The sequence below is a fragment of the Tauraco erythrolophus genome, chromosome 20, assembly GCF_009769465.1.
Source record: "Tauraco erythrolophus isolate bTauEry1 chromosome 20, bTauEry1.pri, whole genome shotgun sequence".
Lineage (NCBI taxonomy): Eukaryota > Metazoa > Chordata > Aves > Musophagiformes > Musophagidae > Tauraco > Tauraco erythrolophus.
The window spans coordinates 7,587,730-7,727,550 of record NC_141484.1 but is presented as its reverse complement, the minus strand read 5'-3'; the positions used below and the strand labels follow the sequence as shown (position 1 = coordinate 7,727,550).

The following is a 139,821-nucleotide window of genomic DNA, read 5'->3' as shown; positions in this document are numbered from 1 at the left end:
CACAGTTTCCTGCTCTCGGGAAACTTTACTCTGGGTGGCTGAGTTTTATGGCTGTGCCTTTTTCAGATCAGAATCTGATCTGACAGTTGTTGGCACAGATGAATGACAGGGGCTCAGGACACCACCACTGATCTGATCAGCTTATGCTGTCCCTGACTGACCTCAGTGACTCTCCAACCATTTGACTGGTGTAGCACAGTGGTTCTTAACATGTGACAAGAGGATCACCAGTGAAGTGTTTTCTAATGGTCCGCAGGTCAGCTAGATGACATGGAATAGGTAGACTAGTGGTCCATGAGATGAGAAAGCTGGAGAACCAGTGGCTTCAAGAACGAAGCAGTGTGTATTCCAGTTCAGAAATGCCCAGCTAAGTCATGAACACTTGTTTGTTGTAGATTTTGCTATTCTGCCTGAGCCATCTAGTTAGGTGAAGTCTGTAACAGGCAATAAAGTGGTCAACTACCCAAGGTTCCAGTTATCACAGGCTCTATTTTCTGTAATATTTCATTAATCAAGAAACCAAATCCTGAGTAAAGCTCTTCCCTTCATCCCATACCATTTCTGCAAGCAACGGCAACTTCAGTCATTAACATCAACTGGCAGCTTGAATTCCTTTAGCGAATAAAAGGCGATTTCTCCGTGATCCACCAGTGCGAAGACCACTGGGACATCCCCACTCTGATATGTAACTTGCTTCAAAGCCCGAAGGGATGGAACCTCCTCGTCAAAGCTGCAGAGAGAAAAATATTCCGTTGTTCTCAAAGCAAGAAGAATACACAGACAAAGCTGTCCTGGCCAACGATCACAACAGCTCACTTTGGTCTTAGGACTTGGTAGTGACCCTCCCCATGTCTTCCAGTCAAAGCAGGAGGCTGCCAGCCCTGAGATAGTACATTGCACGCCGGGAACTTGGAGCTGTCCAATCCTTTGCCAAAAGCAAGGGCAACTGCGCACTGCTCCACACTGTGCCCACTGGATGCGGCTCACAGGGCTCCCTGCAAATTGCCAATCCAGTGCAATCTTAATACCTTTGTGCTACGAAGATCTTTAGGTTGCTGGGATCAACATCAGACCTGCTTTTCCCTCCTTTTACTTCTTCAGAGTACGTTCACTTGTAAATGAAAAGATTTGTAAAGCAAGGATCATCCTACTGTAAAACTGCAGTACCACCTTCCTTGCTCTGGCTACTACAGCTGCAGAGAGTAGAGGAGGGATAGTTTTAGTATATATCAAAATCAGAAAAGCCAGAAACTGAACTTTGTACCTGCCTATAAAGTATCAGATCCTGGATCCAGCAAGAAAGGGGACACTTATCCTACGTTCATACTGATCTTAAAGGTACGTTTGACAAAGATCAAAATACTAAACCCATGGCCCTGACCTTGTAGGGAGGTCCCACAGGAATCTGCACTGGCTGATGATTTGGGTACCATACAGCTACCTGCAAAACTTTGCTCTACATGAGTTTCACAAGCATTGCATAAATAGAGCCGTGGCTTCTTACTCCTGACTCCAGTAATACTCAGACATGAGCAGCAACCAGATGACCAAACAGTGTGAGCTGAATGCAAGGGCTGGGGAAATTGTAAGCCACAGCCTCCAACAGAGGAACTGAAAGAAAAAAAAAATATTCTGGGTAGGATCACCCTCAAGGGAGGCACTCTGATGATCTGTAAAGCTCACAAGATGCTGGGTCATTTACAGATCATTAGGACTTTATTTCTGCAACAGCAACTGCTACATTTCATAATACAGCATAAGGCTCATGGATACCTCCGAACGCACATCCTGACATACGGCTTCCCAGGGTTTGTCTTCTTAAACTTGGCCACAGCATCTGCTTGATACACATTGAAGTCTATCTTCATGCCCTCTGGATCCTCCTGCAGCCTACAGGAGAGAGAACACATCCACACGTGTATGGGATTGAAACATTGTAGGCTATAGATACAGCATGGAAAAGGGAACAAAAGCTCTTCAAGCCTGACTAATTTGGGCCCTTTGAAAGGCTTCACTCCTCAAAGGACTGACCCTGCAACTGTACTAATTACTTTTCAGATCTTTCCTGTAGCCAGAACAGAGCAAGCTCCCACCCCATCTACCACACTCCCGCCTCTGCAGACTCCCTTGCAAGAAGCACCACTAACAGATACAGAAGCAAAGCACTGCTCTGCCTGACAGGGACCACACACAAACGCCACACAGACTCTTTGAGGCAGGAGCAGAACCAAAAATCCCAAAGCCAAGGTTTTATAATCATTGCAGCAGGGATGGCAGCACATTCCAGGGATGAGGCACAGGTGAAACCCAACCAAACCTCTGGGGGAGATTATCTGGCTGGAGTGCAGAGAGCAAATGGCAGGAAAAGAGAGCAACCCAATGTTTTAATTGGCCTGGAATGCCCTAGCTCTGTTGCTGCAGGACCTGGTACTTCATGGAAATGTCAGCCTCTCATTACAGATGCAGTAGGGTCATGGAGCAGAGCACTGGATTCTCTTGGTATCCTGGATGCCAGGCAGCTCCCAAACTGCTGCTGTGAGCATCTCAGACCTCACAAGCAGGGACAGTCACAAGACACCCTCACTCCCTAATAGCTACGAGCTGGCTGGCTGGATACTAACCGGGAGGCTCCATCCAGGATGTGGGAAGGCTGCAGCACGCTGATCTGCTGGAGGAGCGCAGCTGGAGGGAGAAGGAACAGGAAAGGATCAGACCAGCTATTTCGCTCCCAGGGCACTACAAGCACTCCACAACCACCCACAAGCCTTCCTCCTCCAACAATGGCTGGCAGCACCACAGTCACCACTGGCTACTTCAAAGACCTCAACTTCCTCATCTCCTCCCAGCACACAGCCCAGAGCACCGTGCAACTGCTTTGCATCTCGCTGGCCCCGATTTCACATGCCTAACAGTCTAGCAGGAAAGACTGCAATACAGTAGGACATGGGGAATGGATTAGAAGACCTCCCAAGGCCCTGTTTATCCTGGCACTTGAGTGGGCTATAGAAAGAGATGGAGAGGCAGAGGACAAGCTTTCTTCTCTCTCTCCACATCCATAGCTGGGCTCCTCTGCGCCTGCTTTGCCTAGGCCTTCTAATGACATTCTCCTTCTCAAGGTACTGTCCCCCTAAACTGATGTTCAGCTTCTCCATGTCATCCCTTTTGCTACTGCATACCAGGCAATGTTTCACAGAGTGGAGGAGAAGGGGGCTCCTGTTAAGTTCCCAGAGCCACTACCTGATGAGGTAGCTTCATCTGGCCGCAAAAGCGGTGTGACAGCTTGGTCCCAAAGATGCGGTGGTCGTCTCCAAACCCTCCGCTGGCTCCTCTGGTCCAAAAGCGCTTTGTACTCCTGCCAGTTGGAGCAGCGTCTCACCTCCCGGTCAGCATTGACACTGCTCTTGTACCTGCTCTCCTGCTCTCGCTGCTCCCTTTCCTTCCGTGACAGCTTCTCCTGTTTCTGATTGATGCGCACGCACCAGCAATCTGCATCAACCTCCCTCCCTGGCACGTTCTCCGGCAGGAGACAGCTGTCAGGTGAGGGCAGATGTGTGCATGGCTGGTCCGGGGCCACGTTTGGCAAGATGATGGTGGTAAAATCCCAGCGGGGTGCCTGGGTGCCAGTGCTGCTCCCCTTCTGGTCTCCAGCCTGGCTCCTGGAGGGGCTCATGGAGTCCTTTTGTCCTGTATCAAGAGGAACTGGCTTTGACTCCTGCTCTCCACTGCCAGCATCTGATTCCTTTGGCTGCTCTGACAAGGGCTCTTCATCCATGGAAAGGCTGTTGGAATCTCCACAGTCTCCTCCAGCTTTTTCAGAGGTCCCTTCGGCTTCTGGAAGGTCCTCAGACACCTTATGTTTCTTCTCATGAGACCTAAAGGTAAAAGCAGCAGCGTAAAAGACAGAGAGAGTGTGTGGTGGAACGTTATTCCCTTTGAATCCTACCTCCTCCCTGCTAACTGGAAGAATGCAGTCTGCCAAACCTGAAGGAAGGATGGCAAAGGTGGCAGGAACCCCAGACAGGTCTGCAAACCCTTGATAACAACCTCTTGGCTGGAAGGAGGGCGTTTGCTTGTGTGACAAAACGAGTTGGTAAAAAAGGCGGCCAAGAACAAGCAGTGAATGCCAAAGGCAGAATAAACTCAGCAGTCCCGCATGAGGCTCAACTTCAACGCCCAGGAGAATCTCAGCCTTGAATGTGTAGACACACGCTCCTGACCTGCCAGGGGGCCTCCACACACCCCATATACACCCAAACACCTCCATGCAAACACTATGAACTTCAGCCAAACCAGCACAGGACAGGCAAAAATCCTCCTACCAGCATCTGTTACTGGTATGAGATTCAGTCCCGGGTCCCAGAGAAAATGGGGCAATTCTTAAAACAAGAGTTTTATCTCCCAGTTCCTAAAATTTTGTTAACTCCTCAGGCACCGATTTACTCGTTAGCAGGAAAGGACTTGCAGACCAGTCTCGTCCTCCCTGTTTCTTAAAGGATGATGCCACCTACTGGAAGCTGTCACAATTACTAGCAAAATCACTAATTATGTCAGGTTCTGTTTGCATTTTGGACATGTCTAGAGGCCACGTGCAAGGACCAGCACCCAACTATGCTCTCTGCTCCACAGTTCTACCATGTAAGCTGCACTGAGGGGGTAGATGAGTGCAAGATGTGCACTGTGATGTCTGTGCTCCCTCTAAAAAAGAGCAAGAGGAGACATCTGCCACGTGTTTCTTCAGCACTAACCTCTCTACCCTTCTATTTTGGCATCTCAGCACTGCAGCTGGGAGGCTCAGGGGCAGTTTACCCCTGTTAACCCTGCATGAAGTACAGATGTAACAAAAAGGCACGCTGCAAAGAGTTCAGGAAAAGCACTGCACTACCTGGGGACAGCCAAGAGCAGCTGTGCCAGACAGGTCACCCAGAGCACCAAGGGCTGAGGATGATGTTCCCAAGCTGCAGAACCTGTGAGAATATGGAAGAAGGCTTTGGGCCTTACCGAGGGCTGGAACTCCTCCTCCTTTTGCGATGGTGTTTCCCAGAGCTCTGGCAGTGACTTTCCAGGTTCAGTCGCCTCTCGTAGGGAGACAGGACAGTGCTGTAAGGAGACACCAACACAGAGGCTGACAGCAGGGCGGGACAGTGAGACTACCCTTCTGCTCAGCCCCCAGAAAACAGCAACAAAACCCTTTTCTTCCAGGCACAGAAAATCCACAAGCAGGACCAGGATGGTCCTCAGTTCATGCCCCATTTCATGTTCCAAATCACTTCCTCAAGAGAGAGGAGCAAGGAAGGGTAGAGTGCCACTTTCAGCCTTTAATCCTCCCAAGACATGGAATGCAAGGTCAAAGTCCTCTTCTCTGCCGTTCCACCGGGGCCATGCAGTGGGCACAGAGCTGCCCAGGGTCTTCAGAAAGGAGAAAGCAGCGTGGAAAAAAGAAGCTGGTTACCTGGGGTCGAATCTCAGTACAACATAACCCAGTTGCTTCAAGTGGCTGAACACCTTAGAGCAAAGGAAAGTGAGAGGGTTAAACGACTACTCTAAAAGCAAACAATTTACTTCAGTTCTGCGACAACTGAGTAAACACTCTGACACTGGCAGAGGAGAAAACACCAGGGCTCAGACCCAAAGCAAAGGTGGGGAAACAGGGACTGATCATCTGGAAGACAACCTGAGAAAAACTTCCCTTCCCGCCCTAACTGTCCTACTCTGAGCCACAAGAAGAGGTTGTGTGGCAGAGGCTGGGATCTCTGCCTTCATCCTCCCTACAATAGCTGGAGGTCCCAACACACCTGGTAACGTGGCAGGCTCATCGTCTCCTGGGACAGCAGGATCTCGTAGGCCTCCTGGATTGACAAGGGCAGATCTCTGTAGAAGAGCTGAACAGAGCCCTGCAGGGCAAAAGCTCAGTGTAGAGAGAATCACAGGGAACAAACCTATGCAAGCTCACACCAGCCTCTTCCCACTGGTCTCAGCACCCTCCTTCACATTATATCCATGCCCCTCCATGTGCCACCTGGATTACTCAACAGTCCCTCTCCCATGCCCAGTTCTCCCATGCCCCAGTTTGCGCAGCCAGGTAAGAAGTTCCCAGCCACAGCTGTCAGCTCTTGCCCCAGTGCCACATCTGTTTGGAGGATGCACCTGGGAGCATGACACTCAGTCATTAAAATAATCATTACTTTGGAGGATAATTTTCTTTAACTTCGATGATCTCAGTGACTCTGGACACAGCTCAACTACAAAAACATTTAGGACCAGCACAACTGAGAGAGCTAGGGCAGAGAAATTGATGCCATCAATTGGTGGCTCCTCAGAAGCATTTACTGCAGCCCCAGTGATTCCACAGGTAGCTTCCCCAGGCAACAGCAACTAACCTCCAGGAGGCAGTTTTAGGCAACACCTCTTTTTATTTATTTTAAAAACCGTGTTTACTCATAAACAAAGAGAAAAAAAAAACACACTAGGAACCACACCTCTCCCATGGGATGGGCTGAAGGCATCTAACAGGTCTGCTGCTTCTGGGGAGAGATTTTGTACTCAGCAATCAACTATATAAATTTATTTTCATCAATTTATTCGCAATCTATTGTTTGTTGAATTGCCAAAGGTAAAAAAACCCTACTTTTGCAGCTAGGATTTAAGGGATGGCATCAGACGACCATAATCTGATTTAAGTTTTACTACGGGAAAAAACCTCACCTTTAGATCAGTGCACAGGCTGCAGTGGAGAGACAAAAATATCCTTCTCTATAGCAAAGAAATCCAACTGAGCCCTACCCAGCATTTCTGCAAGCACTGGAAGCAACCTGGTCTCAACTCCCCTGTCTGCCACATTTCAATTTCTTTCTGCCATGTATACTGGGAAGAGATGCCAAATGGCTGCTAAGTAAGGACCTCCCATGCCAACCACCTTCACATGGAAAGATCTGATTTAGTGCCTAAATGAGGCCCTACCAAGCTGGACAGACTTGCACTAATTCCTATCAGCTGCTTAGAGAAGCACAGAAACACTGTGCTAATGAACTCATGAACCACTGGATAAGGAAGTCAACTTATGATAGAGAAGGCACTGACCAGTCTCAGATGTCCTCATTAACTGTACACCAGTTCTGAGGAAAAGGATTTCTCAGTATCAAACCTTTTATTCCAATTAACTCCTGCAAGGAACAGAAGATAATACTTTGATCTCAATTCCAGAAATTCCCAGGACAGTGCATTTTCCTGGACTGTGGAAGTTCAAGTCCCTATACCTACAGAATTTGGTAAAGAAGTAATCGCTATATAAATGTGTGTTTCATCGCCCCCAGAGCAAGAAAGCAGACAGAGATCTCGATAGAAAAATTCCTAACGTGCTCCTCAGCTTTTCTCATTCTGATAAGAGAGCTGAGTTACTAGCTGTACCAACAGAAATTCAGATCAACTAAAGCCCTCCTAGCCTCTACTGTCGCATTTGACATAGGAGTGGGTTAAACACGATACCAGCTGGACAAACTGGCCACCGATCCAACTAACCCGCTGTCAATGACACAGAGGCTGCTTTGGAGTACAACATCTGAACCCCTGGCTTCATCAGCAAACAGGCCACTAGAGACAATTCCTTGAGAACCAAGTGTTTATCAGCTGCTCAAACTGGAGCAGTGTCCAACACAAGGCAAGTGATTTCAGACCAGTCTAAAGCTGCTACAGTTCCTCCACGCACTCAGGAAGGACCCAACGTCCCTATCCATGCACAGGTATCCTACTTACGCACTCCAGCAGGAACAGAGCTTCCTCAGGCAGCAGGCACTGTTTGCCACGCTCTGTGAATCCCATGGTGTGCCAAAACTTCCCCTGGAACAGAAGAACAAATTCAGAATGGGCTCTGGCTGTTCCCTGCTGACAAGCAGGCTCTCTCCCATTTCAAGCAGCAAATTAAGGAACCTGCAACGGCCAGCAGGAGATGATGGCACGGAGCACACTCTGCAGCAGACTCACCGCAGGGGACTGCAGCTCTACGATGCCCTGTCCTGGCTTCCACTCAGCTTTCACCAGATTCCCCCTGAGAAGGTTAAAGATTAGTTTGTTATTACTAGCCTGTCCTACAAGCAACTCCTATTGTAGCAACACATCAGGTTGGTGTCAAAAGCCAGCAAACTTCCAGGTGGCATTTTTACAGGTCAAGGCCTTAGAAAGACATCATCTTCTGGATCTACCAGAAGTAGATCAGTACCAGCTGAACATTTTATCACCATCAACTAGTTAAGAGTGTCTTCAGTCAGCACTACAGATGTCTCTCCATAGACTACAGCAGCCTGCTGGAGATGCGTGGCCATTATAGATCATACGATTGCTCAGACTTGCTACATCTTTAGTCAGCACCACAATTTTCCCATCTGAAAGGATACTCAATCCTGCCCAGTCAGCCTCCCATCCTGATAGTCTTCACTGCTGCCCTAGACGTGCATTTACAGATGTACGTGAACAAACCCAACCATGACAACAGCAGAAGGTAACGGCCCGCCCTGTCTGACCTGCCTATCTGCTGGAGGTCACCATTCTCTCCCTGAAGTCACCAGTGGTGTGATTTTATGTGACCGGTTTCTGCTGCTACTCATCAGTGCAGACAGAGAAACTATTACCAGAAAACAGCAGGCCAAAAGGAGAAAGTGTGTGCTGAGAGGTGGCGTGTGAAAAATCTCCCAAGAAACAATAAGCTCCAGAGATTGTTAGCGCTGTGGAAACCACCAAAACTGCTAAAGCGGGGACACTGAGCCCAGCCCACCCACCAGCATCAACAAGGAGCTGCGTAACTCAGACCATGCCCGAGACGACAGTGGCTGCTCTTTGCGAAGGCTGCAGGATTATGCACGCACCTGAGAAAACTGAAGCTCTTTGAGGGACTTCTCTGAACACCCACACTGAAGCCACTGGTGCGCCAGTACGAGCCCCTGCTCCTGGGGGAACAGCCGGGGCTGCCCCGCTGTTGCTCCGAGCAGGCGAACGTCGGGGAGAGGCAGGGGAACCTCCTGCGCTAACATCCACCTGCCACCGCCGGCTCGGCTCTTCTCACAGCAACACCGAGCGGCGCGCAGCTGGCTCCGACCCCCCGACACGATCGCTCCCAGGGAAAAAAGGGATTTGCCACCCCGGGCTCGGCGCAGCCCCGCGACCCCCGGCCGCTCCAGCCGGGCCCCCCCGCCCCGGGGACTCACAGCCGCTCCCCGCGCTCCTCGGAGAGCAGCCGCCACTGCTCCTCCCGGCACCGGCGCAGCTTCTCCGCCTGCTCGGCCGAGCCGTCGGGGACGAAGTCCTTCTGGCCGCCGGGGCGCCGCGGGGCCCTGCGGCCGCGGGCCGGCGGCACCTCCGCCGCGCTGCCGGGCGAGAGGGGAGGCGCGGTGAGGGGAGGGCGCCCCGGCACCCAGCCCGGGCGCCAGCCCCCCGTGCCGCGGGCACCCCCGAGGCCTCCCCGCCCGCGCGGGCCCTACCTCGGGCGGCCCGACCCGCCGGGCTCCATGGGCGCGTCGCGGAAAGCCGCTTCCTTCCGCCGCCGGGCCCTGGCGCCGGCAGAGCCGGGCGGGCGCTAGCGCGCCCCCGGGGGGTCGGAGGGCTGCGAGCGGCACGGACCGGGCACCAGGCTGGCACTGGGGCGTGCTCCGGGACACCCCTCCGGCGTGCAGCGGGCCGTGCACCGACCTCTGCGCCGTACGGCACATCGGGCTGCGCCACGCACAGGAACCGGGCGCTGGTGCCACGCATGGAGCTGTGCCCCCCGCGCCGGGCACGGCGGCTGTGCCCCGGGGGCATGGGCCAGGGCTGGGCACCGAGCTGTGCCCCAGGGCTGCGTCTCGGGGCCGTTAGGGTGAGCTCACCTCGGCTGCTGCCCGCAGCCCACCCGGCTGCTCTCAGTCCCCATCATTAACAGGGCTGTGGGAGAATGCGAGGTGAAACAGTTCATGGATGGAGATAAAGACAGGGACATCACCTGCCAATTGCTATCATGGGTAAAACAGACTCAACTTGGGGAAAATTGATTTATTGCCAATTAATATTAGTCCCAGGTGTGGATATCTGCTCTGGCAGGGACTCCTGTGGGGGCTTCTGGAGAGTGCCTGCACCTGGACCACTTCTTCTTCCTCTCCTCCTTCCTCCCTGACTGTGCTGCTCATAGGGCCATTCCTGACACTTTCCCCCTCACTGCCACACAGTGTTTCACCCTTTCTTAAATACATTTCCCTAAAGGTACCACCGGTATCACTGATGTTCTCAGCTGTGCCCTGCAGTGGAGCTATTGGAGCCATCTGGAACCAGCCAGAACCATCTGGAAGTGGCTGCATGTGGCACGGGGCAGGCCCATCCTTTCCTCGCAGAGCCCCACGCAGCCCCCCACGGCTGGTTCTGTGCACACTCAGACATGTGCCGCAGCCCCCAGAGCAGAAGCAGAGGCGCTGGGGAAGGAGGTTTCTCCCTTCGGCGCGTGTCATTATTTCTCCTGGCTCAGGCTCCACCAGCAACAGGCGCGGTGCTAGTGCCGGAGCCCCTGGGCTGTGCAGGGTGTTCAGTGGTCCAGCTGGGCTGGAAAACAAGAAACCTCCCTGTGCCATGGCCTCGCATCTCTGCTGACGCTGCTGGATTTGCTGCCTGGGGAGGTGTGAATGGACCTGATGGGGAAACACACCAGAAGTTCAAGTTTCACCTCACGCCTGTCTCCTGTTGCTGTGGGATAGCTCACAGGAGTCACTGAACCTCAAGTAGGAAAAATACAGCTTTCCCCCCACCAGCGTCCCTGGTTCCCATCGCGGTTTCCCAATAATAGTCCTTTGACAAGATGCCAGCATAGGCGGATGAATGCAGAAACCGTTCCTCTCCATTTTCCACTGAATGGTTTAATTTTCACTTCCTGCCTGATTATTTCCTCCTTCTAAATTGAGCTTTCATCCTGCAAGGGGGTCAAGCGATTTTGGTCAGCAGTGCCTCCGCAGCATGCAGGGGATGAAGGCTTGTGGACAGCACAAGGGGCAGTGGGCTGTGCGGTTATAGCACTTTTTTTCCCAGGTTTCAAAAAAATATGTGTTTTGGAGGCTACTTGGACTGCCTGATTTTAACACAATCCCAGGACACCACGTCCTGCGGCTTTCAACTTACGGCCTGTCACCCCTTTGTTTAACTCAGTCTCTCTTTAAAATAGATGTATTTAATTTGCTCCAGGAAAGGCTCTGATCCAGAATTTGCTTTTGTCACCCACTGTGATTACAAGACCCAGAAACGTCAAGACTAATCTCAGTTCACATTTCTATTCAATACTGGGATTTTAGCTGTCAGTGGGCTGGGAGGGGGTCCTGTTCCTCACAGGGGCACCAGCAAAGCCTTGTCCTTGGTGGGACTCACAGTTCTCCCCAGCTGAAACCTCTTAATCAGCCCTAATGGACTGAGTCTCATCAGCTGGGTGTGGGTGGTCCTGGGGGGGGCGGGCTGCACTTTCTTTTCCCCACTTACAAATGGAGGGTGAGGTGGATTTGTTTCTTTTCTCTTTAGGTATTTTTCTGGGTTTAAGTTTGGGTTTTTAATATTGTGTTTGTGTGTAGTTGTCTTGAAACTATGATTGTGGTACTTGTGGTGGTGCAAGCAGCCGTCAGGCATTTATGGAGGAAGTTGATGGTGGAGGCTACGGCTGCTCCTCGCTCTCCTGTGGGATACTGCCCTTGCCCCAAGGAGAAATGGGCTCGATTTGACTGGAGAGACAACACTGAACGTACCAGCACTGTGCACCAGGACTGTGGGCTCTCAGAGCAGGTAAATGTGGTGGGTTTCCCCACTTTTTTTCCCCCTCTCCCTCTTGAAGATCGAAACAATGTTGATAGAGTGTAAAATGACTCTGAGGAGTGAAAACGTGTGGTGGCTGCCTCTTCTGAATGGGGCAGCCTGCTCCTGTCTCCCTCCTGCTGCTGATCCCTCCACTCCAGGGGAAGTGGAGCAGAGCTGTGGTGGGAGGATATGGGTTTGAGCGGTTTCAGTCCTTTTCTGTTGTGCTCATCGTGTTTGTGCAGTCCCTGTAATCACAAGTTCCTTGTGGTTAACTCCTGGATGAACTTGGTGTAAATAGACTCATAGTGTTTTTTGAAAAATAGGAGAAAGTATGGCCTTGGGATTGTTTTTCTAGTTTCATGCAGTGTGCAAGGCACCGCCAGGTGGGAATTGCGTGCTCTGTGGTTGAGCTAAGCAGCTCTGCCAGGTACAGCTACCTGCTTTAATCCCTGTTATGCTGTTCCTGGCACAGTATTTGGAAATATTTTAGTAACTCTGCAGAAACCAGCTGTGCCTCAGCTGGTGGTGGCCCAGACTTTATCTATTTGCCAACAAATGGTACCTCTTGGAAAACAAGTCTGAGATGGGTAATGTGGCCCATTCATTTCAACTTTGTTGCAACCCACAATGTGTGTCATGAATCAGAGGCTTTTCATGTAGGTGCTCTGTATGATTTGGGACAGAAAAGGATGTAACAAACTCCTTAAAACTGGCAAGTGCTTAAATTCTTGTGTGTGTTGCAATCCATGTGATGTTATCACAGTTGCTTAGCTCTGGGCTATGCTTGTATCATTGCTGTTCAACAACCCTGTTATCACGGGTTAGCAGTAGTTCAGTATACAGTTGTCTAATTTTTATACTTAATTATATTCTAGTGGAAAATACCTCAACATTAAGCTTCTAGAGCATTGTATAGGCAACTTCTTCCGGTAGAACATACAAAGGGAGTGTTTGGCAATCAGTTTCAACGGGATTTGGCAGACCTTAAATATGCACTGAAGTGCTTGGTTTTGGATGAAAAGCAGATAATGGTGTCAAATGTTACAGCTTGTCTGAGAGTTGTGGGACCAGTCTGTTTTCTAGCCTCACCTGGGAGTTTTTGGCAAATTCCTTGCTGCTGTAGGATGCTTGTGATTCCTGCAAGTGTTCCTGCAGTGTGTTACAGCTGGGAGTTTGAGCAGGGCATTGGAAAGAGACTTGCCAAAAAGGAGATTACTGAGGGAGGTTTCTGGGCTAAACCTATGTTGTCGCTTGTCAGGGCTGAAACTGAGAGGTGTAAGGATGACATTTTTGAGAAAAAAAAATAATTTATCTTTGAGAACAGGATTTTGAGGATTAAGTAGTTAATACTTCTACGTAACCTGTGTGTATGCTGTGGTTCACTGGCATCTTCTGCTGCCTTCTGATGACTGAGAAATGGAGGAGCTTAGGTTTTGCCTTCTCTCTTCTAAGTTTGTTGTAGGAATCACCTTGGTGTGACCATTTACAGACTAGAGCACAATTCTGAAGGCTCTGTTCTGCAGCAGGAAAACAGATGTAGTATCGCTATGCAGGCTTGTGGTACACAATGAGCTAGCTAAGGCCTCAAGTAATGATCTGAATCTGGGCTTTCGGTCACCACTGTGTGAATTTCTAGAGCTGCTGTCTGTTACTCATCTAAGGATTTATTTGAAATCATTTACTGGAACCTGCACATTGTTAATTACATGTGAAAAGCCAAGGAACCACAGACCAAATCCAGCAAGAATGATTAAAGGAGTCAGGAGTCTTTCTTACCTCAATGCTGCATTGCACTAGGCTGGGAGAAATGCTGAATTATTTCCGTCTGGAGAGAATGGCTGAAGCTTTTCTCATTTCCCCAATTTGCCTTGGCATCCTGCTCACGGCTCACTTGAACAGATTGAAGGTTTACACTGGGATGCCTGGCTTGGGGTAAAGGAGCCTCACAGTTTGGAGTTCAAGGCTATAGATTATGCTCCTTGCTCAAGTTTCGTAACTACTCCTGCAATGTGTTTGCACTCACCAGGTGCTTTGAAATGTCTTCCCTGGGCTTTGGTCTGGAGAAGCACTCAAAAACCTGCTGCTTGTTGCTGGGCTTTCTATGAAAGGAGATGCCTGGTAGGCATGTGCCTTTGGGTCAGAGACAAGTGACTGAATCAGGACTCCCAGGATGTCTTTGGCTTGTGCTGGGGACTGGAAAGCAGGAAATATTGTTTAAGGCAAGGAACTGGGAGATCAAGGGTCTGCTCTGCTGTGTCTCATTAGCTTGTGAATCTCCAGGCTGTTCCTTACCTGTTCTGGGCACCCCAGCATTTAAACCAAATGGGTTGAACTCTGGGCACCCCAGCATTTAAACCAAATGGGTTGAACGGTTTGTGCTGTGCTGCTTGTAAGGCTGAATCCATAACCGTGCTGAGGCTGGGAGCACTTGGTGATTAAGGTGCTAAGGAAAGGTAAAGAGCTGCTCAGTATCTGCACCAGCAACACCCCCCCACCCGCCCCCCTAAGACTACTAAACTCTTTTCTGTGTCGCTGCTCCTGTTTTGAAGGTCTTTACGTTGATGAGCTGCAGCACTAACAATGTGAGCTTCTCAGGGCTCTTTAATTCAAGTGAATACAGCAAGAGATTAGAAAAATGAAGATATTTAACAGCTCCACAAACAAATCAGCCCTGTGAACACTAAGTCCTATCTACAGCACCTTGATGGTGACAGGTTGAGACAGCTTCAACTACAGCACTGCAGTATGTTGATTTGTTCTCTGTACGCAAGGCTAAAAAGGATATTGTTTTCTTCTTTGCATGCGAGGAAGCAAATTGCTGATACGGTTACTGGATGGGGAGGGAAGGGATGAGTCTCCAGCCAGCAGCTGGCACAAAGCAGGCACTGAGGAGAGGAGCAGGAGGTAAAGTTGGTTGTGATTATGCTTTGGGCTATTTGAAAACTGGGCTGCTGCCTGAAAGCTGGCCCATGGCAGCTGGCAAAGTGCTTGCAGGGTGAGTTGGAGAGGTTGGCATGCTCTGTTCTCAGGAAGAAGTTGCTAGAAGGCTTCAAGTGATAGGCTTCAAACGAATAGTGTCCTCTTTGCTTTGTTGACTATTTTCTGATGCCTCTCTTCTTGCCAGCTCTTGTGTTTCTGCACTGCTGTCTGCTACTGGGTACCCAGCACTCACTCCTGAGCATCTCTTGAATGCTGGGAGCAGGTTTGCAGCAGTATGACACTTAATATCTATCCCCTTTGGGCTCTCTCCCTCTTGAATGTGTGGCTTCAGGAGCCAAGCTGGGAGCCTGGTGGGGTTGATGGGATGCCCAGAGTCTTTGATCTCAAATGTCTCGCTATTTGTGAGACCTTGCAGGGTAAACCCTGTCCCTTGGGGGCCTTCAATAGATGTTAAAGACTGTAGCTGACTTCTTGTCACCCTTGCACAGGACTGACCTTGACTTAAGACCATTTCCCAACTGAGTAGTTGTTCTTGCATTCGGAATTGAACACAATTTTCAGAGCCCATATCAAGGCTGTAACTCCCTTTTGTTTCAAACTTGTAACCTGAGAACTTTCCCTCAAATACATACATGGTATTTTATGTGATTAAATTCCATTTGGACTAAAAAGGCAGACTTTTAGAAGTGATAAGTTTCTGCACTTAAAGGGCTGTGTAAGTGGAAAAGGACTCAATGCCTGAGGGCTGTTATCTTTCTGCCAGCTGTATATGGATCTGGGGCCACCCTGTGAAGCCAGTTACCTGCTTTTCACTTTCAACAAGGCTTTATGCTGAAGAATAGAGTAATTTTCACCTTACACAGCAAAAGTGGTTTTTAGTCATCCAAAAACACATTGGCAGCAGACATATTAGATGGAACACTTGGGAGTGGTGTGGAGTCCACCTATGTGTGTGCAGTAGCCCTGGGGCATCCAGATGAGTATGGTGTGCTACAGCTCCTGCCACACAGGCAGGGACTGTCCCACAAATCTTTTCCAAATAACTGAGCTGCTTTTGCCCTCTCCTCCCATAAAGTTGTTGCTAAAAAAATGAAGTAAGTTGATAGCCTGTTCCCGTACTGGGCCAAACTGCCTGTGCTTGCTTGGGAGCAGGGGGGCAGATGGGGGAGTGCCTGGCTATTTTGGGGAGTAGTTTATGTCCTGATAGCTACTACTGTCAGTCATCCTGGGGGCACTGAGCTTCACAATAGCAGTCGGCTGGTGCCTCTGATTTGGAGCTGCACGAGCAGCACATGCTCCCCAGTGGTTAAGCAGTCCACCAAACCTCTTGTAAGAGGTGTGTCGGCTTCCTTCAAACACCAGAACTGAGACTTCAGCATGAAAGGTGTAGCTGTCTCACAGGAGGAAAAGGTGCCTGTATATCTGTCTTGAATCCAAGTGAAGTTGTGCGTATCTGCAATGGGGAATAGAGGGCATAATGGAAATGGACCCTCTGCAGCCTCATTTGATCCTGGAGTGGCCTTTTGGCCCCTGCGCCAGCTGCTTCCTTGCTTGTGCTGCATCCGGAAGCACAATTCAGTGCAAAGGCTGTGCCCCTCACTGTGAACCTCTAGGCACCTGGGTTGTGTGCTGCCTCAGATGTGGCTTCAGGGTAGTTCACATTAGTATGAAGCTAAATGGACACTTTATCTCATTTATTTTAGTCAGGAGCACTGAGGGCTAGTATTGTGAATCTTTCCCTATCCATCTGTGATGCTTTGAAAGCTAAAATGTGTGCTCAGCCTGAACTTGGGGACAGGCTGGGATGTGATCTTTGTATATAGTGCTTTGAACAAATACTTGGAAAGTGAGAGCAATGCCACTGAAGTGAACAGAAATGTTTCTTTCTCCTTAAAGCTTCATTTTCCTCCTTTCAGGAGGCCCAGCTGTTGCTGAGAGCTGCTGGTAGCTGCAGGGGTGGGCAGATTTAAGCAAGAAGCTGTTCCAGCAGAAATGACTGCACAGCATCAACTTGAGCCAGGTGTAACTTCATCCTAATGCATCTAAGAGAAGCTACTTGGTTTTCCTTTGTGGGCTCCTAAAATGAGATCGAATTTATGCTTCTTCCTGAGCCAACTCTGAAATACCTGCTAGCAAGCTGCCCTGTATGCAGGGAATGAGTTTTGTTGGAAACCATCTGCAGTGTGGGTTAGCAATAATCCCGCCAGCCTAGCGGGATCTGGGGTGGGAACAGGCAAGGTTAAGCCCTTTGATTACACCTACATATCCAAAGGTAACTCTGATATAGAAACCCTTCTGTTACCAGCGTGCAATGCTGTAACAGGATGCCTGCAGCCAGCTGATACTACTGGTGCGCAGGACTGCTATCAAATGGGTGAAATACGGGAGCCTCCAATGGGGTGTAGGATGGGAAAGGTTGTCTCCCTGCTTCTTGCTGCTGGGTGGGAAGGAGGAATGGTTGCGGGGTGGGGGGCAAGGGCAAGGAGGTGATCTCTTGCCCCTTTGGGCAGGCCAGAGGTGCTAAAACTGCCTGCGTAGCTTTGGTATCTGGGGTTTTAAAAGGATGTTTAAAGTTTGGAAGGCATGTAGAAGGAAATGCCTTAGAGGGAGGGAATTCGAGAACCCAATCTGCTTAGTCCTTATCAAATGAGGATGGGGTGACTTAATTACAGTGTAAGTACTTTCCCAGATAGCAAAGCACACTTTAATCTCACCAAAAAAATGCACAATGAGAGTCTGTCTGAAGGATAAAATCAGACCAATTGAAAGTAGAAATACTGTGCAGTCTGCTAATTACTTCCACCCCAAGGGGGAAATTTTGTCTCCTGATGGGATGGCATGAATTGCCCCAACTTGTCCTGCATCTTGACTAAACCAAGCACCTTGTTTGGCTGACGAGGCGATAGCCATTAGAGTGGTCAGATGGGAAGAGGTGTTTCCTGCCCTGGGATGTGGGGAGTGGGCTCCCTTGTCGGCACTGTGATGCTGCAGAGTCCCAGTTCTGGGGCTCCTGGTCACCCTCAGACATCTGGCTGTGCTCTTTTCACCAGCTGTGACAAGCCAGCTGTGTGGTTAGGTGGGCTGATGGTCCTACCTTGGCCTCAACCTTCGCAAACTCCGGTGTCCGGAGCGTGTCTGCACCAGCAGCAGACGTGGTCTGCCCAGGTGCTGAGCTCACCAGAGGTGGTGGGTGGAAAGCAGGCTGTGCTCGTACATGAGTAGAAAAATTACTTCTGCTGGCTCTGTTCTTGCACTTTTATCACTGTTGTTGGCATTAAAAGGGCATTGTATCCAGATTATTCATGCACTGCTAATAACTCGAGTGCTGTACGCTAGATCCTGCTTTCAGCTGCACCCAGCACTTCAGTTGCACGGAAGCCAAGGGAGCTGTACTGACAGATCTGAGGAAAGTCAGAATTTGATATTAAATAAGTTTGGATTCATTTCCAAAGCATGGCTACAGAACAGGAACAGCATGATCCCTGCTACTGGCATAATTCCATTTAAATGACATATCTGCAGATGGAAAAGCTGCCAGTGGGTCTGTCTGGTGTAGAGAGAAATGGAGCACTGGGCTTGGAACACCTGACAAAATAAGTTTGGGGGTTTTTTTGTCTTCTCTTTTATGAATTGGAGATGAAAGGTGTGTGGGTCGAGCAGATCTCCTGTTGCAAGCTGCAAGGAGTCAACAGGTCTCCAAGGGAGGATACAGGGAACCCTGGTGCTGGAGGGAGTCCGGGCCTGAGCCCTGTATCTAGGGATGCAAATGGGATGATGCAGCATTGGGCTATGGCACCACTAGGGGATGGGAAACCTTCAGGGAAGTATGGATCTTGATGAGCAATATTTGCAAGAAAATGGAGTGTCTCCCTCTGGCATTGGAAATATGACCTTCTAACACAGCCCCGGGGGCTGCAGGCAGCTCCATTCTTCTCTCAGCTCTCCCATGGCTCCAGAAATCTGATGATGCCTTTGAGGAACAATCCTTGTTTAATTAAGTTGTATGTGTTGGGAGGTGACTTTGAGTGATTCCCTTTGTTAGCTGCTGTCTTGCTTGGGGAATGGCTTGCCTTTTACTTAATGAAATCCCTCTCCCTTCTGCTGTGGATGGAAAAACTATCTGGAGTCTAATGAAGACCCAGACTTTCCAGAGATGCTCTTGCTGCTTAGGGACACCAAAGATCACCATTTGCTTTTTTGTGGGGAACTATCTAGCAGCAAGATAACCAGCTCCCAGGCAAGCAAATAAACAAAATGGATGTGTCACCCCAAAGGCTAAATAGTTTCTAGGGGTTTATGGGGACAGCTCTGAGTGGTGGTGGGGGCCAAAGGGGCAGGGTTGCAGGACTGGGACCCTGGCATGTGTTCAGCATTGAAAGGTGCTGGGTGCCAGTGTAGCAGAGCTGCACCTTTGCCATTGCACAGAAGAAGATGTGTGACTGATCATCTCAATCCTGCGTGTCAAAACTTGCATACTACTGGAAACCAAAACATACTTCTCCACTGCATGTAGTATTAAACAACAAGGGAGCTTGGACAGAGCCAGGTGGAAGAGGCAAAGGCTCCACTGTTGCAAGATGAGGCTGATACTACCCAGAGCCGGGCAGAGAGTCAGGCTGGAGCCCTGAGCAGTCCCTGCTGTCCCCAGGGTGATGGGCCTGTAGCTCCAGCTGTGCAACCAGATGTTGATAAGGATTAAATGCTACAGACACTTGGGTTGGCTTTGGGTGTAGAGCATGGAAAGCTCCTCTCTTGTATCACTAATAATTCTCCAACCTAATTTCTTTCTCCATTCAAATTGACATGTTTCCCAGCAGCTGTATGCTAAATCCCAGTCAGGTTTTGTAATTGGCCCCATTTCCTCAGGAGCTCTGCAGCAGCAAAGCAGCTTTTGTCATCTTTACATTCCTCAGGAAACTTTTCTTTCCTGGTGAAGAGTGAATTTTTTTCCTCCTGCCTTCAATCCTTCCAGGCATGGCTTGTGGGGCTCTCTGGGGGCTGGAGGAACAGTTTAGCTCAGCTCCTGCTGACAGCATTGCTAATTTCCTGATAATCAGATAATTTGGAGTCATAAATATTAACTTGAGCTTTCTATACTTCCTTTTTGGGTTTTTTTTTTAGTGTTCAGAAGTAGATGGGGACTGCAGCTGTGGAGCTCTTGCTGATTTGTTGGGAAAGGGCCCTTTGGGTTAGGAAGTCGAGTTCCCTGGATGCTGTCAGGCGCTGCCATGGGCTTTGGACAAATTCTAATGCTCCGGTGAAGGGACCACACACGCAGCAAACCCTATTCCAAGAGTATCCTCTGCATCAAGGAGTCTGCTGCTGCTGCAAAGCTGCTTTAGGGAGTTAAAAGGAAGGAGCATGAGGGAAATCCTGCAGTTGTGGGCTGCAACAGTTGCAGGACTTCAATGGTGACCTGTTTTCATCCTGGAGAAGGGTCCTGCTGCGTTTCTGTGCCTGTGAAGGTGCTGGTAGAGGCAGGTCCAGGACTGTGCTTCCTCTGCTTGCCTACAAGTCTGCCTCGTGTCAGGAGCTTACCAGGAAACAACAGAGTGTCAGTGTTGAATGGATCTAACCCTATTGCAACTTTCAGTTTAGGCAACTGGAGCTGGTACCAGGATCCTGTTTTCTGGGACGGGATATGTTAAGGGGAGCTGCAGGCAGCCGTGCCATGCAAATGTGCTGCTTTTTGCTCAGTGCATCCAATGCAGGCAGGGTCACAGCTCCGTGAGTGATGAGGGTGCTGGTGCTCCTGGTTTTCCCTGGTAGCTCATCATGGCTGAGTGGAAATGTAACTTGCATACAGGGTCAGGTAAGAGCATCTTCTCTTGCGAGCCTAAGGGCTTGCTCCAGATAAATTTGCAGTATCAGCCTTTGTGTTGCTGAGCAACCCTGTGAGCAGCCTGCGGTGAGGGAGGTGGCTGTGAATTAGAGAAGAATCCACATCTTCTGCTGGCTCTAATCAAGGTCCTGGCCCTGGATGCAGATTGCAGCCTGGTTTGGCTGCTTTTAGCTCGAGCCCTGGATGAGTGTTTGTAATCCTGTAGTGTTCGCAGGTTCCATCTGACAGTGTTTGCATTTGTTCCTAGTGCTTTGATCATGTTAATAAATCCCAGTTCCTCTGGCAAATTGAATTTCACCTAGGAGGCTGAGTGTTCTTAGCATTGATGGACTGAGGTGCTCTGCTATCTCCCAGCTCTGCAGGACTGTGCCACCTTTCCTCAGCAATGCCATTTGCCTGTTTTGGGATCACCTCCAGGGAGGTGAGAAGTTTTTCTTCTGCCCCTTGGACTGCCCAACCCAGCAGAGCGCTGGTGCTGTGCTGGCAGCAAGTGCTTGGACTGCCAAGGCAGCACATCGTGGGGTGGGAGTGCTGGTGCTGTGCAGGAGGAGAGGTCACACGGACATCCTGCAGGTGGGCCTGAGGTTGACAAACTACCCTCCAAGGCTTAAAACCTGCTACAATGGAAAAAATACTTCTAAACTAACCTTGTCTCCAGTTTGTCCTGGCTTAGAGAAGATAACATAGTTGGCTCTGCTATTCTAAAGCAGTTTTTAGTGTTGGATGCCCTGTGGCCCTGGCCTGAGCCTCTTTAAAAATGAAGCCGAAAATCTGGTTCCTTGAAAATTGAGTCCAAAACAGAACCAGAGCCTGGCACCACTGAGCAGCGAGGCTGCAGCCAGCCAAGAGCAGGCGGAGAGGCTTCTGCATGGGCTGTGCGTCGCACTGAGGACAGACACTTGCCTGTCACTGCTCTGGCTCTGCTATCAGAAAGGTGCCACCTGGGACAGCCACTATGGTGGAAATGGGCTGTTTCAAACCTTCCCTGGTGAGGATGAGAGGTGCATTGAGTGTTAGCATTCATGATAAAACCCAGCTGCCCCTTAGCCTGAGGTGGCACTCAGCGGGAGAGTCTTTTGCTTGTGTGCTCCAAGGTCCCAGGAGCATGTATTCTGCCCCAGGCCCAGGATCAGCATGTTGATGAGATCCCTTACAGCATCCTTTGGAATAGCTTTGCAGGACTAGGCTGTGCATGGTGATGTGTGACACTTCTGAAATCCAGGCTTGTGGTACCCAGAAAGCCATTGTCTGCTGCAGCCTCACTGTTGGTTGAAGGTTAATCCTCCTGAGATCTGTCCATGTTGCCTTTTGTTAAGCTAGTGAGGCTGGTGCTGTCCTGAGAAGTGGCTCATCTCTCAAATCTGCTGTCCCAGTGCTGCCTGCAAGAAATTCCAGAAGTTTCCATCATAATTTGCTGAAAATCCTACATTGATTTTGTATGTTGCTCCTGAAGGTTGATTGGAATGGTGTTAAACATTTTGATCTCTGTTCTTGTTTGCCACCTACTCCCCTGACCTGCTTTGCACTGTGACTTTCTGCTGGCTGTAGCCTGCAGTTCCCTGACATCAGTCTCCATTAGGTGACACCTCTTTACCAACACTTACATGCCTAGTGTACAATCAGGTAATTGCTGTGCAATTTCACACTCAGGTGATTTATTGCAAGATCGTCCAGTCAGAGACTGTAATTAATGTGCAAATTAAGCTTGCTTTTAAATTAAGCGATGCATTATAGTAGCATGATGGGTAACTGCTAACTGATTTAGAGGGTGGTGTCACTTGCTTCTCCCACCCAAACAAACTGTGATGGCTTTAATGTGACTTTTATGCGCCCAATCTTTCCCAAGCACTGGGAAGCCAAAGCAAAGATCTTGGGGCATGGAAAGCAAAGGGTGTGATGCTGCAGCTTACTGGAAGCCATCAGTACCAGGAACTGGCTGCCATCAGACAAACTCACTCACTAGGCTGAAAACTAATTCTAATCCCAACTTTGCCTTTAATCTCCTGGTGTTGGATTTGACTTAAATTAGCTTGAGAATAAGGGAAAAGAAGATTTAATTTTTGCTTGGTTTTGCAGCTTCCGCAGGGCTACATGTCCCTGGATCCAGCCAGGAGAGTCAATAGGTCTTAAATGAGCAGTGCTTGGTATAAATACCTCAGTTAATACCAAATGCCTTTTTGGTTTTCTGCTGCTTTTAAGACTTTGAGAGGAAACTAAATTGCATGGGTCCGTCTCTCAAGGAGGAGAAAAGCTGCTGGGACCTGAGTGGTGTCAGCAGTCAGAAGTTCAGCATTGCTGCCAGTCCAGCCCTTTCTATGCAATATGTGGTTGGTCTAAACTTTAAACCCTTCCTACCTTTCTCTTTGTTTGGTGTTTCCCCTTAAGTGAATCCTTTCAGAGATGCTTGTTGATTCATCTCCATTTGAAGGAGTGGGGTCCCAGGAGCCCTTGGTGTCTGTGATGCTAAACCCCAGCCGTGTGGTTATCTGGCCCTGGCAGCCGCTGGCATTGTGGCTGCCTTCCCCCCTTCCTCCTGCAGCTGGGAGCCCAGGTCCCACTCATTCATTGATTAATCCCTTTCATTCCCTGCTCATTTGTTCGTATCCTCTGCAGCATGGGGAGAAAATCGTGATCCCGAGAACAAACAGGAATTCTTCTCCTCTTTGGAAATAAAAGCCGGTCCATTTAAATCGTTTGTTCCCTTTGAGATTTGCCTGTGTGCAGATGAGAAGGAGGTCTCCTATAATGGAGTCGAAGTCTTGGTGCTGAGCAGGGACAATAGGAGGGAACCCATCCCTCTTCCTTTTGTATCACACCTCTCCCTGTGCCTCCCCCCTGCCCACCAAAGGGGATCAGATTCATTTTCCAGGGCAGATGGATCAGTTTTAATGATGTACCTCTGTGCTGCTCTGGCCTCCAGCAAACATGATTAAAGCAGAAATTTGCTGATTTTTTTTTTTTAAAGACTACAAAGCTACTGTGTGACTCCTGTTGTGCAGCACGGCCACTGCTGCGGTGTTTCTTTCAGCCTGTGCTCCGGGAAGGTGCTGGGCTGTGGGTCCATGCGATTGCAAATTCGCCTGCTGGGACATTGACCCTTTTCCTGGCTGTGTGTGCACAACTCTGGAGGTGACAGGGTCCAAACCCGGGAGCTTGCTCTTCTCCCACAGATGTGGGAAAGCATGGGCCTCTTGAACCTCTGGGAGAGAAGATGACAGCGGCGTTTCTCCCAGTCTCCTACCTCATTCCAGCTTATCCTTTCTCTTAAGCTTGTCTTATGCTGGGAAATCCTAAGCCCTGTCTGTAACTTTGCTGGATGACCAGTTTTAATTCCAGACAAAAAAAGACACTGGAGCTCACCCTGTCCAGCTTCCCACCACCACCAGGCTGGGACAGATCACGTGTCTGTGGGGAATGTGGTTGTCCCGAGCTGGGCGATCTGCTGTGACTGGTGCAGGGTGAGTGTGAGCCCAAGCTCCTCGTCTGTAGTGGGGACATGGCCACCTTGGGGCAAGGGACCTTGTGCAGAGCCCGAGCCATGCTGCTGGCATGGGTGGTGGAAGAGGTTTTGGGGAACTCACTTTGTTGTCTGTGGGTGAGTGGAGGCTGATCTTTTTTCCCTGCAAAAGTGGAATGCACTAAGTCCTCCTATTTAGCTACCGCAGCCCATTAAGTGATCCTTAAAATGTAAGTTTCCCAATTTGCGGAGATACTGAGCTGCTGAAGTGTTTGAGGTGCTCTGGAAGTGGCTGCTGCCTTCTGAAGTGTCTCTATTTAAAGCCGAGCAGATCCTTGAATGTCTTGTCCCTGTCTCATACAAGGGACTTCTTTTCCATCTTGAACAGTCACCAGCTACTTTTACTGTCAGAAAAGCTTACGAGAGTAATGAACTCTGGAAACTGCTTATCTGTCTTTTGAAACACAATGTTTTTGTCCTGGAAACCAAATGATATCTTGCACTTAACAAAAAGAACTAAAACATACTCCATCTCAAATGTCATCTGCTCACAAAGCTGCTCTTGAGGAACCTACAAGGCAGAAATTGTTTAATGTGTGACTGACAGGGTTTATTTAGTATCGCTTTCTGGAGGGAAATGTAGTGAATTAGCTCTTGCAAAGTGAGCTTAGGAGTCTTTGGTTTTCCTTTGATGAGCCCTTTCACCCCCATCCCACCCAAGTGAGGCAGTGCTGTTCCTTCTCTGTAGGATGTAGCTTACCTTATAGGATAAAAGATACTGTTACCCAGTGCTGGCAGTCCTTCACTGCCTCTCTGCCGTTGCCTTCATCACACAGTATGCTTGGAAAACTGAATAATTTTGCCTACCAGTTTGGAAAAGATTTGTCTACCACAGTGTCGGAGAGTGAAGACCTCCAGAAACGTGTCCTGCATCACTGTCAGTGATGTGCTCGTGCTGGAGACTCACCGCTCCCTAGAGGCAGAGCTGCTCTGATCCCCCAAAGGGGTGTCTGCAGTGTTGAGCTGCTGTTGGGGAAAAGCACTGCTGACTTTCCTTGTCCGAAACTGCTTGCTTTTGCTTTTTACCACTTTAATTCTCCATTGGCAAAAGTGAGAGTTTTCAGCTTGATCTGAATGAGTAAACGAAGCCATGGTGAGCAGCTGTCGCTCAGCTCGCAGCCAGAGCAGGGTCCTTTCTGGAGGACGGAGCACACAGACCTGGGCTGACCTCGGCTGCAAAGGGCATCTCCGAAGCTGTGCATCGCTCTGACAACTCGGAGGCTACAACTCCCCCAAGACTCGATGCCCTGCGTGACTCACCCGTCCCGGCTTTTCATCTCAGCACTCCTGCTCCGCTGGTTGGAGGTGACATGGCAACTGCGCAGCCCCACGCTCTGCAACCACCACCAGTAAATCAGTCAGGAAAGTGTTGTTTCCATTTCTTGTTTAAAAACACTGGCTGCACTAAAAATACCTCTGCCCCTGCAACCCAGATGGTGAATGGAGGAGTTGTCAGGGTGCAGGGGCCCAGCAGGCTGCTTAGCATGACAATAGATGTCTCTGGTTGCTCATGTGTAAGGTTTGGTGCTGGGTGGATGAGATGAAGAGGCTGGTTGGTGATTCACAGCTGAGTCACGAGTCCTTTGGCTGGAGGGAAGTGTTACCCCCCCCCAGTTGGAGCAAGGGGAGAGGACTGAACCAAGCTCTAAACCTTAAACCACACGACGTCAAGGGTGTCCTTCCACAAAGGTCTTGGCAGGTGCTTGCTGCTGAAAGATGTCCAGCTTCATTTTCGTGCGGCTGCTCAGCAAACTAGGGACTGGCCTGGGTTGGGTTGAGCGTGTGCTAATTAATCCTTGGCTGTTAACCACGGCGCAAACGCAGCTCTGTTGCCCCATCTTTAATGTAGGATGACCTGGCCCTGCTCAGATGTGAAGGATTTTCTGGTTTTGCAGCTCTTTAAGGATAAAGAACATGAAAGGTTGAGCCTTAATTGTGGCTTTAAATGAATTTAAATTTCTTGAAAAAGCTGCAGGTAGCGAAGTAGAGATTTGGGAGGAGGAAGTGCTTTGCTCTGCAGGGGCAGCTGGTTTGGCAGGCTGGAGTCCAGGATTTGGAGAGTCTACAGAGAGGCTAGAGTCCAGCTCCTGCCTTGCAGGGTTAAAATTGGATCAGGAGGTACTGCTGGGCAGGGTCTTTATTTCAGCTAGAAGACTGAAATGGCTGCTGAGGCCATCTCCCTCCTCTGTTGGTCTGTAACAGTGCTGCCTCGCTGCTTCTCCTCCACCACTGTAACTCATAAGAGAAATGAGTTTCTGGAGCTGTTGCTTGGTGTTTCTTTTGAGGAGAGAGAAGCGGGGAAACACTAGTGGGAAAATACAACACTTTCCCCTCACCAGTCCTCTTAGTTTTGAGTTAAAATGCATTCAGGCTCCTTGGGAGGAAGAGAAGTGCCTCCGATGTGGTAGTCTGGGTCTTGGTTTTTAATTTAATTTAATGTAATTTCATGGTCTGTCTCGAAAGGCCTTATTAACAAGGTAGGGTGTGAATTCAGTGTGAAGGCACTAGGAGCAGCATTGCCTACAGCAGCAATGTGTGTGGTGATGTGGTCATAGTCCCAGTCTAGCTGTCTGGTTTGATTTTTAACTGCTGCTGCCCTTTCCTTCAGAGGCAGCTTCCCTCTTGAGGTGGAGGAAATTACATGTGATCCCAGGGAGAGATTTGTCACACCAGCCTGTACTCCACTGACCCTGTTATGGCAGAGTTGACATGCTGGAGGGTTAGAGTCCTGTCACACCAAGCACCAATAGTCAAGGATAAGAACCCAAAGTGACTCATGGTTATAGGGTGGCAAGTGGGTGGGAGAGACCTCACAGGCACCCTCCAGGTATTTAGAGAGCTGAGAACTTGCTGCCATCTATCCTTGTAGTGCTCGAAAGGCTAGTTTCCTGTGCTATGGGGGAGAGCTTTGGAGGAGGAAGGATGCTGCCCATGTTATTAGGTTTATAGATGGTGTCAAGTCTGTCTGATATTCCTGAATTCTTGGGGACTGCAGGCATTAAGTGGAGAAAGTCAGGTATTTATATTGCAATCGTGCCCAAAACGCCAGAACTGGAGATCCAGGATGGGAGTTGCTGTGTCGGACACACAATAAGACACAAAGATCCTCTGGGCTTCCAGCCAGCCTTTGCTGCTTGGGGAGAGCAGGAGAAAAACAAACCCCAGGTGTCTGTATTCAAACCAGTAAATGTGCAGAGGCTGCTGTGTGCTGGTGGGCAGGGCAGGAGGCACTTGGTGCTGAGGTGAGTGTGCACTGCCAAGCTCTGCCAGCACAGCCCTCCTTGGTGAGCCGAGCTGCCTCCCAGGGTCGGGGAAGATGAGCCCTTGCTCGGTGTGCGGATGCACGCAGGGAGTCACTGGCAGGAGACACAGCTGGGAAGTACCTTGGCTGTGGGTTGGAGGCCTTGTGAGAAGCAGCATGACCAAACCTCAGCATCTCACAGCTGTGTCTGTTAAACCTGATGGAAATGGCCTTTTCTGCCCTGCCTTTGTGCAGAGCCATAGCTTCTGGGGAGAGCTAAAACTCGGTAACAGCGTCCAACGGGAGCTCTAGTCTCTCCTCTAATGACTCACTGATATGGCTATCAGCTCATTACTACCTGCTGCTCTGCCTAAATGGACAGTTAATTTTCTTGTAGCAGGCTCTACTAGTTTGCATCCCTCATCCACTTCGTTATGGATGTAACTGCACCCAGCTGCAAATTAATTGGCTGTTGCTTTGTTGGCCCAGAGCAAATTGCTTGCAGATGTATCATAAATTCATAGATGGTAGACTAGATTGGTGGGTGCTGGGTGTCCTCTACACTCCTTTGGATCAAACTTGGATTAACAACTTGTAGTGCTGGGGGGGAGGGAGGAAGGTGTGTTCCAGAGCAAAGTCATCATGGCCTACAGCCTTGGCCAGGGAGCTTGAGAGGAAGCGAAAATAGGAGGATGGTGCTGGGTAACCTTTGAAGTTAACAGCTTTTTGTGGAAGTAGCTTAGTGTCTCTTGTCTCTTCCCAGCTGCACGCAGTTGGGATCTGCGATGCAGAGAGATGCCATGGAGTGGGGTGGGCACTGCAGGCAGGGCAAAGCCAGGAGCGAGCTGGGGTCTGTCCACTGTCAGAGAGAGGGTCTCAGTGTGGCAGGGCTTGAAGTGTTTTAACCTGCATGTGCAGGCTGGTTCTTTAGCTGGTTCATCTTCACCCAGCACAAGCACAACTAAAGTGAAGTATTCCCTCTTTTCACAGCATTGACGAAAGTCTAACATCAATGATCTTAAATTAATGATATGTTGAAAGCTGGAGGCTAAGGGAGCAGGAATTAATATCCTTGAGACCTGTCTTGTTCTGCCTCTTCTGACACCTCCTAATTTTCCATGTAAATTGGCTTATGGATCTTTGGCTCAAAGGCTGTGTTGTGCACTGGGGCAGTCTGGCGTGTCTGCTAGGAAATTATCCAGCGTAATGGCAGAGTTATAATTGTGCCGTAGCTATTCAGATCTGCCTCCCCTCTGTGGACGCCTTATCTGTGACTATCTGAATAATCACTGCGTTTATAGCGGCTCAGCGCGCGCTTCTGGTTTGTTAAATACTATATGCCAGTACGCGACAGGCCCGTGTGTGCACAGTTGTGCTCATAATAAAACATGATTTTTAATCCTTCTGTTCTATTGACTCAACCGTGCATGAACAGCAGGGATAGTTCTTACGCACACACCTAGAAGAATAAGCTCAGGCTTCGGCTTATCCAAGTAAAGTAAATTTGCCCAGAATTTTGCAGGAGGTAAATAAAGGTGTGAGCACAGCTGCAGAGAAATACGTTCACAAGGTATTGATTCACTCGATTCTGTTATGCACAGCAGTACAGACTGAGTCTGTTTCTGACTTCACCAAAAATCAAATGTGGGGGCTGACTTTTAAAACTAATTGTACGATGGGGAAAAAAGCTGTGCAAATCATTTGATCAGCTGAAATTCATGGAGCTTTTAAATTAAAAAAGGCCTATTGACTAGCTGTGCTTTAAGTGCTGCTGATTTGAGGGCTGTGTAGCACAATGAGAGCTTGTCCCTCCGCACAAATGTAATAAATAAAAACAAGGTACAAAAAAAGCCAGTGTCCCCTCGCGCTGTGAGTTTGCGATTGGAAAATTCCCTCAATTTGCACACAGAAATGCTCCTTACTTTTAAGATCTGAGCTGAAGATGGGAACCATAGTAACATCAATAATAAATCCCCAGAAGAAAGGGAAGTTTTGCTGAAAAATCGTCCCTGTTTGACCCTGGAAGATGGTTACGGAAACAAACCCATGCGAACCTGGAGGCACAGCCAGACGTGTGCCAGCCCTGGTGCTGTGCCTGTGATGGGTGCTCAGGGCATGCTGCTGCCCCTTTCTTGGATACAGGTCTGCTCCGCAGGTTGTTGGGATGGGCTCAGGCTCAGCCCAACAAAGCCTGGCCGTTGCTTCCAGGTAGATTTGTGTGAAGGCAGGAACCTTTCCTAAATCCAGGATTGAAAATTAAGTTTTTGCTCAGCTCAGTCACCCAATTTCTAGAATATCCTAGCAGAGATGCTCTGAGCACCAGATTCGTTCTGACCAGTTGAAGTATTTTTGTCTATCAGGGAGGAAATTAAGATGGAAATGTGCAGACCAGAAGCTCTCACAGGTTCGGGAAGGACCCTTCATTGTCACATTGGATGGTTTTGTTGGCAACATCCCCTTGCTGACGCTGAATGCTGCTTTGCTTCGGTGGTTGTATTTAGTTTGCTGTACGGGGTGTTTCGGCAACAGCACGGCTGGAGCTTCCCTGGGGAGGGGAGCCCGAAGAGGTGCTGAACAGAGATCCTGAAAGCCCTGTGCCAGCTCAACAGCAGTGTTATAAGCAGCAGTCTTATAAGTAGCCAAAATCAACTGTCTTGACAGAGCTACTAACGAGGCAAATAAGACTGCAGTGGATATTGGTAAAACTTACCTCTGGTTTTAATTAGCTCAATAATTCTGCTTTCAAAGTCTGCTTGAAAGATGTGGACTTAACTTTGAGGGTTTGTTTGGTTTTTTTCCCCTTTATTTTCCTCCCTAGAAGAAAGTAGCAGGAACTAACTTCTGGAGGTGGTCTATTTAAAAAGAACCAAACCCGCAAATTCTTTCTTCCATAAAACAAGATTGTTTCCCTTTTGGCTACTCTTCCCTCAGTGCTGAATCGTCTGGGTCTCTGAATCTCCAGTGCCCATTGCTTCTTCTGGAGTTTAAAACAAGCCTTCAGTAGATGCTGCTGGCTTTTCTTGACTGCTTCCTTTCCTGAAGTGGCACAAACAGTGCCAACTGGTCTCTTTGCCAAGTCCTGAGAGCTTCCTTCCATCTCTGTCCCTTCCAAGTGCCGGTATCATCACCCTTGGTCATGGATCTTTTTGATTAAAGATGTCTCGCTTCTAGTTATTTGATGAAAACTGACCAACTTTATCCATTTGACACCCTCATCATTGTGGTGTCCTGATCTTAGAGGCTAGTGAAAACCTTTCCTGGGAACCTAAGAGGAAACCTTTAAGTAGAAGCCCAAGGGAGAAAAGTCAGGTCAGGAGTGAAAAGGAGGAAAGAAATTTATGCCAAACTATTGAGATATTTTTACCTTGTGTTATCATCCAGGGAAAGTCTCCAAAGTGCCATCAGCTCATCTCATTTTAAGCCCAGAATATGTGTGTGTGTGTGTGCGCCTCTGTGATTTTCCTGTATGGACAAACGCTGCTCAACAGGCTGCTGGAGAGGCTACTGCTTCATCTTGAGGCCTGCAGAGCAAAGATGTAAATGCTTCAGGGTGAGCAAATCACAGGGGAATGGTCAGTATCCGATGTGTCTTGCTGGGATATATCACCACCATAAGCACCAGTTTCTCCAACTGTAGAAATGGAGATAAATTCATTTCTGCCCCCTCTGACTTATGGGCATGGAGTTATTAATGCTTATAACATAGGCCAGAGGGTGCTGCAGAAGTGTCCCCTAAGACAATTTTGCAAGCTTCAAAAGGTCGTACAGCATCTGCTAATCAATACTCATTCCCACTCCCTCTTCTCCCAGCCACCTCCAACTCAAGGCTAATTTTTTTTCCTCAAGGTGTTTGTTGTTCACACTAATGCATCCTGAAATACAGCCACCAACACAAAAATGTCGGATGTGATGTGAAGCAGCAGGATGGGGTAATATAAGCCACTTGCAGAGCCACTGCTGCCAGCTGTGTCCTCGTTGTGTGACACTGTCCAAGTGCAGGCAGACATCTCGCAGGTCACTGTATGGCTCCTGCTTTCAGACAGCAATTTTTCTTTTGGGAGTTAATAAAAGCATCAAGTCATAAAAGTTCCTATTTAGATTTTGTGAGGACCAAACCTGTTTTAGCCTTCCTTTTTTTTTTTCCTGTTTCTTCATCTTTCATTTGGTTAAAAGGAATATATGTTTTGAAGTTTCTGTAGTCTTCCTATTGTCCTTTGTACTCCATGTTTCTCAAAGCTTCCTTTACCCTGAGATGTATCAGCTTTGCCCTTTCAGGAGTCAGCCTTGTTTGATTGAAAGACTAACAGCTGAATTTTGTTTCCTGGTGCCCTGTGTTGCAGGAGCCAGCCCTTGTCCCCTCACCACCACCAGCATCATCCCCAGATTCCTCCTGCTGTGCAGTGTTTTACAAGTCAAACCCAGTTTGGACAGTACTGCCCTCTTCTAGCTCATCATCAAGGCAAGGAAGGAGCAGAGTAAAGGAGCTGCAGAATTTGCTTAAAACTTGATAGGCTCAGGAGTTATCCCATTCTAGTGGATGAAGGTGAGATTGAGCTGCTCTTCTCCAGCTGTGATCTGGGATCATTGCTTCTTCCAAAATGAGACACATGTCCAAAGATTCCTTTGCAAATGAGTTGATGGACATCACCCAGAAGCTGCTTGCAAGGGGAGAAGTGTGCTTGAGACTCTGAATGTCGGTGAGGTATCCTGACATGATTGATTTCCACAGGAGCTCCAATGAAGGGTTTCTGTTGATAAATCCCATTTCTCCAGAGCTTGCAGCAGCCGCACTGCACCCTGCTGCTTCCAGTCCCAAGATGTCTGTGTTCTGGGGAACGTGTGTGCAGATAAATTTGTTTCTGCAGAGTTTTTAATGGAAAATATGTTCCAAAATATGAACTGCTTAGACAGTAACTTTGCCTGTGTTGTCTTTGAGACCTTCCACCACACTTGTAATGTCTAACAGTAGCAAAAGGGTCAAAGAATTCCTACGAAGACCTGGCACTCCTGCAGCGTTATTGGAGTCCTCTTACCACATGAACAATCAGATACAGAATTTAAAATTTGGTCTTCTGCACTGAGATGTCACAATTGCAGGTCATTAGTATCAATGGTTCTTCTTTAATGGGGAGATTAAACACTCCTGACAGATCTAATGTATCGCAGCTTCTTACTGGTTGCAGAAGCTGGTTTTCAGCTAGTAATTCGGTAAGCCGGCTGCATGTCACTTAGCCAATCTCATACCCTTCTGAAGCAATGCTTTCACTGCTGGGTCCTCTCTCTCAGCCCGTGGGATGTATCTGATATCTTTGCAGCTATTGGAATAAGCACATTTTAAAGAATTAGTACAATGAGGAGATTTGGGGAGATTAAAGAAATGGAGGTTGTGTCCTGTCTCTAATCGAGGCTCAGCTGATCTGCCTGATGCCTGGTGCTGGCAGGCTCGTCAGCTCTGCAGCAGCTTTTATCTGTCACTGTAATGCTGCAGACAAGCGTTTCTGGTAACTTTGTCTTTTCTTGAATCACCCACTACTCTTTTCTGGCTTCCTTTCCTGTACTAAAGGACAGAGTCAAGATAAGCTGTTGCTTTTCTCAGCAGTACTGTAGATTTTATCTGAGATGACAGCCTACACTTTCCAAGGATAAAATAGTCATCCTTATTCTCTTGTCTCCAGCCATCATCTGAGGTTTGGGTCTTTAATACTTTATAAAGCATTTGAAATTACTAGACTTGGGGAACTAGAGGACAGGACCATGTCAGCTTTCCTTCTTGGCAGCTTGTTTTGGTGGTGAAATCAGAGCCCCAAGATGTCAAACTTCACTCTTAGGCAGTCACAGAAGAAGCTTTTGGCATGACTCAGACCTTATTTTGCTTGGCTTTTCTCTAATCCCATGTCATTAATTTTGGTGGAGGCTGTGGTGTGAGTGAGAGCAGACTCTGGATTTCCTCCTGTGGCAAGCAGTAAAGAGGGTCTGAAGCTGCCTGTGCAACTGGCCTGTTTCCTTGTGCAATCATGAAGTGTTCAGTGCCTGCAATTGCCTGATGAGTGTTAACCTCTTGGATGTATGTGTGCAATGTGTAGGGTGCTGTCCCATTTTGGAAGGGATTAAATACCTGTCTGAACATGGGTGCTGGGGCTGGGTGGTACTCGCACCCCTTTGGAGGGTCAGTTTGGTCCCAGGGCATGTTTGGCTGTTCTAGGCAGGTTCCTTGGGTAACTGCTGTTCTAAGAGCGAGTTAGACTACAGGTGTGCAGAAGGGAGATATGATGTGAAAACACAGCAGAGCGCTTGGTGTCTGGTCCACAGATGTCCCATCTCTTCCCCCCCAGCAGTGTATGTCACAGCTTCTGCACTTACATCCTGGTTTATAACCCCCCCTTCATTCACTCTTTCAAGCCTTTCCTCTCCAAGCACAGATGATAACTCGTGAAGTTTCATGAATGTGTGAGTTGGGAATTATTGCTGCTAAAGAAACTTCTCCAAACTTGAGGAAACTAAGGCAGCAAGAAGGAAAAGGGCAAACAGCTACAAAACCAGGGACTGAGTGTACCTGCCAGGCCTCTTGGGAAATTGTTGTAAAGAAATAAGCAGACACTGATGTAAACTGGGCCAAGTCTTGGTGTGCAGCTATGTGGCCAGCTCAGTGCAGCCTTGATTGCGACCACAGTGGTGTACTCCTTCATCTCATATCCACACACCAGCACTTCTGCTATGTGCTTTAGCCAAATCTGGAGATCAGAAAATAGCAGGATATCAACAGTGGAGCTCTAATCCATTCCTAGCAAGGCTGAGCTTGGACGTGGTGCCGCGTGGACAGAAAAGATGGTAAATCAGGCCACTGGTGTGGAGATGTGGGCTGTGAGTGGCTCACATGTTAGCCAGTGGCTGGGAGCTGGGCTACAGATGTTCCCAGAGCACCTTTCTGGGTGATGGATCCCCATTGGGGCTCCATAAGCCTGGTGGCAGAGGGGCTTGGTAGGGTCTGCTGGCCTAAATGTGGATGCGCACCTTGGGAGATCATGGCTGTACCCATGGGATCCAATGTAGAAAGGTGAGGGAGATGAAGGATCCATCCAGCAGCCTTGGGAAAGGCTTTAATTTGTGTGGTGCTTTCCTGACTAGAAGGGCTGCCCAGTGTCTCTGCAGAGGGGGACTCAGTTTTCTGCATGCATGCTTCTTTTCTCTTGTGCTCAGGTTCACACTGGAGCTGCCCTTCTTCTCCAAAGAAGTTTGAAGACAAATAAAGGGGTCTCCAGGTCATGTAGGTCCTTATTCTGGTTCTACTAAGAACACAGACCAGGCTCTTCTCCCATCCTGTAGCTTTCAGCATACCAGGAGGTCTAGTAAGACGAGAGGGAGAGCCAAAACCTGACTGTACTCTGCATAGCCCCTTTCCCAACTGCATACAAAGCTGGTCTGCTCCCCTTCCTCTAAAACCAGGAGTAATTAGCTATGCTGTGGCAAGATAATGAACAGCGGGCTGGATTTGCTGGGTAAAGCCTCCCTGAGCACACAGGAGACATCCTAATTACCCTGATTGGGCCATTATGATGCAGGGTTGATGGGGAGATGCTGGAATGTTGGTTTGCTTTTTTTTTTTTCACCCTGAGTCTGAGAGTGTCAGGAAAAAAGGGGGGAGGTCTCATTAAAATCCCCCCAAGACAGACACGTAATTTATTTCACACTGAACAATTGATGTTTCCCATGCTGCAGAAAGGCTGAATATTAATTCCAGCAAACGGGTCCCCTCTCTTTGAGCAGCCAGTGTTTGTGTTCTTAAACCTAGAGATGGTGTCAGTACTGGCTGGGGGCTGCGGCTTGGCACGGCGTGTCTCAGCCCTGGAGCAAACGTTTATGCGCTTTCTTCAGTGGCGGTGGTTGGCGGAGGAAAAGTATCTGGACTTGAATAAAAGCAAAGGACAGGCAACTTGCTTTCAATCAGAGAGGTGACATTTTACTCTCTTTTTTTTTCCCCTCTTCTGAAGCAGTTTCCGTGTTGATAACATGACAAATTTATGTTGCCAGAGCACTTGGAGGTTTAAGTGGGGGATTATGGTCTAGGAAGGATGTGTGCAGTCTGCTCCTTTCAAAGCCTGTTGCCATTTCTTGATGGGAGGGACCTGGCTGTTGGAAAAGGTGCACCTCCAAGAACCAACCTCCTGATAGAGTAAGTCAACAAGAGCTTTAAGAAGCTCTCATCAGTGATAACTTCACCCACCATTTCCGTAACCGTGTTTATACCTATTGATTGCTCTAACGTTTTTGCAGATGTTTTGGCTTTCTGTGGCCCAGCCTCATGGGAGAAAAGGTAGAGGACTGCGTCCCTGAGCATGCAGTGGGATTTGAGTGTGAGAAGCACTGCTCCTGGACGGGGCAGGAGTCTTCTCCTTGCTGTAGCTACCGAAGGAGAGCTCTGCTTTCTCTGAAGTGCCTGGTGGAGCAGGGCATGAGAGCCCGGTGTCACCAAGCTGTTGTGCTTCCAGCAGCATGTGTAGGAAGATAATTGTAAGAGCTCCTTTAGACTTAGCAAAGGCAACTTAGTAATAACCAAACACCAGAATAATTAAAATGATGTCACTGACTCTCAGCTTGCCTACCTTGCGAGTGGAAACCTGCAGGGGACAGAAGAGCACAGGTTGGAGGGAAGGGCTGACTCATCTGTTAACTTAGTTTAAAGGGGAAGAAATAAGGTTTAAGGCCTAAACCAAAACCTGTGCATGTCACTGCTTAACTGAAGCTTGGAAGAGTCACTGCCTCAAAGGTGTTTCTGTGGAGCCAGACCCTGCAGATCTCCCTTTCTCATGCGGTGCTGGATGATGATGCAGTCAGTACCTGGGGTAGAGTCTGCTTCCTGTTGTGATAAAAACCCACTGAGTGCTGTGGTGTAAACTCAAACTCACCCTGGTGCGATGGGCAAACTTGGCTCTCGTTTCCAGGGGACGAACCTTGCATGGAACTGCAGGACGAGGGTTTGAGCCTTCAGTGGTGCTTGTGTTGTTCAGCTGCTGTGCTTGGGGACAGCAATGCTGATGTAGTCTGACTTTGCTTGGAGGAAGAATCCTTCATACAAAGGCTTGACCCAAGGGAGTGTTGATGTTACTCCAGCAGCATTTAGAGATGCTGGAGGTACTGACCTGACAACCCTGGAGGCTTTTCTAACATGCTTGTCCTCAGCACACCCAGAAGTGCTTATGAAAGCACCACTCTATGCACCATCATGTCTCATAATGAAGTAAGCCACTTCTCAAGTGCAACTTAGCAGCTGTTGAAGCCCAGCTCTATGCTTCAGGAGAAGCCAGTGCCGCTGCTCTCCTATGAGCCAGACTGGGAGATCAGGAGTAACAATTTCCATAGCCAACACAACTGTACTGGTAGAAAGATGCTGTGAGAGGACCAACTATTGGGTCCTCTGCGATTGTAGGAGCTGTTTCCCAAATGGGATATGGGTAGGGCACAAAGGCTCCAAGAGCAGGTATCATCTCTTGTGCCCTCCTGCAGTCAGGGCCTACATCTCTCAACAAAAGCTTTCCCTCCAGTGGTGCAGCAAGTTCCCTGCTCAAATTCTGCCCTGTAAATATAGCTTCAAAATACATCTCCTATTGCATGGAGGTACTGAAGGGCCTCCGTGTGCTGGAGGAGCCCTCTGACAGGAGATGGGGGCTCTAGGTGAGGCACCTCCCCGCCATCCCAGTTTCTACTTCTGTACTGGTTGGTGACACTGTCCTGCCTGCTGCCCTCTCCCCAGCCCCACAGCAGGGATGGAGCAAGTGGAAAGGCTGTGGGGCAGGTGAGGGTTTAGCTGTTTTGCTTTGCTAATGGGAGATGGGTGACAAAGGACATTTCTGTGTGGTCCCCCGCATCTGGCACGAGGACTAATGCGAAGCGAGTGGGCTGGGAACGTATCTGTACCTGCCGCATGGCTCCTCTCCCACTGTTGAATGAAATGCGGCCAATTAGCAGCCCGGAGGATTGATGAAACATGATTAGTCAGGTTCTGGCTGTGTCCCAGGGGCCAGTGAGTCACCCCACCTTTCCCTCCTCCCCACCCAGCAGCCGCCAGCACTGTGCTCGCTCTCTGTCACGGCTGCAGCTTGCTCCTGGGTGGGTTTAGCTGCACAGAGACTTTAGGTGGAGGAAGGTGTCTGGGGAAGGGTGCCACAAGCGCGCTGCCTGGTAGGGCTTTGGGCACCTTGACTCCAGCTTGTCCTTTGGGCTGGCTTGGCAGAGCTGTGACTGGGGAAGGCAGGAGTATATTTTACTGCCTAGTGTGGACTTGGGGATCTGCATAGTGGAAAAGAGGTAAACAAGAAGGGTGAGCCAGGGAAGAAATCCTGCAGCGACCAGCCAAGAGGGCTCCGTCACTAGCTGGGGAAGCAGGAGTAAAAGTAACTGGACCATCTGGCCCTTGTGGGAGTTTATCAAGAGCAGAGCTGTGACATGTGGCTTCAGTCACACCTCTGAGGACAAGGAGGGGAAGAGGAGGGGGGAGAGAGTGAACCCATCTGTCTTCCTGCTGTCTGATGAGGCATCTCACGAACACGCGGGAAGAGTGCTGGCAAAAGGAGCCAAGGAAATTTGTGTCATCCGGTGTGGCAGGCTGTTGATCCAAACAACTAGATGGAATAGTTTCTTTCTGTCCCTTTTGGTTTTGGGGGCGGCTTTCCCCTGGTTATTTAGCTGGATTTCCCTTAGTTTCTCTCAAGCAAGAGAGATAACGGGCTGTGTACGGGAGGCAGGACTGCAGGGAAACACACTGCGGTATCTCTGTGCCCCTCACCACTCCTTTCAGATGGTCCTCGCAGCACTTCAGCTCTGCACGAGTAGCTGTGTCCTTTTCTACTCAATAATGCCTTTTATTCAGGCTCTGCAATCAGTTACCAAGGCACTGAGAATCACATAATAAATACAAAGAGTAGAATAGACAAAGAGGTGAAGCTGAACACAAACCAGAACGTCAACAGACTCTCCAACTTAACAAAGCCAGCTTTGAAATATGGGGAGAAGGGGTAGGATGTTTGGAATAGGTCACACCAAGGTGCGCAGAGACTGTATAGCTACTGGAAGTCCTTCCCTTACCCTTTAGGTAGGGGGATGCCTCTGGAGGGCTTTCATCAAAAGGTTTCTGCTCAAAGGAGGGGCTTTTGTTCATCTCACCCTGTGCTTTAGGGTGATTTAGGGAAGATGGCAAAAAGCTGTCTGCATTCTTTGCTAGTTTTCTTTTTCTGTACCTCTCTTCCCAACCTCCCAGCGCATCCACAGGTATCCACATTCTTGTCTTCCTGAGGTGCATTTGCCACAGCTTTTATGAGTGTGTGTAGAAAGGGAGGGGATGCCACAACCAGCGTTTAAACATCTGGACTAGAAAACCCACTGGGGACAGGCAGGAGGAATATGAGGGAATGGAAACCATGAGCCTTTGTAGGGTGGGTGGGAAGGGGCTGGTGCCTCTGCTGGGACACCAGCTAACTGGGAAGCCTTGCCCCGGAGTTGGGACCAGGTCTCTCTAGCATGGCTTTCCTCCTCATGTAAATGAGATCTAAAAAAGGACTTCAGCCTGGGAAGATGCCTGTGTACTGTGCCTTGACTTCAGTGTGATGAGATCTGGAAAACATTTACCCCAAAAAGACCCTTTCCAGTGTTGCCCCAGCTGGTGCTGACTGCCCTTCTTGGTTAGCCCATGGTGCCCCTGTGGTTTTTAGCACGGTACTTGGCCACACTGGGTCAGACTGACTCACGTAAGATGGGAACAGACTAGTTAAACATAAACATCTTTACTGTAAGGAAGAGAATATCTTCGACAATTCGGTCTGTTTTCACTTCTCCTGCTTTCCTCATTGCTGATATTAAAGGAGGAAAAAACCCAACCAACCATTACCATCCTCCTTTCACAGGGAAGCATGCCAGTCTTCCCCTTAACTTCCTTATGGGAGAAAGGTAACACAATAGCTTCCCTTGTCCTGAGAGCAAGTCTGGTGTGGCACAGCACACGGCTTCCTTGACCTTCGCCCACGAACCCTTTGGGGAAGAGTACTGACCAAAGAGCAAAGCAGCTCCATGAAAACCAGCACAGGTGGAAATTCCTGGCAGGTAAAGCAGGGCAAAGATTTTTAAAGTCATAAAGCTTGAAAGCTCTGTACGTGTCTGTCTGACTTTATTGCCCAGGGAAAGAGGGACGAAAAATTAACAAGATACTGTACAGTCGCAGTGTGGATGTGCTGCTGCGGTGAGTGCAGGTTGACAGAGCCTGGAATGAAAGTACAGAGAGACCCTGCTCTGAGGTTGGTTTGATGACTCAAAAAGCAACGTGCTGCATCTGATGTTGCCGAGAGTGCTGGTGTCACACGCCGGCCTGCTTTGATCGCCAGAGGTGGGTGAGTGGCTGTGTGCTCTCCGCAGGGTGTAGACTGAAGAACTGGCTGTGCTTAAAAACACCTGCGAGTGTGGTGTGCGCATCAGGTGCGCCTGTAAGTGTGCCTGTGGCTTGGGAATTCCTGGGCAGGTGACGCGGGTTTGCTGCGTACGGGTGAATTTCTGTTCTGGGTGTACTGCGGGTGGCTGGCGGCATGAAACCGTAAGCGTGGTAATATTCTTCTGTGCTGTTTGATGTTTAATTCTTCTTTATGCTGAATTCATCTAACAGCAACTGCTCCATGTTTGACAAAGTGTTGAACAATGCCTCCGCGGTCCTCTGGGAGCCCTGCGCAGGCTATCGATGTAATCCTCCGCGTTTAGCTGGTCTGTGCTGTCTTTTCTCTGGTCTGTGTCATGAGCAAAGTTATTTCCTAATCTGTGACTCTTAAAGCCCCACATACAAAACACAGATATTTAATTTTTCCCTCTTAACTTTGTAAAGCGTTTGTTATTTTGAGGAAGCTGCATAAGCAACTCTGCTTCCTCTGAGCCACCTTTTCACATCATCTTGCTCCACAGATCTCTGCACATTGTGGTTTTTAGTCATGTTTAAAACCCTCTGCCTGGGGTTCCCTGATGGCCGCGCAGACGGTGAGGCACAAGAGCAGCAGGAGGACCTAGCAGTGTGAAAATCAGCTCATTGGCATGAAAAGCCACAAAGCTGGTGTTAGCAGCCGTGGTTTTGAGAATTGTTTGCAGTCCCTTGAAGCAGAGCAATTGTTATCTGTCCGATTTTGTTTGAAATACTTAGGATTAGCATTGAAGTTAGCCAGTTCTTGAAAATATCTTGGTTGCCTAACAATTCAGCCCACTGGAGGCAGATGGGACTGGACCAAAAGGCCAAGTGGCAGACCTAGGTGAGACTTCTGGCCCCAAGACCTCTCTCTGCTGTTTGCTTCTAGGACATAAGCACAGCCATCAAAGTTTGCAGGTCAGATTTCTTACCAAAAATAAACACGTGATACTGTGTTTCAAAGAAGCTCTATATTGGCATGCTGCTTGGGAATCGTGGTCAGGCCAAGAGATGGGGAATCACTGGGCAGTGTTGTTGGAAAGTTTTTCCTCTTCCAGGGTGAACACTCTCCCTCAAAATCCTCTTTCTGTCCTTTTTTTCTTTTCCATTCATCCTCTTTGGGGACCCAGTCTTGTGTGATAGTCCTCCCATGCAGGAGTGGAAAGAAGCAGCAGTTATGCAGCACCTCATAGGCCCAGGGCAGTGTAGGAGTAGAGCCCTGCGATGAAAAAGGGAGGCACCTGGACTCTTGGTGGTGGAAACTTGTAGTTCATATGCTGCTGCTTCTCCATTGACTTGCAGGTCTGAAGGCTTTTTGCTGCAGTCACTTCAGAGTGCCCTAGTGAACAGCCACAGTCACAGGCAGTGACCGTGGGGAAAAGTCCTCCAGAAACTGAGTCTGCTGGGTGGATTCTGGTGCCAGTTTTAGACATACACTAGCCTCTGTCATGCTGTTGTTGTTGACAGAGCTGCTGTTGCGACATGGCTCTTTTGCAGGGCGGATGGCCACTAAGAACTGGCGCTTGAAGGTCTCGCTGAGAGTAATGTAGAGGAAAGGATTGAGGCAGCTGTTGGCATAGCCCAAGCTAATGGCAAAGTTGTAGGCATAAAAGAAGGCCATGGATGGTGTGTCGATGCCAAGGTGAACCAGCTGAAGGATGTAGAAGGGAGCCCAACAAATAAAAAAGGCAGAGCAGATAGCAACTGCCATGCGGGTGACTTTCTTGGTACGTACCTGGAGGCTCCTCTGGGGCAACGGGACCACAGTGGTGGCCATGTGCTGGAGGATCTTAAAATAGACCACACAGATCACAATCAATGGCACAGCAAATGCCAGCATGAACTGGTAGAGGGTAAACCAGTAGATATCAGTCTCTGGGTTGGGAAGCAAGAGAGCACAACGGACAGTCCCGTCCTCCAGAGGCATAAGACCTGCATACATCCACACAGGAATGATGGTCAGGAAGGAGAGGAGCCACACCAAGCAGATAACTAAAGCTGCAACACACGGGGTTCGAACGTAGGTAGATTTTAGAGGGTAGACAGTTGCCAGGTAACGGTCCAGTGTCATCACTGTAAGGATGTTGGTGCTGGTGATCTGACTGTTGGTGTCCAGGGCAGTGATGATGGTGCATAGAGGAGCTCCAAAATACCACGAGCCATTGCCTAGAAGCTGGTGGATGAGGAAGGGCATGCCCAAGAGGAAGAGAAGATCCACAATGGAGAGGTTGAAGATGAAAATATCAGGCACAGTCTGTTTGCATCTCAGCTTCTTCTTCTTGATGATAGTGTAGATGACAATGAGGTTCCCCACAATGCCCAGGAAACAGATGATGCTGAAGAGACTGGGCATGATCACGTTGGTGTACGGTGCTGCCTTCTCTGCTGCTGCCAAAAGAAACCAAAGCCATGAGTGCAGTCCAGAGGCAACCTCTTTACATCTCTGTGTGCTTCCCTTGTCCTGCAGCTCATTTCCCCTCAAAGATGTAGCTTGGAATGATGTTTAAGACCCTCTGCCATATTTCCAGAGCCTTAGCTGGGGATTTGACACTTTCAACTCTGCCAGCCAATGCATGCAGCATACCACCCAAATCTGGCCGTGTGTAGACATCTTTCCTCACCTCTCCTGATGTAATTCTGTCCTGACCTGAACCTCCCCACATCTTTTTGGGTGACTAGCATCAGGCTGGTGTGCCTCTGCACTTGCCAGTATCTGACAGAGTTGATAATAACTGTTCTTCTAGGGAGCTCTGAGCATCCAGCTGTTTTGAGGGGATTGGATGAGGCAGCTGGTGCTTTTCACATCAGAGAAGTAAGCCTCTGTGTGGGTGCCAAAATCTGGATGTAGTCAATGCTCAAACTGTTGTATTAGAAAGCTTCAGCTTGTCCGTTGGGTGGTTTATCTATTGTACGGTATGAGACACAGAGTTCATTGACCATACAGGCAGATAATTAATGTTTATCTAAATCGTGAGATCTGGGACTGTACCCTGGCTGTGATCCACCTCTGTTGTCAGGATTAGGCCAGAGCATGTGCTCCTTTCCCTCTTCCTTCCCTGCACTTCTCCTTTTCTCTAGTTTTCTTTTCTAGAAAGAAAACCAGGTGTATGTGGCCAGACAGGGATTTGGGAGTATGTTTCAGAGTGGCTCTTCAACAAGGAATGCCCTAGTTGTACATGGACAAAAAATGGTTTAAAGATGTTGTGTCCAGTTTCTGGATGTAGGTGGATTTCAAAGGCAAAATTCTTGCCTGATAACAGCGTCTCAGGACTGATGCTTGACTTTTTGCTGTTTTAGGCTGGAGGCACAAACATAATCAAATTCACATTTGCCTTGTCTCCAACCTGGGTTTAAAACCACATTTTGAAGGTACAAGCCCTCAGTGCCAGCCAGGAGGGATTTCTGCTCTTGGGCACAGAAGGTGGTGTCTGAGGCACTGATTGTGGTGCACTCTGTTCTGCAAGACTGCCACGTGCAGTGAGCGATGGAGTCTTAAATCATCTTAGCTGAGGCAAATCTCATTTCATCTCATTACTCCTCTCCTATGGGACCTATTTTTTTTTTCTGGGGGAAAGCGTTGTGTGAGTTATTTGTGTGGCTGTTACAAAGACACATGACAGCCTCTAAGCTTAGGCTGCGTGCGTCTTTCATTGAATTGTAGATGTTTCAACGTGGTGTTAATTGGAAATGACTTCAGTCACTGTACTGTTCCATCTCCTTAGCAGCCTACACCTGGAGAAGTGGGGAGATCTCCTCCAACAGAACCTAGGGAAATCTTGAAAATGAGAGTAAGTGAAATAACAGATACTCAAAAGGTGGTGTCTGTTTGCTGAGGTGGTATTTGCTAACTTTGACCTCTAGAATTCTTGGAGAACAACTTCTCCAGATTTACTGTGGTGTGACAGAGAAGCTTGAATTGGCAAGATAACTGGGGCTACACGGCTGGCCTGGCTTGTGGCTGGAAGAGTAGGTGTGTGCCATATCAACTGTATGTAATATTTCAGTGCTTTTAGATGTGGGACATGATAAGCTGCCACTGCTTAAGTTCTTCTGGCACTAGGTAGCAGCCAGCTTAGGCATAAGCAAGGCCAAGGTCAGAATCCAGTAGAGCTGTTGCCGCACCTTTTTATCTGAAACCTCTACGCTTATGACAGAAAACAGCCAATGAGGCAGAGGAGAACTGGCAGGAGCCTGAAAGTGAAAGCCAGGATTGGTTGATAAGACAAAAAATCCTGGTCCAGGCCATTGGTGGAGGTTTAAATGGTCCCGGTTCCTCCTGGCTGCTCATTAATGCAAGGAAATGCCCCATGTTACATGGCTTTTGGTAGATAATGTACTGTCATCAGCATCCTATTGAGACCTGATACTTAATCTTCAGCATCCAGCCTGTGCAACCCCTGAATATCCAAACAGATCTCTTACCTCCTTAATGCATGAAGATGGCAAACTAGAAATTAGACCACCACAACTGTGGTCCTGCTGTTCTGCATGTAGCTATTACGAGTTCTGCTCTCCTCTCTTTTAGCCTCAAATTTTCTTATGAATTTGGTGGGAATGGATTGTATGAGTGCAGCATAAAGGCCACTTCATTAGCTGGAAATTGGGACAAAATGTCCTTTTTCTGCAGTAAAATCAATAGAGAGTGCTCATGGTGACCCTGTAACATTTGGAATGAGCTCAGCTGGCCCAAAGGCTTCATGTGAAAGGTAGTCTGTATAGCACTGTAGCATCTTTCCTGCTGTTGGTGTTTGTACAAGCAGGACTGTCAAGTGTTATTAGCTGAAAGCTAGTGTGAACCTGTAGTCCAGGTGTGTATTATGGGCTGGAGTCAGAAGTGCGTGACTATCAAATACTCAAAAGTTATCTCTTTTCTAAAGCCTCTTTCATCTTGAGATATGGTTGAATCCAAATTTTCAGTGCTGCTTCTGTGCACATCCAAGTGGCTGTACTTTGTTTACTGAAACAGCTACTTCAGGCATTGATTTGTCCTTGCTTGTAGATCTGTGGCTGCCCTGTTACTCTTTTTAAAAGTCTCAAAGTGGGGCTGCACTATGTGAACTGAATGAGGACTGGCCTAAATTCTTTTTTCCTCTAAGGTGGTTGCTGATCTCAGCCATGCCTAGATACATAAGAAACTATATTTTCCAGAAGGAAGCGCTTAAGGTACCTTTTCAGTTTAGAAAGGGCATACTGGTGGAGAGGGAGTCAAAGACCACATATAAAACACCTTCTGTTGAAGAGTTCCACCAACTTGCACAATCGAGAACTGGCCTGCCTGACCCTAAACCGTTGATTTTTTTGGGGAACAGTGGTAGCATGGAGAAAACAGGAGACTGAGGCTCTCTGCTTCCCTCTCCAGTGATGTCTCGTGTTCTCTGTGCCTTGTTCCCCTCCCTGCCTAGCTGGGCTGGTTCATCTGCAGCTAGACCAGTGGGCTGCTGGAGTTATTACTGTCTCACAGCCAGTAATCGCTTCGTGCCACTGGGCCCGGCGGTGGTGTCCGGGCCCCGTTTCGGTGCTGCTCGGGGCGCTCCCCGCCCCCGGGAGGGCGCCAGCCCTGTCCCGCCCGCCGGGCCCGGAGCTGTCCGCGCCCGGGTGCTGAAGGCGGCTGGTCCCGCCGGCTGGCCGGGGGGGTCCGTGCCCCTGCGCCCACCCTCACCCCCTTCATGGGGCACCGGCCGGCCCCGCTGCAAGGGGCATGTGCCAGGCGGACTTTCCCCTACAAAGCTCTCCGCGCCCCCGCCCCGGCCCCAGAGTCGGCGCCCCGCCGGGCAGGTGCGCCTCCGCGCCGCGCAGCCCCCGCTCACCTGAGCCGTTCCGAGCCTCCGGCGCGGAGAAGTTGCGGGAGGAGTTAGCGGGGGCCATGGCACTGAGTCCCGGTGCCAGAGATGGAGAAAGTTTGGCAAGTTCCCTCGGTGGATCTGTGGCGGCGGTGGTGTAGGGGCCACTCTCTTCCTCGCCGGGGCGGACGGGGCCGGGCAGGGCTCCTCCTGCAGCCGGCGAGCAGAGGCTGCGGCTCGGCAGCGCTGCGCTCCACTCGCCCACTCCCGCCCCGCCGAGCCCGAAGCAGGTACTGACATCAAAGCCACGTCGTCGGAGAGCATCCCTTCACCGCTGTCGGGTGGGAGGGAATGCCGGTGCTGAGCGGGGCCGGGGGGAGCTGCCCTGCTTGAGTGGGAGGGGGCCGACTCCTCCTGGCCGGAGGCTGGGCAGTGCCTCTGTAGCGCTGCGGCGAGAGCCCCTTTGCATCACCTGCCGCCCCCGAAGGGATGGCTGACCAGGATCTGTGCCCTCCCAGTTACTGCCAGCCTACTCTCGCTATCGTCAGTAGGGAAGGAATAGCAGATTCTGCCTTTTAAGTAGCTCTGATCTCCCACTTTCAGTGCGTATCTTTCTCTCTTGCAGAAATGTGTGGTTTTCATCCCTGAATCACAGGCACAACCTCACTAGTGGGGCTGGGGAATATCAAGGCACCAAATTGCCCTCTGAAAACTCTGCTGCTTTGACCCTCTGACTCCTCTAACTATAATTCCAACCTGAGACACTTCACTTGTAATTAATTCTCTGCCGTTGTATGCTGTTCCACTTCTTGCCGCAGCTCATTTGCTTCCTAGCTCCAGAAATTAGCTCTATTGCTAGCTCAGATTTTGTTTTATTCTTTTGACCTTAAAAATACTAGGCAGGAATCCCTTTGGATTTTGAGATACTAGTTTGCTCTTTTTCTGTGCCTTGCCAGAGCAGTAGCCTGCTCTTTTCTGTGGCTTTGAGCTGATGATTTTGTTGTGCTTCCTGTCTACTGTTTATACACGAGTTGGTTTCTTCCATTATGGTTTAATAAATCACATGTTACCAGGGTGAAAGGATCATTCTGTACCTCTAAGCATTTTCTTCACTGAAAAAGCACGATATCATGTCAGAAGTCTGCAAGAAAGCCAACAGCAACAGGCAGCTTTTCTCCGTGGTTGGGTGCAGTGTGGGGGATTGGGTTTGCTTTATAAAAACTATGTGTCTCTCTCTGTAGTTGCAAAGGTTGGTATCAACTATAGAGGCCATTTTTTTTGAGCTTCGTGAGGCTGTATCAATCAGGACTAGAAGTAATCTATACCATGAAAAATGAGGCCCAGCACATGTACTACCACCAATCCCAGCACAGACTGTAAGCCAGATTTGGCAGCAGCGCTTTCAGTGTGGGCCTTTTACTATGGAAGCCAAAGGAGTTTGTCATTATTAGGCTGTCCTCTAACGGACCAGCAGTAGGCAAAAACGTGGTGCGTGCTTCATCTGGGCATTGTAGCTCTCCAGAATTGGAGACAGGCTTGGGCCAAGTTTTCTGTTATACCTTGAGGTTTTTGCTGACTCTCTGGAGTTGCCTCAGTCAGTGATTGCCCAAGCGGTTTTTCCCTGGCAGATATCCATGGTATATAAGACAGTTTTGAACCTGCACAGCTTGTGAAGAAGTAATGTTTTCAGTCACTTAATATTTTCTTAAAAGACCCTTTTTTTTTTTTCACATCTTGGGCAGATCTTAATGCTCGTCTATTATATGGGGTTACTACAGCAAAACAAGCTATGGCTTGTGTGTGGGGATGGTGGAGCTAAAGCAGGAGGGCTACTGTGAACAGGGTGCTGTCCTCTGCAGTGAGTGCCTTCGTGTAATTTTGCTTAATCCAGTCTTGTTTGCATGGGAAACTGGTGGGCAGTTGCTATTCCAAACATTTTCCCTATGTAGATGAGCTCCTATTCACATTCCCTGGAGAGGAACTAGCTATCTTATAGCTTTCAAAGAAACAACCTGACATTTAAATTTAGCAGTTTCCAAAGCACAGCATTATTTTTAATATGTGATCTCAAATACTGCTGTTCACTTAGAAACCACCTTGTGTTTGAGGAAGCTGTAATTCCTTCTTCTCAGCTGTAGAGGCATGATAAACCACAGCTGCTCCATCCCTGGAGCACGCATGTCACAGCTGTGATGACAAAGCTGTGCTCAGCACTTGAGATGAACTTCACCGGCATGGCTGTGTGACTGTTTTGTTATTGGGCTTTTATATTCAGACTTTGGTGAGGTTTGGTTCTCCCTTTTTGCTATGTCAGTAATCTATGGAAGTTCTTGCCCCAAAAAGGGGCTGGTCTTTATAAAACCAGCCCAACTGAGTTGAAGGGATAGAGGGAAGGAGAGGACTATTAACCACAGCAGTTGGTGATGTGCAGCCTGTCTGTGCGTATGGCTCACCGTTGCCAGAAGGAGCAGGCACAGTAATCGGCTCATTATCTGGCTGAACACTTGAAGACGGCAGCTCTCTGAAGGACTGGTTCTGTAAGTACTCATCTACTGGAAACTGCAGCATGGATGAGCTCTCAAGGGACCTTGGGATATAGCCAAGGAGTTGTACTAACCACTCCATGTAATTACAAGGAAGATTGAGGCACTAACCCCTTGAAAACACATCGTAAAAGAGAGGTATAGTAATTAACATTTAAGCAGGGAAGTGCCATCTCTACAGCCTAATGATGTAGATAAAGCTGTGGAAATGGAGTTCAGCCCTTGAACATAAAAGAAAAAAATTACTTTTTCCTACAAACTTGGCATCACCATTGTCCTTAGACCATCCTGTCTGCAACATCCCTGTTATGAAGAAAGATAGTAATCTTCCAAAGCTGCTGCTAGGCAAATTCTGCAACTAGGGAATGAATCTGGCTGGTCTAACAGTGGTTTAACCCTGAAAAGCTCTTGCATTTCAGTAATGAGTTATATTTCCTGCGTCTGTCCCAGCTGGAGATCCTGTCTTACGCAACACGAGTAGAACCACAGCATCCCGTGGGGCAGAACACAGTGCCAGCTTCTGTTACCGCGCTACTGAAACAATTTCCCCAGCTCGTTTCACCAAATAATTTCTCATTAAATGGAGACTTTCTCATTTGCTAAATATTTATTTAGCGCCTAGCTGCTACTCTGATTTGCACTCAGGAGAGAGGAGCCTTCACTAAAAGCCAAATTGCAAATCCTCCCGTCTAACTCCCAGGTCTCCTTATTCAGAACTCCAGACTTACAGAACGCGCCTCTGCATTTTTATTGCTTAGCACTTTGTTTATATTGATCAAACACCCTAATGGGTGGAGTTTTGCCTGTGCAGTGGCCTTAGGGATAGGGGTGATTTCATTCAGGATGTGTTAGACATGGTGCATCAACCCTCCACACTAGCTGAGTACTTGAATGTCATTGTCTCTGTCCAATAGCTGCACATCAGTCTCGCTCACCCCTTTTCGGGCAAGATTGGTAAAGTAGTTTCCAATTCCTGATCCGTTTTGCCTCCATTGATCCTGGAAAGTGAGTCTTTGCAATCGCTTCTCATCTACAGGGAAGGAAAATGTGATGTGGCAAAGTTAAATAATTTCCCTAAAGCCACGTGCTGAGCTTGAGGTCAAAAATTGACAGTAATTCTCCCCACAACAGCACTGGTTTAGGGAGCATCTTATCCATCTCTCTGCAATGATTATCCCAGCACAACTGTTTGTGTCCCCACAGAGGGTTGTGTGCTGAATGTAATTATTTGATTAAAAAAAAAACCACAACAAACCACAGAAAAGTCAAAGGTTTGATGGAGTGGCTTCATCAAGGCAGTTCGATGGTGACTCGGGCGTTGCTGTCATTGATCTCGATGTGCACTGCACATATGGTCTGGCTGTTTGGAAAGAAGTTGCTGTCATGTCTTGGTCTGTGATTCGATTCAGATCAGTGCTACTGTGTGATCCAGTACTGCTCCGAGCTGATATTAGTAAACATGGAGCCATGGCCTGAGACTGAGCCGTAAGCAAAGCCCTGATTTCCCACCTCCCGGACTCTGCTTTCTCTTATATGTGTGTGCATCCCTAACGAACGCAGCAGAGTGAATTCCCCTTCTCAGCTGCTTGATGAACTCACGCATGGCTTTACACGAATATTTAGATAAAAAATCATCTAAACCCTCTTGTTACCCACGCTGGATTTCTAATTATCAGAAAGTGGGCATTTATCTGAAACCAGATGACCACCTCCTCTCTCCCTGCAGGCTTCCTGCCCTTGAAACGACAGGTCCAAGCTGCCTCATCAGTCCTGTCTCATTCCAGTCCCATGCTGCTAATTTGAGGTTTTAGCCTTCAGCCTCTGCCCAACCATCCCGGCTGTTTGCCGCGAGCCAAAGGCCAGGGCAGCAACCTTCTGCGGTTTTGTTTTCATTGCTAAAGGTTAGAGGATCCCAGAGACAAAAGCACAGCCAAAAATAACACGGGGCCAAGCAGGGCTTGCCCTGTGCTGAGGAAGCCGAGAGGCTGGCGGGCTCCATGGTTGTCTGCGGCCAATGTGCTGAGGTCAGGGGTGCGGATGTGCGTTTGGTGAAATGGGCAGATCCCGTCGTCAGAGATAAGCTGCCAGCAGCTCTCGGCATCCGACAGAAACAGCCAGGAGCCCCTAGGGAGGCAAATCCTGCGGCAGGGTATGGTGTTAGTCACCTTGTACAAGAACAGGCGCTAGTGCAAGGAGGAGGTAGCTGTAACCTGAATTCCTCCTGAGCCTTAACAGGGGAAAAAATTTTTGGCTGAGATCTGTAGCTCATGGATAATTGTGCATGAAACTCAAGAAGAGAGAGCAGGCGAATTGATGCGGGGAGTTGATGACCAAGAATAGATGTCTGCCTGACCCAAAACGAGCACTCTGCCACCCTTTTCCATGAGAACGATGATGTTGAACTTGGAAATGGAAATTACAGATCTGAGATGAAGCAAAACTAGAAATCCTGAGAGGTTCAAGTCAGGGAGATGAGAAAAACTCCAGTCGGTGCCTGGAAAGAGCTGTCACATGAAATTGCAAATCCAAGCATGAGGATTTGTGACAGAGCTATCAAAAAAAAAAAAAAGTGATGTTTTATAACCAGAGACTCCAATCCTGCTGCCTGATTCTGAGCAGGGGCAGGAGGGAGGAAAGCAGTGATAGCCGATTGTCTGAGCTGCTGTACACTGAATCTACCTAAAGTCCAGTAAAGTTTTGATACAGCATCTCCCAAGAAATTCTTAGGAGAAGATGTGGAGAAGCACAAAACCTGTAAAACGAATAAGGAATAAATCACAAGTGAGACTGAAGTCTTGTGTTGAGAGAGGGGGCTCTTAGTGGTGGTAGCATGGAATGGGAAATCCTCCTGATGTGAACCTGCAGGTCCCAGGAAAAGCTCTGCTCACTTCAGCAGTTGGGTTGCTGGAGCAGCCAGATGTTTCTTTCCTCTCTGCTTCCCCCCGGCAAATCAGCCATACGTGCCCTGTGCTGCTGCTGGGAGCAGAGACGTCTGCTGGGGCTGGAGGCAGTGGCTGAGGGCACTGGAAGAGGTGGGAACCTTTTAAAATGATAATGAAAAAGTAAAATGATGCTCACTTATGAAAACAATAATTGGTAAACCACTTAGTCCCTTGGGCTGTTACATGCTAAGAGCAGAGACAGACGTTTCAGCAACAGCAGTCAGCATTTGTTATCAGCTGGGAGTTCATTAGTTGGAAAGACAGGAGAGGAGCAAGACGTGGGTTCGGTGTAAGCTCCCTGTTTAACATGGCTCAAAAAAAGGCAAATGCGATTCTCAGAGGAATCAGGTGAGATGTTTCCCTGGGAAGAGTTGCTGCTGTTGTGTAAGATGGGGGTGAGGCTTTCACTGCAAACCTGCATGGATTTTTGGTCTTTCATGTATAGATCTCCGTAGAACAGTCGAGCTGCAGAAAGACTAAGCAGGTGAGGGCAGAGTTGGGGTGCGGGGAGGTGACTGGTGTGGTGCTGGGGATGGGCAGACCCAGCACCACGTCCAGTTCTGCAGGTCAAGCTCACAAAACGATGTTTTCTGAGATAATGCTTTCTTTCAGACTTGATGCAGGTTTCAGGAGAAGGGTTAAACAAGCCAGAAACTGGCTGTTTTGCTGGTTGCCTTAAAATATTTAGAGAGAGTTCATCTGGATAAAAATCAGCCCCAAATGTTGGTTTTGATTGACTCGGTTCCTGGAGGGTTTTACAGCAGAAGAGGATGCAGATACACCAGTACCGTGCTTTCTAAATGTCCCAGTTTGCTGCCGGGCCTCTTTCTCTCCTCTCTCCCTGATTTTTCCTGCTGTGTGAAAGGGCTGTTGGTCTAGAAGGCAACGGAGACATTTCTACTGCCTCCTGCCCTGGGTTATTCCTCTACGTAAAGGCCCCTTCCCACATCTTGAGCCACTGTAGCACTGTGGTTCAGTGCACTCAGATCCTCTTTCCGCCAGCACTGTGCACAGTAGACTTTGCTCGTGCCTGTTGGTTTTTTTTTTCTATGCCTTATTTTCCAGACTGGGGTGACAGTCAGTGCCTTTGTAAAGCAAATTGAAATGCCTTGTGCAAAGTTTTGTATAAAAGAGCGTGTGTGCGTGTGTATGAATCCGGGCTGCTGAAGTTGCAGCTGGGGCTGTCAGCAGACCCAAGAAACCAGACCTATCTCTAGATCCAGGTTTCTTTCCCATCAGAAAAAAACATAGTTAATTAAAGCCTTCTCCTGAAAGGAATTTCTCAGCCACACTAGAGGGATAAAAAAGCAAAAGCTGTGTCCTTAATCCTGCCCTTTCATCTCCTGGAAATTCCTTCCTCTCCTGTCTTTTTCTGTGTCCTGATTGTTAAAAGAAATGAGAAATAATTTCCACTTGGAAAAAACCCAAGACAACAAAACTCTGCCCCAGCTGATCACAGCAGAAGCCAAGGAGACAGGAGCTGAAAGGAGAGAGCCGTTAATGAAGCATCAGCGGCGAGCCAGGGGCAGGAGCTGGAGCTCATCCAGATGGCACCGCTCATCCGCTGCATCCACTTTACACACGTGTCCTCTTGGGAAAGAACCCGGCCGAGCGGTCGCCCTCTGCGGTGCTGGTCAGCTTCAGCTGTGGCTCCGAGAGGGGATTTGTCTGCGTTACTCCAGGCTTCCATCTGAATTTCTTCCGTGGATGGGGAGTGACATCTTCCCCACTGACTGTCGAAGGGAAATGGAGCCCCAGACTTTGGTTTCTGGCCTTGTGTTCCTGCAGGGATGCATCAGTGCTCCAGCTGCTGCTCTCTCTCTTTGGCCATCCTCACCAGCACAGCATGGAATGGCTCGGAGGAGGGAGTGGAGGGTGCAGGGAGCAACAGAAATGGAGGGACCAACAGGAATGGGGAGCAGGGCTGGCAGCGCAGGGAACAGGGGTGTGTTGACACAGCCCCAATGGCAGAGCGTGCTGCGGCTGGGCCGGCAGCGCCCCGTCGGCAGCCCGAGCGCCCGCAGCTTCCCTTCATCCCCAGTCAGCCCGGATATTCGTGTTTCCTGGCCTGACAGATAAGGCTGCCTCGCCATTAATCAGGAGGCCTGGAGAATGGGATCAACGCGAGGCAGGCGTGCTGCGGAGTTAATCTCCTTTACTCCCTGATGATGGATGGAGCTCATTGCAGACATTAATCAAGTCTGTGTGCGTGCACCGAGCAAAATGGATTAGACACTGTGCTATTGGCAGAGGAGTGTCCCAAGTCCCTGGGTGATGCTGGAGGATGCCCGACACAGTGGTGGTGCCAGCCGGAGCAGCAGCACAGTGGTGTGGTGTGAGTGACAGAGGGATTACGTCTGCCAGATCCCGAGGAGGGCTTAGGAGTGCCCTCACCTCTGCTCTGCAGGTGCTGGCTGTGCCTCTCTCTAGGGACAGTGCTGGGAGGTGGGTCCTGTCCATGGCTGGTCTGTGCTCATCTGTAGAACCACTTTCCTAAATAACCTGCAGAAGCTGCTGGGATGGTTCCAGTTGCAACCAAACATCCCCAGTTCTGCAGCCCCCAGACCTGTCTGTTATCCAGAGGAGAACCAATTGCCAGTGCAGTGAAGCTCAGATGGGAACAGAGAGGGAGATCATGCCCCAGCTCTGAACTGTGCTTCAGACTAGTTTGGACATCATGGACTCGGAGAGCCATGTCTCAGAGGCAAAGCAAGACTGTCGCAGACAACGTGAGATAAATGGTCTTCGTTTGCTTCGGACTGGTGTTGGAGGTACTGGCCAGTGAAAATAATGCCAGGTCCTTGTCCTCCAAAGGGAGAAGCTCAGGCCTGAGGAAGCAAAGGGAAATACTCAATTTATGGATTTTGCTGTAGCACAAGTGTCACACCACAGGGAGCAGGGTCCTCATTTCCATCTTAGCTATCCTGCAGCACCTGTTTCTTCCTTAGAAACCAGCAGCTCAGGGTATTCCTGGTGGGGAGCCCTGAGGCCCGATCTCTATTGAAGCGATGCTGGTGGCCCGCACGCTCCCTGCTGTGCGGCAGCTGGAGGTTGCAATATTCACTGACAGCCAACGAGTTGTGGTTTTCCGATGATTAACAACACCTCCCTCCTGACGGGAGCCATTCAGCCTCCACAGTGTTGAATGATAACGGAGTCAGGGTGGAAATTGGGCATTTCCAGAGAATAACGGCCAGTGCAGCATCCATGGTGCTGGGATTGAGAGTCCATCTATCCCACCTTGGATTGATCCTGGAAGGGGACCTAGTTTCTGCAAGTAAATGTCCTGGACCTTCATTTCCAGGATGGGTGCAAGTGGACAGGCAGAACCCAAGAGGTTTGTTAACAAACTATTTTATTTCCCCCACCCACCCACCCTGCCTTAAATGTAAAGCCCAGCTGACATCAAAGCAACAGAAAGTCTAATCCCATTTTGAATCAGTGCAAGCACACGCAGTGAATGTTAAACAGGGAATCCAGCAGAAAAAAAGGGAGGATTATCTTTAATTTCCTGAAAGAGGGACTGAGCAAGGGAGTCAGAGAGAAAAGAAAGGCACGGGACCAGAAAGAAGTGGCTGTCGGCACAGGGAGGCTCGTGGAGGAGGAGGATAGTGGACAGACGGGGAGGATAGTGCGAGCAGCAGCACACGTGTGCCTGGAGAGGTGAGTCTGGTGGGAGCCAAGCGCTGGCATGTGGGAAGGCAGCTCCTGCCAGGAACCCCATGCTGGCACCTGCCCAAGTTCCTGCATGGATATAGGGGAAGGGATTGTGCGTAGGGTTTGCTGTGCCAGGGCACAAGCTGGTGGGGGCTGTAACTCCCAGCACACATGCATTCGAGCTGAGGCTGTGGAGTTGCTTTTTTGAGGGAGCGGAATGATGTAACGGAGGGCTGCTTACCTGAGGTCACATGTGCGTGAGGGATTTCTTTGCTGTAAAAGACCGTAGCTGAGCAGAGCTTCCTAAGTCACCTCCAAAGCCCTCTGACCTCCCGGAGAGCTGACTACGTGCAGTTTATGTTGCTGTCTGCCAGCAGCGAGTATCACCAGCTCTGCAAAGGGTAGTCCCTGATGCTTTTCATGCGAAGGCTGATGTTCAGCTTCATGGGACACATCCACATGGAGCTACGTCCAGGTTCTGGCCGATGGCTGGTATGTGTCCTGGCATTGCTTATTGCTCCCCGTCAGTGGTGGCTGACCCGAGGCTGCAGGCAGTGCCTGTGCTGTGCGTGGTGTGGGGACAGGAGGTGTCTGAGGCCAAACTGGCCCAAAAACCCCTCTGCCACCATCTGGTCTCTAGGAGCACACCATCCTCCTCCTCCTGCCTGTAGGCAGTGCATCTGCCTCTTGATCAAACACCGTGGTTTTGCTCCTTGGGCTGCTTCTAGCAGCAGCTATTGCCAGGAGGGTTTTTTATAAAAGGCGATGAAGTAAACGCATACATCAGCACCTTGTGCGTCCAGATCATCCGACCTTCTCTAGCTTTGCCCTTGACATTGCGGCCAGCGAGGTGGAGTGCTGAGCCAGGTGGGAAATGCCTGTCCTGGACATCATGTGGGAGGGGACAGTTGCCTGTTCAGAGAAGAGTCCCCAGGGATGGGATGGGACTGCTGAGCACTAGGAATGAGACTGAGGCTTGCTGGGCTGCTCATGGGCAGTACCAAAGCTCAGTAAGCAGGCACTCATCACCTTTCGGTGCTCAGCAAGGCCAGGCACTGCAGGAATGAACATCAGAAGCTGCAAGAAGGGCTCCTGGGGCTGGCTTTAAACCTGGGCAATAACCTGCTTTCTTCCATGGCCTGATTCAGTGCAGGAGAGGCTCTTCCTCACCCTGCTTCACCCGCAGCCTGCATCTTCCTCCCTGCAGGACAGATACCATGGTAACATTGTGGAGTGCCTCGGCCTCTGCTGCAGTGGTGTAGCCCTCATGGGTGTGCAGGAACCAGCCTCTGACCCTGAACTATGGGAATCCTCCTCTGCCTGCATGGCTGCCTTCACTCCTCTGCCACTCGCCAGGTGCAAGAGGCAGCTTTGAGGTTGGAGCAGTGAGCCTTTGGGTCAAGCTGGGCCCATCCCCTGTGGTTTTAAACAGGAGGAGCCTAAGCCACAGCTGAGAGGGGAGAATATGTTTCCATCCAGCTGGTTCATGACATACTTAAAATGTTTGGGATGTCTGGTGTCGGTCTTTGCAGCCCTCCTACCCGTTCCTGCTGGGCGTGGATGAGATGATTGCCACAACTTTCCAAGTTTGGCTTTCAAGGGTGAGACTTGGGAGTGGGAGTTTTGCGTGTGCAGGTCTTGGAGCCGTGTCTGTTACAGCCTCACCTGGAGCTGGCAGCAGAGCTGCCATGGACGCTGCTGCGTGCGCTGCTCCTGGCAGTGGGGCTGCTTTGCTCCCTGGCACCAAGTGCATTGCTTTGTTTTGAGGATGGGGCAAAAAACCCAATCTCAGAGTAGAGAAGGAGGGGTTTGAACAGCTGCTGGGGCTGCAAGAAGAGCTGGGATGAGCTGCAGCCATCAATCAGCTGTACAAGACATGGGCAAAGCACTGAGCAGTGGCATTTTGAGCCGAAAACGCATCGACTGTAGGAGCGGCTCATCTGCTCCTCCCTCTCGGCCCCTAACCCCAAAAAAGCTGCTTTAAAATGTTGCACTGAATTTAAAAAAAAAAAAAGTTTGCAAAGAGAGGATCGTTGTAGCAGGGGCCTCTAGATGGCAACATCGACCTGGAGAGCTGCAAGCAGGAGCGGGGAGGGGGCCCTGCCGGACCGAGCGCCCGGCCCGGGTGGGATCCCCCAGGCCCCACACCCAGACTGGGGGACACGAATCAGTGCTGCCTTGGGCACCTTTCTGCAGGGGCTGAGGACAGGGCCACCCAAGGGCGCCTGCACCCCAAAAACATCCCCCAGACTGCAAATATCTTGTGCCAGTGCAGAGAGGTAGCAAAATGTTAGAAGGGGTTTCTCTGCAGTGGAGATTCAATCGATGCTCCCAGCACCTGCTCTGCAGACACAGGGGAATAAATGTCATGGTGGGTCTGTCGGCTCTGCAAGGTGGGCACGGCTGGAGCTGCTGGCAGGTCTTTGTGCTCGGGTCACCCACCAGCCGTTCAACCTCTGAGTCAGGGAAAAGCTGGGAGATACGTGATCGGAAATGGGGGCCACTGACTGCTCATCCCTGCTCTGGTGTGGGTCAGGGGATAAAGCGAAGGTGTCGGGGTTCTGTGTGGAGTCAGAAGCACCAATAGGTGGTTTAATGTTCAAAGGCCACACTAGAAATTTTGGGCATCTGGCAAATTGGGGTGAACTCTAGCGGGACCTTCGATTCAAAACAAAGGCTAATGTGATGCCAGAGGTTAAAGCTTAAATGACCCAGCTTTAACCACATGAGTGTAACTGATGCAGCGTAACTTTTGGGTGGGAATATTGGTGCGGTATGCCCTTGCTGCGGTGGAACGGTGTGCCACCGAGGTCACTGGGGTGGAAAAGTCCTACCCCTGCCTGAAACAGGATGCATGTTTCGTACAAAGCAGGGCCTGGGCTCCTCTTCTGCAAAGTGGGTTTAGTCTGTGCTCAGGGAGCTGCAAAGCTTAATTAAGATCCTTAAAAGGACAAAAGGTGCTACATAAATTCAGGGGATTATTGTAAATGTCACTGCGCTTTACAAGCTCTGGTAAAACTCACAGAAGGAATAACAAGACCTTTCACTTCACAGCCCTTCCTAGCAGGGCTACTTACAACTTCACGCTTCAACATAGCAGCCGTAAATGTTGACATTTATAATTAGATGTGCATAATAATCTCTTTATTCCTGAGCTGAAAAGACAGGGTGTGTCTTGAAACGTCAGTTCCTCCTTCTCGCCGAGGATCCCCCCTTATTGGGATTGTTTATGAAACCATCACTTGGTCAAATGTCTCGGGACCTGGTTTGAAGAGGTGTCAGATCTTCGCAGCTCCTCGGGGAGCTGTGGGCTGGGCACTTAGTGAATAAAATCAAAGCCTCCATTTTTAATCTGATTAGTTAATGATAATCCAGTGGTATCATGCAGCAAAAGCTGTCCAGCTTTATTAGGCAATCTCTTGTTTTAAGAGAACTTTGCTCGGGTGTTTCTGTTGAAGATTTGGCAGAAATGGGTGATTTTTGGTGGTTTTAGTGCTTTACTAGAGTAGGGATTAATATGGGGCTTGGACAGCTGAGAGTCGGTCGATTTTGGTCCCGTGGGTGCCATCGGCAGCTTAGTGCAGCCAGGGTGGCTGGTGGTGGAGGGGGCAAGGGGCTGACCGGGCGGGACTGGCGGGGCCGGTCCCGGAGCAGTGGGTCGGTCCCGGGTCGAGGGTGGGGGACGTCCCACCGGGGCTGGTCCGGATCAGCCGGTCGGTCCCGCCCCCCGGAGCCGGTCCCGGACCACGTTGGCTCTCCAGCCGGGCCCCGTCCAAAGCGAACCGTTTGCCCGGGAGCCCGAGGGGCATCCTCTGGAGCGGGTCGGGGCGGGAGCGATGCCGGTACGGCGCCTGCCGCGGCCCGGCCCCTGCCCGAATCTGCCGGCGCATCACGGTGAGTGACAGCAGCCCCGGCCCTGCCCAGCCCGTACAACCCGCCGGGCTTTTCCAATCAGGCCGGGCCGGGGAGGGATTTCCTGCCGGGACGGGGCCAGCCCGAGCGGGACTTTGCTGAGCGCCGCGCCGCCCTGCGAGCCGGGCAGCCGGGACCGCGCCGCTCGCTCCGGTCCCGGTCCCGGTCCGCTCCGCACAGCTCGGCAAGTTCCGGCTCGGCTCGGCTCTGTACTTCTCGGTGCGGCACCGCACGGCTCCGCTTAGTGCGGCTCGGTTTGCCCCGGCGCGGTCCGGTCCGGTGCGGCTCGGTTCGCCCTGGGGCGGGCTGGGAGCGCGGGCAGGTGAGTGGGGCCGCCGGCTGCGGAGCCCGCCTGGCTCGGGCCGCTCGCAGAAGCAGCGGAGCGACTTGTCTCGGTGGGGGCAGAAATCCCTTTGAGCGCTTCTTGAACGAGGGGTCGGCCCAGCCCGGGTCCCGGCGTGGGGGGAGACGGAGAAGCGACCGGTGCCCCCGTCGCTGCCGGCCCGCCCGGCCTCGCCCCGGCAGCGCAGGGCTTCCCGGAGGCCTCCCGGGGGAGGTGAGCTTCCCCCGCCCGCCCCTTCGGGACCCAGCCTTGGTGCCTGCTGCTCTTTCATATCTTTCCTTCTCTACTTATGTAATTGGTTTGTTTTTGTTTTGTTTTGTTTTTTCCCTCCTCTCCCTCGTTTTTCCCGGCGCTGCCGTTGGCTGCGGGAATGTTTGGGATACTTTGGTTCTCCAGGTGGATTCCTGGGCTGGAGGCTCAGCTCTGCTCGGGTGGGAGGGATGTTTGCTGTTGCTTTTCCAGCTTTGTGTGTTTCTCGAATTTTACCTTCACTGCTGCTGCTCTCTCGAGAGGCTGAAGAGGTGGAGATTGGTATTCCGAGCTCTCGGTACCTCCGAGTTTCTTGCTGGGCCTCGCATGCTCCGGGAGAAGGCGGCAGCAGCGCGGGGCTCTTTTCTAAGTGAGGCCGTGCAGACTTTTTTAGTAAATGAGTGAATAGTCTCAGCGCCTTCACGCTCACTTTTTGTGAGCGCTTTTGAAGAGCAGCACAAAGTTGGATGCAGCGCACAGGGTTAAAGGAGCTAGTTTTGAAGAAGGTGCAGCACGGGAGGTTTGGGGAGGGGATTTGTTTGCAGCCAGAGGTTAGTGTGAGTTAAGTGGCTGAAGCTTTGTTGTAACGTAGATAAGCTGGTTCAGTGCCCCAGGATGTGGGGAGGTGGCAGCTGACCCAATGGGCACTGGCCTCAGTGCCTGGTACCAAGCCCCCAACCAGCCCCAGTGCCCAGGGGCTCATCGGCTGAACGAACCGTGGGCCCTGGGGGGAGCAATGATGGGGAGAACCCCCCAGCCTGGTGTGGGAACTTGCGTGTCCCCTTGTCTCAGAAGCTAAGCCAGCACCTGACCGTCACCTCTCTGGCTGCCCTGAATGCTACTGGAGCACGGGGAGCCCACGAGGGGTCTGTGCTTGGGGGCAGCTGCAGCTTCCAGCTTTACCGCAGGTGGGCCGAGCGATGCTGTGCCGTGGGATGCCCCTTCTGATTTTGCCTCCCCTGCCCCAGGCAGGATCTCTCTTCCGTGGTTTCCATCCTCAAAACAGTGACCTCGATTGCTCGGAGGAAGCGACACCCGCTATTATATAAACGGCTGAGGGCGAGTGCTCCGGGAAGGGAGGCAGCATGCCTGAGCCATGGCTGGGGGAACCGGAGCTGATTCCGATCTGGCCCAGATCAGCACAGGGGAAGTTGCAGGACGATCTGACGACGGCCTTGCAGCTGGCACAGTGTGCGCTCCCTGCCCTTCTGCACGCACGCTCCTCCCCGGGTGTTGGAGTAGCCTGCCAGATGCATGGCCCTGAACCAGGAGGGATTTTCTTGCTGCCCAGTTTAGGCATCCCGGGCGCAGTGGGAGACCACAGGCTGGGAGGAGTGAACCGATGCTGTAGGACACTGTGCCCTGTCTGGGATACCCTAGCTGGCCAGGATATGGGCTTGATCCTGTTTTCCTGAGTGTGGTTGTGTTGTTGAATTACACCCAGCTCCTTACGTAGGCCAGAGAGAGCTCCTCTACTGGTTAAAGAGTGTCTTGGGTCCCAGGGCACTGAGCTTCAAGGATAATGCAGAGGGTGAGAGTGCTAAGCAGCCTGTCCCATTCCCATGGACTGCAGAGGACTAAACCTCCGCAGCTCTATGCCTTAGATGCTGCCACCAGGAAAGGAGAGATGCCATGATGCCCTGAGCCCCATGTGCTGCCTTTAGGGAAAGGATAGTATGTGCGGCCCTGGGGAGATGGGGAAGGAGCTGTGCCCTGTCCCACTCCTCAGCCACCCCCTGACAGCACCCTCGGGAGGTTTCCTCTGCAGGTTCTTCCCTCTCTATTTAACATGAGGATGAGCCAAGTCCCGCCAGGACTAAATATAGTCAAAGTATTTGTTCTTCAGCACAGATACAAACGCTGTCGCGACGGAGCTGGGAGGTAAATGGCCTTCAAGGGCTGACTCTGCTCTTCCTCTCCGCAGATCCCAGGCTGCCGCGCCAGGGCTCGGCCGTGCACGGGGCTCCCCAGCGTGGCTGCAGTGCCGTCGCCAAGAGGAATGCCGAAACGAAGGGGCTAATGAGCACCAGAGAGGGAGGATCTATAACTTCCAGATGGCGATGAGCCCATAACTTCTTTGGGAAGAATTAGGGACTCATCAGTGCAGCAGAGCCTGGTGAGGGGAGCGAAGCACGACAACCACCAGCTCCGGGAGTGCTGCGAGAGGCCGAGGGCATCCCGATGCCGACTGTGCCGGCCGCCCTGCCCCGAGCCGCCTGGCTTTGTCTCGCAGAGCCCTGGTGCTGCCAGGAGCCCATCCCTGAGCGCTGAACTATTTCTTGTTCTAATTGATCGTGTGTTCTCCAACCAAACCCCATTCAGGTCCTGCTCCTCCTGACGCAGAAAAGGACTTCTGTCTTTAACAGAAAGACTTTTTCCTTCTGGATTTTATGTCCCGTGGGATTGTAAAGCATCTTTCTTGCTGGATTTCATCTCCTATCAAAGTGTGTTTTGAGGAATTACAGCCTTATTCCCATGGCTTTATAAACTGCTGGGATCTGAGGGTCTCTGCCTTCCCCACCACCGCTGCTCTCACCTGTCTGCGATGGGGCGAGAGCAGGAGCTGATCCAGGCCGTGAAGAACGGGGACGTGCCCGGCGTGCAGAAACTGGTGGCCAAGATCAAGGCATCCAAGAGCAGTGAGTACTGGGGCACAGAGCTGTGGGCTCCCCGCCCCGCACCGGGCACTGCTGCCTGTCCTGGGGTGCGGGTCCTGGCAGCAGGCTCGGTGCCATCCAAGGCGGGGTGCAAGTGCTGGCTCTGAACCCTGGCGCGTGAGTTACGCCACGGCCGGAGCGCAATCGCAGCCTGTGCGGATGAATGACCGGGCTGTAAGTGATCCTCGGGCAGGGCTGGGGTTCCCCTCGGGCTCGGGGCCAGGGGCCCTGAAGTGTGGGCCACTGAGCGGCGACAGGCAAAGGGAAACAGCAGTGGCGGGGGGAAGCGAAGTTGCCGGGGGGGGACCCTGCTACAAAGGGTCTTTAGCGATTACCGCTCACTCCTGGCTGTATTTATCTTGTGAAAAATTATCGTCCCAGCCAGTCGACTGGAACCAATCGCCAAGCCTTGAATTTCAGTCTGGTAATGTTTAACCCTTCAGCAGGGCTGTTTTCTTGCATGTGCTCTCGGAAAGGTCAGCGGCAAGTGTGGCTCGGAGCAAACACCAGGCTCGTGGGGGTCCCCAAGGGCACCGGGGTCTTGCAGGCACCGCGCCACATCTAGAGGAGATGGGGGCGTGGAGAGGTGGAGGAGCAGATCATGGCTGGTGCCACGGTGCCCTCGTAGAGAGCTGAGCTCCTGGTTGCTTCTCATGACCTACCAAGAGAAGGAAACTGGAAAAGTAAATAAAAGGGCTCTCGGTGCAGCACATGGCTGGGGGAAGGTGCACAGCGCCCGCCTGGGTGCGGGACCCCGTGCCAGGGCTGCTGGTCGTTGGGGATCTTGTGGGTGTGTGTGGGAAAGCTGGAGGGGAAAAACTATACTGAGGAGGGAGAGGGGAAATTCGGGCAGGAGAAGGAACTTCAAAGCTTCTTAGGAGCGGCTCCGGGTAGAGAGGCTGGTGCTGAGAAATGTGAGTTAGGTTGAGGATTATGAACATGAGGAGGGGATCAGCTCCCCCAGAAAGCTTTGACTGGGGCCAAAACTTTGCAAATCCTGACTGCCAGGCCTGCAGGAGCGCTGGGGACCACCTCCTCCCCAGAAAAGGGGGTGCCTGGTGCCCCATCCTTAGGTGAAGGGACTGGGTGCCATGAGCTTGCAGCTCAGGGGACTGCACCCGTATGGGGTCCCTGAGCTGCAGCGAGGGAGGTTTTTCTACGCAGACGAGTTGAAGGGCACCCCCAAGGCAGTAAATAACGTCAGGACGGGAGCGTCTCACCGGCTGACGCAGCCCCATTCCCCCAAGCTGGTGTCCCCTGGCTAGGCAGTGTGGGCAGGCTGGAGTGCCCGTGGCTCTCCTCCTGCACACCCAAGAGGGGTGAAGTTACGCTTGTTTCCTCCAGTCCCCGTCAGTAACTCTCTCCCGGTTAAACCCCATCTGCAATTTATCTCTGGCATCTTCCTCTCCCTCCAACCATGGGGCACCCATGTGAACATGTGTGTTTAACTCTCCCATTGCAGCAGCGTCAGCAGCTCCCTCTGCTTGTTTTAATTTTATTCTTTTATAAGGAACAGGGAGGGGGTAAAAAGCCCAGACCCCTGCAAGGCCACAGCTGCAAGCTCTTGGTGGGGGTCCTGTGCTAGACGTGCTGTGGGGGCTTGTCTGGTCCCAGGGGTTTGTCCACTGCGTGGAGGGCATCGCCGCTCCCCATCCCTTACGGTTCCCTCTCCCTCCTCTTGCTGATGCCGTGTGAGCTGAGCATTTGCTGCGTTTGCCGCTCATTAAAGCGCCTTTTTCCATATGACAAGCTGAGATGCTGATGATTATTATTATTATTTTTTAAAATCCCTCTACGAGTCCTTCTGCTGTCTCAGTGGATTGGGAGCTCGGTCGCTGTGATCAGCCCTCTGGGGCTTCCTGTGCCTAAAAAAGTCACCGCACGTAAGCAAAAATCAAGCGTCAGTCCCGGCAGCGGGAACTTCAGGGACACGTTGTTTAATATTCACCGTGCGCAGCCGTCCTCCCCGCACAGCGCTGCCGAGCAAGTGGGTCACAGCACCTGGTGTTACAGGGCGGTGGGGCTGGCAGGGAGAAAGTTTGGGGAACAGGAGAGGAAGGGCAGGTGAGGGTGGGCATCGCCTGTGGGAAGGGGATGTTGGGCCCATGCGGCTGGAGAGGGAGATCTTGTCTGGGAGAGCCGGGCTGAGCCAGCCGCGCTTTGCTGAGGTTCCCTGGTACAGCAAGAGAAACGTCCCGCTTTTTAATTTCCTTTCTCTCCCTCTCCCCTCCCCTCCACGTCAGAGTGCTGCAGAGTTTAATTGAAATTGTTAAACGACCCGTCACGGCTTTGGCCTTTCTCCCCGACGATCAATCACGTCCCCGGCCTGGCCGCGCTCACCAGCAATGCGCCAGTTGGCCAGGCCAGGGTGGCCGCCGCGACACCGAGGGGCTGGAGCTGGGAGTCCCGGGGGAGGCGAGAGGCAGAGCCCCCCCAGCCGGGGCGCTCATCCTTGGGAAGGGGTGACGGCTCCCGGAGCCAGATGGTGCCCAGCAAGGTTTGTGTGTCCCCATCCCTGGATGTGCAGGGGCAAGGGATGGGGTGATGCTGGGGAGGGGTGTGATGCCTCTATGATAGCCAGGCGCTGGAGGGCCTGTGGAAGGTGATAGGAGCTGGACTCACTGTTTGCCTTCCTCAAGGGAGCGGTGAAGGTTTTTGTTTAAATGTGCATGAAGTGCAAAGAAAGCGTGGCAGCTGAGCAAACTGGCATTAAACTCTCAAGGACAGGGAGCAAAGCCGCTGCCTCGGGGAGGTCCGGCTGGCTTGGGCCAGCCCTTGCCTCATTTCACCAGTGACTTACCCCATTTCACCAGCTATGTTGGTGCTTTCCAGACTTTGAATATATCAAGGACAGGGTCTGGGTGCCTGGGATTCTGCTCCGTCTGGGCCATGACCTAGCAAGTTGCTAAACACCAGCAAAACTGCTGGGGGTGGGTCTTGGCTTTGTCCCCACACCTGGGTTAGTGCCCCTCATTGCTGTGTCCTGGCAGCACAAAGCACAGCAGGGTTTTCCCAAGAGCAGTGCTGGCCCTTGGATGTTGCTGTCACCCATCCGGCTGGGCAGGAGAGGGACGATGCTGCTCTGCATGATGAGGCTGCAGCAGGCAGATGTGGGATAACTCCCTCCCTCCCTCTCCTTTAAATTTCCTCCTAATCCCTAGTAGCTATATCAGCTTAAGCCTCAAAGCGTGAGGTTTAATGTCTCTCCTGCGATTTGTTAGCCTTTGCCACCGGTACTCCGTGTCCCCATCCTCTGCAGAAACACCCGCCCTCCCTTTCTCTCCTGCTGGGCTTTTTCCTTCTCTCGGTTGCCAGCGGGTCCATAGTTGTTTGGGAAAGAAGTCGCTCCTTTTTACAGTTTTAGGGTTATCTTGTGATGATGTTGAATGTGCCGTTGTGCTGGCTGGCAAGCCCAGCACTCTGTCCCCCTCATCTAGGAGGACCAACCTTTTCTTTGCTGCTGCTCCCAAGGGAGGTTTGTCCCAAGCCCTGGATGCTCCCAGCTGCTCTGTGTGATCTGACTGTGGGGAAGAGCCAGGACCAGCCTCGGGCAGGATCCTTATCGTTTCAGGCTCTGTTACACCTGATGGCTTTCCCTGCTGGCAGTGATGCAGGGATGTCTGGGCACTCTGCCTGCTCCAGTCCTGCCCTGGGCAGTGCAGGCAGCTGGACCCGGCTCTGCCACTGAGCTCAAGTGTGGCCCTGGCCACATCCCTTGAAGCCCAAGTTTTGAGGATGAGTTCCCAAGCATCCTCATCAGTGTCCTCCACTCCTCTCCCGCGCGCTGTAGGTCTGACGGGCTGGACCGGCTCCGCAGCCGCGCGCCAGCTTGGAAAGGCTGTGGGCACGCCTGCGGAGAGACGCTGAGAAACTCTGCCGAAACGGGCAAAACTCCCTCTTCCGCTGCGAGTGAGCCAGGAGTGGGGTGAGGTGCCGTGCCCAGGGGAGCCCAGCTGGCGGCGGCCCCACACCGGGGACCCCACCACCCCGCAGCCTGCCGAAACCTGCTTCTGAACCAGCCTGCCGTGGGTGGGTGGGTGGGAGGGAGGGGGAGAAAAGAGGCTTCAAAGGCTCTGGCGAGCGCAGCAGCCGCAGGGATGGATGGCGGCGGAGTGGCAGCTGTGTGGCATGGGGGGGTCCATTCTTCCTCTTCCTCTCGCAGCTCCTAGTCTCCCTGGAATGGAGGTCTTCTCCAGTAGTCTGGTGTTTGCTTGATGAGTTTTCCACCTGTATCCCTGTTGTTCCAGCTCGTGGTAGGTTTAGCCACTTTTTGTTTGCCTCTCTTCCCGGGAAGGAAGAGCTCCACGCGGGCAGCAACAGTGAAAGACGCAGATGGGCAGTCTCTTTTTAAAGCCGGCCTCTAACGGGTGTTGTGTTTGGAAAGGGGCCGGGCTGCCACCGGTGCACCCAGAGCCAGGGAAAGCGTCACCGCACCGAGCGCGGGAGATAAGGCACGAGCAAACAGCGTCGCGCAGGGAGATGGGGGAGGCTGTGCTGGCCGTTGCCTGGCCCAACGGGCACGGCCTCCTCTGTGCCCAGCCCCATGCCCCTCTGACTGTCTCCCCGCGTTCACAGGTCCCCATCTGCCCTTGTCCTGGCTCTGTATTTCTGTCCCCAGCCTTTGGAAACCCATTGGCAGGGCAGCCTGTGGCTCCTTGCTGTCAGCCTGGGCCACCTACAGCTGCCTTTTCCCCGCCTGGGTAAAAGAGTAGGGAGGGGGAAAAAGGGCTAATTCTGGGGAAGGGGACGAGTGTGGGGTCTGTTGGGGCTGCTCAAGGCCACGTTGCCTTCCCTCGGGGTCAGCTGGGTAGCACTGAGGCATCCCAGGACCTTGCCAGTCTCCCAGGGGGGTGGGGAGGTCCCTCAGGGTCGTGGATGGAAGCGGGCTGGCGTCCATCCCCGGTGTTACGGGCTGGAGGCTGAGATTTGAGGCAGGAGGGGGATTTCCATCCTTCGGGCACTTCCTGGTGACTCAGCTCAGACCAGGGGGCTCAGCTCCCCCTTCCCGAGGGCTGCGTAGGCCGTTTCGGCTGCCTGACCCAGAAACATGGGACAATTTGGATGCCGACAGCTCGAAGACAGACAGGGAGGGCAGCTCCGAGCCATGGGACGGCGTGTGCCCGGCTGCTGACGGCACATGGGCACCGTAATGGGGACGGTGCTCCCCAGGGCAGAGGAGGAGAGGACGTGGCAAGGACACTGCCAACACTGACATCTCATCCTCCGGCTGGGACTGGGGATGTGCTGGGGGCATGGGACTGGTTGCAGGTGGGAGAGAGCTGGTGGATAAAGACTTTCCAGGTAGCAGCAACCCGTGCAAAAAAGCTGTTGGCCCCATGGGTTTGGGGATGCTGTGTGCATGCCACCAGTGCTCCCTGGCTTTCTACCATGTGGGAGAGGAGCTGCTTTTAGGTGAAAACCATCATCATGCTCTTCCTCCTCCTCGTTCCCCACAGGGCTGCTGGGTCCAAAAAATCTCAGCTGTGAACTAGAAAGGGGTTGCAGCATCATCCTTGTTTAGGACAAGCAGGTCCCTGTGGACTGCAACAGCGTAGAATCATAGAATGGTTTGGGTTGGAAGGGACCTCAAAGATCATCTAGTTCCAACCCCCCTGCCATGGGCAGGGTCTCCTTCCACTACATCAGGTTGCTCAAAGCCTCATCCAACCTGGCCTTGAACACTTCCAGGGATGGGGCATCCACAACTTCTCTGGGAAACCTGTTCCAGTGCCTCACCACCCTCATGGTGGAAAGTTTCTTCCTTAGATTCAGTTGAAATCTCCCCTCTTTCAGTTTAAAGCCATTGCCCCATGTCCTGTCACTACACACGCTTGTCCAAAGCCCCTCTCTCGCTTTCTTGTAGCCCCTTCAGGTACTGGAAGGCTGCTGGAAGGTCTCCCCGGAGCCTTCTCTTCTCCAGGCTGACCAACCCTAACTCTCCCACCACTGCTCCATTGGGATCCTGATGATGCAGGAAGGTTTTTCCTGGGAAGGGGGAGTGAATTATCAAATCCCAGCGGCGATCAACAGCATCCCCTCGCGGAAGATGGTTTCCAGCCGGTCGGGAGCGCGCAGTAGCGCGCTCCCAACCAGCTGGAAACCATCTTCTGCACGGCATCACCCCAGCAAGGGTTAAAAGAGGGGCTGGGTGCCGTGCGTGTGTATGTGCATGCACGCGCCCTGTTTTGTTTTTAAAAGCGCCTTGGCTGGCCTGGCCCCCTGCCAGACCCGGGGCCCGCCGCTGGCAAAAACTCCGGCAAAGGAGTATGAAAAGGGCAGAAATGAAATAACAATAAAACCACCTTTTTCTGGCTGCTCTAGCAAGTGAGGTGGTGGGGAGGGAACTACGAGCGCTCCGGCTCCCCTAAATCCCATCGTTGCTTCCCTAAAAAAGTCGTGCCAGGGGATGGAGAAGGAGGGACTTGCTTGAACCTTGGGGCTGCAACGTGGCCTGGGCTTTACTGAGGTGTCCCGATGAGTCACGGACCTGTCTGGAGATGCCCAGACTTCTTGGAAATGGCTCTGCTTGGATGATCTTTACCCTCCTAGGGAAGGGCTGGACACCCTCGCCCATGCCTCGTTCCTATGGGATGCTCAGGGCTGCGGCAGCCTGTGCCTGAGGTAGGTGCACAGACACCCTGAACCGTTTGCAACCCCGGGGAGAAAGGCCGGAGCTGCAACCGAGCAGGGCTTCGATGGCGAGATAAGGGAGCAGGGAAAACCTGCGCGCGCGGCATGTATGCGGCTCCCGCAGCATCCCAGGCCTGGTGCAACACGTCCGGCTGCGCTTCCGCCAAGCCCTGCCAACGCCGGCGCCGCTCCCTGCCGGGACCCAGCCAAGGCTGTGCAGAGAGCGTGCAGCACCCTACACTGCCGCGGTGCCCAGACGCCTGCCCCTTGCTCCCCCGGGTGTGATCCCAGGAGCCGGAGCCCGTGTCGGCCGACCCCGGTGGGCGTCTGCGCCGCGGGGGTGGAAACTCCCCAGGTTTCGTAACGCCGCCCTCGGCCGCGGGCACGGCTGGTTGGGTAAGGCGCCCTGTCTGCTTGCGCAGGGAGTTGGCGAGCATGGCGCGGGTGTCGGGTGCCCGGCACAGAGGTGTCCCCGGCGGCGGGGCTGGCTTCAGCTCTCCCACCTGCTTTGCAGGTTCTTCTTGCCCCTTTGGAGCATCGGTCCCAGGGTCTGGCTGGCTCTCAGCCCTTGCTCCCCTCATTGAGCAGCCCATCTTGGGGTACTGTCTTGTTTCTTTGCCAGGATGGGCATGGATGAGCGTGGAGGGGGTTTTCCAGCTGGAGCTGAATTGGGTGTAAACAGCAATAGGGAGGCTGTGGATTAGGAGTGCCGTGGACTTTCCCCTCCCATGAGTACCCCCTCTCCCTGGGTGGCAGACCTGATTCACAGCTTGCGTGGCCCCTCAGGGACCTCCCCGGATGCATCTCCACCACGGCGGGGCCACGTGAGAGCCGCTCACCTCAGTGGCTTCCAAGAGGGACCAGAGTCCTCCCCAGAGGCTAATCATTGCCTGCGTGGGGGGCGGTGGTGCCCAGCGAGCCTAGCTGGTGGTGCTGGGGCTGGGGCCAGCGCAGGTGAGGCAGCAGGGATTGCTCTGGGCTGCGTCCCGAGCGGCTCCAGTCAGATGGAAGCACCCGGGTTTTGTTTTGCCAGGCTGACGTGGGTGGGAAGGGCTGCACGAGTGCTCCTGGCTTCCCTAAATGAGCGCCTGCTTATCCTGCTGGGTTAAAAAGAAAGGAAGCGCTTCTCCATGCAGGGGAAGAGGCTCCTGTGGAGGAGCTGCTGCCACTGCCCCACTCCGTGGCCAAACCCCGAGGACTGACCCAGCCTTAGGGGAGCCCTCAGCTTCCTCCTCGGTGGTGCTGGGGCACCGACAGCTCCCTGTCTCCAGGCATCTGTCCGACTCCTGATATTTAGCAGCATGTGCTGGGCTGTGCATGGACGTCCTGGAGCTGCTTCTCTGTTCCCTCCAACCTAAACCTGGTGTGGACGTGGGAGGGTCCGGCTCTGAGCCCCCAAAGTCACGGCTCTGCTCCATCCCACTGCACCCCGCTCCCAGCACCTGTAGCTTCGCAGGGCTGAATTCATGCCGGGTGTTGGTGTCACCGATGGGTCCTGTCTGGAATAAACCGTGGGGCAGGTGGGTGCCTCTGCTCAGCCCCACCTGGGGACAACCCGGGCACTGGGACGGGGACAGGCACGTGGCCGTCAGCTCCCCGAGCCCCGACACGTGGCCGGCCACGTGCTTGCAAAGCCGGCGCCTCGTCAGCTAGGAAGGGACATGCAGCTTCCAGGGCTGGTTCACTCTCCCAGTGCTTTCCCAGCGGGGCTGGCACAACTGGGAAAGCTCTTTGCTGGCAGTGCCTGGGGATGAGGCAGCCCGGTGTGTTTCCCTGGCTGGGGTGGGGGGCACAGGGTGCCTCCAGAGGGGCAGCACGATGTGAGAAAGGATGCTTTTTCCTACAAAAGAGAGCCGAGAGAGGTGGGGGGACCCTTTTTCCTCCTGCACATTCCCTTCTTTCTCCTCACCTGCCCCCGGGATGCTGCGAGGCGGCAGGCGGGGGTTTCTGCGCTCGGCTCCCACGTCCTGCCTCTGCCGCCAACTCGGGCTTGCCGGGGCCGTTCCCGACACGCACCCGCCGCGCTGGAAAGGCGTAAACAGATCAGGTTGCCGGCAAGGGTCCAGGGAGCGGGCAGGCCTTGGCTTGCGTCCCACCGCCGCTCGGTCGGGTCGGGGTGTGGGGAGTGCTGAGGCAGGGGGACAGGATGGAGGGGGCCAACCTGGCAGTGGGGTCCCTGCAGGTGGCAGGGTCCCTGTGGGAAGCCAGCCACGACCTTGGTTTGATCAGGGGCTGGGGATGCTCCCCTGCCTCAGTTTACCTCTGGTGCTAAGGTGGGCCTGCTTTTTAGGGGTTCAGAGGTGTTAATGTGCTGCTCCCCAACCTATTTTCCCTCCCTGTGTGGGAAGCTGCCAACCAGAGCTCAGCCCATGGACTGGGGGTCCTCAGGTCCAGCCTCCCCTTATCCATTGTGGTTGTATTCTGATGCCTTTGACCTTGCTGTATTTCAGCCCTTGTCCCTCCCGCAGTATGTGGGGGGACGGGGCTGCTCCACGTCGTACTTGTCCCCAGCTGGTCCCCGAGCAGCTGCTGGCCAGCACCAGTGCCCAGGCTGGGCGATGGGAGGAACCTGCTGCCCTCCCTGCCAGCCCCAGAGCAGCTGGGACGAGGGGAGTGGGACAGGAACGCGGTGCCTGGAATAACTCGGCAGCCGCCGAGGCCCCCGCAGGGATGGCGAGACGGGCGCGGGGTCCTGGTGTGGGCTCCTGCTTCCACTGCGGGACGGGGAGATGCCTCTCCTGGGACACGCTGTGTCACTGGCTGCTGAGTATGTTTACTGGTGATTGCTGCTTCCACCTGGGCACACACAGGGTGGTGCACAGCACTGCGGTGGTGCAGGTGTCGCGTCCCTCTCCTGTCCCCTGCAGACAGAGTCCCAGGGGAATCCTTCGCTGCCGCAGGTGGGTGAAAACGTCCCGCTCCAGCCAAGGCAAGAGAAAAGTGCCACTGGCCAGCTGCTCAGGAGGATTTTGGTGGCAGTTTCTCCTGCTTCGTGGCATTGCCCGACCAGCCGGAAACCTGGGCGGGGAGCTGGAGGGTCTGACCTGGCTGGCAGTGCCCTCAGGCTGGGCACAGCAAAGCCACGCTGTCCTCCCCAGCCTTGGCAGGGAACGGAGAGAGCAGTGGCCAGTTTGTCTCTCTTAGGCTGCTTGTCCCAGGCCGGAGGGAGCTTGGCCCATGCTTGCTGGGGATGGACCCATCCCTCTCCCCTTGCTACTGGTGGCAACGCGGAGTGGCTGGGCAGTTCCCGCTTGCTTCTGCCAGCAACATTGCTCAGGGGATTGGAGCAGCAAGGAGAGGTGGGTGCCTTCCACACCCTTGCCATTGCTGGAGAGGGGATTTGGAGAAGGATCCCTCCCATCTTTCGTGGCATGGGAGCACGACGCAGCCCCTGCTCTTGCTGTCCCCCAACACAGACGCCACAAATGGCCGCAGTGCCACGGTGGTTGCGGGAGCCGTCGCCCATCCAGCATCCCTTGGGACCAGCACAGAGGGCACGTTTTGGCTCTGTCCGGGAGGGATGGAAACGGTTTGTTCAAGTTGCTTCAGATGGAGCTGGATGGCACATGGTTTGCTGGATGTGGGAAGCGAAGAGCCTCTTCTTTGGGTTTGTTAGTAGGGGATAGAGACAGCAGCCCCCCAGGATGGAAATCCTCAGTTCACAGGGAGAAAAACCCCATCCCCAGGCAGTGTCTGCTCTGTCCCCGCACGGATCAGGCTGTGTGTGTCCTGGGGGACCCCACCAGCATGTCCCTGAGCGGGGCTGGCGGCAGCACCGGCTCGCAGGGTCGGAGTTGAGGAAAGGCATCCGCAAGGTATTTTTAACCACGTGTGACTCCAAACCCCGGCGGTGCAGCCGCCAGCCGCAGTCTGAGGTTAGTCCTCAGCTGCCGATGGTTGTTTGCCCATGGGCTGGTGGCGGGGGGGTGGGCTTTGGGGAAAATTTGGTTCCCGGTCACTGAGGCCTCGGGAAGGAGTGACAGCACTTGAACCATTGACCTTCTGTGTGACCTGGAGCGAACGGCTTCGCCTCCCGGTACCTCCCCTCCCATCCGGTGTGTGCCTTGCCTAGATTAGAGCAGCCAGGGTGGGGACAGCTGCTCTGTCTGCCCCGGCAGCGCCTGCTCCGGGCACACGGCGGCTTCCCCAGGGCCAAAGGAGGAGGATGTCACAGGATTTCCAGCCACCATGTCGCTGTGTGCTTTGAGTACTGGCTCCACTGGCCAGAGCAGCTCCCAGCTGCCATGAGTGGGTACCGGGCTGGTAGTGATGGGGTCAGTGCCGTAGGGCTGTGGCAGCCCAGTCCCTCAGCCTCGGCCTTGCCTTGCTCCTCCGGGAGCTGCATGATTTACTGCAACCATCCAAGCCACAGCGGAGGGCTGGATCATCGTTTCACTCCCTTGAGCTCATGGGGTTTTGCTGGCCGCTCTTGGCTGCTCTAATTTTTATCTGGGGCTCATTGTCTGAACCATGAAATAAATAGCTACGTGCTCCTCTCAAGCATCAAAACCCTTCAGGTGTAGGTGGGTTGCTGCGTCCCTGCCCGCCCTCCCTAATTAACTGTTGCTCAGCAAATCCGCACTTGCTGACCTGCCCTAATCTTCCCGTGCAAGGCGAGCCCTTCGGCTGCTGGCTCCGGCCGCTTGCCTCTCACGTCCTCCGTGAGCCCCTACCATGCTCACAGCCCTGGGCACACGATGGAAGATGGTACCCCGGGAATCGGTGTTTCCCCCGTGCAGGGTTGTTTTCCTCACCAGCTGCTCCCTCCGTGCCCGTGCTCACGCTGCTCTCACCGTCCCCCGCATCCTGCTTCCCCTCTTTCTTCCTCCCATTGACCGTCTGCCGGTCAGATTATTTTTCCCCAGATGCTTCAGTCTGCAATTTTCCCAGGTTGAATCTGCCGGGGTTTGTTCTCCTAATCTCTCTAAGTCCCTTTTGTGTTATTTCTGCCCTCGTCGATCTGTTGAGCATCCTCCACAGATTATATTAATGCACTGTTTGCTTGGCGTCGCATTAACGAGAACACTGAGGGTGTCTGTGGGTGCAGCCCCTTTGCCTGGGGGACACTGGAGCCCGCAGCCCCTTCCCTGGCTCCCAGGAGAACCAGGTGGAACCAGTGTGGAACCAGTTGAACGGGAGCCAAGGGGCATTGCTAGTGCTGGACCAGATGCTCTGCTGGTCCCTGTGTCCTGCAGCCCATGGGTGGCTCTTGGCCCCGTGGCGTGCCCAGCGATGCACCGTGGGCGGAGGCGACCTCATGCTTGGCCACCGGCCCCCGCCGCTATCACCCCATCTCTTCCCGCTCGGGAGGCGTCCTGTCCTTTCGGAAGGATGGGGGAAATGGAAAAGGCTCCACCTCTTCCCTGGGCAAATACAGCTCCTCTGAGTTCATATCCTGGAGAGCGGAATAGCCAGGTCCCAGCAGGGACGGTGACTTCACCTCCCGGTAACACATTTCCCCGGCCAGCTGGGAAAGGAGCACTTGTATCTCTGAAGGAGCCGCCCGGCTTCCCCCACCCAAAGCCTTTCCCAGCTGTTTCCATCCTGGCTGGGGCTGGGGGATGTGATTTCAGCTCTGTGGGGAAGGGGCGTTACCGCTCCCCCTTGTCATGGGAGCTGGGCTGGGGCGCATCGCTTTGGGGTAGGTGGCCAGTGCGAACTCCCACATCATCACGGGGAAGGGGGAAAAGCACCGTTCATCCTTCTGGGGGCCTGAAACTTGGAGCAGGAGCACATTTGGCTTTTGCAAGGGGTGAATCCAGCCCCAAATCACCCTGTAACGCTGTTTCCCCCCCTTTGGCATTTGGTCCCTCCATCCCCTCTGCAGCCACCAAACCTCAGGGGTGAGAGGCAAGAGCTGCACCTTCTTCCCAGCTGCACGGATGGGGACAGGGTTTCCGACTCTGCTTTTCCTTTCATTGTTCTGGGAGCCTTTGCTTTGAACAAGCTGCCTGTTTTTTCCTGCTTTGCTTGGGGGGGAAGCGACAGGGGGAAATTGGGGTCTGGCTGGGGGTGTCGGGGCGGCTGGGCTTGGGGTGAGCAATCGATGTCTGTGCTGTGCAGGGTTGCCATCCCTGCTGCCTCCTGCTGCCGACCTCTTTAAAAAAATTAATTGTTGGGTTTTCCCTGAGATAAAGGCTCCCGGCCTTTCCTAAAGAAGGAAAAAGGCTCCCACTTGACTCTCTGATCGTGCTGCCATGTCCTCAGACCCCCCTTTCTTCACCTGTCCTGGGTCCTCAGCCCAGCCAAGGGAGGAAGGCAGGTGCTTTTGGATCTTTCAGACTCCCAAACTTCATCACTACCCACCATCACATCCGAACACATCGTAGGATGGGAGAGATTGGAGAAGGAGAAGGCACAGATGAGGAGGGAGGCAGAGCTGCTAGAGGAAACTCGGACGTGCTGTTGCCAGAAACAACTTGGTGGCACAGACACCTTGGGCTCTGGGTGGCTGCAAGCCCTAAGAATTGGAGCTCAAGCCAGGGGTAAACGGTGGAGGCTGTTGAGGTTAGAGACAAGGAGTCCGCGTTTTGGTGAGGGGGTGCTCACAGCACAGGGATGCTGTATCCAGCCCTCGGGATGTTGCAAGGAGCCCCCCCAGTTTGGCTCCCAGCGCAGTGCAGGTTGCTGCACCTGGTGGATTTATTCCAGCTGGGCCTGACGTGCCCAAACCAGGAGCAGGGCTGTATGTGATGGCCGTCGTGCAGCCTGTGCAGCATCAAAGCAGGAAGGGCCCTGGCCAGGCCCGGCATATCTGGCACCTGGGTTCAGCAGGTTTCTCAAGGGGTGAAGACACTGATTATTCTCAAGGAGCTGCCAGATGCTGGTGTAGGGAAAGATAAGGGGTTCCCTACCGTGTCACTCTCTCCCATCGCTGCTGTTTGCCATGTGTCAATGGGAATCTGCCTCCCTGATTGCAGCCTCCCCGTCCCTGCCAATTAACCCAGTGGCTTTGCCCCAGTCGGACCCAGCCCGTGGTGCCTGGCTTGGCAGAGGACCTGTTTGTTAGCATTGGTGGGCAGCCCATTTGCAGGGGTGCTGTGAAGCCTCAAACCCCAGCACAGGCCATTTGCGGGTAGGAGAGCATCTGTGGCATTTGGACACCCCTGGTGTTTGGACACGCCTGGCATTTGGATGCAGGGACGGGTGCTCAGCTGGGTATTCCAGGTGGCAGCACTCCAGCAGCCGAATTTGCGCACCTTAACCGCAGGGGAAATAGAGGAGCTGGGCACAGCACTGGGCTCGGCGTTTGGGGTGTGGGCTGGCGGCTGTGGCAGGCAGCTGGGGTCAGGAGCCCTTGGCTCTTGCCCAACCTCTGTCCCAGGCTTGCTGGGTAACTTTGCTTGAGTTTTTTAACGTCCCTGTGGCCAAGCTCCTTCCCTATCAAAGGGGGTGAATCTCTTCCGAACCTATTGGGAAACTGCACCTGAAGCAGCCGGTTTGCCGGGAGAAGTCGGTGTGGGTGGCCACGGCGGACGTGCCTGTGGACAGAGGGACAACAAGGAAGGGTGATTCTGGCGGAAGAACAATGGATGTCACCTCTTTGCGTCTCGATATTAGATGAGACATCGAGTCTCTCCTGAGCTCTGGCAAACCCACCACCTGCCACCCCAGGTCGTTGGCACAGGTTGAGGTGAGACAGGGCAGGTCAGGTGAAGCTGCCACCTCCGCCTCCAGCCCTGGGAGGCTGCCACCACCATCAGAGATGGCTGGTGCTCTGCAGGATCACAGCTGATTAGCTCCTCCAGCTGGTTTATTGGCTTAGTGGTGACAGTCCCCAGGTGGATTTCATTTTCCCAAGAGGGTATGTGCATGTATTGGTGTGTCTAGAGCACAAGGTCCTTCTCCCAGTGCCCAGGGCAGCAGGATGGTGTTCCTGCAGTGCCCGGACAGAGCATCCCTGCGTGCAGGATGCTCACAGCCAGCGGTGCAGGGATGGTCCTAGTGCAGGGGTGCTCGTGGTGCAAGGGTGCTTGTGGCTGGACGTTGAGGGATGCTCATGGTGCAGGGATGCTCAGACCTGCCATGTGGCAATGCTTATGGGACAGGGACACTTGCAGCCGGGGGTGTGGGAATGTGATTTCCCAGGGCAAGGGAAAGGGACAAGGGTCTGTGACACAGGACGAGCGGAGAAGTTTATTTTTTCACGGTGTCTCTGGCAAAGAGGTGGGTCTCCAGTTATAAATCTGTCTGTCCCGCACAGAGATAAAGGCTGGATGGACAAAACCTGGGGCTTCACAGGAAAAGCCCTGCTTTCTGGAGCCTCACTCTCCATGTGAGCCAGAGCAGGAGTCTCCAAGAGGCACTTCTGGGGGGACACGGGATATTTGGCCATTTCCTTCCCCAGCCAAACCCAGATGAGCGTGCGTCGCTCCTTCCCAGCGAGCAGCTCAGTGCTCTGGAGGGATCGTGTCCACATCCCAGCCCTCGAAGCGAAGCCCAAGGGTGTCCCTGCAGGGACGAGGTCTCTGGTAAAGGGCATAGGGTGACACAGGGTGCCTGGTGTGCTGGTAGAGGGACTGCCAGCCGAGCTGGAGGGGGGCACACCTGGCTCCATGTAGCCAGCACAGCTGGCGCTGGGCAAGCGCCCCATGGGGGTAAATATGTTTTTTTGCCGGGCTGGCTGCCAGCAGCGCAGGTGAGGCGCCTGCCCTGGCTGGCTGCTCCTCAGGAGTCCCCTGCACCCCACAGAGAGCTCGGCCCAGCCTGGCATCCCTGCTGTGGGTGTGCAGCCAAGCCCTGTGGGGGAAACTGAGGCACAGGGCACAGCACGCCAGAGGGGGCTGCTTGGCTGGGGGAGCTGGTTGGAAATGCACCGTGCGGGGCTGCACCATCCATCCCCCCACCAGCAAGGGTCCCAAAGGCCGAGGGCCAGCACTTTGCCCCCAGCCGGGGCCGGAGCCGGAGCGTGCCGTGGACAAGGCTCTCAGCCCCGTCTGGCGAGCAGGCGGCCCTACATTTGTAAGCAATTTGCCGGAGTGCTCCGGAGGTGCTTCCCGCCTGCCGCTTGGCAGCCAGACGCCGCACAGAAGCTCGCTGGCTCCCTCGAGGCCTTGCTCAACCCCAGCCCTGCGCTGCCGAGCCCCGTCCTGCCTGGGCAGGCACCGGCAAACGCGCCGGAGCCGGGAACTGAGCGGGGTGGGGGCCCGGTGGGACCCCTTGGGGGGGTTGTGTTGGGGAGTGGGGCCGAGCAGGGGGGGGACCCATGGCCAGAGTTAACCCTTGGGGTGTACAAAGCTGTGATTTCTTCTGGAAAATCTTCATTTTGGGACTTCTTGCATTTCAGTGCCAAGTCTGTGTTTTTCTGGGTTCATTCTCCCGGGATGTGAGTGTGCTCCTGGCGGGGAGTGGGGGGTGTGGATCAGGCCCATGGTGGCTCCCGCCCCAGTGCAAACCCTGAGGGGGTAACGATGTGGCTGGGAAGGGTCCGGCCACCCCATCCCAGTGCCGTGGCTGGATTGGCCCTGACCCCACAGCCGTTTCCCAGCTCTGCTCTGTGATCTCCCAGCCAGAGCTGTGCCTCCAAACCAGCCGGTCTGGGAGGGCTGTGGGGTTGGGAACAGCTCAGCCGGCCTCTGCTGAGCCCCAAAATGTTGGAGTGGGAAAGGTCAGGGAGCCTGGAGCTGCTGGGTCACTGACAGGGAGAGACGGAGCTGAAGAAATGGGGAAAAAACTGGGGCATCAGTCATAAGGAGCACAAGGATGGTACACGGAAGAGCCCCACAGAGGATGCTGCTCTTGGCTCCACTTTTTGGGATGTGCTGCTTCCCCAGCTGCCCACGCTGTGTCCACGTGGTCCTGCTCCATGTCCTGACCTTGCTTCGCTGCTGGAGCAGGGAACTAATTTAAGGAATGTTGCTTGAGAAGAGGAGCAAAGACACAGGCATTTTGCCGTGCAGATGCTGACAGCTGCCTCCCGGGACACCCACCACATCCCAGCCCTGCTCATTGGATCCCACCAGCCAGCCCGGTCCCCTCGCAGGAGGGAATTTGGGATGGGGTTTTGGGGTGAGCTCTCTCTCTGCATGTAGTGGGCACTGCTCAACTCCCGGACCAGCCCCCAGGGCTGTGGGATGTTTCTGCATCTTTCGGATGCGCTTGTGCTCAGTGGGCATCTCCATCCAGCCCTTCTCTTCCCAGCATTGCCCACCTGGCTCCGCTCTGCCGCCCAGCTTGTGTGGTTTGGGATCTGCCACTCCTGCCTGTGGTGAGGATCCTGCATCCTCCTCCTCCTCCCCACCCTTTCTAAGCAGCGAACCCCCCCAGCAATTTTCAGCTGCAGCTGATGGGAGCTGACCCACATCGGCCTTCGGTTCCCACCACATGGAGCATCCTTTAAAAATACCGATTTATGAACCCCAATTAAAAGGCAGAGGGGCTGGGAGAGGCGATGGCTTCATGGGCATTGCCCACGGCTTAGTGGATCCCTTTGCTTAGTTTTAATTTTATCTTGATCGCATCCTTTGGCAGTGCCCCAGCAGCGAATGCTGCCCAGCCCTTCCTGCTCCCCACCTGCACGATCCATCCCAAGACTTTCGGAGGGGCAGGATGAGGCCTTTGCCCACCGCGACCGACCCCATTCCTGGCTCTGCCGTACACCCCAAGTGTGCTCCTGGCTCCATGAAAGAGGCCCTGCAGCACTCAGTGGTTAAGGTCACTCCCTGACGGGGATCAGAAGTGGCTGGTTCACAAGTCAAACATTACTTTTTTCTGGCCAGCGGGGCCAAGGGAAGCGGCTTTTCCTTGATGAATGCTTCACAGCCTGGGCTCTTGGCGATACGGGGCTGGAAGGGCAAGGCAGGAGCTCTGCTGAGCGATGCCTTTGGGAGCTGGTTCCTTTGGGAAGGGCTTTCGGGTCGGTAGAGCTGCTCGATGCTGCTCTGAAGACAAACAGTCCCTGGAAGAGGTAATAATTAGGGTGATCCCATCCTGATCTCCTCAGCTGTGGCGAGGAGTCACGAGTCCTTCACCAGCAGCCACTCCAAGCCCATTTTGTGTTAATTAGGTTGTTTACAAAACACTGTAAATTGCAGTAATGAACACACCATTCCTTGGTTTCCTTTAATTATCCATTTGCATGATGAATGAGCTGGTCCCCTCTTCAACTCTCCCTTCTGGCAGAGGGGCCACTCAGCAGAGTATGGTTTTGGGTGGGATCTGCCACGTGAGGTGGGCAGAGACCTTGGGAGAGAAGGGAATGGAGGAGGAGAGGGGGCTGCAGCCCTGGAGATGTGCCCAACTGTGAGGGAGGGGGCTCCTTCCCCAGGGCCCCACCACATTTCAGTGGGGTTTGAGAAGCTGTTTCACCCCAGCTCTCGGACTTTGATTTTTCCATAGGAAACAGCACTGAAACTTTTCAAAGCATTTAATCCTCCCCAGCTCAGCGATGGGGCTGCCTGGGAAGGCAGAGGAGGAGCGGCGGCATTTCTTGCCCCCCGCATACCTTCCCCTTTCTTTCCCTTTTGACTTAGCGGATGAATTCCAGAGATGTTAATCCGCTCTCAACCCCTCAGTGGAGAATAAAACGTCCTCTCTGTGTGGGAGGAAGGAATTCATTCGCATTAATTGCGGGATGGAGCGGGGAGCTGAGGGCATGCGTGAGGCTGTGCCGAGGGTGGGGTGAGCATCCTCCGACACTCCGTGGTCCCTGAAGGGGAGGGGGGACGGGGATATCCGAGGTGGCACAATCATCACATTCATGGCCAGAGGCTTCAGCCTCAGCCTTAGCCGTAAAAATGCCAACCATGTGGTCTGTGGGCCAGGCCTCGGCGGCAGCGGCGGACACAGAGAGCGAGTGGGGGGTGAAACAGCCCCGCTCAGCAGTTTCAGGGTGTTGCTGCCTATAAAGGGGAGGAAAGCACCGTCCCGCTGAGCCGGGGTGACAGGAGCTGCGGGGTCCGACCCATCCCGGGGGCGCGCAGAGATGGGGCAGGAGGAACGGAGGGAGGAAAGGGTCTGAGCTCGAGCTGGGTCAGCCTGTTGAGGGTTCGTGGAGGTGAACATGGAGTGAGTAGAGAAGAGCGGAGAGGCTGCCGGGATGGGCCAGGCGCTGTTCTGCGCGCTGGGAGGTCAGTGTGGCTGTGGGATGGGTTTCACAGGGAGTCCCGGGGGCCGTGTGGGGCGGTGGGGTTTCTGCCTCCTGTCTTGACCTTTACCTCTTCTCTCTGCAGAGCTCCTGGGATCTGCCAAGCGCCTGAACGTGAACTACCAGGATGCAGATGGGTGAGTGCTCCCCGGGTAGGGTGCTGGGTGCTGCTGCCACCAGTGCAGGTGGGCTTGCTCTCCCCAATATCCAGTTGGTTCTGCAGCTCCGGGTATCGTAAAGCTTTCGAGGGTAGCTGCTGAGCCCTGGGGAACACAGCAGCATCCCGAGAGGGTGCCACATCCTGAAATCAGGGCAAGCCCTGCAGAGGCAGACCCAATACCTGCCCAGATCTGAACTGAGGGCTGTGCTCAATCCATCCTGAAAAATCTCTGAAAGCTTTTCTGCATCCCGCTCTGTAGGGCTGGGGGTGAGACGGGATCGCAGCGTGTCCAGCTGGTGCCCCGTGTCCCAAGTGCTGGTTGAAGCACGGAGGAGCACTCGGCCGGCCATGGCGCCTGCACGTGTTTGTGTCTGTGTTTAATATCCCAAGAGCAAAATCCCTTCGTTTGGGGGGAGTTAGAGAAAGAAAAGATGAGGTTACCAAGTGACCACAACATATTCGTGTAGCTCATCAATTCCAAAATCCAAGCACTTAATAAGCTGGGTACTGAGAGTTAATGAAACCACAAAGGCCTATAAAATAAATAAGCATGTTATTCTTACTGAATTAACTCTGACCCAGGAGTTATTAGCATTGTTTTATGTAGTGTTGTTTTACCTAATTTCTACATGTTTTCTTTTCGAGGACTCTGTAGGAGGAGGTGTCCGTGATGAGTCCTAACAGGCCAGTGGGGGGTTGGAAATGTGCAGGATGGGTCTGTCTTAAAATAATACCGTGCAGATGGAGCTTAATAGAAAAAAAAAAGTAATAATAGAAGCAACGATCTGATTCTGATAAGGCACAGGGCTTGTGCTTGGGCAGCTCCAGGAGGGCTGCTGATGGGAACGTGGGGAAAGGGTCCGTTCTGTTCCCTGTCAGAGGGACACGTGCAGCGTTCAGGCTGTTCACAGCGCAGGCAGCACGATGGGTTCACTGGGGCACGGGAAGGGGACAGCGGGGAGGAGAGACCCCTGCCCGGGCACAGCAGCATGCAGCCTCCCAGGAGAGCGGTGCCGCTGGTGGTGACCGTGGCGAGGCATCGCCTTGCTCGCGGCTTGGAGATGGGGTGGGCGAGCGTGGGCTTGTGCGGCTGCCCCAGGGCAGGGCTGGCCCTGAAGGGTTGACTCCAGGGGGTTTTGTGCCCTCCGCATTCCCGTTTTGAGGAAGAGGTTTTGACATGGGCTCAGGGACATGATGGCTGCATTGAAGGAGGGAGCAGTGTCCCTCCTGTGATGCCCAGAGACCATGCGCAGGGATTTGGAGGTGCCCTGGGACAATGGGTTGGAAGGAGAGCCATGCCGGCTGAGTTTTGTCCCCAGCACAGGGCTGGGATGCTGCTGGGCCAGCGCTGTCTGGAGCCCCCCATGCCCTTTGGAGCAGCCCGCGGGCTAATCCCTGGCGGCACAGATACCCCTCGCTCGGCCGTGGCCCTTCACGTGACAGCACGGGGGGAGCGCCGGGCAGACAGGCCCCTTTCACAGCCCTGAGACACAGGGCTCTTTCATTACCAGCGGCCTCCCACGCTGTGCCGTGGGCTCCCAGCATCCCTGCTGGCACGGGGAGGGGGTGGCTGGTGGAGGGGCCAGGAGTAGCCGCAGGGCCAGTGCGTTTGCTGGGTGCTGTGAGCGGCGCGGCTCCGGGCTGCCTGGCTGCATCACGGAGCGGGCAGACACATCTCTCTCCATCCTGCCTGCCTGTCCCCCATGCAGGGCAGGGGGCTGAGGGACCCCTCCCTGGGGTCTTGGGATGCACAGGGGCCCTGAATCTCTTGCTGAGCCCTGAGGCACGAACAGCACGGAGAGATTTACCTCTGTGATGGGGAAACTGAGGCACTGGGGGCTGGGAGTCAGGAGGGACGTAGCCATGTGCAGCCAGTGACCATCCCAGCCCTTGACCTGTGCCCCTGTGCAGGTGGGGGCTGTAGGGACAGCACGGCAGGGTCTGGGGCCAGCTGAGCCCTTCCTTGTGTCGCAGGTTCTCGGCGCTGCACCACGCGGCCCTGGGTGGCAGCCTGGACCTCATCTCGCTGCTGCTGGAGGCACAGGCCACCGTCGACATCAAGGACAGCAACGGTAAGGGGTGACTCCCCACCACGGCTCCATGCCTCCGGCAGCCAGCTCAGCCCTCTGAGCGAGACCAGGGGCTGCACCCAGCCATGCTGAGCCCCGTTCCCCCACAGGGATGCGTCCCCTGCACTACGCAGCCTGGCAGGGCCGCGTGGAGCCGGTGCGGCTGCTGCTGCGTGCCGCTGCCTCCGTCAACATGGCCTCGCTGGACGGACAGATCCCGCTGCACCTCTCGGCGCAGTACGGCCACTACGAGGTGGTAAGTGAGAAACCCACGCACCCACCCCGGGTCTCTCTGGGGGTGCGTGGGTGGAGTTGAACCCCATCGTGCCAGGCAGGAGGGAGGCAGGGGCACGGGGTGATGCTGAGCCCCCTGTACCACATTGCTCCCCTGCAGTCGGAGATGCTGCTTCAGCACCAGTCCAACCCCTGCCTCATCAACAAGGCGAAGAAAACCCCCCTGGACCTGGCCTGCGAGTTCGGGCGGCTGAAGGTGAGCGCTGCGGGGCTCTGCCCGGCACTGGGTACTTCTCTGGGGTGGCTCTGCAGCCGACTGGCTCCTCTGGGAGCAAAGCCCTGGCTCTGGCCACGACCACTCTCCTTCCACCAGAGCCTCCGAGCCCAGCAGGCAGCACCTGCCTCCTCCAGCCACCAGGCAAGGCCAGATCCTGAGCCCGGGAGCTGCAGGTTTTGCTCCTGACCTCGCGGCAGGGCAGCATCAGGCTGGGAGAGAAGCCAGGAGTCCTCGCTCCCGCTTCCCCCAGCCTTCCCCCCCCCGCCTCCCCAGCTTTGCTCCCGTTTAAGCACAGATAGGCTGAGCTGGCTAATCCCCGCAAGCCCTGAGCGCTTGGCTGCTCCTGGGGTTGGGGCTGCCCCCTGCCCCGGGAGACCCCGGCCCAGGCAGCGCCGCGGGGCTGGGTAGGAGCACAGCCAGCCAGACCATCTCATGCCCCACCGGGGAGGGGACCAGGGGGATATTTCCATTTTTGGAGTATCTATAATGTCTGCAGCTATAAACAGGGCAGTAAAAATAACTCCTCTGGGCTGCCCTGAGACACTGAGAATTGCGCTGGGCTTGGAGAGACTGAAGCTTTTTAGGGCTTGGTCTGAAAAGCCCGATTATGGGAAGACTATTTCAGGCTCCTGTGACCTTTTACAGCCCCTCGTGACAATGTGGCCCCACCAAGCACTGGCCAGCTCCGGCCGAGCCCTGGGGCTGTGGATAGAGGGGGGCAGCAGGATGGGGAGCAGAGGACTGTTCTCTCGCTGGGAGGGTGCAGGCAGGGGTACCTGACCCCCAGTACTCACCCCTGTGCAGGTGGCCCAGCTGCTGCTGAACAGCCATCTGTGCGTCGCCCTTCTGGAGGGACAGTCCAAGGACGCGACTGACCCGAACTACACCACCCCTCTGCACCTGGCAGCCAAGAACGGGCACAAGGAGATCATCAGGTAACCCCCCACCAGCCCTGGGCACTACCCTGTCCCAAAAAACCCCATCATGGCTTCAGTCCCACTTCCTCCTAAACCCAGCTCCCCACTGCGGGCTTCGGTCCCTTGTCCCCAAAGCCTCAGCAGTGCAAGGAGTTGTCCCCTTCCCATGGTGGAGCAGCTGAGCGCTGGCCCTGATGTCTGTGTCCTCCTGTTCATGCCTCTCCCTCTGTCCTACCAGGCAGCTCCTGAAGGCCGGGATCGAGATCAACAAGCAGACAAAGACAGGCACAGCCCTGCACGAGGCCGCGCTCTACGGCAAAACGGAGGTGGTGCGGTTGCTGCTGGAGGTGAGTGCGGTGGGGACAGGGCTGCCTGAGGGAGCAAGCCCCTGGGGCTCAGCCATCACCCCCTTCCCCTCAGTCCCCCTGTCCCCTGTGGGTCCAGTGGCAGCTGCGGGGTCTGACCCTCACCACGTCCCCTCCTGGGCAGGGCGGCGTCGACGTGAACATTAGGAACACCTACAACCAGACAGCACTGGACATCGTGAACCAGTTCACCACCTCGCACGCCAGCAAGGACATAAAGCAGCTGCTGAGAGGTGAGGTGGGGCCAGCACGTAGCTGGGCGCTGCCTGGCACCGAGAGGGGCTTCTTCCCCATGGGACCTGCCTGCGGCTCCCAACGCTCCTCCTGAATGTCCTAAACCTGCTTGGCTGCGAGCGTCAGCATCCCAGTCCCATCAGGCATGCCCCGTCCTCTATGTGGGCAATGTCCAGAGATCGAGTCCTTCCTGCAGCATTAATGTTCTCTTCTCCCCTCTCCTCGCTCTTGTTTTCTCCCTCTGCCTCTCCTGAACCACTCTCTTTCCCCACTGCGCTCTGGCACCTTCTTTCTTCCCTCTGTCCCTTGTCTTCAGAGGCATCAGGAATCTTGAAGGTCCGAGCTTTGAAGGATTTTTGGAACCTCCATGACCCGACTGCTCTCAATGTCCGGGCAGGAGATGTCATCACGGTGAGGCTGCTCCCTGCTCCCCGTCCCCTTGTCCCGCCATGGCCCCAGGTACCAACCCCATCCCTCTTACCCCCGTGGCAGGTCTTGGAGCAGCATCCGGACGGGCGATGGAAGGGGCACATCCACGACACTCAGAAAGGCACCGATCGGGTTGGGTACTTTCCCCCCTCCATCGCTGAAGTCATCAGCAAGCGAACAGGTCAGTGGCTGTCCTGAGTGTGCCGGGGACAGTCCCCTGTGTGAAACCATCCCGGCCTTCCAAGCGCTTCCTGTAGGACAGGTCTCCACAGCCCTGGCTAGCTAGGGGGGAAGAGAAGGACTGGGGTGGGCACAGGGGGCTGCGCCACCGGTGAGGTGGTAATTTGGGGGTCGAGGCTCAGGTATTCCCCCCGCCCTGCCTCCCGCATGAGCTCTGACCACGCGTGTTTTGTCTTTGAATGCAGGCACGGTTGTCCCCCGCGTGGCGCCCGCGCACCAGCGCCAGGGTCCCCCCGGGGCTGTCCCGGCCCCCCCCGGCGGGCTGCAGCATCTCCCCGACGAGTGTCCTCACCAGGCAGCCCCGAGCGTCCCAGCAGCCTATGGCCACCTCGCCCTAACCCGGACGGCCCCGGGCCCTGACAGCTCAGGTCAGGGGTGCAGCTGGGGAGGGCAAGAGCCTGGGGACCTTCCCCTGTCCCCAGCCCTGCCGATGCAGGGGGACACAGGGGGAGAGTCTCCTTCCACCTGCTGGTGGGGAAACAGCCAGACGAGAGGGAGCAGCTGTAGGGAAAGGGAGATCACGGGAGCCCATAGAGCAGCCCCTTCTGTCCCCATGTCCCTTTCGTGTCCCTTGCCAGCCTGGCTCACCCTGTCTGTGCCATGCATGCTGGGAGGTGGGAGGGACCGATGGATGGTCTGTGGCCGGAGGGATCTAGTGGGAGGCTGGTTTTTACTGGTATTGCTGTGTTGGCACATGGGTCCCTGCCAGGGACCTCTGTGCCCTGTGTCAGCCCCGATCCCGGGGCGCTGCTGACGGCCTCCCCGCCTGCCCTGAGCAGCAGGAGACAGGAACAGCGTGGGCAGCGAGGGCAGCATCGGCAGCATCCGCAGTGCTGGCAGCGGCCAGAGCACCGAGGGCACCAACGGGCAGAGCACCAGCATCCTCATTGAGAACGCCAGGGTAGGTTCCAGCCCCTGCTCCCCCCATGCTGCCCCCCTGGCTTTCCCCAGGGTGGCTGGGGCTGCCAGTGGAGTCCCAGCACCTTTCCTGTCGCCCCCTGCACCTCCTAGTGAAGGAGGGGCTGCAGGAGCTGAGCATCCTCCACCAAACACATTCACTGCTGGGACTCAGTGGGGAGATGCTCCTGGGGGGTCCGTGGTTGTCCCCCGCAGGACAGTTGGCCCTTTCAAGTGCAGCTGGAGACTGTGGTTGGTAGCACACAGCATCTCCACCGTGTCCTGTGTCACTTGAGAGGATAAAAAGGGCCCTGGGACAAATCCTGCCCAGATCTCTTGTGAGGAGCCAGCCCTTCACTAGGTGAAGCTGTGCCTGGGGACCCCTGCCCCACTCTTAGGGGTGTGAGGCAGACCCTGGCACCCACCCAGGGGGATGGGGAGGGAGGTTCCTCCTCCACTCACTCCTCCTCTCCCCCAGCCACTGCCCTCCACCGGTGACGACCTCCAGCAACACCTTTTGGGATTGGAGCCACGCAATGGGCAGTTGACCCCCACGGCAGGTGAGGGATGTCCCAGCTCTGTGGGCCCTTAGGGACAGCTGTGTCCCCCTGCCCTGGGGGCTACTTGCTGCCCAAGTGCCCCCGTGATGGTTCTCCTGTCTCCTCTCTGCCAGGGCCACAGGGCCACCAGACCTCAGGCAGCTGCCCCTCTGGGGACAGGGTCTTCTCCCACCAGTTCTTGCGGCCTGAGCAGCTCCTCGAGGGGAAGGTAACTGGGCCAACTGGGGACCTGGCGGGTGGGCCACATTTGGGGCTTTCAGCCCAGCTCTCACTGCACTGGGGACACAGGGGACTGGGTCTTGAGGACACTGGGGACAGGCAGGTCTTGCCCAAGGAGGTCCTGTCATCTTGCTTGGAGCAGCCAGGTCCTTCCAGCCCCTGGAGCCACTGTCACAGGCTGTTCTTTGCTCCATTCTCTCCCCAGGATGCAGAAGCGATTTACAATTGGCTGAGTGAGTTCCAGCTGGAGTCGTACACCGCCAACTTCCTCAACGCTGGCTACGACGTCCCCACCATCAGCCGCATGACCCCAGAGGTAAGGCAGGTCCTTCCCCCTCAGCCAGCACCCCCCAAGCTGCGGGCAGTGGATACCCACTGCCCCGCGCTCCCTGTGCCGCTGCTGACCGCAGCCCCACTCCGCTCGCGTTAGGATCTGACGGCCATCGGTGTGACCAAGCCAGGCCACAGGAAGAAGATCTCCACCGAGATCGGGCAGCTCAGCATTGCCGAGTGGCTGCCCAACTACATCCCGGTGAGTCCCCGGCACCGGGGCTTCGGTCCGGCACCCTCTTTTCCCCAGGTCTTTTCTCAGAGCTGCCTTCCCCCAGGACAGGATGGGGTGGGGGTCTGTAAGTAAACACATGCTGCAACGGTCTGTGTTCGTGCAGCCAGAGAGACCCCAGAAATGCAGGGGCAGAGAGGAGATGGATGAAGATGCTGCCCGTGCCTCAGTGCTCACGGCAGTGTCTCCGTGCTCTTCGCAGGCTGACCTCATGGACTGGCTCAGTGCCATCGGGTTGCCCCAGTACCACAAAAAGCTGGTGAACAACGGCTACGACTCCATCACCATCGTGACAGACCTGACTTGGGAGGATCTGCAAGAGATTGGCATCAACAAGCTGGGTGAGTTCCTGCCACCATGCTGGGGTGGCCCAGGGCAGCCAAGTTTCCCACCCAGGTCCCCACGCCCCATTCTCTCTCAGGCTGGGAGGTGCAGGCATGTCCTGAGCACCTGGAAAGGGCAGTTCATGGCTGTCCCTAAGGACTCCCCTTGGCAGGCTGGTGCTGAGCTGAGCCAGGTGGGCACTGGCCGTAGTTTGTCTCCTCCCATAGGCAGGGTTTGGAAAACCCCGAGGTCTTTGCCTCGGCTGGTGACGTGACCATGACTCTTCTTGGCCAGGAAACAAAGGCCTCAGGGGCCAGAGCTGACCTAACACCTCTTTCCTGTTGCAACCTTCCCACAGGTCACCAGAAGAAGATCATGTTGGCCGTCAAGAAGCTCAGAGACCTCCGCAAAAGCCTCAACCAAGCAGAAGCAACTCTGGCAAGACGCAAAATCCCTGGTGCCCTGGACATTGTCACCATCGAGTCACTGGAGAATGGGGAGTGCCAGTCCCCACACACCCCCAAAATGACAACTTTCCAGGACAGTGAGCTGAGCTACGAGCTCCAGACAGCCATGTCCAACAGCTGCCATGAGACACTTGGCATCAAGAGCAGCCAGGGGATGTCACGGAGCCAGGAGAGCATTGGGGTGCGGTCCCGGGGCTCGGGGCACTCTCAGGACAACGTGCTGTCCCGGCGCCTCTCCAGCCCCTCGCAGGAGAGCCTGGGCAGTGGGGAGAGCAGCAGCAGCAGCGGGCAGTCCTGCACGCCGCCCCGCAGCAAGGAGAGCCCGGCCAGCCTGCCGGGACGGCCCAGCCCCGAGCCCTGCGGGAAGCTCATCTCCCCGGAGGGGCTGAACGGCTACGCCAACGGCGGCGGGGGCAGCCCTCTCAAGGAGAGGAACCTGCCCGAAGGCACGGATCAGTACGCCCGGCCGGTGGCCCAGAAAGGTGCCGGGACACCGACTGTCACTCCCTGTACCCCTCCCCAGACCTCCAGCAAGGCGACGGCCCCGTACGTCTTCATGTACCCGCACGTCTCCTTGAAATCCCCAACGTCCCCTTCCCTCCTGGGAGCGGAGCAGCCCAAAGCTCTGGTGCATCCATATCCCGCCATCTCCCCCGGGCAGAAGAGCAGCCTGCAGACGTCAGCCCAAAAAGCTTTCTCCTACCTGCACAGCCAGTGCGGCCCCGCAGAGCCACCCGCCGCGCCGCCCGCAGCCGGGGCGGCCCCAGGTGCCTGGCAAGCCGAGGAGCAGCACAATGGGGGCGAAGGCTTCAAGTACAAGAAGCGTTCGCACAGCCTGAACCGCTATGCGCTGTCGGACGGGGAGCACGAGGAGGAGGAGGGGGTGCCCACCAGCACCCTGGGCTCCTACGCCACCCTGACACGGCGGCCGGGCCGCAGCCAGATGCCACGCGCCTGCCTGCAGCCGGATGCCAAGGTGACCCGCAGCCAGTCCTTCGCCATCCGCGCCAAGCGCAAGGGCCCTCCGCCGCCGCCTCCCAAGCGCCTCAGCTCCGTCTCCAGCGCCCTCGCTGCCGAGCCAGACGGTGAGCAGCCCCCTGACCCTGAGCGGCAGCCCGCCGCCCCCCAGGACGCAGCTGGCACGGATGTCAGCTCCAGTGACGCTGGCCCCGGCCGCACAGTGAGGAGCCTGGCAGCTGCGCTGGAGGGGACGCCGGGGGTGAGTCTGCCCAAGCCCCTCCTGGCACCAAAACCGCCGCACTTGGCTCAGGACTGTCCCTCCAAAGCAGATGTGGTTGATGAGTCCTGCGATGGTGGCGACACCGGCAGCACCGTGCTTTCCGACGCTGGCAGGGACCCCTTTGAGAGCAGCAAACCGCGGAGACGGACATTCAGCGAGCCCAGCGCTCCCATGACGGAGGCTGCGCAGGGTGGGCGGGAGGATGCCTGCTCGGACACGGAGGAGGAGGCCAAGCCAGGGGTCTCCTCCTCATCCTCCCAGAACAGCTCCAGTGAGTGCATCCCCTTCGCAGAAGAAGGCAACTTAACCATCAAACAGCGGCCAAAGCCCACTGGGCACGCCAAGGCTGACACAGCCACGACGGACGCAGAGCCCAGTTCCCAGCCCGCGGAGCCCCCCTGCTGTGCTGGGAAGGAGCCGGCGGTGCCCGCGGCGGCCAAGGAGCCACCCGTGCTGGAGTTCAACCTCACCGAGTCAGACACGGTGAAGCGCCGGCCCCGCTTCAAGGAGCGGGAGCCACTGCAAGCGGTGCTGAAGGCGTTCAGCATGGCAGGGCCGGCCGAGGCGGGGGGCAGCCCTGCACCCCAGTACGCCCAGGCGCAAGCAGTGAGCATCGCGGGCCCTGCCGTGCCAGCAGCGGCACTGGCACCGCGCACTGGGCTGGCCGGGGATACCTTTGACGATGACAGTGTAGAGTTCAGGATTGCCGAGATAGAGAAAAGCATCTTGTCGCTGGAGCAGGGGATCAAGAAGGCACCGAGTCCCACCAAAGCTGCCAGCCCCTCGGAGCTGCTCGGCACTGCTGTGGTGAGGACACCCACTCCAGGTACATGGGCTTGCAGGGGTGTCCCTGAGGCAGTGGTGGACCCTGAGGCTCCCTCCCTGCCCAGCTGGGTTGGTACGGGAGGCGAGCAGGAGGTGTGCCACCTCGTGCCACGAGTCCCTTTCATTTGCAGATGTCCCCGCCAAGCACACCTCCGTGGCGTCCACCAAGCTGGTCTTCTCCGGGCCCAAGACCATCTACCAGCAGGTCCTGCAGCCCTCCCGCCACACCGTTGCTCCCTGGGCAGCTGCCGAGGCGGTGCCAGACGTGATCGGGTCCCTGGCTGGTCCCGGCCTGCTGACGCTGGAGGCGAGCAGCAAGGTGTTGGCAAAGCCTTTGGCAGCTGCCCCAGGAGTTGCCCTGGCCCAGCAGCGGCTGGAACAGACCAACTCCACCCTGGCTGCCGCGCTGCACGCGGCCGAGAAGAAGATCACGGTGGAGGAGGCGGAGAGGTGAGGCAGCAATGGGGGTGAGGGAGACACTGGGGCTGGGGACCTCGAGATGGAACTGGGAAGCCTCCAGCGAGGGCAGGCGAAGGGCTGTGCCCGGGCATGTGCCAGTGCCGCACTGGGTCACGAACACTCGAGCCCGGCTGCATGCTGGGCTCCAGCTGCGGCTGGGAGGGTCGGATCCAGCCGGGCCAGCCCTGCCCATCAGCACCCAAAGCCTTCGGGTGGTGGTTTGACTCTCTCCCTTCCCTCCCCAGCCGCCCCGGGGCTGTGCACTCGGCCAAGAACATCCTGGAAGACATCAGCAACATGTTCGACGACCTGGCCGACCAGCTGGACGCGATGCTGGACTGAGGCTCGCTCCCTCCTTCCTCTCGGCACCTCCGGCTGCTGCGCCAGTGCCTCTGGTGATGGGGGAGAGGAGATCCAACACCGAGTGGTGCCTCCAGGTCTCTCCCTCCCTGCACTTTGCACTGCGGCTGGGAACGCAGCCGCCTCTCCTTGCTCACCCCTGGCTCCATATCACATGTGCCGGCGTGGCCACGGGCCGGTTTCCGAGGGGGTCAGGCGTTTCCCACCAGACTGGCAGCAGGAGGAGAGCCCAGAGGGGCTGCGTATGTGGTCCTGAGGCCATGGAGAAGCCCTCGCTCCCTTGCACAGAGCCGAGGAGCCTCCACAAGGGACCTTTTTCTTTCCCGGCCGCGTTGCCGAGTCCTGCCTCGTATTATTTATCCGCTGCCAACAATGTGTCAGAGGACAGACCTCCCCGGGCAGCCGCCGCCTAGCTGGCTATTTATCCAGCCGATCCCAGCCCCGGCAGGGCCTGACAGCAGCTAAAAGAAGACAGGGCTTGTCGCGATTTGGCAGCTTGCGGAGTGAGAAGGAACTTTTCTGCTTTATTTGTTGCTTTTCCAAACGCGTCAGCGTCAGGCAGCGTGTAATCCAAGTGGATCGAAATCCCTCCGGTAGGACCCACAAACCCCTCAAGACGGAGCTGGCACAGCCTGGGAAGCGATGGGTGCTCTGCCACAGCCCTGCCTGTCACGGAGGTCTACCTGCCCCTTCCCCAGAGCGATGAGGATGGTGATGGCAGCGCTGAAGGCCACGTACAGCAGTGTGTTTGTGCCAGTCTGGCTGGATTGTGCTACTAAATGGAGGCTGCCTGCCCTCTGCCGACACTGTGCCTGCGCAAACCACCACCCTGGTGCTTCCAGGGTGAAGTAGTAGTGTGGTTAGTGCTTTTTTTTTTTTTTTTCCCCTATCCCTTTTTTTGGGAGAAAACAGTCCCTTTTCCCACTCCCCCTCCCCACGGGGAGCTGCTGGCACAAACTGCACCGTGAGCATCGTTAAACAGTAGCAGCGTTTGGGACTCGGCGAGATGCTTCCCCGCAGCACGAAAAGCCAGCGGGAGAGGTGACCCCGCGTGCACCGGGTGACTTCAGCTCAGCAACAGCTACTGTGCGTCCCGGCTGGATGTGGTCATGGCCCCGTGGCTGCAGCAGGGGAACAGCAGCGATAGCTCCTCGCATCCAAGCGGTAGGAACGGCTGCATAGCTTGAAGACAGATTTCTCTAGCAGGATCTGTTCAGTGGTGCATGTCTAAATATGTCCAAGAGCCCCGAACTTGGCTTGCGCTCGGCGTGCCAAGCCAATGAAAGCATCAGAGCACCAGAAGGGAACCCAAGATTGTACTGAAGTGCCATTTGCTACAAAAATTCTAAACAAAGGGAAAAAAAATATTTCCATGTATTCCTCCTTTTTAAAAAAAAAAAAAATCATGGATGCAAAAACAAACTGGAAAGGGAAAAGGCGGCTGAAGAGGCAGTTGCTTCTCAGCCCTTTTGGGAATTTGCGCCTGAATCAGACTGTTTGCAGCCCCTGTCCCCCTGCACGGGAAGGGGAGCAGCCCCGGAGCACCCTGCCTGGGTGTTCCCGAGGGTCTGCGCTCAAGAGCAGCGGTTGTGCCGCGGGCCGGGCCGGCGGGAGGTGCCAGCCTGGCTTCTGGGCTGAAAAGCAAAGACGAAAAAGCCCTGAAAAAAAATGATGGCATCGTTGGCTGGGACTTGAGGTCAGTCCGAGGCGGGTAAGGCTCCGCTCTCCCGGCTAGCGGGCTGCGCCGATGTACGTGTCACACGGAGTGTGTTTCAGTGACCGTGTCTGACAGGCAAGTGCTACGTCATGGGCCCGACTGTTTTTAAATAGCTACAACCAGTGGCACTTTATCAAAAGGTTTGCAGAAACCTTTTAAAACTGATTTTTACTCTCACAGGAGTCAACCTGGGACAAGCCCAATTATTTTTTTCCAATGTTGATAAACTGTAAATGGTTTGTTGGTTTGTTGTTTTTTTTTTTTTTAAAGGCCAATGTATATATTTTAAATGTGATTTATTATATATTTACTAACCAGAACTGCAAGTCTTGTACTCTAGGGTCAGGGATAAGAGGACACTGGGGTGGAGCTGCCGCTGTCTGAGCCACCTGAGGGCAGCACCATGCTGCTCTCATTGTCAATAAGGGAATTAAACATTTGATTTTGCAGAAGAATGCCTATTTTTTAAGCTCTAGATCTCTATTTTGAAGCTACTGTATGGTGTGTAAGTTATGTACACTGCAACTGGGACTAACTGACCCTGGCTGCACCTGCTCCATGCAGCAAGACAGTGAGGGGAAAAAATAGCCCATGTAATCACCAGACTGACAACAGATTTTAAACCATCTGCTCTGTTTGTGTTAATCATGTGTTTTGTTTTCCACTAACATCCGTTAAGACTAAATTCTATTAAACAGTGGGGCGTATTTTACCCTTTTGATAGCTTTGCCTAGTTGTCTCCTTCGTGTCAAATTGCACAAGCTCGTCTCCTGTTCTGCCTGAAGTTCATCGAGGATCTGCTTTATCCCACCCTTTGAGTGCTTAGGATGGGGGTTTCCTCAGATAATCTCCCCTGGTAAGAGTCCTGCTGTTGCCTTCAGTGAGGCTGATGTTGTTTGAGTCTTACCACCACGGCAGCAATGCGTGGTGAGAGCGCTGGGGCCCAACGCCACCTTCCAGCACGCCACTGCCCAGCTCTGGGCACACCTGAAGCCACGTCTGCCTCTGCCCACCAGGCAAAGTGCTCCTCCATCCTCGCTGCTGATCAGAGTGCGGCCACAGGTTGCACCAGGTCCTGCTTTGCTCAGAACAAGAACCCTGGGCCTCCTCATCTCCCCATGCTGCTTTCCTCCAGCGCTCGCAGAGCCTGTTCCAGCTCACCCCCGATCCGGAGGGCTTCAACCCGTGCCACCAGCCACGACCGAAGCAGTGCCTGGGAACAGCCACATGTGCTGTGCCTGGGATCCAGGAGACCACGAGGTAATCGGACTGTTGTGCTGTGGAGACACATGCAGAGCTGGACAGATTTGCCCAAAGCTGAGCAGAAAGTGGGAAGAAGTGCCAGGATCAGGTCCCAGGAGCATCAAGCTCTCAGGCTGTGTCTCTACAACAGGTGAGCCAGGTAACTCAGACCCTATGACATGAGCAGCCACACGTATTTTTATGTCCTCACTTTGCTGGGTGCAAACTCCCTCTCACTCTCACAGGATGTGTTATCCAAGACAATCATTTATTGCCGTTCATATACTGGATGCATGTGGGTCTGAGTTTTTCTTTTTTTTTTCCTTTTTTTAATACAATTTACAAGTTTTAATACAAATCAAATATTTTTACATACATCCCAAAAAATTTAATATAAAATATACACCCTTTAAAAACATCTTGATGTAGGAAATTTCTTTCTGAAGCTGTGCACCCTGACCCTTGGACACCTCCATGGCCGAAGGAAGGGTAGCACTGGCGAGACCATACAAAAGGCTCCGTTCATACCCCTCAGCTCCCTCCAAGTCTAGCAGGGGAAGAAGGAGGGTGCAGGCAAATAAACATTTGTGATTGCTCAGAGAAGGAAACCTTGGAGCTGCCACCTTTCAAGGAAGGTGTGACCAGCGGGAAGCCCCGGTATCTGCTGCCTTTTATCACCTACAACAGTTAGTGGCACAGGGTGGGAGCTAAGGTCTGGGGGGGAAGGTTGCTCTGCAGGAATAGCAGTGAGCAGCTTGGTGCTGCCTCTGCCTCCAGCTCAGGGATATGACCACAGAGGAGATCTATCCAACCCTTGGATCAGAAAGAAAAGCTGATTTCTCAGGTGCCAGGGGTAATGGATCTGGAGCTGGCATTTAGTGAATTAAGTGAGACTGAGAAAGATGCAGCTTGTTCCCCCTGAGCCAGGCAGCTCTGCAGGCCTGAGAGGCGGGAAGGCAGAGTTCAGCCTAGCTGGCAAAGCTGAGCAGACCACTCTGCAAGCAGGAGTAGCCTGGTACTGCTGCATTGCAGGAGAGCAGCCCTGCGTTTCCCCAGTGAGCTGCTGGCTCCCTATCCCATGCAACTCTGCCAGCAGCATGGAACCCAAACACCCACTTTCCAGCTGTAGGAACAAGGTCCAGGCCTCTGAACACCCTCAGCTCCCCCTCTCCAGCATCCTCCGTCTGTCCCCAGAGCTCAGACACCAGCTGTACCCCGGCTTTATGCTCCTTCCAGACCCACAACAGGGAGAAAGGGTATTGCTTAGAGACATGCAGTAGTGTGCCTGCTCTCTGGTTACGCTGAAACGTAAGGAAGACAAGGTGGAGCAGCAGGGCAGAGCTTGGGGGTTCCCAGCCAGCTCCCTGCCTGCCAGGAAAGGACCAGCAGCCATTTGTCAGTCTCAGGTACCAAAGGGCAGGTAACAGCTGTATATTGTAGTGTTAATACTGGGAGCAAACATAGTGCCAAGATTTACCAGCTTTAGCCAGTTTTTAGAACTAGGAAGGGAGTCAACATCTCCATGAGCTGTAAATATTCTGGTAGCCAAGCCTGTATGGCCCTGGACTGTCAGCCCACAATGGCACCAGTGTTCCCAGTACAGCTGGGGTCTGTTCAGAGCTCCAGAGCATGTGTGCTGCATTGAGGTAAATCATGGTTTGCAGCAGCCCTCAGGGGAAGGTTTCACCCAGTCAAATGAAGAAGAGACCTCCAGAAAAACAGGGAACAGATGTGAAGGCAGCAGCATGGAGGGGAGAGACTTCCAAACACTACTACAGACCGACATGATGAGGCGAGTTTCTCTGTGCCTTGGAGAGCAAGTACCAGATGCAGCACAATCCCAGGCCTGGGAAAGAAGTCATCCACCAGCTCTGTGTTAGTCACAACTGCAAGATGCAGATATCCTGCCTGGAAAGATGTCCCTCTCCCTCCACGCCAGGACAGGCAGGTCTCAGGTTTTATCTCTAGCCATGGTCCTCTCAAGCAGGCGTTTTACTGAAGCAGAACAGCAATGTGACAATCACATTGGATCACAAAAATGAGGACAGTTATAAACCTCTCTGGGGGTTGTTAAAGCAGGTAAGAGCTGGTTCTACAGGGCTGGAGGAAGCTGAGCCAAGCCGACTCCCTGCAGGCAGGCAGAGCTGCCCTCCTGACTCCCCTCTGCACCACATCCCTAGGGTGAAATGCAGACAGCTTTTCTTAAAACCCTGCCTCATCCCTCTTCTCTTGAAGCACTCGACAGCCGGCATATGGCTACAGCAACACTAGAGGGCAGGCCTGGCCCAGCCCAGCCATCGCAGCTGCTTTCCCAGCACCCTGCCAGAGACCCTTCCCAGTGTCCCCGTGGGAATGTGAGCTCCAGTCCTCACCTGGCACCCAGCACTCCTGGAGCTGCAGGAGAGATGGCGCTCTCCCCCCAGGACACAGGGACAGGGAGGTGAGTGAGAGCACACACACACATCCAGGAAAGCACGCAGAGATGGAAAAGCAAAACGGGTTTCAATAGAGATCTCTTGCTGCAGCAGCCGTGTCTCCCCTGCTGGCCCCAGATTCTCCTGCCAGGTCCAGGAGACCCATCTGCTCACACAGAGGGAAGGAGTCACTTCATTTCAGCATCACCATGACACTAACAGAAACCTCTAGTAATAAATAAATAAAGGAAGAGCAGCCCGAACAGCCACCAGCGCTCGCAGGCTCCCATGAGGGTGCTCCAGCAGGCTGGGGAGGGGCTGCGTACCTGCTGGGGGATCCCAATAGCAGTGACCTGCCTGGGGCCTCCTGGAAGGTGCTGATGTAGTTTTGCAAGGAGGCTATCTGGTTTGCATGTGTGAGGGAAAACTCCCTGAGCCTTTGGTGCAGCCACTCTCCCAGTGCAGGTTGCAGCTGCCTGGCCCTGGCTCTAGGGAACTCAACCTGGGCGGGTTTAAAATGGCGAATTCATCCCCAGCTTCGTTTCAAACTGCAACTTCTGCCTCTTTTGGTAACGGACCCGGACCCTGGAGAAGGCAGAAGAAAGAACAGAGTTAGCATGTGGAGGGGTGAAGGGCAAGCAAGGCTGCCCCACTGTGATTCCCGAGCTGCACAGCCCCAGGGAGGAGGGAAACTCCTGGCCTGGGCCCTCTGATACCCTGGGAGGGGAATCGAATCCAGAGAGCAACCCGTGGTCTCAGTCCTACCCCATCCAGCCAAGTCCCACCTCCAGGGCCACCAGACATAGCAAAGAAAGGTCCAGAAATCCTTCCCAGGAACAGAGTCAGAGGCTCTGTTCCCATCAGGGTGCCCTGTAATCCCCACTGCTTTTCCTCACCAACCTCTTTCCTGAATCAATGCTCATTAGTGTTAACTCCCAGCTCTGGCTGCTCCCTGGGCTAGGAAGAACAGCCAGTCACTTTGCCTGCTACTAATTCTTGGCTTCAGCCACTTCCCATGAAAATGAGTCTCACAGTCCAGGCACTGTGTGAAGACGTGTTTCCTCTGCCGTGATTCAATGCTTCTCTGTCCTCAAGGGATGAGATGGAGAGAACTGCCCTCTCCAATTCCATACTGGTATTTCATAGACCTTGGCTGTCTCCCTCTCATTGGTTTGAGATAAGGAAATTTTGGTCTCACTTCCTGCTCCCAATCACTGTCACTGCCCTTCCCTGACCCTCTTTCCTTCCCTGCGCTTCCTCTCTGAGAGGTGGAACATGAGCTTGCACACAACAGCCAGGTGATTTACACAATGCAATCATCTTTTCCTTTTTATTCCCCACCCTGTTCCCTGTGCATCACTTTTCTGCAGCTCCAGGCCAGGCTGGAGTGAGGCTCCAGCTCTTTCTTCCCATCTTCCCTACTACCCCCATACCTGATTTCATGCAGCTTGACAATCTCATTGATGATAACCACAAGGACTAAGGAAAGAAAACCCAGGAGCCAGGAGACCGGGGAGATGGAAACGTGGTTAAAGGTCAATGAAGAATTGAGGTTTTCCCAGAGTTTCAGGTCCAGCACAGTCTGTGCCACTTGCCCCAGCAATCTAAGATCATACACAGACAGAGCAAATCTCAGCGGAGCTAACAAGCTTCCCAGGATCTGCAGATCAGGGTTCAGACAATTGCCATGTACTATCATTTTCCTCAGCACCAGCAACTGTTGCTGAAGCAGGTCTAGAGCCCTCCTTCCTCCAGCACTCTGGAGTGCCTCCTCAGGGCCTGGAGATACTCACACAACAGCCACAGTGAGCGTCCACCACCGGTTGGAGAGGGGGCTCTTCTTCCACAAAGGCTTGGTGCGATGGACGTGGGTGATGGATATAAACACTATGGGGACAGATGGAAGAGGGGGTTATTTAGCATCACACGCAGATACAACACTTTACAATGTACACCAACAGCCATTAATCCCAAGGGATACAAGGTTTAAGTCCCTGAAACCAACCCTTCATTCAAGGCCCTTTCAGACCAGACTCCCCAAAGCAATTCCAAGTCCCCAAACATGCAGGGCAAGGGGGGAGTGCAGTAGTAGTGCTGCACAGGATTACTCTCTGTGAGAAATGCCAAGGCTGGTTCACAGCCTGGCCTGCTAAAGCAGATCAGGCAAAAGACCAGAACTAGGGAGCAAGGGGTGCCCTTGTCTCTGTGTCACTGCAGGCCTGCACCAGTGGAAAGCTCCAGCACAGAGAAAGGTATTTAGCCAGAGACCCAAAGCTGTCTGCAGAGGACAGAACGTTTGCTCAGCTTTTGCTTGGGCTCTTCAGAACAGTGTTTCCCCACCTGTCAGGCAGCGCATCCCTGCTTAGCCTCAGTGGTCTGAAGGACGTAAACCAGTAACACAGGCTACCTCTCTCAAAAGCAGGGCTGCCTCCCAAATCAGGAGTGTTTCTGTTGGCCTGGACACCCTGCACAACTCAACATGCAATGCTCTGCCTTGCACCAAGGCACAGCACCACATGACATGGTGGAAAGGGAGCAGAGACCCTTCAAGGTCATCAGAGAGCAGCTGGACTTACTCTGTCAGGCCAGCATGTGCAGGTGATGAGGGTCAGCCAGGGGCTGACTTCCCACCCCTCCAGAGGGTTTAAAAAGGCTTCCAGCTTCAGGGTAGTCACAGCTGCACCACTGCTGTTTGAGGGGGAGGAAATGGGGTGCTTTGCAAAATGGTAGCAGGCATATAAGGACTTTTGAAGCAAGGAATGTTTTTGGAGAGCTGCAAGATGCTGCTAGCTGATTTGCAAGATGGTGAAGAGGGACGCTGCTCTTCTGGTGAGTCTGGAGAGGAATCAGCATTTCACCAGGCTGGTGGGAGGCAGAATCAGCACTGAAGGTGCTGTCTTTAAACTCTTAGGGCAATGTTTAGTAAGACAAGGGGCTTTATGCCTGTGCTGAGAGGCTACTGCAGTGTCTGCTTCTACCAGGGAGTTTCTGCTCTAGCATAGGGGGCAAAGAAAGAGGCTCAGGATGCAAGTTCTCCCCCAGAGTAGGGAAGGGGTGGGGGGGAAACTGTCTGGGAAAAGGGACTTACCTGTGTGTAAAACAATCAGGCCAGCTGTGAGCTTCTGGGCTACAAGAAGAGCGTTGGAAAATGTCCCAAACCAGTCAGGAGCACCATCAGCATTGCTAGTAAATGACAGGACACAGGAAAGAAGTCAACAGTGGGGATTTAACTGTCTGACCTGTTGCCACCAGGGCTGTGTCCTCCTCTAATAGCTGAGAGAACCAAGTTTGAGCTTGGAGTCAGGCTGTCCTAGTACCAGGAGGCAACAATGAGCAAGTGCCCCAAAAATGCAATTGTCAAGGCTATAGGGAGAGCACACAGCCCTCTGTATAGCCATTATAGCTGGATCATGCAAGAATCTGAAAGTTGTTAGAGGGGAATCGGTTTTACCTGGGAAGGGCAAAAGCAACAGGCCCTGCAGGGTGAGGGGTGTGTGTGCAAGACTCAGTTCCTCACCTGTGCAGCATGATGGAGGAGCAGGCTGTGAGATTGAGGCTGGTAGTGTTCACCTCTTTGCAGGACTCATGCAGTGTGAACCCGAAGCAGATGAGGCAGGAGCAGATGGTCAGGCTGAATTTCAGCAGGAAGCAGAAGAGGAAGTAATGCTGAGTCTGTGAATAAGGGAGAGGCAGGAGGATGACATGGGCATGTCACTGGCCCAGCCTCCCCCGCATGAACCATCAGGGAATCGGTGACTGCAAAAGACAAGCTGATTGTCTGTGGATCTGCCCTGTGGGCATGCTGGCAAGAAGGTACTCCCTTCCTGTTCATGCCAGGCTTTTGGATAGTATGGCTCATGCCATGGATCAATTTACCAAGGGAGGTGGGAAGGCACAGGGCCTCAGCTACACATCAACACTGGGACAAAGTAGAAGAGGAAAATGTGTGAACAATTTTAATCTGATGGGCCACCTACCTTCTTAGGAATGGAAGTCAAGTTTTTTCCTGTTGCCATGGTCATGATGGAGCTGTGAGGAGGCTTGCCCAGGAGCGAGATGCTGGAGAAAGGTAAGTTAGTCTCTCAGTAACAAGTTCAGCCACTAGAACTATTGCTTTTTTGCCTGTCTAATGTTTGAACTCAAATAACCTCCTTAGACTGCTTGGAACATTGGCACTCATCTGGCCACTACCTTAGCACGTGCTGTAAAAGGTGTCATTCATGGCAAGTGCAGACAGGGAGAGAGGTGACCTCCAAATGAGTGAGGGGGGGAAAAAACCCACCTATGGTACTTTGGCCTCTGCCTGACACCCCAGGCTTTCCATCACACTCCAGCCAGTGCAACAGTACCAGGATTAGATGATTTTCAGCTGGAGGTTCAAGCCCTAAAATAACAGCAGCTCTCAGGCAGCAGGCAGAGCTAACACAGCAGTACACAAATGCTCCTATCTGTGTTTCCAAGCACCTTGTCAAAGCAGGTGCTTGGAATAATCCTTGCAGCCTTCTCAGAAAGATGTAGGTGATGTCAGCATGCTTTTAACATGGACACAGTGAGGCTGGGGGAACTCCCACCGTCCTGTGGGTGGAAGGCAGGAGATTCCACTCTGTCCAATAGACTCACCTGAGCAGTGGGTAGCAGAAACAGGAGAGCCACACGATGTCTGTGGTACTGAGGATGGGGGGCAGCTGCACCAGGCAGGAGAGGAACTGGACAGGAACAATCCAGAGCGAAGGGTGTGAGCAGTGCTAGGACAGTCTTGTTACCAAAGATGCCACTGTTCTCCCCATCCCCCCCTGCCCAAACACTGGGATGAGCTGGTAACTGCGCTGCTACTGCACAGCCCCTCCACATGTTCCAGGCTGCTGGGGCAGGTGCTGCAGGGGCTGCTTTTCCCCAGGGCAAAAAGGGGTTGAAAAGAAACCTCTGTAGGAGGGTCAGGAAGAAGGAGCAATGCAGGCTGAGATCACATAGTCTCTATGTGTAACTTGCCCAAACATGCTGTGTAAACCTGAGCGAAGGCCACCTTCCTCTCTTGCAAGGTTGCGCCACTGCAGCCACCCATATCTGTGCCAGCACTCCTGTCCTCTGAACTAAATGCTGTCCACAGCCAGGCCAGAACTCACCTGAATGACAACCAAGGTCAGTTGGCACTGCAGCAGGAAGAGGAAACACTTGCGGATCCCATACGTTGCATGCCTGGCCTGGAAGGAAGCACAAGCCCTCAGAGCCCTCGCTGTGATGGGAGCAGTTATCAGCCAAGAGCAATTATTGGCAGGCAGGGGCAGAACATGTGGCCTGTGGGGGAAGTGGGAGGGGAGAGGAGAGGATCCGGACACAATGTGAGCAAACAGGGAAGGTCTCCTGCCTAGATATAGAGGTTTTGAAGGAAAGGCAGAATTTAGCCAAAGCATAAGCTTGTTTAAACCTCCTGGCTTTTCTGGGGTAACTTCTCCCTAGCACTGCCTTGTTGTCTGGCTAGGGATCTCTGCAAGTTTATGCTTTATCCAGTTGAACAATATTCATGTTTTGTTGCCATAAGGCACTGTTCCCAAACCATCCCCTACACCTTGGACCGGTAGGGCCAGGCAGGAGGAGTATCTCTGTGCTTCCTGAACAAAGGACAGGAGACATGAGAAACTAATGCTGGCAGCTCACTGCAGGCAGCTCAACACGAATGCTCACAAGCTCTTGGCTTTGCTCTTTGTGAGCTGCAAACAGAGGGGTGAGTACTAGCGAGGGGATATGCTTGGCTTACCTGCTCTATAAGCCTGATGATGCTGGTACTCTCTTCTTGGCGGAAGGACATGGAGCAAGGCAGGCTGTTGAGCTGTCCTGAGAGCTGCAGTGGGGTGAGCTCGTCAGACACATGAGTCATGGTGGTGCTGGTGGTATAGCCAAAAGTCTCCCAGGAACAGCGAGATGGGTAGAGAGGGTCCAGTGCTATACTGCAAGGACAACACAGGAGCATTGGCAAATGTCCTCATCCCAGAGGAGAAACTGTATTTCACTGCAGTCTAGCTTTCAAAGTTGTGCTGTGCTGTCCCACGCCACCTCTGTCTACCTTGCTGGTAGACAAGACCTAAGCTGTGACATGAATTTAGGATCAGTCTCCCTACACATTCATAATTTCTCTGAGAATAACTGAAAATATTTAGGTTTGTGGCTCAAGGTCAACAAATTGGTTGATCAAGAGGGGGGTTTACACTCTTTCACCCAATGAGAAACATCTGTGTAATGCCAGCTGGTGCACAACAGTTCAGCAAACAAAAGCAACAGCTTCCATTCAAAGACAGAGAAATACCTCTGTCTGTCAAGGGACCTAGGTAGTCATCCCATCTAATACCATCCAAATGTCCTTTATGGAGACAAATGCAGCTAACAATGGACAAGAACAATTGTGAGCATCCCCTGCACAATCCACAGGTCTGGTGTGACCCACAGCTGGGCACTCACTAAGCTCAAGGCAAAGGCAGCTGGAGGAATCTGGATCCTGCCCCACCTGATATCACTTTGCAGGAAGAGGCAACTGTTCCGCAGGTTGGCAGAGCTTCCCAGACAGCAAGTCACCTCCCCGTACTCCTGCATGATCTTAATCATCTCACACATGGCTGCAAAGGGACAGAAGAAGAAACACAGCGCGTTTTCTCGTGCAAAGACAGTGTTTCACGCACCCCTTCCCATCTGGAAAACAAACAGTCAAGTCTTTTAAAGTTGTCCCAACTGATATTCATCAGTCATGTATAGTGAGATCAAAGTCTAAGTAATAATTAGATAGCTAATTAACTGCAGTCCAAGTGCCCTGCACACCTGCCTCCTGCAGGAGCTGAGCTGCGACTCACAGAACTGTGACCCAGAGATTTGCACCCCTAGCACATCTCCTTCAGACCAGAGCTGCACATATAGCCTGGGTATACAACAGATGTGGTTTCACCATCAAATGGTCTTGTTAGAGAACAGCAGAAGTTAAATCAACCTAAATAATTAAAACTCAAAATAAATATACAATTTTAAATTCTGTTCAGCAGCACATCACTACTGCTCCAAGTCAAAGGAACAGAGGGAATATAACAAACCACTCCAAAAGCAGTGCCACGCTTAGCTGTACTCAGAGCCAGCCACTGTTTCTGCACTCACACCACTACCTCTAAGCCCTCATCAATCTTTTTATCAACATCCTCCTGGGGCCTCTAAATCAAAGCTGCTGTTTGATCCAATTTTTCTTCTGTAGCTCTGTGCGTATATGAATTTTCTAGAATGCTGCAGGCAAAAAAAACCCAAACCCACCCTCTGTAGATTCCTGTGTAAACAACTTATCTAAATGACTGGTGCACCCAGATGTGTGGCATGGTGAGGGGTTGGATGAAGTGGGGAACTGCCACTGCTGTCAGACAGACAGGAAATCTACTGAATACCTAGACAGACTGGGCTGTAGCTGGTTCTCACTGGAACTCTGTAAGCTGTGCCTAGAGGTACCCAAAATGCCAAATCATAATCATGCTTAGCACGTTTACTATAGACTGGACAGGTATTAGGCAGCTGAGCACTCAGCCCCTTTCCCAGATAAAACAGTATCTTTCAGAGAGTTAAAGAAATTTTGTCCTTTCTGGACTCTGCAATCAAAAACTCTGCAAAGCAGTAGAAGGTGCTAATGGCAACTGCCAGAGGAAAATTATTCTGGGAAGTGATTTCTGAGTGACATAAGGCAGCGAGGGTTGCGAGCAGGGATCAAAGTCTCCTAGCACACTGATAATGCTTATTTAATACAAGGCAGTAGCATTTTGGATGTTTGCTTTTGTGTCTCTTACGAATGCAAATTGAAAGGAGAGGTTCTCAGCTGAATTCTGTAGCTAGGGAACAACAGCATTAAAACGAAGTTAACACCTGGCTTCCCACAGACAGCAATAGAGGGTCATTAATATCCAAATGCTCCTCTAGATTTCTGGACTATATCCCTTTCCCTTCACCCATGCCCACACCCAGATGAGCCAGAGCAAATGGATGGGGAACGTAGTCATGAGCAGCAGCAGGACAGACCTAGGTTCTGTGCCACTTACTCTCTGGGGTGCAGTCTGTGAAGAGGGGCACCAGCAAAGGCACATTGTCTATGTTCTGCAGGTGAGGTCTCACCTGGTGGATCCCCCGTGGGAGTTTGGCCTGAAAAAGAGAAAGAAGAGACTAAGCAAGGGACTGTGTGTGAGAGGGAGAGACATCTCAGAGGGAACTGCTGAAATGAGAATTATGATTCCCAGAATTATGCATCTTCAAGATCAGACACAAACTGATGTCCCTGCAGACAGAAGCTGGCTTTTGCAAGCCACTGCAAAAAGTCTTCAGCTACAGTTCTACACTGAGACGCCAAGCTGTCTGTGCTCGCTCACAGGGTTTGTAAGATCAGCATGATAAACCTGTGCTCAAGGATTTCGAAGGACTTTTTACCTGTGTGGAGAATCTAGTCAGAGACTATGTGCTGTCTCCGAGAAACCAGATCGATTTCAATTGCAGCCACATCAACACACAGCAAGAGAAGGGTTCTTGCATTCTAAAACCAGGCCTAATACATATTTTAAATATATTTTTTAAACCTGCATCTCTCTCTGATGTTCCTGTAACCTCTGCTGAGCATGTCTGAGTTCTTTATGAGGCAGAAGAGCTCATCCTGCACTCTGACTACTGGGCAGCACCAGCCATGGCTCACAGCTGAAGTAGAGACAAAGTTTCTTCTGTCTGCATGAAATGCGGGGACATTCCTGTTCCCTGCCCAGCATATGGAGGGGGACCCAAACGGACTGAGATGTGGCTCTCAAGGCTACTCCATGTGTGGTCATCTCCATTCCTGAACTCCAAAGAAAAGATCTGTTCAGCAAAAGTAATTAAGTGAGAGAATTCCAAACTTCTCAGGCTCTAGATACCAAGCTGGAAGAGAGTGGGGGAAATCAGGCGTCCCAACACAAACTCATCAATCAATCTGCTTTGAAGAGGAATTCCCTCTGGGAGGAACGAGGTGATACTGCTGACCATGACGACAGCACAAGGCGTGTAGGGAAAAGGGGCCTTACCCTGTTACAGTCCTCCAGGAAGCTGGGGATATCGCTGTCTGTTGGCTGAAAGCTGATGAGATCTGAGTGCCCTTCCTCTTCCATCAGCAGAAGCCCCTCCACATCATCTCGAGAAACTGGAGCAGAGAGAAGCAGCAGAAGCAATAAGCACAAATCTGCCTCTGCCACCCCTGTGCCACCCACATGGTATATTCACGTGGCACTGCAGAAGCTAGGAAACGTGAGGCCTGATTTTCTAGGTTAGCAACACTTAGATCCCACTCAGTCATCTACAATGCAGTATTTTTAGATGACTAATCTGTTCAGAGGTAGATATGTGAGCCTCATCTCTGCTCTTTTGAGACATGATAGTTTATCTGTTCTGCTCTCTTTCTTATTCTAGTGGAAGAAGAGAGTAAAGGAATCCCACCTGAAGTGAAAAAGAGAGTAATGTGCAAGCAAGGGACCCTCGGAGGCTTGATCAGGGTCCCAGCAAGAGCCAAAACCACTAATCAGGAGTTGTTAAATCATGGCAGCTGGTGCACAGAAGGATGTTTGTTTCCAACAACTGCAGTACTGACTGGGTAGAAAGGCTATAAATGTAAGGTGCTCACACACACACCCCTCAGGCCCATCCAGTTTTGTGCTCAGAGCTCTGAAGGATCAGGTATCTGGTGAGGACACAGGAACCTATGAATGGGTTTAAAAGAACCATCTGGGACACATGTGGCATTCAAAGTGGCTTAGGTGCAGTTCTCACCCTGATGTAGGTCATCGTGCAGAGAGCCAGCATGACTGGGGCTAGAGGGAGGGATATCTGAGCCAGGCACATCACCATTAGGCGTTAAAGATATGTGGCAATTCCAGCCAGTCTCAAGACCCATCTTCTCAGCAAATACCTGCAGGTGAGCAGATAAAAGATTTTAGTGTAGCTGTCCAGGCCAGAGTATTGCAGACCAATGACATACTGGAGTGTAGATACCTTCTGGAGCCATTAGCCAGCTGAACCAGCTTAACCTTAGATTGCACTGGAGCTAAACTCTCCAGTCAGACAACCAGGGGACATGCAAGTTCAGAGGGTTCAGCAAAGACAGCTTACCTTGCTTTTGAGCTCATCTTCCAGGGAGAAGTAGACAAAACGAATGCAGGCATTGACCAATCCATCAATGAGGCGGACAATGTCAAGACGGGCCTGATACTGAGATGAGACCATTCCCATGAAGATCTGTCCGCTCAGAGCCTGGATACAGTCTTCCTTCTCCATCACTTCCCCAATCCCTTCTTCAGGCATGCAAACAACACGCAATCACATTGAGACACAAGGGGCCATGTATGCATCGGACAACAGCACGCACGGTGGGAGAGGCCACCAAGACAACACCCAAGGACACAGTACCCACAAACATGCAGATACACACACATATACAGGAGGAAAGACGAACAGACACCCATTTGTCCCAGCATACCCAATCACAGAAGCGGTTTCAGGACATCCCCACATACGCGACCAAAAACACAAGCGTGAAACAGTGAGCATGAAAAGGAAAAAGACAAAACAGAAGACAAGGATCAGTCACAAGGAACTGGGGCAGAAAGGTAAAGGATATATGCTGTGTAATCTTAACATGTGCATTTTAAACACATCGTACTGTGCTTAAACAACATGGCGAGTCAGGCTGAGTCAGAGTGGCATCAGAGTATGAGGGGCTGATGCAAAGGAAATGGATCATGTTCCCTCCAGTGACACTGCAGGCACTCCCAAAGAGTCTGTAAAGGCTCTTTGACAGGGTTCCTTCACCACCAGAGCAGCCTGTGGTGAACAGGAGCTGGATGCAGCATGAGGAACAAAATAATCAAACGCTTCACAGAGTTACAAAGCTTGCCACAGGTGGAACTGAAAAGTGTTTTGAAAACACTCAGTCACAACTGCCTCCCAGCTTGTGGAGGAAACCCCGTTGTTCACATCTTACAGAATGGGAGACCAATGCAGAAAGAGAGTAAGACTGGTTTTCCAAAAGAGCTCCTGGAGTTATGTAATGGTATGTGCTTATTTCTCAGTTTCCATTGCTGTTCTGGAGAAGATGTAGAGTTCACACAGTGGGGAATCAGTTCCTTCAGCACAGCAACAAAATCCATCAAGGGAGAATAGTCACATACCAGCATACATTTAATTCCTTTGAAAAACCCGATTTGTGTTTTCCATAAAATCAGACAAATAGCAAACCAAGTACTGAAATACCCAGAAGTCTTGACTCTCAGTTGCCTGCTTTAAGAAACAGACTTCCCACAAGTAGAAGAATTTCTCTGCAAGCTTCAGTAACTTCACTAGAAATGTACCTACCAGCTGGTACAGCATTACTTCCTCTGGAAATGCATCTACTTCAGAAACACTTAGTTCTCAATTTCTATCTGCTACTCTGAATAACAATGTTCTTACAGCTCTAGACTGATCAGAAAGCAAGCACCTGGCCCAGCAGCAGACCTTATTACAGCTAGCACAGAAAGACACATACCATCTGAGCTCCAGCTATTCCTCCGACTGCTCTGTTTGATGGGGGTTGTGCCAGGGAGATCACAGCACGTGAAGATAGCGCTCTGCCCAGGGACCTGCACCAGTTCTATGCACTTGCCATTGAGCTGGGAGGACAAGGCACAATGCATTGGCTTGTATGCAAAGGCAGAACAGTATCCTGAGAGGCAGGCTCGCTGGTAGAAATCTAACACCTTCTTCCTATGTGCAAGAGACAAAAACCAGACACAATTAGCAGAAATGTGCTGCATTTCCGACAAAGTACACTGTAGTTCAGTGCAGAAATGATCAGTTGGGTATTTGGAAAAATGTATTCTATGAGGAGTGGGGTCAGAGACTGTGCAAAAAGCTTTCTTTACTGTTTCTGCATTCTCTAAGCTGCAGGCACTACAGGGCAACAAAAACACGTATTCCAACAGCGGCAGCGATGAGTGTTTCTGTTTGCTTATCAGACAGACTGATGAGTATGAACACAGTACTCTTTGAATACACTTCTTAATATAATATGCTCCATGTGGCTGCCAGATGACTTCAAGGAAGTTCACTGCATGACAGCAGAAGCTTAATTCATCAGAGCGAATTAATCTGTAGGGAGATAAGCACCAAGGAAGAAACTAACAACTCCGACTATAGTATTTATGGCAGAGATAGTTATAGTAACAGACTTTTCTCCTATCCCCTTTTAGAGTTTGGGTCTCAGGAGCTGTATGCGAAGTCTCCATGTAGTCAATATCAAGTCACTGGAATAGTGTAAAGTTCTTTCCCTATGTTGAGGTCATAAAGGTAACAAATTAAACTATACATGGGATTTTTCATTGGCTTCTAAGATGATAAGTATTCCAAAAAGGACCAGTAGGAGTTTTCTTACACCTGAGGATAAGCAGATGTAGAAGAACAACGTGCTGCTATTCAATGCAACTAAACCCTGCTGGTCTGCTCAGCTAGCAGGAACAAAATTTAGCCTATAGATGAAAATGCAATAGACACCGCCAGACACTGCAGCAGGAATAAAAGGCTGTGATGGTTTGAAGCTGTCAACAGCATGTAGAACTGATCACTCTGCATTTCATGTGAAACAAGGCATTTGTCTTGAATAACAAAAAAAATTCTCTGCCACCAGCATACGACCTGATTAAAATTCATAGTCCTACTACATAGTACAGTCAGAGCCCACATATAAGAGGCTGATACGTTAACAGACACAGTGAGAACTGCCTTAGTCTACAACCCAGCATAGTTTGTTGCTACCTAATCCCTTACACTGCTATAATTGTAACAACTAATTACAAGCAGAGACAGCTCATGTTGATAACCTACTTGAAGCTTCTATTAAATAGCTTAACAAGCATCAGTAAAGGGAATTTTAACAAAGAGTGACCAGGTTCCCTCTGCAATTTATCTGCAGCTCCTGAATACACCAAATGACAAAGCTGCCCACCTGTCAGAGCCAGAGAGGGGGTAGATATCGGTACCGTCCCAAAAGTCTGTGCAGGCCTCGAGGATGATGTCAGCTGTCCCATGAGAAAACATTTGCTCAGTGCCTGAAGTGTAGGAGAACAATGAGTCAGCATCACACATACAGGGTCACAGGAAAGGGATATCATACCAACTGTTCTCTTATTTGTTAAAAGACAGTCTTCCTGCAAACTGCCTTGATGCACCCCAGATATCCCCTTTCCTCTGCTGAAAGTCTTTGAGAAATTATTCAAATTGGATGATATGTATTCAGCTGCTATTTGTCTAACCGTGAGTTCAAACAAGCCTGGGATAAAATCCACGTAGTCAATTCCTATTCTCTGCTCACACTGTGTAACAATCCCACTCCAACAGAAAGTGGGATAATACCACGCTCCTTGTATCCAACAGAGCAGAAGATACTCGTGAGAGTACAAGTACCAGTGATGAGCCTACGGGGATCAAAGTCTGCCTACACTGGAAAGTGCATTCAAGTTTGGGCCAGGCATGGACCTAAAAGGTAAGAGCTATTCTTGAATACCTTCCATTCAAGTAGCAGAAGATAATTTTAACTGTGCGACCCATTAGATAGCCTGTTTCACAAAGGGTCTTGAAAACATGTTATATCAGGATGGGTCAAAAGTTCAACATAAGGCTCTAAAAAAGTAACTCATGTTGTGATCAGGGAAGAACTCAAGATCAGTGGACACCACAGCTTGTCCCTGTTGGTTTTTACACCCCCACTCCTTTACTCTTTAATACAGACTTAAAGTCTTTCATTCCCCCAAATAGACAGGGGTGTTAAAAAGCGTTTCCCAAAGGTGTGTGATGTCACTTGTCTGAAGCAGGTCTCAAGCACAACACACAAGTTTAAAGGGTGAGGGGCTGCCTCCCCCTCCACACTTGCTGCTCCCTTTCATTAGCACTGATGCATTAACATTGCACGCACGTAGACTGCCCTGTCTAGGTTCCCTCCTCCAGCTGCTCTGTGACTTTGCCTCCAACAGCTTCAAAGCTGATCTAATGAAAAAAACATCACTGCCAAGAAAAATGAGCCCAAAGGCTTCTTGCAAGCATTGTTGCTGACTGCAAATGCTCACGCTGGCTGCTGAAATCAAGAGCCAAGAACATCCACTCGCACAAACCAGGCAGGGACCTTCAGGAACACCAGAGGATTTTCCAAAACATAGCAGCTCTCTGCTTTCTGCTATAAATAGTAATCACACGCCAAGTTTATCAGCATAACAAACCTCCAAGACGAATAGGAGCTGCGTGTGAAAGAAGGAGCCTGTTTCAGGGACACAAAGGAGTACTTATGCACAGCTCTGGTTCATTTTATTATATAAACACCTAACCCTTCCCACCTTGCTCCTACGGTCAGATAGTCCTTGCTAGGAAAGAGGGAACAAGAGATGTTTATTAATTCACGCAAAACCTACGCCCTGGACACAGAGCAAAAGCTTGCAGAGCTTGAGAGCAATTCCAATCCATTTCCCATTCGGTATCATCAGCATCCCACACAACAGTCCTTCTAAGGGGTGAACGACAGTGACAGCAAGCACTCTAAACTGGAAGGGGTTCATTCAGCTGTCATTGCCAGTAAAGTGAGCTCAGCCTCTTCTTCCCTTCCTAAATTGTGAACTTTAAGGCCAGAATTCCTCTGGCCTAATGAACTATTCATTCTAAACTAATGAATAGGACAGGGGGTATGATTAACCGTTCATGACTGCTGGGGCTCGTTAGGAAGAACCAAGCCGTGAGAGCTGAGCCAGTGAGAGCAAAAGGAATCTAAGAGCACAGCTGTAGCAAGGGAAGACAGAGATGGTATCAGCCATTTTACTCCACAGAAGACGCCGGTGAGCCCCTCATTTCCATGTGGTTACTATGGATTTAGGATGAACGCTGCCAGCTGCTGAGACACATATTTCAATGGAATAGCAAGGGAACGCACAGATAAGCTATTTCTGCTACAGCTGTAGAATCTATTATGTATCTCCCTTTGACTTCAGCGCGTCACAGGAGTGGGCGGATTCAAAGACTTTTTCACAAATAATGTATGAAGAGAGGTTAGTTACGATCAACTGGTCTGACTCTTCTGTGTAAACAGAATCATTTAATTTCACCCAGTTATCCGCATAACCTGTTATTTCTGGTTGTACACATTTTATAAAGTTTCAAGGGGCAAGACTGTCATGTGAGAGGTGTTCCCATGGTCAACTAACCCCGCTGGCAAAATTCGTCTTAGAATTTGCTCTAGACAGCATAATCCAGGTCACACACGTATTCGTCTGAGCTCCAGCCTCTAAACTAAACCGTTTAAAAATGAGGATAAGGAGTTGAAATGAGGCAACATTAAAGGTTTTTTTTCTACACTAAGAATCTCAGCACCAGAAAACTTCTTGCTCAAAAAGGCAAGATAGCAGCAATCAGGACAAATTAAAAAGCTCCTCCCCAGATTAAGATACAAATTTAAGAAGAATTGGGCAAGACAAGACAGTTTACCTGGTAAATCTCTGGCCAGCATAATAATCATAGTTCAGATCCAATATGGAACATATGTCAACTCCAGAAAGTCCAGTTCAGTCAATTTAAGGTATTATGAGGAGACTAAGAGCTCTGACAGGCAAGCTGTTAAATCTTGCTGAGGTGCTTTAAGACCTCATGGTGCCCAGCTGCACATTCTTAAACTCCTAACCCATTCCTATTAGAACAGGAAGGAGTACAAGGAACACAGAAGTCAGCGTGGCTTCAGCTGGTGTACTTATGGTCGCCATGAGTTTGCAAGGGATTTCTGTGATTATTTATTTCTATGCAATATAATACACTAGACAACTCCCTAAGATAATGATTTACGATTTGGGTTATCAGAAAGATGATCATCACTAGGTAAAACCATGAGTAATATTCAATCCTGTGCAGTATTAGTTTCACTACCATAATGAAGTCTTTTGGAAAACCCAATAAAACCCCCATCTTACTCTGCACTGCTATTTGGTTGCACAAAACAGGTTTACTATGTGCTAACTAAGATAATTTTTAAAAACTATTTATGATCCTGAAGAAACCAGAGCTGGGAAGAATTCCCTGCCTCAGTATGCCACAGCACTGTTCACTAAGGTTTATTGAGCCTATCTGTACCGGCCATAGACAGAGCAAGGCTATCACCCCAAAGGGGCTCCAGACTACTCCAGTCTGACATTTTCTAGGCTCTCTGCAGAAAAGATCCTCCCATATCAAGTGGTGCCCAAAGAAAGGGACAGTCTTACTGGTAGTGGTGTCCTTCACAAAAAGGTTAATCATGTGGCTCAGGGGTGGTCTCCTCTTGGTGATCGATGAAAGCTTCCCCAGGATCGTTTCCTTAACCATCTCATCACTTGGCAAGCGGTACAAGGCCAAATAGTTCTCCTGCTTGAAAAGATCTTTAGCACCTGGTGTGAAACCTGAAATGCGAATACAGGGAGGAGGAAAAATGGGCCGCAACCAAAGCACAAGAAAGGTCCTCTCCTGATTCTGTGCCACCCACTTTTTCTGCACTCATTCTGACATCTCCCCAGCAACAGGTAGGTGAGCTGTGTTCACTGTGCATCTACACCAACGTGGCTCAAGATCTATGATGAAAATCATTCAGAAGGACTAGATGTTACTCGTAATTACAGCTTTCATGTTTCTGGTTCATCGAACAAGGGAACTATGACATTGAAGCACAGGCACAGAATCGAGTTCAAGAGCTTCCAGATTTTAAACCTAGTGTTGCCTCTAATCTCTTACCTCCCCTACGCCTCAGTTTTACCATCTATAAAACAAACTGAGGTACCCACATCATTTGTACCCAAATTTCTGGTAAAGCATTGCTGTAAAGTTAGGGCAGCTATCTGTCCATTAGCAGCTATTCTTTGTCTCCTGGTGAGATTGGGAAACTCAAGCCAGAACAACACCAATCCTAGCCAGGGCTGGCTGGAATTATCCTTGATGACATTTGTTCCTTTGATGGTGTCTACAATGTCAGAACTTGCCAAAAGCAACTCTTCAATAGACTCTTTTGGCAACTGAACAACAACAGTCAGCTCTATAATTCCACCTTCTCAGCAACCGGGACTGGGGAAATATTTTTCTTGTGCTCGCTAAGGATTAAGAGCCTATCGACAGCTCTGATTTCTCTGTGTCCCCTCATCCAATTTCTCCTTACCTATTAGCCTGGCAAGCTCACAGAGGCCCCAGGGCACGTGGACAGGCAGCACGGCGTTGTGAGTTTCCTGGAGGGCAATGTTGCAGAGGTGGTCAGAGAAGCGGCACAGACGCTCTGTCACGCTGGCATTGCAGAGATTGAGCAGCACATTCAGGCCCAGAGGCTTGAGGGAATTCAAGTGCATCTGCCAGTTGGAGTCATCAAACTGGATGCAGGAGGGGTTCTGCTGGTCTTGGGACAGGCTAAGCATCTCAAGGTGGTAGTCACACACAAAGTCTTCAGCCTCACAAGCCAACACCTCACTGTCAGCAACAACCTGGTCCAACAGACAGGAAAACTAACTGGCTACAATGAATATAGCTTCAGCCTAGAATCCCACAGGGAATTCTCAATTAAATTCCCAAAAGAGGAGACTCTACGGGTTTAAGTCTGTTTTGTAGCTCTACAAAAAACTAATTATGTGCCCCTTCTGTGTGTCTTACCTGAGTATGTTCCTCCTCTCCACCCTCTGTGTCCTTGCTAAAACTCACATTGGACCCAGAGGGATGCTTGCTTCTGCTGTTTGGCTTTCGGTGGGCATGGGCATCGGGAGCCTTTGAAGGGTCACTAGACCAGTTGTTCCTGTCTTGCTCATTGGTCATATGAACTGTGTCTGCCAGGGGGCCAGAGAGCAAAGCATCTCTTTCATGGGGCTGCAAGAGACCAACAAAATGAATGGCGGTGATTCACTGGTTGAACATGAGCTACTACTAATTCACAGGCTGCTTTAGGACTCCTGTAGAAAAGGATCTCATCCTCACAGCTTCTTTATCTTTTAAGCAAAGAATTATGGCACAGGACTTCTCTACAAGCAAAGGGCTCCCTCTATAATACCACGTTGTGCACGTCAGTCAAACTATGATTAAAGCCAATATCACGGATTACATATCCCTCACCTCGTCTTCCATCTCAGGATGGCAGAAGGACCGTGTAGAGAGCTCATCCGTCAGATCTTCATGGCTATCATGAGGTGGTTCTACCTTCCCACTGAAGAACAGAACAGTCTCTGGGCTGGGGTTTGGCCAGGAAAGAATCCCCTGCTTGTCTACACAGCAGAGTACCTAGAACATCCCACAACACCCCCAAGAAAGTAAAATCTCAGTGAAAATATGTCTCAGTGTTCATGCATAGTTGTAAATATCACAAGTTTAATAAACACATGGAAGGAGAGACAAGTCCCTCTTTGCCAACCTTCTGTCTTAAGAAACTGCACCTAATAACTCATCAAGAAATTTGAGAATTCCTTGATCTAGGAGGATTGATGGGTTATTTACCACCAGTTTTATCTCAGGATATTGCAAAACTAGGCATGAAGACCACGGGAAGGAAGCAACTACTGAACCTGTTTCACCAGTTAACACCTTAACAGGACCTGAACGAGCTGGTTCTTGAACAGGAGTCAAGAGGGTCATGGGACCAGAACCAGAGCTGGAAAATACAGACACCCTGTTATATGCCACAGAGTATCTCTAACCATTGGTTTAGCCTGCAAATGTGCTGCTCGGACAAGACAAGACAGTTATAAACTCTTCTACAATGACAGGTGCCTGAAGGGTTTCTAATTCCAGCACAGTGAACTGATTGCTAACAGTCTATGCTCAGGGAAGGACAACATTAACGATGCAAACAAAGCCTCCACGTGGGGCTCCTCCTTCTGACAACCCAGCAATACTCACAGTGACAGATCCCAGACTATGGAGCAAGCTGGAAGTGAAGCTCAGAGTTGGGGATTTGCCTTTTAAAACACAGAGGAAGTGGCTCCAGATACAGCGTATCATTTCCTGACGAGGGAAGCAGAGGACATAAACCAATTAAAGACTCATTCAGTAAAAGATGAGGGGAGAGAAGGAAGAAAGGGAGTATGACATTACCTGCTTTCAGGTTCAACACAGTGATACACTGTAAGATAAACACGGGTCTCCGTGGGAACCTGTTAACTGATACGGTGCTGATGTTCTCAAGGGAAAGGCATTTCTTCCCCCTTCCAGAGGATGCTAACAGAGAGTCTGATTGTTGAACTGAGAATTCACTGAAACTACCTTTGTCCATCCAAAAATACAGGAAAGAATTCTGAAGTGACTCCATTTGGGGTGAACCAGTTGTCACCTTTTAGTATTTTTTCCTAAAGTTAACTCTCGTTCCCTGGCATTATAGAGTTTCAGGCCTTAAGCTTATGATCACCATGCTGCAATATCGGGTAAATGGAGTCCCTATGGTGAGGTGACTTGCCCCAGGTTACTTACTGAGGCAATGACAATGTTGGAAATAAAGCCAAGGTGCCCTGACTACTCCATCATTGCAAATTAATTGTAATCAATATGATAATAGACTGAAAGAAGGGGATATTTTGCAAAATTAAAATGTCAAGTTGGCACCCTTCTTCCACAAGAAAATGTTTCAGAGGGAGTCTGGATGGCAGAAATCAATCCAAGCACCAGAGCTGTGTTTTTTTCTCTGTGCAATTCTAAAGCCAGCAAAACCAGGTTTGCATTACAGTGTTATTTTACTGCTTTTTAGCAGTAAATGCTTTTTTTTGTTTGTTTGTTCTGGAATGCTGTCACTGCAGAGCATTTCCCCCAAAGCTCCCTAGATCAAGTTCCTCAGATTCTAAGGGTTAGTACAGCCCTAAGCTCAAATGCAAAACAATCATGAGCTATCACCAGGAAGAAAAAAAGCTCTTATTTAAACCAGTTTCTCATAAGCAAAAATATTACACAGGTACAAAAGGACAGAAGCAGATCTTTTCAATGAGGAAGGTCAGCTCAAATCACTCCCATTTAACACCTGAAAGACATCTCAGCTAAATGATGAACTGGCATAGAAAGACAACAAAATATTCAGCAAAGGAAGTGCATGTGGGGTGTGCGTGCGCACCCGCATCCATGTGCACTCCTCTGTGATATGGATTGATTCCTATAATATCTAGGGATTTTTAAGCATTCCTGGAGCCCATCTGCCTCCTTATGGAAAGGAGAATCTTAATGCCAGATTAGACAGAGAAGTGTCTTTCCTCTATCCACCTGTTTAATCTGGATGATGCAATTTATAGACTGGCCAGATGCAGTTCCTCCCCTAGAAAAAGGTCTTCTGAATGTTTATTTGCCCCAGCTTTGGAAGCACTAGTAATGTGCTTAAGCTTGTTAAGGAGTCTATGAACAGGATCAGACTTCTAGCCAGAACATCCTATGCTCCCCTCTTCATATTTGGTCTTGGTGCTGACTGCCATCCCCTCTTGTTCTTTAGTTGTGGCTTGAAGAAGGAGGTTTTTCTGGTACAAGCAAAATACTTCCCTTCTTTCTGACACACACCATAAAAAGTTTATTTTACTCCTGGAAAGGACTTGAAAGAGGTACTTTCTTCAGGATAGAAAAAGTTGATTTCAAACCATTTGCAATATTCAGAAAGCACAACTGGACTCAGTATCAAAGTCACCTCAATCTCTGGTCAGCAGAGCAGCATTTACATGGGAAAACGTAGAGGAAAGACATGCAACCTGCATGCATAGGAAATTAAAGCAGCAAATGAGTGACAACGGACAACTGACACAAGTAAAAAGGGTCTAGGAACAAGCAGGAGATCAGAGAGGAAGGGAAAGGATATCATGAAGTTCTGCAGTGAAGATGGAAAAAAACAATTCATAATAATAGTACCTGAGAAGATACCATCTCTGTGTAGCTGCTGAGAGTGTCCTCTGAAAACTTAGCAAGCTGCGGCAAGAGAAGAGACCAGTTACTATAATTGTGCTCCGAAATGTGTCATGAGGAACATCCTTCTCTAAATACTGTGCCTTCAGAGAGAGCAAAGCAGGAGTCCTGCTCTGTGGGAGTCGCTATACCAAGGCAGACCAATAATTCATCAAAGCAATTAAGCCTTTAATGGACTATGCCTTTATCTGCTTGTGAAGCACAGTCAAAGTGCTTGGTGCTGTACATCACAGAAGAACACAGTCATTACCTAAATGCCTACAGAGCAAATATTAGCAATTAAACCCAGATGAGGCTCTTTCTGGACGGTTATTTTTAGACAGAAAGAGCCAGGATTGACTGATCTGGTTTTAAGCTATACGAATCAGTCAAAAGAAGGGAGCTAGAAGAGCGGCTGTAAAAGCAGGTGCCCAGAACACAATGGGCGCAGAGTAATGAGGTGATGTGAATAGGATGTGGATAGGAAATGAAAAGAAATTGTAGCAGGGCACTACCACAGGGCTCTTGGAATTACACCGAGAAATTTACTAACTCAAAATTTGTGCACCCAGCACAAAGGAACAGCACAGTAGATGTCATTTTGAAAAACAGTTTAAATTTAAATACATTCATAAGTGAATATGGCAATTACATTTCTATGTAAATAAAATGACACCTCAAATAATAATGCATATATCTGGCACTTTAAAAAGGATCAGTTTAACAAAGCTGAAAAAAGCCAAGATAAATTTGTCAGAAATAATTTAAACCGAGAACTATGAAGAATACTTAGGAACTGTTTAACAATATTTTATTAAAAATTTAAAAAGCAAGTTCCATAGTAAAAATAAAAAAGTCCAGTTTTGAGTGGAAGTGAAAATAGAAGTAAAAATTAACATAAAAATAAGAACGAGTATACCAGTAGGTAATTAAAACCAGTGCACCGCCTGTTGAAGACAGTGAAATTGCAAATGATATTGCAGGCAAGGCAGACGTGCTAAATAAATATTGCTGTTCCTTATTCAGTCATATAATCATACCATATGATAACTACGAAATATTTTCCATTCTAACACTAGCTACTGGAAGTAAATATGTTTAAATTAGCGAGTCTGGACAACTTTCTGACTGTTACTGCTGATTTTGCACAAGGCTTGAAGCACGGATTAAGTCGCAGTGCAATGGAAGAAAGCTAATGTGGTGCCAGTGCCTAAAAAGGGTCAGGAGAACAAACCAAGTTACCACAGGACTCCAGACAGATTTTGATTTCAGACAGAATAACAGAGCAGCTAATATGAGACTCAATTAAAAGAAAAGAAGTGGAATAATACAACCAGAGCCAAACACCACAAGTATATGAGTAATAAATCTCATCAAACTACTGTGATATCTTTTTTGACAAAATTACAAATTTGACCAATAAAAATAATGTTTTTGACGTAGACCACTTGGTACTTTGACTTGATACAAAATGCTTTACTGGTTTTCTAACAAAAACTAGAGTAATACCAGAGAAATATGGCCCATATTAAAAATATTAGAAATAGACTATGTCTAAATGGAACGGAAACTGAGGAATTACTTGCAACAGGATGTGTTACTAGCTCAAGCAGGGACAAATTCTGGATATTCTGTTAACATCCTGAAAGAAAACTAAAAAAAAACCCACCATTTTTGATAGAGACTGTAAATTATACAGTTTGGGGCAGGGTCCAAAGAAAAAGAGGACATTATGGATTGCTTGGTAAATAAGAGAAAACATGCATATCAACAAGCACAAAAGTAAGGTTACATACCTAGAAACAAAAATGAAGGCTGGACTTACAGGGTGAGGACTCTATTTAAAATGCAGTATCCCTAGATTACCAGCTGAACAAAGCCTGGCCATTTGCAGCAGTGGCTAAAAGATCTAATATGATCCTTTGTTGCACTAACAAGGCAACATAGAGTAGAAAGTCCAAATTATTCTGAAATTTAGCACAAGCAGAACTGTTACTGGAATATTTTGTGGGTTTTGGAGATTCATAATTCTACAGTGACACTGAAGCACTGAAGAAAGCTAAGAGGAAAGCCAAGAGAAAGGTTAGAGGGTTGAAAAATATATTTACAGTGACTCAAGGTGCTTAAACTGTTTACTTAACCAAAGAGCCGATAAAAGGGAATGTGAGCAGCTATAGTAGATCAGAAATTTGACTGACGTGCTCTTAAATCTAGGAGACAAAAGATGTAAATGTTCCAAGGGCTGGAAATCAGATGCTACAAAAATTCCTACTAAGATAGAATGCCCATTTTTAACAGCAAAAGTAAATAATTACTGAAACAACCTATCAAAGGCAGTACAAACGGTTTTCAAACCAAGATCAAATTCCTTTCTAAAAGGAATGCCGCTGTAGTCCAACTGTAATAATGCAGCCTGAGGCAGGGGCTTGTCTGGGGGGGCACTGGTTTGTGTCCTTCAGGATGTCTAACTAACCAGTCACAAGGGTCACCTATGGCCTTGAAAAACAGAATCAAACAGCTTGAACATGATAGAAGGGGGCAGAAGGTGGAGAGGAGCGTCACACAGGCCAAGTGAGTGGAGAGTAAGAGGGTCTTACCTGCTACATTTTGAACAGAGTAGAGAGAAGGAAGGAGTGAAACAGAAAGGCCAAGAGAAGACTGCCCTAGTCAAGAGGACAATGACCAAGGCACATCACAACGGTTGTTCTGCAGCAGCAAGGATGGAGGATCATGTTTGAGATGTCACAGAAAGAGCTGGCTGGACAGAGTGAATTGCCTGGACAAGAAAAAGAAGACAGGAAAGAACACAAGGAAGGTGCAAGTATGAGTGACAGGGCAAATGGTATGTTGAGAATGATGAAGCAGGGAAGCCAAGGAGCTCTGAGTTTTCCCAGCCAAAGGGCAAGGTGTGAAGGGAAAGAGGAAGGTTCCAAAGAGAGAAACCAAGTGATGCTGAAATTGGGTGTGAAAGGTAAAGTGGAGAAAACACTAAGAAGAGATGGTAAAGGTACAAACGCCACTGAGGGATGTAATATGTGTCCTCCCTCCCCAGGACACAGGCAGCTTAGTCATGTACAATCTATAGGGAAAAGAATAGAAAACGCAGACCCGGGGCCACAGAGGCCAAGGAAGGACAAGAAGGAGAGAGAAACTCTGTCCAAGCACAGGCATAACAGAAGTCAGCACAGAAAACAAACATGCACAGTGCATCTCACCAACACTGACACCAGGAGAGCACAAGACACACCCACCAGTGCCTCCAGTTCAGAATCGCACACTCATCAGACTCCCTAACTCCAGTCCCCAAACCAGCACAACCATCAGAAATTCCTCTTACTTCCTGACCCACTGCAAAGGCTATAGCTGCAAGTAAAGCCCCAGAGCCTCAGGAAAGGGCTGTTCTGCCCACACGTTAAAACAGGGCATTGCAGAAGATTTCATGTATTCCATTCCCTCTCACTGGCTAAACGTTCCCTGGTTACAGCCACCACAGGGCATTTATCTCCATGTTAACCCCTGTGACAGATTATATTTAGCTGATAGAAAGCACATGCCTTGAAGAGATTTATAGAATCACTGGAGCTTCCTATCACCTTGGGATATCTGTAGATGGGTTGAAAAAATTAAAACATCTGTTCAAGAAGAAGCCATGCTGTGCTCCAGGGAGAGGGCATAGCTGGGACAAACAAAGATCCAACAAGCTTTTACAATTATGTGAACACATCTGCTGCATTCACTGTGCTCACTTCGCTTCTCATCTTACGCCTCCTTCTCTGCACTGGTTTGATGCGGAGAGATACCTACCAGTGAGGTGGACGAGGCCTTGCTCATCTGGGCCAAGACTCTGGCTTCTCCAAAGGCTGTAGCAAGAATCCACAGGACAGGAAAGAGCAACGGAAGGATGGGCAGGACACCATTCACCTGAAAAGAACATTTGTGATCACCAGCAAGCACAGAGACAGGAAGTCAGACCTCTCACATGACATCTTTTCCACCACAGTGAGAGGATGGGTAAAAGGCAATGACAGGAAAGAAAGAGACTGCTGGCACTGGAAGCATCGCAACAGAGAGAGGAGACACACACCCTTAGGGGTTTGTAAGGAAGAAGGCCATGAATAAATCACACCAACTTGCAGCTGGTTCTCATGCTGAACTTGGCATAAACTCTTACAAGTTTAAAGACAAAGGATACCATATACATGTATACACACATATACATACATACATGGCAAATGAGAGCAAGCAACACAAAGGGCAATCGAGGAGGAATGGCCAGGGTAGAGCTGTTGTCCTGATTCACTGAGAGCTCCTGGGTCCAGCATGCACAAGGGTGTGCATAGGATGCTGTCATAGGATGAAGCAAGTTGCTGAGGGAGGGAATCAGACTCAGTGGTGCCCTGGGGAGGAGATGCAGTGGAGCTCAAAGCTCTCCTTTACCTGTAGCTGAAGAAGAGTGTACTGCCAAGAAGCAACTCCCGGAGCTTTGAAAATGAAGCGCACAGCATTGGTGATCAGGAAGCCAGCCTGCAATTCACACAGAGATGACACTGTCAGCTAACTACTGCTACTTGCACAGAAGCAGTTTTCACTGTCTTGTAACATTCTCAGCCCTGGGAAAGTCTGGAAGATACACTTGGTCTGCTGATGCAGTTCCTCTCTCCACTCTCACTGCTAGATGGCTCAGCATCTTTGCTTCTCTGAACTACCCAAGGTACGCAGAGAGTCAGCTGCATGAGTTAGGGCCTGGCCACAATTTCCTGTTGATGGGTGCAAATTTTTCACCTTTATTGACAAAACATGGCTATATTCAACAACAAAGGCTTGAAATGAGACCTACCAGTACAACAGGGACAGCATATTTCAGCATCACTGACTGTACAGTGAATCTCTCATTATCCAGGGCTGTCACAGGACGTGACAAAGCCATTTCCAGACACCACCTAAAAAATGGAAAACAGCTTGAGATTTCAGCAACGAAGACCCTAATCCTGCACTTTCCTCAGATATAAACCTCCTAGTAGACTTCAGTAGAACACCATGTTCACCCTATGCGATGAGGGGTGACCTTCAGAAGAGAAGCCAAGTTCCACAGTAACAGCGCTGCACTTGCACGGAAATTTGCAGTGCAGAGTTGAGCAAACTCCTCAGGTCTCCTCACTCGCTTAGCAGGAAGTTTCCATTGCCCCAGTGTGTACTGAAACTCCAACAAGACATCCAGATATCTGTATCTCCAGTTGACAAAAGGGTGTCATATCAGCGATTACATCAAATGCATGAAATCTGTGACCTCCCTGCATTGTTGAAATCTAGTTGGAAAGTAATGAGCTGGACAGTGATATTTAGCATATATGTGGTTTTATATATTAGTCTAACCTATCAGTTAAGGACGACAATTGAAGACAGACAATAAGAGACTTATAGCATTCCCAGCTAATAGAGAAGACACAGTGCAGCATATTTGAAAATTCCTGTCCTGGACTGTTAAGTCTCATTCTTTGCCAACACAAGGCAGCAACAAGGACATAGACAAGCTGTGCAGGCATTGTGCACTGTATTTAACCCACCTGACATTATCAATTATCGGGGTCTTCAAGACACGGAAGAGACGATACAGCTGAGGGTTCTGAGGTCCCTTCTTCACTTCTCCCCTTGGGGAGGGTGGAGGTGAGAAAGGTGGAAACAGATCTCCTGGCTCCAGAACTATGTGCTCATCATCCTAGGAAAAAAGTCAGAGAGCCCAAAGGCTGCACAGTCGGGGCCTGGGTGGGACCCTGCTGCGAAGGACTGCAGGTTTAGTCCAGCAGGATCCCTTCCACTGTAAGTGACACCGTATGTGTTTGTCACAGTTCCCTCTCTCAGCTCTCAAAAATTCATTAGCTGAACTATTGTTTCAAACCTGAAATAAAATTAAATGCTTGTTTTCAAGCACACCTGGTTATTTCATGAAAATTGGCATTTGGAATGAAAGTTACAATAAAAGCCAACAAAAGTAAATTTCAAGCTTTAATCTTTTTCCAGTCATCTTCAATCAGCAAAATCTTTGTGTAGATCTTGTAATTGATTTGTTAATTTACTTCTACCCCAGGTATTTTATATTATCTTATTTTATAATGAATCAGTAGTAAGGAGAAGGTCAAAGCAGACAAACTTTATTTGTCCACCTAAAAAACAGGATGAAGTAGGGGGTTTGTATGTCATATCACTCTACTGGCTAGATTCACTCCACTTATATTCAGCAGCACATTACATTTCCCCCTTGACCTGAAGAGGTGGAAATATGCTGCTTTGGTATCACATTAGGGTTCCAGTCTGTTGGTTTTGGGAGTTCATAGTGAAGACGCAATCTGTCTAACAAAGCACTGTCCTTGACTGAACTGGAATTTCAAACCGTTTTCAAAGTCAGAAGAAATCAAACACTCCAATAATCTGTACACTGGGAATTGGAGTACTAGCAAGAAAATGCTGTGAAATATATTGTTACAGGCCAGGGAAATAAGACAAGCAAGTTACCTTAATCCCTCTTAGAGAAGCAAATGACTCCTGGCCTGGCCTCAAAGCAATGACATCTCCTTCTACTAAGAGGCTCACAGGCAGGTTGACAAGATGACCATCCCTGTAGGCCCAATGAAGGGACCAGGATGGGGCATAAGGCATGTGAAGGTCAGGGTACATGGAGTCTGGCCATTTCACCTCTTTGCCAAGCGTATCTGAAGGCACAAAGTGTGAATGAATTAAGCGATAATAATTCTGAAGGGGCCAATCATACATCGATTTACATCCTGTAGTGGCTATAGGTCCTCCAGTGCTAAGCTCAGTACATTCCCATCATCTTTACCATCCCTCTCTTTATCTTTGATGGCTTTTCCCCTCTCTATCCACCCAGTCCTAGCAACTAAACATAGTCATTTTATAACCTTAAATACATACTTGTACAACGGAAAAGCTAAAGGCTGTCCTTAAAACTGCTGCACTGGAATGAACTGCTTCCTCAGGTTCAAAAGCTCCCATTGAGACGATGCTCACACACAGCAATTTATTTCCTTCTGTTCTATGTTGTGGTACAACCCTGCATATTCTCCTCTCATCATCTGCTGCAAGGCAGATATTTTTCTAAGATACTGAGGATTCAAATTACTCCAAAGCACAGACATAACAGACGCCTACCTGATAACACACAGATTGGAAGCACATGGCCAAATGACAGCTCAAAATAGCTATTCTACAGGACAGGCATGAGTAGGACAATTCTCACAGCTTGCTTCTATGTACAATAGGGGAAGGCTAGTAAGTTCAATTAGTAACGTATGTGATTAGGTTTGGAGAAAAATCAATGGGAGGAAAACACAAATGCAAATGAGAGACAGATGAATGACACCTCACCGTTTATCTTATCAATGATTGTCTGAAGCCTCCTCTCCACCTCTCTGCACTTGAGCCTCTCTTGACGCCCGATCATGAAGAGATCCAAGAGGAGAAGGAGGAAGAGTGCCACTGCATTAACTATCTCTGCACCTTGGCTTTGCACAGCAAAACAGAAGAAAGCAGAAAGCAGATGAGGTTTGAGTGAATGAGCTGAACACACTGCCAGCCGCCCACAGAGATAAATGCACACCTGCTCCGTTGCTTATTCCTACATCCCACAGACTTACAGCTAAAAAAGAGAAACAGGGGAGCTATGATCACACTTCTTCTTTAGAATAATGCCACCAGAGAAGTCTGAAAGGAGTTGTCTCAATTAAAAAATACTCTTACAAACATGGTCAAGGCATTCTAAGGCACATGTGACAGCACAGTAACTTCTCCCATGAGCCACTAAATTCTCCAGTTTCAAAATTCTTCCTAACTGTGATAATGCCTTACGATTTTTCAAGATCTACGAATGCTACAGAAAAAAAAAAATCTCAGTCTCTCCGTAGGACACTCTATGGGTGTATTAAAAGTAGAGTGAAGTTGGCTGAAGTTTTGTGAAAGGGACAGAATTAGCAGCATGAGTATGCTAACGTCTAGATGTCTAGACAGAATGAGGGAGAACACTTATGTCAGCCATGCACAGTGTCACGACGATATAAAACCACCACTTTGCTCCAGTTAACCAGCATGGGATGTTTTGCTTACCTCCCCTGCGGCTGGCTCCCATAGCAGCACAGCAGCAACAGCACTGCCAGAAGCATCAGAGATGCACCAGGCCAGTGGAAACAGGAGCAACGGTTACCATGGTATAGAAAACTGCTCCTCCACACCTCCTACAAAAGGAGGGCAGCAGACAGTCAGCATTCAGGAAATACAGAGCCAGACATTTGAAAAACCAGAGTGTGAAAGGGTGAAGGCAGCAGTCCAGGGTGAACACAACTTTGTAAAAACCTTGAAAATGATACAGAGCATCTCAGATCAGCTATGCGACTGCTACAGCACCAACAGCTGCTCAGCTGGCGAGTCTCAGCGAACACTATCTGCTTTACTCTTGCTTGGAAGAATGAAAGGGCTTCTGTGCCAGGCTGTCCCATTGTCACTAACCAAGCGAGGAACTCTTTTAACATTTAAGTACTGTCCACAAACACCAGCACTTTGTATTCAACACACACACCAGACAAACATGGACAAGGGGAAACTGTTGAGCTTTACAGCTCTTTCTCTCCACCTGATATGGATCCCCTAGGCACACTGCCATTAGTGGCTCCTGAAGCCCTTAGATCCTTCACAGGTGAAGCTAAGTTCCTGTAGAGCTCCAGCATCCAGGAGAGAAGTGCTGAGAGAAACATACCCTTAGGTAGATTCCTTGCTTTGCTCCCAAGGACTTTAGCAGTTCTACACCCAGACACTCTGCAGCAGCAGTCTGGGAGGGAAAGCAGCCAACTTTTGTTTAATCTTCAGTTTTACTTTGAGAAGGGGAGACTGAGTGCCCAACCTGTTTGGTGCCTCACCTTCCATGAAGTCACTTTTTTCCGTTCCTTCTGATGCCCCTCCAGGAGTGCTGACAACTGGTCTCTCAGGATCATGAGGGCTTTCTTTGTAGTAAGGCCCAAACTTGAGGTCATCTCATCCTGAGGTGCCAGAAAAACAAACTGTTTAGTACTTTCTTAATTTCTTTTTAGGCTTTTTCCTGGTGGCTGACTGAACATCCTACCGTGAATGCCCTGCACTTATCATCGCCAGTCTGATTCTCCATTTTCCTGAATTCATCTTCCCTCCTGTGAACTTTAGACTGCTGGCTGGAATTAGAGCACCTAGATAATATCAGGTAAACAAACCGGTCGTGACTGTGCCGGATAAATACTTTATCAAAGCACAATACCAAGTCATTTCTGTGAAACAAGATTCTAATCAGCAGAGGCTGGGGACAATACAAAGGGAGGCTGCTCAGCTCTGAGGTTACACAGGCTTGAACTGGTATCAGCTTGTAGAGACAACAGAACAGTTATGGTAGAATTTTAATGATACAGGATGGATTTTGCTAATAGTAATAACAACTAAGTAGTAGAATATCTGCAATTCTAAACAAGAGGTGTCTGATTTCCACAGCTGCTCATAATGAATTTTTGGTTACGAATCCTGCTTCTGTGGCTGCTTTGACACAGAAACACTCAGATTTAAGCGCTAGGCTATGGATCAGCTCAGGAGGAGACACGACTCCAGCATCGACTCTCCCTTTCACAAGGCAAAGCACTAGAGTTTTAAGTGCCGAATTGTATGAACATACAAGGGAGACATTTAGACTTGAAGAAAGCACACGAAGTCCAGAGCACTGCTCCCTCACCGGTCAGCAAAGAGGCAGCAGCCCGAAAGGACGCAACCTAAGAGTGTGCCATCTGGAAAACACTGCCATAAGGTGCCGATAACAAGCAAGCAGGGTAAACGCTTGTATTTCTGGGCAAGAACACAAGCATTTTCCTTTCTTTCAAATCACAGAGACTGCTGCGAAGTACCATGGGTACCAGATCACTGGAAGTCAATCAACAAGAAAAAGCAGGCAGGTGTCCATGACAGGGCTAGAGCAGTTATCAGGGAACTGATCAATCAAAGTTCTCATTTGCATCTCATGTTTTTACACAAACACGCCAAGGATCTACAGCGCACAGGATGCCCTGCACATTAGAAATGCTCAGGTGTATCATACTGTTTACAGAGTACTGAACTACTGAACACAAGGCAGGCAGGAAGCTTCCCACTCCGGTCCCCACCAGTGTAACACAGCCCAGCAAACACAGCCCAGGCAGGAGCTGCAGCTCTTCCTGCTCCTGCAGTCACCAGCTCTTCCCAGCCCTGCCAAATCCACTGTGGTCTCAAACTGCAGCCACTCTGCTCTTTGGGAGCTGCATGCACGCACCCAGCTCTGCAAGTGCAGCTCAGCTATCATCTGCACTTTTCTTCCTGTTCCGTAACCGAGTGGTTTCGTGATGAACATTTACCAGAAACTAATGTCGGACTTCAGATTCATTTGCATTGACGGTCCAATCCAAAACTGTAACGTAAGCATCAAGGAATAGCAGATAGATGCTCTTTTAAACTACCATCCACTACAGACACACACTCCCCACCTGTCAGGGACAATTTGAAACAGCAAATTCTGGCCAGGCAGAGTCTAGCAATGCTGCTTTAGCTGTACTTTTACAGAACTAAAAATAATCCTGCTGCAGTTTTCATCCTCTGTGTCAGTTTTAGGAATTGAGGAAGCAGTTCTGTGCTGTTCTTGGAAGCAGCCCAGGTAACATCAGCGCAGGACTAAACATAGGAGTCTCTCAAAGACTCCCAGAGGAGAAGATGGCAGGCAGCATAGCTGGCAGCAGACGTGCTGCTGCACCACGGGAGTGCTGCAAACAAGAGTGCCTGAGAGCAACACGGAGCAAGTAACAGGTTTCTCTCTCTCCGTTGACTGCTGGCTGAGCGGGGCACAGCCAAGCACCCACAAAAACACTCACTCTCTCCAACATAGGGAAAGCAGACATGAATAAAAACCACAGAACGAAAGGCAGCAATAAGAAGAAGGACTTTAACTGAAAAGCAAAGTCTGTTTAGACATCACTCTAAGCTGGTTCCAATGGATACATCAAGAGCTACAGGAGAAATGGGAAGAAAGCTGCACTTAATGCCAACATCTCATGCAGTCACACACTGCCTGGTAAGAGAAACTGTCACATCACTGCAGGCAGCGAGCAGAAAAAGGCAGCAAATCTAGAGGTAATCAAAAAGGTTCCTGAAATACTCACACACCTGCTCCAGTCATTACACAGGAGTTACTGCTTTGCTGTAGCATTAATCAAGGTAAGGGCAGCCACAAAGGAAGGTGGCTGTAGGAGGTGAGGAAGAACAAGTGCAGAATGTGGCAGGGTTGGGGAGGAAGAAGAGCAGGGATTGTTAAAAACCCATCCTGACACTTAAAATAAGGAATATTCGGCAAAGCAGGCAGAGCCAGCCTGGTAAACAAACGCTGTAGTGAGGTGTGTGAGAGGCTGCCTGCAGTGACTCAGATGATAACCTACTGCTGGTGAGCAGGAAGGGAAAGCGCCTGGAATCAAGGAATGAAAGGGATGGGCAAGAAGAGCCACCCTGAGCTCCTGGCAAGGGGCAGCTGTAGGTTTTCGCAACAAGAGCTGCCCTGCTAAGTCATCAGCTGCTAATGAGGCATTTTTCAAACAACCTAAAATAAACCTTTCTATATGGCAAACCTGGGCACTCTTAAGCTGTCCCAGAGGGATCTTTCAAGTCTTTCATCAGCTGCAAGTGCTCTTCCTGCCACAAAACAGGAGGTTAGCACCCCAGGGTGAAGAAGCCATTCACCAGAGGTGTCAGATCATTAATAAAAACCTCAACATCCACATCTTTGTTTTGGAAAGTTGCATTCAAACAGTAATCCACTAATTTTCAGGTCAAAACAAAAACAGTGAGACACCTTCCCATCCATCTGCCTTAGCATACGGCTTCCTCTGAAGAACAAAAAATTTAAAAAAAGAAAAAACAGACAGTAAATTCCAAGTTACAGTGAAAGCAAACCCCTGATAGTCACCAGGAGGCATTTTAAAAGGCTATACTTTCCTTTTGCCCATGTCTAAAGGGAAAAAGTCCTGAGGAGAAAATGAGCAGTTGCTTCCCTCTTTGTCCCGGGAGGCTGGAGGGCACATGAACCCCTAAGTGCACTTACGGCTCCTCCGGAGCTGAACCCTGCCCCAACTATCACAGCCTTGGTCCGAGAGGTGTCACTGAAGCCAGGTAAACACAGGATAATTGCAACCTTCCGCCTTGCATCTCTCTTAGAGTTATCATCTGCAGGATGGCTGTTAAGGAAAAAGCACACAGTGCAGGAGATTTTTTTGTACATGTGATTTCGTTTTCTAGAGGGAATGAATATGCTGATGTGTGGACTGGACAGGAAGCTGAAAAGATGCATGAATGAGCTCCTCTCTTCTCCACTTTCAACAAATATCCTAAATGTTAAATTACTGCTTAGCCTGCAAATGTCAGGGAGAGGGAACCTGAGCTAGATCTAGTAAATGCCCAGTTTTAGGAGCTGGTTTGGCTTTTCAGGAGGGAGACAAGAAGCAGCTCAGAGCTAAGAGATGTGGAGCCACAGAATCAATAGACTTTTCTTTGCCTTCTCCTCTCAGTTGGCCCTCCTTAGTTTGACAGGTGGAAATTAGCTGGCAAATACCCAATAATCCAGGAGCTTGTTTAAATCTGTAGCCCTGCCTGGCTCACAGCAAAAAGGTTTCCTTTACCTTCCTCGTGGGTTGCAGGAGTGTTTTCAGATTGATAAGTAGGAAAAGAGTGGTTATTTTCTCGCTTTTCCTCCCACAATATGAAGTTGTTCCTGAGCATCACTACCTAGTCATGTCTGCTTCCCGCAGCCCGCCTTCATCCTCACACAAAATCACCACTGGTTCCTGACCTGTCCTCCTAAAATTCCCATCTTGTTCTTTTACACATAGAACCATTCAAGAGTACCTTGAAAGTTTATCAGTTATTCTCACTCTCTGCCACTCGATGAAAAATAGAGATCTTGCTCCTTCCTCCAAGAGCAATAAACAAGCGGAAGTCAGAATGTATACGTGTAAGAAACAGTCACAAAATATTAGTATAATTAAGTCCTCTTAAATTTTCATACAGCCATTACACATCCACAGCAGCATATTTATTTATTGTACCAGTATGTGTTGATATAATACGTGGTGGTGTATCACATACGTCAAATATTTTTTTAAATAACACTGGAACACAAATATATTCTTTGCTTTACAAAATTCACCCTCCCAACTGCTTCTGTAGGCACCTAAGTTGATTCAACTGAGTGAAGTGGGTTGAATCATCCTCCGCCCTCTGTGGATTCAGTCTCTTGCAGAATAAGGGCTTCTCACCAAGACTGCTGCACACTTCAATACAACTGCCTTTACAAAGATTGTGTCAACAAATAAGGAAATATAAAACAGAAGATTTGCTGCTAGAAGCTTCACTTTTCATAGGCTGCAGTTCCACCGCTCTGATTCAGAGTGGTATGGAAACCCCCTACGAGGCAGCTGTCAGATTGTTTCCCTCTTTCCAGGCAGCACACACTAGGCCCCTTTTTTTAACACTTCTACTCAACTGCTTTTCAGATTTAAACAGTCGGAGGTGGGAAAGCGGGCAGCAGAATGTTCTTCCTTTTCCTGAGAGCTATTTTGCATTCCTTACCAGAAACAAGAAGGCAGTTTTTAATTCCACAATGACATTTTGCACGCTATTAATCTACTTCAGGGATTACACCTCCTGAAACGTAAGCATTATTCACAGTTTCAAAAACATACGAGAAGGAGTAACTCCACTGACTATATTTGCATTTAGCACTGTAAGTCAGATTCTTGCTTACAATAAGGCACAGTATGACCCATAGTGGGGTTTTTTGGGTCTCATCAGAGAGGATGGCAGACATCATACACACGACAGCATGCAATTTCTTGTGGTAACATTCCTTACAGCAGGCTAGTGCTAGAGAGGGATTTATTCCTGTTCCAAAGCTAATCATACATCAGTATGCTACAGCTCTGACCAACTGCGGCTGCTGAGGTAGTGCTCAGACTGCCTGAAATGGCACATCCATGCTACAGAACAACACAGATGTAGACAGGAAAGCCAATGTACAGGCCACTCTGGGCAAAAGTTTCCCTTTACTACCCACATCCTTGGTTCTGATTATGCTTTTTGTCTTTCTTAGTGCTCTCCTGGTTACTTTTCAAAAGACATCTGATCCCCGACTCCTAGCAAGTGTGCTTCTTTAATGACCCAGGCTACATGAAGCCTCCATCCTGACACATTCCTACTCCATAGGATGATTTTTTGATTAAGACTCTGGACTAACCGTTAGGACAGTCGGATTCTGTTCCTGCTTCTGCCACAGAGTTCTGCATGACAGTGTGAAAATCAGACACTCCTCTGCGTCTTATTTTCTCATCTGTATAATGAGACTACCAACTCCTTACCAGCTGTAGGTGTTGTGAAGATTATAATATTCACTAACCAACCTGAACACTACTGGAAAGCATAAAAAAAGAAATGCGGTTGATACCTGCAAGATTCAGGCAGCTCCATCAAGCAGATCATGGCTCTGTGGGGACCACTGTCTTTAAAACCGGACATGCCAGGAAAGGTCCCAGAAGGCACAATGCACAGATAGCCATGAAACTTGGTTTAAATGCCACCTGCCATGAGCTTGGCAGCCACAGCTTAGCTGTTGGTGGTCTCAAATCAAATGAAACATGCGAAGTCTTCAGCACAGCAGTGGCTAAATTAATGGACAGAGCAATAGCCAACAACTGTCTCCTTCCTCTATGTGCAGCGACAGTATGAAAGGCAGCCCAGACATCCCCCTGCCCCTGGACACAAGAGCCCCCTCCAGCTGCTAACTGGGTGCCTGCGGGGCTCCAGTGTGGACACTGGCTTTGAGGCTCCCCGCAGCTCATTGCTAACAGGGCCTGCAGACTTACACTGCAAAGAGACACCGTTGCAGGAGCACAGATGTCTGAGAGATCTGGCCAAAGCAACGTTAATCAGCCATCTGAATCACCACTGCATTTTGGTGTGAACAGAGTCCATTTTAATCCAGACAATGACACTCACATTTTATGCCATCTGTAAAGCACAGAATAAGATGCCAACAGGCATGATCAACCTTTCCACATGGGCAATGCAAAACCCAGTGCTTTGCTTCTCCCTCAGCTAGTAGCAGCTCAACAGCACAGAAAGACGTGACCACTCCCCAGGTTACAGCCCAGTTTTGAATTGTGCATTCCCCAGTCTCTCTCTTCGGTCCTGTTTGCAGCAGCAAATCCCCAACCATAGTTACCTGCCCCACCAGGCTGCTGGCAGGATGAGGGAGTGTTTATGCAGTGCTTTGAAGCTTACCTGTACTACGCAATTATTGAGCTTTAATTACTGTAATTTATCCAGTTACAGTATTCCTCCAAGTTTAGAGAGCAGTTAGGGGTCCATGTTTTTTCTGGCTTCAACACACAGCATACTGCTTTATGCCAATGCAGAGCTTACTCCAGAGGATGCTCATCCCCTCCCAGAGGCCAGCAATGCTCAGAAATCCACAGAACTTCAGCCCATCTTTCATTTCCCCTATGAGTTTCCTTCTCATCCCCACGTCTTTATCAGAAGACTTTGGGGACTGAAACTACGATACAGCCTAGCAGCTGCACTCTGAGACGCTTCAAAGGGATAAGGAGGTTCAACAGCTACAGATCAAAGCACACAGAAGAAAAACACAAATTTAAGTCAGGAGGCAGAGGGGCAGCAAAGCAGGAGTCAGTAGCTAAAACCATGTTTGGCCCCTCCTGTTAGTTCTAGGGTTAAATCTGCAGTTTAAAGCAGAGCTGCTTTCCCCATCACCTCCAACATCAAGCCATTCCCTAGTTAAAATCATCATTCACTGCTTCATGTCCTGCCATAACCTCTTTCCCCAAAACCTCAAAGCTCTTCATGCACCATCACATCAGGCAGGATGCAGGTTGGGCAGGGAGAGAGGGAAAGCCATTTTGAATTTAAATGTTAAGGGAGAGAAACTTACTTTGCGGCATTTGCCTTGGTGGGGGATCCAGAGATCAGCCTGCTTGAAGAGCATCTGGGCTAAATTCCTGCACCACTTCCCCAGTAACTTCCACTGCTGCTGCCCTCCAAAAATGAGAGAGCAAAGAGGGAGAGAGAGCAAGACTGTGCAGAGCCCAGCACTGCAGAGAATGAGACAGAAGCAGCAGAGTGAAGCACCAGTCTGCTGATTAATTCAGCCTGTTTCCAGTCATGCTGCAGATCCAGCAAGGAGGCGGTGGATGGGGGTGGGGGATGAGGGATAGAAGGGGAGGAAAAAAAAAAAAAGACAGAGAGAGAAGAAAGTTTGCCCAGGATAGCACCAGATGTCTGTAAGAATGGTCCATTCATCAGATGGAGCCGATGCAGCCAGAATCCCTGGGTTCCCTGCCTGTAGAGATGCATATGCATGCACAGTAAGGGTTGATGCTGACAGAGCAGGGTCTGTGGAAAAGCAGATGGCAAATTAAACAGGACAAAGTGCTATAAAATACACTACAGGGGAAGGAACACCTGAGCAGGCAAGGAAAAAGACTAGATTGAGATAGAGACACCCAGGAATCTAACTCCCCTACACAAATCCAGGAGGGTCTTCGAGATGACTCCACAGCTTTGGATTCAAACTCAATTTAAAAATATATACATTTGCTATTTACACAAGTTGAGACAGTTACAGGTCCAGTCTGAAGTGTTCCCTCCCTCTTCTCTTGTTGGTAGGGAAAACAGCAAAAGCCCCTCTCAGCATCCAATATTCACACATCCTGAGCCACACAACCGAAACCAAAAAATGCACATAAATTCTTCACAGCCATGCGCCATGCCTGGGTCTCCCTGTTTACTGACACCTGGGCAGTGGCACAGAGAAGGCAAAGGATTAGTGTAGACAGGGAAAGGGTGGGTAGAAACACAGGTAATGGGATAAAAAGGCCTTTGGAGGTGAAGGAGGAACAAGCCTTCTCTCTCATTCTCATCTTTTACAGAATGCTTCCTTTTCATTTTTTGAGGGAAGCACCTATGTAAGTGAGTTTTTTATATAGCTCTCACTTCAGTGCTGTCCTAATTCTGTCTGAGGCTTCCCAGTACTGCAGAGCTCTAAACCAATTACTTTCATTCCACATAAAAAGGGGTAAAGAACTGGCCCAGCCAAGAACCACATCAATAGCTTGCCAAGGATTACAGCTGGCCAGTACAGAATGGAACAGACATGCACTGGAAAGACTTCAAGTCTCAGCATATCATGTAGCTTTGAAGACCATGTACAGGTGTCAAGACTCCCCTACCCTCCCTGGTCAAGCTCTTCACTTCCTTTCCTTCCCTGAGATTCAGTTGCCTAAATAGGCACAGGCCATATTCTGTGTTTAAAGCCAGAAGTGCAGAGACTAAGAGGTCTCGATACTTACCATGAACCCAACGCAGTGTCTCGTTACCACGTCTGTGTTGGCACAGAGTTACACATCGGTATGTAATCTCACGCAGCTCTTAAAGCCAAAGGGGAGCAGACACTGCATTTAATGTAACTTCAAGAGAAAGCAGGGGCAGAAAGAGGTAAAACATCCTTCATCCTTCTGTAGGGTATTTTGTTTCCTAGACAACAATTTTAAACCACAGAGAGGAACAAAATGTCCTAATGGCACAATTTTTCCTTCCTTCCTCTTTTCCTGCTAAGAAACCACTCACCTACTCACTTCAGCACAAAAGAAGAAGTAAGGAGAAAAAAGAAAGGATCAACAACAATGACATGGGGTAAGAACGGACAAACCCCCACACAACATACATGTAACAACGCTCTCTTATCGTATTGCTTGCTGATCTGTTTCCCATGGCTCTGTACCTTCTGGAGACTTGAATGAATGTGAATAAACCAACTTGCTGCTGACAGTGCAGTATCAGGAATAACCCTTGTGCTTCACACAGTGAAGAGGTCCCAACACAACCTTCTTCCAGCTCAAAAACTCCAGCTTTGGTCATGAACACAAATGGAAATGGATGACATTGCCTCTTCTTGTTTACCTCACTGTTGAGAGACCTTGCTCTAAAGCATTTTGTGTAGGGCAGTGATTTGTACTATGTCCCTTCCGATGTCAGCGGGTATCGTAAATTGCATCTGGACATGCATTTGTGCATTAAATAACAGAATGTGCTATCTTTGAAAGAGCAGAAGCTGTAAACTTGAGAACTGCAGATAAAACTGTGGGTTAAAATAAAAGGCTGACTATAAAGGTAGAGGGAAGGGACCGAGACCCATACAAAAACTACAGCTCAGATGAAAGATGCCTGTGGAAAAAGGATCAGTTTGTGAAAAAGCCCTTGGGAGAAGAGCTGAGGTTTTAGAGAACAGCAGGGAATAAAAAACAAAGATACTGTTACTGGCAAGATGAGAAGAGGCAAAGGAATTAGCCTACTTTTCAGTCCAAAGGTAGGACTGCAGCCCTTGCTGGAACAAGATAGCTCAGGACCAACAGTGCTATAGCTGCAGCAACGTGGAACACAGCACAGGCTCCCTGAACACGTTTCCAGGCTCTGGCCAGGAGGCACGGTGCTGTATCCAGGCTCCAGCAATTACATTGGGATAATACAGCTCAGTTGTTATTGGTAACTGTGGAATGGATGATGTCAATAATTTTTAATAGATGGTGTTGCTGCAAATGCAGCCTACATCTAAAGTAACTCAAACTCACGAGCCTAACTGTCCTGTTCCCGTGGCGATCGGTGTTGCTGTCTGTCTTGGTATATGCTGAGTAGGGCTCGGAGCAGGGATTCTAGCACCTTTTACAAGTATTAAATTCAATTCAGAAACACACAGAAAATTAAAAAATCAAGACAAGATGGGAAAGAACAAGATATCAACACATTTAATTTAAGGTGGTTTTGGCACTGCTCCTAAAATACTCTGCCTTTCTCTGCAGCGTCTGGCTCCTGGCAAAAGTTGGAAGGCGCCCTACATTACACCTGGCAAACTCTGATCCTCAGCCATTTCTGACAACAGAACTCTATCAGCTGGCTGGAGCCAGAAGACAAGTCTCTCATCTCCTGAGTGACAGATGTCTGTGCTGCAGCAGTGCTCAGAGCACATCTTCTGTTCCAGGAGTGCTAACTCTTCATTACGCACACATATTAGAGCAAAGAGATCGATTTCAACTAGATTTGGGACTGATGTTTTCCCTTGGGTTCATTTTATTTTTAGCGTTTTAAAATAAACCTAGCACATCAGATTTACTACTGAGGTTACACAGTAGGTTAATTTGTTCCTTTATCAGCATAGATGTGTCCAAGTTCTTCACTTTGGAAAGAAAGATGGATTCGACCTTAAAGGGGAAGAAACAAGGATCTGCAGTACTGAAAAAAAAATAAGAGCAAACTCCTTAACATCAAATAATATATTGCTAACAAGAATAAAACCATGGTCTTTCCTCAGAATCCAAACAAAGCAAGTTGTAAAATGCAGCTGTATGATCGATGTCTTTTTTAACTCCTATTGAAAAGAGCGTGATGATCTCTTGCCTTCACTTTTAATCCCCATTCAGAAACCAAGGAGAAAAAGCTTCAGTAAGTCAGGAGAGGAGACTAAGACTTCAGAACACCACGATTGTCCCTGTAATCTCCTTGTGCAGGACACTTCCCTAACAGGCTTTTCAAAGGTCTGTTACAATACTGTCCATGCTGCTGCCTGTCTAGCAATTTGATATGCTCTTCCTGCATCGTACAGTGAAGAATGTCATATGAGAAATAGAGAGATGAACCAAAGATAGTGACCTACAGTGAAAGTGTCCCCACTGTGCTCTGCCGTGGCTGCAGCAATGCCAGCGTTGGCATCTCAGATCACACAAGAACACACCCAAGTAGAGAACAGTAATTGCGTCAGCTCTGAAAATGATCAATACCAGATTAGCCCATGATGTCATCAACAAGAGAATAAATAGATAATTATCCTCGTTGGAATGTTACCTCCATAGTAATAGAGCAATTAGATATAAAACAACACAGTTCAAACACATCCTCTGAGCATACCAGCAGCAAGAGGTTCAGGCATGAGTAAACCCAGGCCTTCCTGGTCTAGCACACTACAGTACCGAAAACCGAACGGACAAGAAGTCTGATAGGCAAGCACGAGAGCTGATGTGAAAACCTGAAAACCTTTTAAGTCACTTACACTTCTGTAGTAATCTTTTAGAGCAGGTCTGAGTCTAGGTGATTAACAAGTACTTTGCACTAATGAACAAAACCACTTCTTGATGCTGAAAGCACTGTAAACAAAACAGCAAGAAAGGGATGCACGCAGAATAGCAGCAGAAAACAGCATGGTGGAGAGATGGACACCAAAAAGGAAAGCAAAGAAAATTCTCTTACCACAGTGAGCTGAGAGCTTGGCACATATAATGTTCTCCCCTGGTCTCAAACTACCTGTCCCATTTCTGATTGGGATCCAGAATTAGGATCAGTTCACTTTTTTGAGTGAGAAGTACATTTAACACTCAGGTGTCTGCTGAAACACGGCTAAAACATAAGTGACCAGCAGACTACTCACTGAAGTACTCAAAATCATTTTACTTTCGGAAAGTAGTAACGTGCCAACTTTACAATCTCCTTTCAGCCACAGCAGATACGTCTCTTTAGCTTCTATAGCAGCTTTTCATGAAAATCTCTCTCATTTTTCCTTTGAAGCTCAAAGCATGGCAAGATAGCAAGAGACAGATTGCCCCTCCATACAATATCTGGACTTACCTGGCACTTTCTAAACCAGATCTAGAAATACTATCCTGCAGCACTCCCTAGAAAGACGTGCAACTGCCCAAGAAACACATACACTTATCAGTAGAACTGCACTCAGATGATTTCATCATCTTAGTTTATTTAAAAAATCTTCTCAGTGAATTCAGCCTCTCAAACAAAGCCAAGCTAAGTGTCTAAGGGACTGAAGTCCTACCTTCAAGCTCAGGAAAGACAAAGCATATGTGACAGCATATACTTCACCTATGTTGTTCCACTATGATGCCTCAGTCCTACAAAGGACTTACCTACTGATACAAGCAAGTACATCCCTAGGAACATGAAGGTGACAGAACTCTCAACTTTGATACTAACCATGGATTATACCATCACATAATAACACTAAATGGTGATCCAAAACAATGAAAGACAATTAAAGGGATTCAACTTGCAAGTTAGGCATGACCCTTATCACAAAACCTACCTGACACTTCTCCTTGAGGTCCATGGCTATGCACTTCTGTAAGCATGTCCAGCAAAAGGGGATTGCTCCTCAGGGGAGAGTGTCTCCTAGGTAGAGATGAGCTTGGCTACACTTATCACATCACCATCTGTGGAAACAGAAGGAGAAGCAGTCAATCTTCCTGTATTGCTCTCTTTAGGACAAGAAAGTGATGAAATTCACAAAATTCAAATGACAGGATTGGTCTTTAAAAGAAGAACAGAGAAGCTGAAAATGCTTCTAATAGTACAGCAACCCTCCCCTTACTCAGAACTGATCCCATTAGCTTAACTCCCCCCAAAAAACGGCAGCAGTAGATGAATTCAGTTCCCTGCAGCTCGGAGTAAGAGTATTATTGCAGTCCTGACAAAGTCTTGGGCAAGCCTCCAAAAAAAGCTGACAAGGCACTGGATTCCACCAGGTGTTGGAGCATGCTGTCACCCACAGCTATTTGTCTTGCTATTCTTATCTACCAGGAGCTTTGTCCAGCTAATCTCTAATGGAGCTTGCAGCAATGATTCTTCCATTTGCTGAACACCACATCCAAACTTTGACAAGGCTACGCTGCTGGGGTCAGCATGTATCTAACCACCATTAGGAAGGTCAGAAGTCATAAAAACAATTCCAGATTACCAGGGATCTAGACCTTTTTTTTTTTTTTTTTTTTTAAAACAAAATTGGGATTTTAACAGAACTGAGGTATGAAGCTGCTCTGGAATTCACATCCTTCTCCTAGCCCATCTCCCGCTTGATCTCCCACGGCACAAATTTGTTCTCCTTCCACATATACAAAATGCCTTTTCTGGTCAAAATGAAGGATCTGTGCGCATTGCTTCAGAGGATTCTCTTACATATAAACACAACAAGATATTAT

General features: G+C 51.0%; 4 protein-coding genes across 9 annotated transcripts in view; 1 reads left to right on the top strand and 3 right to left on the bottom strand.

The window, feature by feature from the left end:
• TSEN54 (tRNA splicing endonuclease subunit 54) overlaps nt 1–9,496 on the bottom strand; it is a 10,093-nt gene extending 597 nt beyond the window's left edge. The window contains exons 1-12 of the mRNA XM_086624149.1: nt 9,468–9,496; nt 9,195–9,353; nt 7,978–8,041; nt 7,750–7,833; nt 5,793–5,891; nt 5,450–5,502; nt 4,999–5,097; nt 3,238–3,872; nt 2,622–2,682; nt 1,774–1,890; nt 1,152–1,193; nt 1–730 (exon numbers count right to left, since the gene is read on the bottom strand). The exon at nt 1–730 is cut by the window's left edge and continues 597 nt beyond it. Coding sequence (XP_086480275.1) covers nt 580–730; nt 1,152–1,193; nt 1,774–1,890; nt 2,622–2,682; nt 3,238–3,872; nt 4,999–5,097; nt 5,450–5,502; nt 5,793–5,891; nt 7,750–7,833; nt 7,978–8,041; nt 9,195–9,353; nt 9,468–9,496 — 1,593 coding nt within the window. The 3' untranslated portion in view covers nt 1–579. The remainder of the gene's footprint in view (nt 731–1,151; nt 1,194–1,773; nt 1,891–2,621; nt 2,683–3,237; nt 3,873–4,998; nt 5,098–5,449; nt 5,503–5,792; nt 5,892–7,749; nt 7,834–7,977; nt 8,042–9,194; nt 9,354–9,467) is intronic.
• Nucleotides 9,497–41,090: 31,594 nt separating this feature from the next.
• Nucleotides 41,091–45,616, bottom strand: MCHR1 (melanin concentrating hormone receptor 1). Its single transcript, XM_086624185.1, has 2 exons — nt 45,559–45,616; nt 41,091–42,139 (listed from the first exon to the last, which is right to left on the bottom strand). Exons 1-2 carry the CDS (start codon nt 45,614–45,616, stop codon nt 41,091–41,093), a joined length of 1,107 nt encoding a protein of 368 aa, XP_086480311.1.
• Nucleotides 45,617–61,722: 16,106 nt separating this feature from the next.
• CASKIN2 (CASK interacting protein 2) lies at nt 61,723–91,369 on the top strand. The gene is made up of 20 exons (XM_086624011.1): nt 61,723–61,816; nt 80,635–80,686; nt 82,684–82,781; nt 82,889–83,034; nt 83,173–83,268; nt 84,094–84,224; nt 84,445–84,553; nt 84,696–84,804; nt 85,122–85,216; nt 85,298–85,415; nt 85,660–85,842; nt 86,254–86,375; nt 86,850–86,931; nt 87,045–87,139; nt 87,356–87,466; nt 87,581–87,682; nt 87,915–88,053; nt 88,395–90,569; nt 90,700–91,018; nt 91,273–91,369. Exons 1-20 carry the CDS (start codon nt 61,723–61,725, stop codon nt 91,367–91,369), a joined length of 4,473 nt encoding a protein of 1,490 aa, XP_086480137.1.
• A 3,364-nt stretch (nt 91,370–94,733) lies between these two features.
• Nucleotides 94,734–139,019, bottom strand: TMEM94 (transmembrane protein 94). 6 transcript variants are annotated; one of them, XM_086623936.1, is made up of 32 exons: nt 136,970–137,013; nt 128,468–128,477; nt 126,610–126,729; nt 125,804–125,931; nt 125,069–125,205; nt 124,199–124,395; nt 123,253–123,404; nt 122,526–122,628; nt 122,126–122,212; nt 121,493–121,609; nt 117,656–117,712; nt 115,682–115,786; nt 114,902–115,066; nt 114,449–114,658; nt 113,967–114,282; nt 113,047–113,220; nt 109,764–109,866; nt 108,309–108,526; nt 106,895–107,076; nt 106,556–106,694; nt 105,817–105,932; nt 104,815–104,914; nt 103,260–103,368; nt 102,516–102,705; nt 101,884–101,961; nt 101,381–101,466; nt 100,738–100,819; nt 100,278–100,432; nt 99,849–99,943; nt 98,554–98,647; nt 98,194–98,364; nt 94,734–97,345 (listed from the first exon to the last, which is right to left on the bottom strand). In XM_086623936.1, exons 1-32 carry the CDS (start codon nt 136,996–136,998, stop codon nt 97,273–97,275), a joined length of 4,098 nt encoding a protein of 1,365 aa, XP_086480062.1. In that variant the 5' UTR covers nt 136,999–137,013; the 3' UTR covers nt 94,734–97,272. The 6 variants fall into 6 exon arrangements, with proteins under 6 accessions (XP_086480062.1, XP_086480058.1, XP_009980530.2 ...); XM_086623932.1 differs by lacking the exons at nt 128,468–128,477; nt 136,970–137,013 and adding an exon at nt 138,930–139,019; XM_009982228.2 differs by lacking the exons at nt 128,468–128,477; nt 136,970–137,013 and adding an exon at nt 133,722–133,775.
• Nucleotides 139,020–139,821: the final 802 nt, after the last annotated feature.

What these genes read in the sequence shown, in the direction of transcription:
- CASKIN2 (XM_086624011.1), top strand. Translation starts at nt 61,723, where the DNA reads ATGGGGCGAGAGCAGGAGCTGATCCAGGCCGTGAAGAACGGGGACGTG. An exon ending in AGTACGGCCACTACGAGGTG is followed by an intron (nt 83,035 to 83,172) that starts GTAAGTGAGAAA and finishes GCTCCCCTGCAG; the next exon opens with TCGGAGATGCTGCTTCAGCA. An exon ending in GGGCACAAGGAGATCATCAG is followed by an intron (nt 84,225 to 84,444) that starts GTAACCCCCCAC and finishes CTGTCCTACCAG; the next exon opens with GCAGCTCCTGAAGGCCGGGA.
- TMEM94 (XM_009982228.2), bottom strand. Translation starts at nt 133,775, where the DNA reads ATGCTCTTCAAGCAGGCTGATCTCTGGATCCCCCACCAAGGCAAATGC. An exon ending in GGGAGCCAGCCGCAGGGGAG is followed by an intron (nt 125,206 to 125,803) that starts GTAAGCAAAACA and finishes TGCTGTGCAAAG; the next exon opens with CCAAGGTGCAGAGATAGTTA. An exon ending in ACGCTCACTGTGGCTGTTGT is followed by an intron (nt 98,365 to 98,553) that starts GTGAGTATCTCC and finishes GTATGATCTTAG; the next exon opens with ATTGCTGGGGCAAGTGGCAC.
- MCHR1 (XM_086624185.1), bottom strand. Translation starts at nt 45,616, where the DNA reads ATGGCCCCCGCTAACTCCTCCCGCAACTTCTCCGCGCCGGAGGCTCGG. An exon ending in GGAGGCTCGGAACGGCTCAG is followed by an intron (nt 42,140 to 45,558) that starts GTGAGCGGGGGC and finishes TTCTTTTGGCAG; the next exon opens with CAGCAGAGAAGGCAGCACCG.